Here is a 123,602-nt window from a genome sequence, read left to right as displayed (position 1 = left end):
ACATTGGGGCACCCCCCAAATCTGACGCTGAGGTGGAGAGATCGAAAGGGTCTCCAGTCGACCGGCCTGACATCTTGCACACAGATGCTGTTTGGTCTGTTGAGTCATGTTGCGACTTTGTTTTCAGATTTCCAGTATTTGTCCCATTCTGTTTCCTGTCATCCCAATGTCTCATTTAACCACAACCCACATCCAACATCGGAATAATTCCCATCCTGGCCATGCACAAGATCAAGAGATTCCATTTTTAAAAAAACTCTCGAGTTTCTCATTTTAATGGACGCAGGGAAATGAAAGCTGACCTCAAACCGTCTGCAACGCTCCATCACCATCTTCCCCAATTATATGTAGTCAGCAGCACGAGGTGGGGTGACGGTAAGGCAAGAAACAGGACAAAATCTGGTTTAGGTTTGGTAAGGACTTTAATGGGGAAAGAAAATACAAATACTTGGACTATGTAAAAAGAACAGGCATTGCATCTTAATAACGTTCACAGAAATAAATAGTCTACAAAAAAAAACGACAAAATTCAAGCCAGAACATTAGAAATAAAAAGCACTGTGTTTTATTCACTAACAAGGAATGATCACGACTACAGCATGACAGAGGGCACAAGCATTCTGACAGCATCCAAACACAACACCGTGTAGCAGACTGCATTATCAATGGTCTGAACATCTCATGAGCACAGATACACGAATAGATTTGCCATTTTTACGTGCAACCTTTTGACTAATAAGTCCTCCTTGACATTTTGCTCTCTCTTTCCCTCAGAGCCTTAAGACTGACAACAAAGGTTTTGCCCCAACTGTAGTCCTTTAGTTTGCCCAATGTTCAGGACTTCCTTAAAAAAAAAGAAAAGGGGTTTGGAGCAACTCAGCAATTTTGCCGGCATTATACCATTGGGTACAGCGCGTTGACATGCCAGCTGGACTAATAGAGGGGGCGCAGAGTTACTGATAAGTACCAAATGGCCAGAATTCTAATAGAAACCTCTTGGGAGATCAGCCTGGGTCTTGCTCCTTTAGAAGGCGAGTTATGTCCTCGGTCATCACATTCACCAAAAGACCGAGGAGGATTGTGTCACTTGTGGAACACATGGTTGGGTCACATTGCATTGTGTGTGCGTTTGAGATAGCTATGACTGGCCAGTATTTCGTAATGAATTGAAGAGCGAGACTGAAGCCATTAACGATCTGTCGGTTGCCCGATAAAGAGTTTTGACTCTATAGACTGCCAGTCAGAGAGAGAGAGGGAGCAGCAGCAGCGATACATTGTCAACACATTAAAAACGATGGCAAAGTTAGATTGGGACCAATCCCCGGTTAAGCCCTGATCAGCTGTGACACAAGGTCAATGTAGATTGCTGCACAACAGCCAGGCAAATGTACTCAGTGCATTAACAATGAGGGGGAGGGAGTGCTTAAATGTCAACCGAATGCAAGACTTGCTTTTCCATAACTCAATTTCTCAAACATTCTGAACCGCTAAACATACATTAGCAAGTTAGTCTGATTTTGGCATTTACGTCAGCCATTTTGTGGACAGCAAGATCACACAAGTGGCAATGAGGTGAACAACTAGTTAAAAGTCTCTTTCTGACAATGTTGCTTCAGGGAAGGGCGTTGACCAAGGGCACTGGGAAAACATGAGTTTTCTTCGAATAATGGGATCTTTAATGTCTAACTGAATCACATGCAGACTGGTACCTAATCTCTGACAATTGTGCACGCACCCCACAAGGTACCGCAGAGCCAGCCAAGATTAAGTACTCAAGTCTTGGATTGGAGAATTGCTTGCGGAAGAGTCTCACATGGCATTTGCTCACATGCACTGGCGGATTCAGAGTAGCTCTAACATCGGGGGGGGGTGATTAACCTAACCGTTGTTTCAAGAGGCCAACCCCCCAACTTTATGGCACATTAAAGAGACACAGCTGGAGCTGTGACTTCTGCGATGTTCCTTGGCAACGCTTGTGCTCTGAAAAGACTGCTCTAAGGCCACGGCAATCTGAATTGCTCAGTGTGCCAGGGCCAGTGGCAAGGTAATGCCCACATGGACTGCGGCGGGATTCAGGGCGGCAGCTCACCTCACCACCACCTTCTCGTGGACAATTGGGGATGGGGCACACCCACACCCCATGAATGAATAAAGAAAAAAAAATCTACAGGCAAGACAGGTTGTCACAAAGGCAAAACTTTACACATGGAAATGGAGGCTAAACCTAACCTTAATTTGTTTTTAAAAGTCTTTAAAACTCCCAAGTGTTAAACTGTCAGGAAAGGCTACACAATCCAGGGTTGTATTCCTTGGAATGTAGAAGAGTAGGGATGATTCCAAAGTCTTCAAGACATTAAGCAGAACAGATGAGGGTAGAGAAAAAGAAATTATTTCCAAGGATTGGGGAGTACAGGGTTAGGGAAAATAGTCTAAAGATTCAGGCCTGATCTTTCAGAGCCAAATTAGGAAACACTTCTACATGCAAAGGGTGGAAAGTCTGGAAGGTGACGCCAGCTAGATTGTTTGCAAATTTTAAATCAGAGACTGATAGATTTTTGTTATTTATTATTAGTGTCACAAGTAGGCTTACATTAACACTGCAATGAAGCTACTGTGAAAATCCTCCAGTCACCACACTCCGGCGCCTGTTCGGGTACACTGAGGGAGAATTTAGCATGGCCAATGCACCCTAACCAGCACGTCTTTCGGACTGTAGGAGGAAACCGGAGCACCTGGAGGAAACCCACGCAGACACGGGGAGAACATGCAAACTCTGCACAGAGAGCTACCCAAGCCGGGAATCGAACCCAGGTCCCTGGCACCGAGGCAGCAGTGCTAACCACCGCGCCACCAAACAAACCCTATTAAGGGCTGTGGGGCAAAGGTGAGTACGTGGAGTTATTGGAGATCAGCCATGATCTCACTCAATGGCAGATCAGGCTCAAAGGTCCTAAAGGCTCTCATCCTGTTCCTTTCCTCAGGTCCAGAGCAATGGATCCCACAGTTATCAGGCAGTCGAACCACCGGCAAGGGGGGGGGGGGGTTAATTTGAACCTAGGTTGGCCATCTGGCAATGCTGGTTTTATAATCCTGCCCAGCATCATTCCCATCCGAACGCGAGAGAAATTTGAAAGGGGGAGGAGGGGGGGGGGGGGGGGGTGTCGTATTTCACTGGAGTCTTTGAGATTCCCATTTAGAGAGTTGTGTTGAAATTCCCCCCATGGTTTCGGTTAGTGGCAACCCTCAAGTGAGGAGTTTCCAATGATGCAGCAAAAGGACAATGGTCAGTCAAAAGGATGGACGCTCCTCTGAGTCTCCCCCTTGGAATTTTAGATGGAACAGAGGTCCACTCGTCATTTTTTTTCTAACCGCACTAAGTCTCAGTGCTTTCTGTTCATCATTGCGTTTTTAAACAACGGTGAAATTAAATACAAAAACAAAGTCATGTGGAGCACTGCTGCTTCACCATGGACTAGTGCTAGAATCATAGAATCCCTACTGTGCAGGAAGAGGCCATTCAGCCCATCGAGCCTACACCAACAACTATCCCACCCAGGACCTATCCCCGTAACCCAGCATATTTACCCTGCTAATCCTATACCCTGACACTAATGGTCAATTTAGCATAGCCAATCTACCTAACCTGCACAACTTTGAAGTGTGGTAGGGAACCAGAACACCCGGAGGAAACCCACGCTGACACAGGGAAACGTGCAAACTCCACACAGTCACCTGTGGCCGGAATTGAACCGGGTCCCCGGTGCTGTGAGGCAGCAGTGCTAACCACTGTGCCACCGTGCTGCCCAATTAACTAAATTAACCAATGGCACGAAGCTTCTCCACTGACACCCCATCACTTGGGAGTTATGCAAAAAATTGTTTAGATTTTAAAGCATTGCCCATCACACAATGAACAGAGTGTAAACAGAAGAGAAAATGAAAAGGAATGCAGAGAACAGCTGCATCAACATCTGTAAAGAGAAAGGAAGGGTTAATGTCTTGGGGAGACTTTCAGGTTCGGATAAGAGGTCCACACCTAAATATGACCCTGGACCCTGTTAGATTTGATTAGATTTCCTGTTCTTACTCGAGTTCACTTATCCTTCATTTAATTCTTAACAAAATAAAAGTCCAACCCTCAGCTTTCCCGGGTTGGAGGAGGGATGAATTGAATTGGAAAAGAATGGCCTTTTATTCAAGAAGATGATAAACAAAGCACAAAGCTGTGCAACAGCACTGCCTGAGACCACCAAGGTGCGATGCCCGCACCCCTCCGACACTCCGAGGCAGAACGTAACGATGCTTTTTAAACGCACCAGCCATTTTATTCTGTGCGCACAGGCCGATGCAATCTTACCAATGAGACCCTCAGGCGTATTTTCCAAAACCTCTGTTCAGTTAGCCAAAAAAAAAAGTCAATGACACAAAACAACTCTGCACTTACGAGCTACAATAAAGTGTTTTAAGATCAGCCTGAACCCCTCTAGAAAATCAGTGACAGGCGTCGTGGCTTCAGTTGCTCTGGAATCGGGGCGTGTAGTTCTTAGCGCTGGCGTTGTCTTGTGTGGTTATCAAGTCTATGATTGCTGAAAGGACAGCACAATCTTTCGATCGATTATTCCAGTCCACAGGTCGGGGCTTCTTGATCTTGTCTTGCAGAAGGGCGTCTAGTTCCTTCTTCAGATCCTGCGGTGAGGGAAAGGTCTCAGCATGAACACAAGTGCACACTAGACAGTGCAAGTCTAGACTAGACTGCTGCCATCAGACTTTGGAATGGACTTACCTCGCGTAAAGCTGATCTTTCTCTGCACCCTAGCTCTGACTGCAACACTACGTTCTGCACCCTCTCCTTTCCTTCTCTATGTACGGTATGCTTTGTCTATAGCATGCAAAAAACTATACTTTTCACTGTATACTAATACATGTGACAATAATAAATCAAATCAAAATTCAAAATCAAAAAGCCTAAAACAACTAGCATACCAGGGGTAACGATGGTCTAGTGGTATTATCGCTAGACTATTAATCCAGAAACTCAGCTAATGTTCTGGGGACCTAGGTTCGAATCCCACCATGGCAGCTGATACAATTTGAATTCAATTTTTTAAAAATCTGGAATTAAGAATCTCCTGATGACCATGAAACTATTGTTGATTGTCGGAAAAACTCATCTGGTTCACTAATAGAATCATAGAAACCCTACAGTGCAGAAAGAGGCCATTCGGCCCATCGAGTCTGCACCGACCACAATCCCACCCAGGCCCTTATCTTGCAGAAGGGCGTCTAGTTCCTTCTTCATATCCCGACATATTTACCCACGAATCCCTCTAACCTACACATCTCAGGACACTAAGGGGCAATTTTAGCATAGCCAATCAACCTAACCCACACATCTTTGGACTGTGGGAGGAAACCGGAGCACCCAGAGGAAACCCACGCAGACACGAGGAGAATGTGCAAACTCCACACAGACAGTGACCCAAGCCGGCAATCGAACCCAGGTCCCTGGAGCTGTGAAGCAGCAGTGCTAACCACTGTGCTACCGTGCCGCCCAAATGCCCTTTAGGGAAGGAAATTTGCCGTCCTTACCTGGTCTGGCCGACATGTGACTCCAGACCCACAGCAATAAATGCTGGCCAGCCAGCGACGCCCATGTCCCATGAATGAATTTTAAAAAAACCTTTATCTCGAGATCTGATTAAATCTTCAAGGGTTTTTGACCAGAGGAGGTCTTGTTGCAGCGTTAGAAAATCAAGCTTGTGTGATGTGCTTCATGCTGACATAACCGAGTTGTCCTGATGTTTCAGTGGCTAAGTGCCCCAGTGCTACTGAGCTAAGCAGATGCAATCAGTCCCAGACCTGCGAAGTAAGGTCTCAAATGACTGCAGGGTTGTGAATGTCGTGAATCAGTCACCAAGTCAGCAGGCTAAGAACAAGTGGGGGTGGGGGGACACATATTCGCAACCCCTCATCATTACCCATTGACCTACTGTGAGGAAGCAAGTGTGCAAATTTCAAGTGAGGACAGAAGCGTGGGCTTGGAGGTGCCCCCCTCCCCGGGTTATTGATGCTGAACTTGCGAAGAATGATCAATGTGGGGCAAAGATGCTGAGGTTCTGAAGAATCACATCTCAAACAACAGTCACGCTCAGTGCCTCGAGGAGAGAAAGGGAAAGTGAGATGGTTTGAATCAAAGTCGCTGTGGGTGGCTGGCTCTCCGAATCATGGTCTGCACGGTACATCAGCAGCTGCAATTCTGAATCTTGCCCTGTTCATACAATCATAAAATCCTCACAGTGCAGAAGGAAGCTATTCAGCCCATCGAGCCTGCACTGACAACAATCCCTCCCAGGCCCGATCCCCATAACCCCATGCATTTACTCTCCATGATACGAAGGGGAGGTGATGGCCTTTTGATATTATCACTCGACTATTAATCCAGAAACTCAGCTAATGTTCTGGGACCCGGGTTCAAATCCCACCACAGCAGATGGTGAAGTCTGAATTCAATAAAAAATATCTGGAATTAAGAATCTACTGATGACCATCAGAAAAACCCATCTGGTTCACTAATGTCCTTTAGGGAAGGAAATCTGCTGTCCTTATCTGGTCTGGCCTACATGTGACTCACAGCAATGTGGTTGACTCTCAACTGCCCTTCATGGGCAACTGGGGATGGGTAATAAATGTTGGCTGGCCAGCCAGTGACGCCCATGTCCCACAAGTGAATTAAGGGACAATTTTGCATGGCCAATCCACCTAACCCGCACATCTTTGGAGCATGAGAGGAAACCGGAGCACCCGGAGGAAACCCATGCAGACATCGGAAGAACGTGCAAACTCCACACTAGCAGTTCTTGAATCACCATCAATCCTTCAGGATTTGGTTTCCACAAAAGAAAAAAACACCGTGTAATTCCCCGCAATCCCAGGGAAACTCCATGAGCTGTAGAAGTGCAGACAGAACGTGACACATGCGGTCACTATAATCCTGACTATTAAAGCACCACTCCGACTATGACCTATAAAGTGTGAAGCAAAATGGAGAGAATTAATTTTAAACTAGCATCTGGCTTGAGGATTCATATCAGACTCTCAGCCCACAGCTTATGATCAGATTGCAAGGGCTATAATTACCCTGACGTGCACAAATCAACTCAATTGGGATTCTGATAACTTAATGAGGGGTAAGGTTACCCATTTGTACAGTGTGCCTATCTGTCTCATTGTTTCACACCTCAATTTAATTGATACAAAGGAGTGTTTTTCTGTGGCTGTCACAGGAACAATGCTGTCCATTAGTACTGCTAATGGGTCACTGCATTCACGTTCTGGGCACCACACACCTCAGGAGGGATATATTGGCCTTGGGAGGGGTGAAGCACAGATTCCCTAACATGATGCTGAGGCTGAAAATGTTGCTTTACAAACGACACGCAGCATTGGCACGGCGCTATTGCTGGGAATATCAAAGATCAAGATGAGGCGGTTCCAATGATGAATTGACGGTATATCCTCTGGTGGAAGGAACCCAGAACAAAGGGACCATTAGCCTTTAAGATTAAATAGCCAGGCCATTCAAGGGGGACATCGGGAAACACTTCTTTCACACAAAAGCTAGTGGAAACCTGGAATACTCTCCTGCAAAAAGCTGCAAGGCTTGGGAGGGGGGGGGGGTCAACTGATACCTTCAAAACTGGGCTTAATAGATTTTTTAAGGCTCGGATATTAAAGGGAACAAAATCAAGATGGGTGGTTTGATGGAGCTATGGTTCCAGCACGAGGATCTGAATCATAGAATCCCTACAGTGCAGAAGGAGGCCATTCAGCCCATCAAGCCTGCACCAACAAAATCCCACCCAGCCCCTATCCCTTTACCCGGCTAATCACCGTGACACTACAGGGCAATTTAGCATGGCCAATCCACCTAATCCACACATCTTTGGAGTGTGGGAGGAAATCGGAGCACCCGGAGGAAACCCACGCAGACATGGGGAGAACGTGCAAACTCCACACAGACAGTGACCCGAGGCTGGAATTGAACCTGGGTCCCTGGTGCTGTGAGGCAGCAGTGCTAACCACAGTGCTACCCCAAATGGTCTCTTACCTGTTCCTCTGTTCAAATTAAATATTTTTAAAAATGGCAGTCCAAACAGGAGAAATCAAGCTGCAATTAACCCGACGATTCTATGGTCAGAACTTCAGTAATTCCAGAGATTATTATCCATAATCAGCTGCCAGCAGATGTTTGTATAATGGATTTCACTGCAATTACAGGTTAGGCAGCTTGGGGAATTGTTTGCGTACAAAGTGGTTTCACAATCTTCTCCCCTATCTCCTTCCTGATGGGGTTTGGCTACACAGGCACCGGTTACCCACTAGAATCTCCCTCGAGCATCAGCTGTGAAATTGAGGAGATCGGAGCCTGTCCATATTCTCACCCAGAGTTTGAAACACAAACACTGCCCAGAGGGAGTCAGTGGCCACTGATCAGGAGGGGAAACTCGCCCAATTTCCATCTTTCCAACCCAGGGCACGAGTTACGTTATTGGACTAGCATCACAAAGTAGTTTAGCACAGAAACAAGCTATTCGGCCCATCTATGCTCTCCTATCCCTCTTCATTTAACCCCATCGATATATCCTTCTATTCCTTTCTCCCCTATATCGCCTTTTCGTTTACCTGCGCCTCAATTGCTCCATGTGCTACAGAGTTCCACGTTTTTGAGAATTCCTGAGGATCGTTCGGCTGTGGAATTCTCTTCCTCAGGAAGCAGTGGCGACTGGGCCATTGAATGTATTCAAGACTGAGTGAGGTAGATTTTTGATTGACAAGGGAGTCAGGAGAAAAGGGGAAGCTGACAAGGAAGTGGAATTGAGATCACAGTCAGATCAGCTATGATCTGAGTGAATAACGGAGCGGGTTTGATGGTCCAAACAGCTTGCTCCTGCTCTTAACGTTTCTGTTATTTAGACACTCTCCAGATCAAAGAGTTTTTCCGGAATTCCATATTAATCTTATTCGTCACTATCTTATATTTATGGCAACCCACTCCAGCTGGCAGCGTCTTGCCACCAGGTCGTAATACACCTCACCACTGCTTCGTAATACACCTCACCACTGCTTCGTAATACACCTCACCACTGCTTCGTAATACACCCCGCCATTGGTTCATAATACACCCCGCCATTGGTTCGTAATACACCCGCCACGTTAAAATAAAAGTAGACTCGTCTCCTCGGATTATTTTGCCCATTATCCTAAATCTGCACCTGTACCTAATTGACCCAGCTGCCAGATTCTCACTGTCTATTCAATCAAAACCCTTGATAAATAATTAATAAAGTTTTCTTTGAAACAAATGTGAGGTTTAGACATCTCTCTCGGAGGTTCAGAACAACATCCCTAGAACTGTACTGGAGATTATAAAAGAGGATTAATTAGGACAGTAACAAAATTCAAATCTACATCGCATTTCTGAATTTCTCAAATAAAGCAACTTGCTGAAACTGTACAGCAGCCGGCATCCGTCTCTGAAAGATAGCTTCAAGTTTCAATTCACAATACAATTCCCAAGTTGTTTTTTTTTTACCTTTACTAAATGGGCGATTCTGGATGGTGACTGGAAGACAATCCATTCATCCACAGAGATGGTCTCCTGGCCCTGTTCCTTCTGTATCGAGATATCTCCTCCAAAGAACAACAAGGAGTAAGGGGAGACCTCGGTGCAATCGTACAGGTAGATCTGTGAAACAGTCAAGATACCAAGGCCCTCAGTGAGTACAAGCCAACAACAGGACTGATGGGAAGAACCGCGCAACAAATGGCTGCCACTTAGCTGCTGCAGAGGTGCTGCAAACGAGAACCAGATGATCAGACGCATTTTAGTTTTAAGTGCAGTGATGTCCGGCAAGAATAGGAGGAAATGCAGTGTCAATGTGGCCACTGGATTTGGGCAGCAGTCATTCAACAGCAATAAGGAAACTTTGTATAGCAGGTGTACCCTGCCTGAGGTAGGAGGCCGCAGGGCAGCGCTGCGGGTTCTGAACTTCAGGCTCCTTGGCCGAAAATATCCAGTTCTGTCTGCTGCGGGAATCCTAGCGGGCGAGACAAAATTTGGCATATCAGCTCAGGGGAGGGGGGGGGTAATTTCTCATAGAATCCCTACAGTGCAGGAGGCCGCCAATCGGCCCATCGAATGTGCACTGACCACAATCCCACCCAGGCCCTATCCCCATACATTTACCCTAGCTAGTCCCTCTGGCACTCAGGGTCAATTTGGCATGTCCAATCCACCTAACCCACACATCTTTCGAACTGTGGGAGGAAACCGGAGCACCCGGAGGAAACCCACGCAGACACGGGCAAGAATGTGCAGACTCCGCACAGACAGTGACCCAAGGCCGGAATTGAACCCAGGGCCCTGGTGCTCTGAGGCAGCAGTGCTAACGACCGTGCAACCCTTATTTCTGTTTTTCTATTCCTGGGACGTGAGCAGTTGGAAAATCCCACCCCTATGTTCTTTTTTCTTATTTAAAACCTTTTCTTATTTTGGAGAGGGGGAAAATCAGTCTCTTAGGGTGAGGTGACGTGTGGGTAACAGAAAACAGGTCCTGGTCAATCAACATTCACCCCTACACCCGTTCAACTTCCTTCTCGATTGAAGTCAACCGAGTTACAAAATCTCACCTGATGAAGGAGCAGTGCTCCGAAAGCTCGTGATTCCAATTAAATCTGTTGGACTTTAACCTGGTGTTGTGAGACTTCTTACTGTGCCCCACCCCAGTCCAACGCCGGCATCTCCACAACAAACTTACAAAATAACATTGGGCACCGTGCAAAACAATTCACTCTCTCCCATTTCGCCTCTCAGTCCACAACTGATTTCTTACCTGTGAACATTCTAACTCTGAAAGCCGACCCACCGTTGAGAAGGCCATAGGAATGAACTGTGCTTCAAACACATTAGTAATAAATGTTCCCAGATAATGCTCATTGTAAACACTCAGGGTTTAATCTCAAGGCTTACAATGGTGCAGGAGGGAGGGTGGTGTCCCCCCCAAAAGGACAAATTGCACCCCCAAGCACTCAGCTTTCTCTCAATGTTCCCAAAGTCAGTCCGCTTAGGCTCGAACGACATGCATTATTTTGGAAACACCGACTGGTGGTGATTCCCTAGGCCAGGAATGCTGCCGTCCACCTACCTTGGAAAGAACAACTTACTTTTATACACATGTCTTTCACAACCCAAAGTGCTTAACTTCACTGTCAAAGAAGTCCATTTGAAATGCTGTCACTGTTGTAGTGAAGGGAAACGCGGCAACCAACAAACACATTGCAAATTCCCAAAAGGAGCGATTGTGATAATGGCCAGAAAATCTGTTTTGGTGATACTGGCGAGGGATGAATATTGGCCAGGAGGCTGCTGAGAACTCCATTCTTCTTTAAAGCAGTGCACAAGAGCACAGCCTCATTCTACCACCTCACCAATAGACAGCACAACAGTGTGATACTCCCTCAGCAAGGCACTGGGGGTGCGTCTATGTTCCGCACTTGGCCAAGGCTACACTTCTAGTCACCCTATTATAGAAAGGATATTACTAAACTAGAAAGAGTGCAGCAAAGATTTACGAGGATGCTACCGGGACTTGATGGTTTGAGTTATGAGGAGAAGCTGGATAGACTGGAACTTTTTTCCCTGCAGCATAGGAGGCTTAGGGGTGATCTTATAGAGGTCTATAAAATAATGAAGGGCACAGATAAGGATAAGATAGTCAACATCTTTTCCCAAAGGTAGGGGAGAAACTAGAATGCATAGATTAAAGGTGAGAGGGGAGAGATACAAAATGGTCCAGAGGGGCAATTTTTTCACACAGAGGGTGGTGAGTGTCTGGAACAAGCTTCCAGAGGTAGTAGTAGAGGAGAGTACAATTTTGTCTTTTAAAAAGCATTTAGCCAGTTATGTGGGTAAATTGGTACAGAGGGATATGGGCAAAATGCAGGCAATTGGGACTAACTTAGTGGTATAAACTGGGTGGCAGGGACAAGTTGGGCCAAAGGGCCTGTTTCCATGGTGTAAACCTCAAATCAAATTAAGTCTCTGTGCTCAGGTTTGAACGTGTACCCATCGGACTCAGAGGAGAGAATGCTACCATCAAGCTGGAAGGCCAGGAAGTACACGGCTCTGACCACTACAGATGATTTGGCTGTAAATCGGGAGGGGGGAGTGTGCAGCAGGAACTGGGTGTCCTCGTGCACCAGTCGCTGAAGGTAAACATGCAGGTGGTGAAGAAGGCAAATGGTATGTTGGCCTTCACCGTGAGATGTTTCGAGTACAGGAGCAGGGATGTGTTGTTGCAATTATACAGGGCTTTAGTGAGGCCACACCTAGAATAGCGTGTGCCGTTTTGGTCTCCCTTTTTGAGGATGTTCTTGCTCTCGAGGGAGTGCAGCGAAGGTTTACCAGGCTGATTCCAGGGATGGTGGAACTGATGTATGAGGAGAGATTGACTAGGTTAAGATTGTTTTCGCTGGAGTTCAGACGAATGGGGGGGGGGAGAGGATTTCATAAAGACACACAAAATTCTAACAGGTCTAGACCCAGTAGATGCAGGAAGGATATTCCCGATGATGGGGGAGTCCAGAACCTGGGGTCACAGTCTGAGGATTCGGGGTGGACCATTTAGGATGGAGATGAGGAGACATTTCTTCGTCCAGAGTGGTGAGCCTGTGGAATTCATTACCACAGGAAGTAGTTGATACCAAAACATTGAATGTATTGAAGAGGCGGCTGGATATAGCACTTGGGGTGAATGGGATCAAAGGATATGGGGAGAAAGCAGAATCAGCCCTGGTTGTGATGATTGGCGGAGCAGGCTCGAAGGGCCAAATGGCCTCCTCCTTCTCCTATCTTCTATGTTTCTATGATGTTAGAACCCAGGAATCTCTCTGAAAAGGGTCGAGGGCATGAGAGGTAGAAAGCCAGGGGTTGGAATTTCTGCAGTCACGATACTCGCAAATGTAGTTTGAATCCAATCGATGGAATGGAACAATGAATATTTCACCTGAAACTACAGGCTCATTACCACAATCCAGTGCTTAGAGTTAAGTGCACCTTGGGATACAATCAAAATGCTGCTCTCACACGCCGAGGGAAAGGAACAGATGGTAACATCACAGGCTGAGGTTTCAGGAAAGATCGCTCCCCTGTGGAAATGTCTCTTATATGCACTGTACTGCAACAGTTCTGGGTGATTTAGACAAGCAGAGAGGGAGACAGACGGAGAGGGGGAGATTTTACAGGAACACTTACACTGCTCGTTCGCATCTTCAAATGGTAGATTAACCAGTTATGCTCAAATTCACCCTCTTCGGCATTGACAGATTTCGGGTGAATGTTGACTCTTCCATCTGACTTGGTGAAGACTTTAGCCCTGAAAGTACAAAGTGGGGGACCAGCCAGTTAGTGAGATGCTGAGAGTCCAGTTGAGGTTCTTCAGGGAGTAATGGCAAATTAACGCCCGATAATGGGACTGGATTTCCTTTGGGATGGGAGGGTTAGAGCGTCACCTGATGGTCACCATAGCTTTGGCGGAATAATCGCAAATGCCCAGCGATTGTTTTGCTTTGCTGGGGATTGCGTCCTCCTGATAGTACAGTGAAGAGCAAGAGGCTCATGGGAAGTGCCCCACCTGAATCTTAGAAGCTTCTGACATGAAACAGAAACAGAGAATGCTGGAAAAGTCCAGCAGGTCTGGCAGCATCCGTGGAGAGAGAAACAGCAGACTGGAAACATTAACTCTGTGCTGCCAGATCTGCTGGACCTTTCCAGCATTCTCTGTTTTTATTTCAGATTTCCAGCATCCACTTTTTAGTGCTTAAAAAATTCTGCCTCTTCCTACGAAAGCACTTTCTATCATCTGAGGGAAAAGGTCTTTCGTTGTTTGGCAACAATCAACCTCAAAAGTGGAGGAGGAACCAGGCGGAATTCTGATTTTACTTCCCACTCAATGTAGCACGAATGAAGATTAAATGGTCTGGTCATGTGAGTAAAGATACCATCCAGGGTGTCACTATGTCTTTCAGGCCAGGGAACCCTTCCCATCTCTGCTGAGTGAGTTGAACTGAAAGTGTTGGTCTCCTAATTACTGACCTGGGTTGGGCTGGGGAGGCGGTGGAATAGGCAGGGTCCGTGGCTGATATCCTCTGACCCCCTCAAGAGTCTGACAGTGAGTATTGAGTGTGATTATGAGAGTGCATCAGTGCACACACTGACGTGTGCAAGAGTGGCGGCACAGTGGTTAGCACTGCTGCCTCACAGTGCCAGGCAGGGACCCGGGTTCGATTCCCGGCTTGGGTCACTGTCTGTGTGGAGTTTGCACATTCTCCCCGTGTCTGCGTGGGTTTCCTCCGGGTGCTCCGGTTTCCTCCCACAGTCCAAAAGATGCTCTGGTTAGGTGCATTGGCCATGCTAAATTCTCCCTCAGTGTACCCAAACAGGCGCCGGAGTGTGGCGACTTGGGGATTTTCACTAACTTCATGCAGTGTTAATGTAAGCCTGTTCGTGACACTAATAAATAAATTAGATGTGAAAGATTGCATCTGTAAATTCACACAAGCAGGTGTCGGAGAGACGGGGCTGGATTTTCGCCCCTTTCTCATCAGTGTAAAATGGGCTGTTGTCAATCACAGAGGTTAGCCATTTGTGTGAGTTACCCTGAGGGCAATCAGTTTAACTCCAACAGGAGTTTTTAAGAGCAGCCTGCATGGGGAGGTAGGAAATGCGGCAAAAAGGGAAGCACTCTCCTTCAGCTGGACTGTGAGGATCACAGCTTGCCGTCTTGTTCAGTGGGACAAGTTCACACTCTTTGCTCTACACTCCCATCTAGTGCTACATCTGAGAACTGAAGGTACTCTGACAGCAGAGGGAACTGACCGACAGACAAGTCTGGAATTCGAACAGTCAAAAATCACCAGCTGGAAAACAGCACTCAAAGAGGCTTCAGCAGTTCCAATTATATCTATTACATTTCTGTCTCTTTGCGTTTTATTTCAGTGAATCTAAACATTATAAACAAACGGACCCCCGCACAAACACTGATAAATACCTAGCAATTCAAGCAGCATGCTGAACCATGGTTCAAATTTCTAATTTCCAAGAGCAAAAAAGAAAACTCAAAACACTGGCTTTCAGAAATGTACAGCAACCAAAGGATTCATCAACAGCCTCACTGCACACATTTGTATAAGCATGCTTTGTATTTGAGATGGGCAGTATCTGAGGTGGGGTGGCACAGTGGTTAGCACTGCTGCCTCACAGTGCCAGGGACCTGGGTTCAATTCCCTGCTTGGGTCAGTGTCTGTGTGGAGTCTACACGTTCTCCTCCTGTCTGCGTGGGTTTCCTCCGGGTGCTCCGGTTTTCTCCTACAATCCGAAAGACGTGCTGGTTAGGGTGTATTGGCCATGCTAAATTCTCCCTCAGTGTACCCGAACAGGCGCTGGAGTGTGGCAGCTCAGGGACTTTCACAGTAACTTCATTAGTGTTAACATAAGCCTAGTTATGACTAATAAATAAACTTTAACTTTACTTTATAGCTGGACAGCAGCAAGCCAAAGCCCATTGGGGAGAGGAATGAGGGTTTCTGTATTTTACTATCTCAATAATAAGCACTAATTTGATGGGGTAAACGAACCGGATCCACCAAGTATCAACCACTTACATGATCTCAATCTAGGTCACTAGATTGATTCCAGATATGAGGCGTTAGTCGTATGAAGAGAGATTGAACAGTTTAGGCCGATACTCCGGAATTTAGAGAATATGGGGAGATCAAATTGAGGTATACAAGATGATAAAAGGTATGGATAAAGTAGATGTGGAGTGGATGCTTCCTCTTGTGGGGCATTCTGGGACGAGAGGTCATAGTCCGAGGATAAGAGGTGACAAATTTAAAACAGAGTTGCGGAGAAACTATTTCTCCCAAAGGGTTATGAATCTGTGGAATTCGCTACCCCAACGTGCGGTGGATGCTGGGACAGTGAGTAAATTTAAGGAGGAGTTAGACAGATTTTTAATTGGGAATGGGTTGAAGGGTTATGGAGAGAAGGCAGGAAAATTGAGATAAGGAGCATATCAGCCATGATAGAATAGTGGAGCGGACTCAATGGGCCGAATGGCCTAATTCTGCCCTTACATCTTATGAACTGGCTGTTTAGTGTGGAACTATAGAAACTTTATAGTTGCAGAAAGAGGCCATTCAGCCCAACGTGTCTGTGCCGGCCAAAATATAAACTAGGTGCTCATTTTAATACCACTTTCCAGCACCTGGTCCATAGCCTTGCGGGTTCCAGCACTTCAGATGCAGATCCTTGTAAATGAGTTGAGTGTTTCAGCCTCAACCACCAACTTAGGAAGTGAATTCCAGACACCCATCACTGAGTGAAAACACTTTTCCTCATGTCCCCTCTAATCCTTCTACCAATCATCATAAACGTTAAGCTCATCCCTCAGCTCGAAAACCAAGATTTTCTTGCCTAATCTGTCCTGGCCCCTCATAGTAACAGTAAAGGAATTAAAGAAAGTAAAGGAATTAAGGGTTATGGTGAGTGGGCGGGTAAGTGGAGCGGAGTCCACGAAAAGTTCAGCCATGATCTTATTATCTTACTGTTCACCCTATCTATGCCCCTCATAATTTTATAAACTTCTGTCAGGTCGCCCCTCATCCTCCGTCTTTCCAGGGAGAACAATCCCAGTTTATTCAATCTCTCCTCAGAGCTAATACCCTCCATACCAGGGAACATCCTGGTAAATCTTTTCTGCACTCCCTCCAAAGCCTCCACGTCCTTGACTCAAAGTAAAAGTTAAAGTTTATTTATTAGTCACAAGTAGGCTTACATTAACACAGCAATGAAGTTACTGTGAAAATCCCCTAGTCGCCACACTCTGGCGCCTGTTTGGTTACAATGAGGGAGAATTTAGCACGGCCGATGCGCCTAACCAGCATGTCTTTCAGACTGAGAGGAAACCGGAGCACCCGGAAGAAACCCACGCAAATACAGGGAGAACATGCATGCTCCGCACAGAACAGTGACCCGAGGCTGGAATTGAACCCGGGTCCCTGGCGCTATGAGGCAGCAGTGCTAACCACTGTACCACCGTGCCGCTCTCAGGTTCACACAGTCACACTGTTATGCGGCAAAAGTAATTTTCTCACATTTTTCTCTTCTTGCTGAAGCTTGGTCGTATTTTCGCCACTTTCGGATAGAGGCCCGCACAAACCACAGCTTTAATTAACTTCTCGTTGTCTGTCGGGACAGAACAGATATTAATCCAAAAAAGAGTGAGCAGAAAAGGAGGAAAAAAAGCAGAAACAGCTTCGTTCCGGCTGAGATTTTAATGAATTTTCCTTCTGTTCATTACCTGAGTTTATATTTGCCTTGGGATCTTTGGGGTTCTTGCTGCTGACAAAGCCAGCCACCAGCAGGTGCTCAGTAAACTGGCTTTTCATATTATGAAGCATCTGTGGTGACACAATAAGTGAAAGGCTATTTCAGAACACTTCTCCAGCAAAGCCAAGACCATCTTCAATTCAACCACCTTCAGGGAGGTCCCCCACACCGCACAATGGAAACTGGAGCATGTTGGAAAGCACCCCCGCGCAACAACCACCTTACATATATAGTACAGCAATAGACTGGGCACAGAAGTGACCACAAGTTCAATACAGGAAAGACAAGGTGATGTCTGAGAGGAAGAGGACATAGAATCCCTGTAGTGCAGAAGGAGGCTATTCGGCCCATCAAATCTGCACTGACAGCAATCCCACTCAGGCCCTATCCCCATAACCCGATATATTTACCCTGCTACTCCCCCTGAAACTAAGGGTCAATTAAGACTGGCCAATCAACCAAACCACGCAGCCTTTTATCGCATCCCTTTCTTTTGGGTGGCACGGTGGTTAGCGCTGCTGTCTCACGGCGCCAGGGACCCAGGTTCAATTCCAGTCTCGAGTCACCGTCTGTGTAGAGTCTGCACGTTCTCCCCGTGTCTGCGTGGGTTTCCTCCGGATGCTCCGGTTGCCTCCCACAGTCCAAAGATGTGCGGGTTAGGCTGATTGGCCATGCTAAATTGACTCTTAGCGTCAGTGGGATTAGCAGGGTAAATATGTGGGGTTATGGGAATGGGGCCTGGGTGGGATTGTGGTTGGTGTAGACTCGATGGGCTGAATGGCCTCCTTCTGCACTGTAGGGATTCTATCTTTGGATTCCAGTCATTCAGCCCCCATGTCTGCTCTATCATTCAATCGGATTGTGGCTCATCTGTTACCACAACTGCCTTTGCTCCATATCCCCTTGATAAATCTCACTCAACAATAACATTGCAGAGGAGTCAGATGGACTCAAAACATTTGCTGTTTTTTTTCTCTCCACAGATGCTGCCAGACCTGCCAGGTTTCTCCAGCATTTTCTATTTTTATTTCAGATTGCTGCAGCATCTTGCTCTTCCCTTATTATTCAAATGATTTATTGATCTTAGAGAGTCACGGTTATGTTCAGCAGAAAATGGGCAGGGTGTTCGAGTTCCTGTTCTTGGAACTCCCTTCATAAATCCAACACTAAGCCACTGAGAAATATGGGAGTCATTGGTCTAGTGGCATTATCGCTAGACTATTAATCCAGAAACTCAGCTAATGTTCTGGGGACCCGGGTTCGAATCCCGCCACGGCAGATGGTGGAATTTGAATTCAATCAAAAATATCTGGAATTAAGAATCTACGGATGATCATGAAACTATCGTCGATTGTCAGAAAAACACATCTGGTTCACTTATGGCCTTTGGGGAAGGAAATCTGCCGTCCTTACCTGGTCTGGCCTACATGTGACTCCAGAGCCACAGCAAAGTGGTTGACTCTCAACTGCCCTTAGGACAAGGGCAACAAAGGATGGGCAATAAATGCTGGCCAGCCAGGGACGCCCATGAGTGAATAAAAAAGAAAATCTCACCACTTTTCCAACTCCCTCAGTTCCTGTAAGTACCATTTTAAACCCCATCCTTGATCGCTCCTTCTAGCAGTTTCTGGGCTAAATTGACACCTGGGTCATGGAATCAAGCAGCATAGAAGGCGGCCATTCAGCCCACTGTGCCTGTGTCAGCTTATTTAAAGAGCCAGTCAATGAGTCCCATTTCCCTTGATCTCAACAATTAGCCCCGCAAACATTTACTTTCAAATATCCAAAAGTTACGATGGAACCGTTTTCTCCATCCTGTCAGACAGTGCATTCCAGGTCGTGAGAAGAATTCTCATCCCCCTCCTGGCTTTTACCTTCAATCTGGATTCTCTGGTTACTGGCCCACTCATCAATAGAAACGTTTAGTCTCTATCTACGTTATCCAACACCTCATACTTTTGTTATCTTAAAATAAATCTTCATTTAACCTTCTATCTTCTAAACGAGAGACATCACAGATTGTTACAAAGGTTCATTACCTGCAGGTTGTTTGGGGAAAGAAAGTATTCCCAACAGTAGTCTTTCTCTGATCTGAAACCTCTCCTTTTTGCTTCCTCCCAGCCCTGAAAACAGAAACATTCATCAATCAGACCACACGCGCTGGAAGGTTGTAACAGCAGGTGCTGACTCAGCCAAATCACACAACCCTTTCTAAAGGGTAGATACACGAAAGAGCAATGCTCACCCTGCTGAAAGGAAAGGAAGGTTCAATGTGTTGGCTGTTTGGAAAGACAGGGGGGGGGATACCGTCTAAGGCAAACATAGGAACAGACGTACAAACCTACGAATTAATTGGCCATCCAGGGTTGGCCATCCAGCCCCTCGAGCCTGCTCCACCATTCAACAAGATCATGGCTGACTCGATTGTGGCCTCAACTCCACATTTACTTACCCCCCGATAACCTCAGACTCCCTTACTGGTCAAGAATCTACCTACCCCTGCCTTAAAAATATCCAATGACCCTGTCTCTATCACTCTCTGGGGAAGCGAGTTTCAGAGATTCACGGCCGTCAAGAGAAAGAAATTCTCATCTCCGGGTTAACTGGGAGACCTCTTATTTTTAAATTGTGTCCCGGAGTTCTCTCCCACCAGGGGAAACATCCTTCCAGCATCCACCCTGCCAAGTCCCCTCAGTATCTTGTACATTTCAATAAGATCCCGCAATCTTCTAAACTTCAGTGGATACAGGCACAGCCTGTTCAACCTTTCTTTTTAAGATACCCTTCCTATTCCAGATACTAGTCTAGTAAACCTTCTCTGAACTGCTTCTAACACATTTACATCCTTCCTTAAATTAGATAAAAACTATACTCAGTACTCGAGATTTGGTCTCACCAATGCGCTGTACAGCTGTAGTAAAAACATCCCCACTTTTATATTTCATTGCACTTGCAATAAATGACAACACTGCATTTGCCTTCCTAATCGCTTGCTTTACATGCATACTAACTTTTGGAGCTTCTAAATGGGGACATTATGATCCCTCTGTACCCCAGAGTTCTCTCGTCTCTCCCTATTAGATACTGATTATCTATTCTTCCTGCCACAGCAGACAATTTCATGTTTTCCCACATTATACTCCATCTGCCAAGTTTTGCCCGCCCACAACCTATCTACCCTCCCTCTGCAGACTCATGTCCTCTTCCTACCTTTGTGTCAGCAAGATTAGCAACCATACATTCGGTCCTTCCAGCCAAATCACTGATATAACTTGCAAATAGTGGAGTCCCCAGCACTGATCCCTGTGGCAACCCACTCATCACATCTTGTCAGCTCAGACATGACCCGTTTATGCCTCCTCTCTGTTTCCTGTCAGCTAACCAATCCTCTGCTCATGCCCATATGCTGCCTGCCAGACCCTAAGCACTTCTTTGGTGCCGTAACCTTTGACGTGGCACCTGGTCAAATACCTTTTGGAAATCTAAGTGCACCACATCCACAGGTTCTACTTTATCCACATTGCTTGTTACATCCTCAAAGAAAACTCCAATTAATTAGTCAAACTTGATTTCCCTTTCACAAAACCATGTTGACTCTGCCTGACTACATCATGATTTTTCTAAATGCCTCGCTTTATCCTCCTTAATAATAATTCCAGCATTTTCCCTTGGACAGATGTGAAGCTAACTGGCCTGTAGTTCCCTGCTTTCTGTATCTCTCCTTATATTGAATAAAGTCACATTCAGAATTTTACAATCTGATAAAGCATGATGAGCAGAAACAAGGATAGTCAGACAACACGAAACAACAAACAAGAGGGTGTATGAGACGAGCAACAGCAGCAGCAGATTATAGGCAAAAAAGAAAGAGGATAACACCCAAGGCCAATAAACGAAGACATGAGGGTGACACCCATATGAAACTGATGATGCAAGTGCCACTAACTGTTGGGTGCTATGACGCAATGTCAAAAAAATATTTGGCATGTTTCATAATCCGCGTCAGAACTATCGACACTAAAGTCTGTGAAAAACAAAATGAAAATGAGTAAAATTCTCCATGAAGCAAATCACTGACATCTCCATTATGTGGAGATGTCGGCGTTGGACTGGGGTAAACACAGTAAGAAGTTGAACAACACCAGGTTAAAGTCCAACAGGTTTATTTGGTAGCCAAAGGCACTAGCTTTCGGAACAGGCTGTCCCTTCGTCAGGTGGGTGGAACTCCCAGTCACCTGACGAAGGGACAGCCTGTTCCGAAAGCTAGTGGCTTTTGCTACCAAATAAACCTGTTGGACTTTAACCTGGTGTTGTTAGACTTCTTACTATCTCCATTATCCTCAGTTTAATCTTTGCATAATGAATTCTTAGAATCAAAGGAAAAGTGATTCACATCTGGTCATATGCAGTTAGAGATCTGCAGATCGGCACTGCTAATTTTAATCTCCTAATTCTGTCCTCCTGAAGGCGGTTTTCAGAAGTGGGATTAGTCAATGGCCAGTACCTTGGCTAAACCTATTCTACACGAGCGAGTATGCACCAACAGGCTATTCAACCACCAGTGGCATCACAGACATGCCCGACACCGTCTTCGCTTGCACAAGCAAGCTTTCCAACAGAGGTCAGTCTGGAAAAGCCACCAGCGTCCCATTTTCACAGAGAAATGAGATGGAATTGCGGAATACACTCCCTAAAAAGACCGGGGAAATAAAAAATTCCGTGGAATATAAAATCAAACCGAAGTTATTGTGCAAAACGACAGGGAGTGGTAACCGAGCTTTGGGAATGAACTGACTTTGGACCTTGGTACCCGAGCGGATGGGAAAGAAAAATATCTCATTGGGATTCACACTGTTTGTCAGAAATTTTAAAGTTTAATGTTTATTTGTGTCACAAGTAGGCTTACATTAACACTGCAATGAAGTCACTGTGAGAATCCCCCTAGTCGCCACACTCTGGCGCCTGTCCAGGTACACCGGAGAATTTAGCATAATCAATGCACCTAATCAGCACATCTTTGGACTGTGGGAGAAAACCGGAGCACCCGGACGATACCAACGCAGACACGGGGAGAACGTGCAGACTCCGCACAGAGAGTGACCCAAGCCGGGAATCGAACCCAGGTCCCTGGCGCTGTGAGGCAGCAGTTCTAACCATTGTGACACCGTGCCAATTCCCGACTCCAGATTCAAACCTCACAAGAGTTTGAGGACCACATGCAAAACTTCCTCCTATTCACTTCCCCAGCGAAACCATTTTGGTTTATTAATGGATAGAGTAAGATATTCGCTGCACCTCCACTTTGCATTTTCCCTAAACTTGGGAACATGTTGTTCTATGTTACTGTGCCCATTATCACTGAATAATGTTACCCATGGCTTCGTGGGTTGCCCTCCTACCTCACAGGTTGGAAAGAGGTGCACTTGGAAGTCCCATTTCAGATACGTGAGCAGAGAATCAAAACTGGCCCTTCCAGCGGAGTGCTGCGGGACTGCTGGGGGTGCTGCCTTTCAGGTGTGATGTTAAGCCAAGACCCCATCTCCCCTCCCAGGTAAACGCAAAAGATCCTGTGGGATTATCTCAAAGAAAAGCAGAGGAGTTTTCCCCCCAGTGTCCTAACGATATTTATCACTCAACCAACTTCACTATAAATGGATGACCTGGCCATTACTGTTTGTGGGAGCTTGCTATGTTCAAATTGGCTAGCACCATTCCTACATCTTAAAAGTACTTTAGTGACTGTCAGGTGTTTTGGGATGTTGTAGACATGTCACGTCAATCTTCACTTTAACATAAAAATACATTTAAAAAAGGGAGGTGATGGACTAGTGGTATTATCGGTAGACTATTAATCCAGAAAATCAGCGAATGTTCCGGGGACCCGGGTTCGAATCCCGCCATGTCAGATGGTGGGATTTGAATTCAATAAAAACTATCTACTGATGACCATGAAATGTTGTCAATTGTCAGAAAACTCCATCTGATTTAGGGAAGGAAATCTGCCATCCTCACTCAGTCTGGACTACGTGTGACTCCAGAGCCACAGCAATGCAGTTGACTCCAACTGCCCTCCAAGGGCAACTAAGGATGGGCAATAAATGCTGGCCAGCCAGCGACTCCCATGTCCCATGAATGAATTAAAAATAAAAATACAAAACAGAAAGAACCTCAGAAGACAACGCTGCTACCAAGTTTTTAGATTTTTTTTTTGAACAGAGTAAAGAACTGTAGCTCTTTGGGTCTTTGACAAAGAGTCAAAACTTTAAACATTAGCCCCTCATTTCACCCCTTGAGGTGCTGCCTGACATACTGTGAGCTGACAACGGCTCCTATTTCTATTTTTGGATTTTCAAGATTTACACTTTTTCCATTGTATACTTAAACATGACTTACCTTAAAGGCATTGACCACAGTCAGATGGTCACTGCGAGACTGCTTGGACAATTCTCGGCGTTTCGCGTCTGCCAGTTTCTCTTTACCCTGACAGCAGCGCAAAAACAGGAAGGTTAAACTGGCAGCATTAATCCCCCGCTGAGGAAAAATAGTTAACTTTTTGCAAACCTCTTGCTTCTCCGTGCAACGCTGAGAAAGAACCTTGCACCCTCAAAAAAAATCTAAACTCTCGAAAATAATGCATATTCCTTCCACTGCTCAATCACGTTGACAGTGATGGCTTTGCGGATGTAAGCCGCTGCACAAACCACTGAGGCATTTTGACAACATGATAAAAGTGTTGTATTCCTATTTCTATCCAATTTTCCCTAATGCAGTATTACAATGCCTGGTGAGGAATAAGCCCGCAACGTGACCAGACTATCATCAAGTAAATAAAGTGGAGATATATCAACATCCTTCACCAAATAATAGTTTAAACGTCTGAGCAACTCCCCAGCTGCACGAGCTCTGTGGAGACTCAGGAGAAGGCCATTCAGCCCCTCGAGCCTGTTCTGCCATTCAATTAGAGCAGTGTGCGTCTGTACCTTGAATCTATTTTCCTTATTTCCGTCACCCTAAATATCCGATCAATTTTCAATCGGCCTCAACAATATTGTGGGAAGGGGATGGGCGGGTGGGAGAGTCACCGGTTTCCATGATCCTTCGTTTGAAGAAGTGCTCCCTGACTTTACCCCTGAATAACCTAGACCTAATTTTAAAGGTTTTGCCCCGCCTGTTCTCGTCAGAGGAAATAGCTTCAACTGTATTAAATTGTTTAATCAAGCGTTTAAGATCACTACTTAATCTTCGATACACAATAGAATAATAGAACGCTTACAGTGCAGAAGGAGGCCATTCGCTCGAGTCTGCATCGACCACAATCCCACCCAGGCCCTATTCCCGTAACCTCATGTATTTACCCTGTTAGTCCCCCTGACACTAGGGTCAATTTATCCTGGCCAATCAACCTAACCCACACATCTTTGGACTGTGGGAGGAAACTGGAGCACCCGGAGGAAACCCACGCAGACACAGGGAGAACGTGCAAACTCCACACAGACAGTGACCCGAGACTAGAATTAACCCGGGTCCCTGGTGCTGAGACAGAGCAATGCTAACCACTGTGCCACCGTGCCACCCCAAGGAGATTCAAGCCTAATCAATGCAACAGGCTCTCAGGATTCAACCCCTTTAGCTTTTTGTATCTTTCTGATAATCTTCTTATCACTTTACCAATGGAATCACAAAAGGATCCTTGAAACTGAGGCTGGCTGCGATGGTGAGGACAGGATCCAAACAGCACAATAAAGCTCCAAACAGAATCATTTTCCCGATATGGGGCTCCACGGGCAGGCGGGCTAAATGGACCCCGAGTGGAGTGAGCTCTTCATTCCTGTCCAGGGCGTTCTGTCAGAGGGGGGAAAAAAGGAAATTTAAAAACCTTCAGAAAGTTTCACAAACACCATACAATCTGTTACAAAAAGGAAAAGGTAACGAGACAACATATTCTCATCAGCCTGGTCATGATCATCTGAGACCAAACTGTTCCAATGCAGGAGGCCTTTTGGCCCATTGTGTCTGCACTGGCTCTCTGAACAAACATTTCACCCGGTGCCATTCTCCTGCCTTCAGGAACTGTGCAGATTGCTTCAGAGCTTTCCTCACTCGTTTTTAAGTCCACTTTGAGATCTGCAGGTGAAAAGGGAGCATCACACTGAAGACAGCAGTTGGAACGTCTTGTTGAAGTTGTACAAGACATTGGTACGGGCGCACTTGGAATACTGTGTACAGTTCTGGTCATCCTATTATAGAAAGGATATTATTAAACTAGAAAGCGTGCAGAAGAGATTTACTAGGATGCTACCGGGACTTGATGGTTTGAGTTATAAGGAAAGGCTGGATAGACTGGGACTTTTTTCCCTGGAGTGTAGGAGGCTTAGGGGCGGTCTATCAAATAGAGGTCTATAAAATAATGAGGGGCATGGATCAGCTAGAAAATCAATATCTTTTCCCAAAGGTAGGGGAGTCTTAAACTAGAGGGCATAGATTTAAGATGAGAGGGGAGAGATACCAAAGTGTCCAGAGGGGCAATTTTTTCGCACAGAGGGTGGTGAGTGTCTGGAACAAGCTGCCAGAGGTAGAAGTAGAGGCGGGTACAATTTTGTCTTTTAAAAAGCATTGAGACAGTTACATGGATAAGACGGGTATAGAGGGATATGGGCCAAATGTGGACAACTGGGACTAGTTTCGGAGTTTAAAAAAAGGGCGGCATGGACAAGTTGGGACGAAGGGCTGCTTCCATGCTGTAAACCTTTATGGCTCTATGACTCTTATCACACTTCTTCCACCACCGGCACATGCTGGACGATCTCCAGGGTTTACTGCAGAGATTGGCTGAGTCCAAGCTCGTGACCTCCATCAGTTCGAAGGACAAGGTCAGTTCACCTGCACGGGTTGGCTCACTACCTCAGAGTTCCCCTCAGGATCACACACTTCATCCCAAACTGAACACATACTGGCTGCCCTTTTGTCACCTTTAGGCCAGAATTCTGGGTCGCTCTTACCCAGCAGCACTGTGAGGGAGCCATTACACCGCAGGCTGGAATGGTCCAGGGAGGTGGCTCATCAACAAATTCAGAAGCATAGCTGGGAATGTGTAATAAACACCAGCCATGTTAGTGACTGAGAATTAATAACTCAAAACTTTCACTGCCCTCTGTCGCCACTTCCAGTACTTCCTGACAGAAGTAACATGGATTCTGAATACATACGCCAATGTTGTAATTAGTAGTTTGGTAGCACAGACCTTGAGTATTGCTGAAGACACACATTCCATCGAAGCTTTTTGTGGAAGACTCGAGGACATTCGCAAGAATAACCAATGTCAGGGGAAGCACCAAATTCATACTGTTGAATAGAGTGCTGATTGGTTGGCAAGAGGACTCTGATTGCTAGGAGTGCTGCCATGGAGAATGCACCAGTTAATGATGACTGACAGTTAACTGCCAAACACTGTTTGAAATGTAAACCAGGCAGCTGGACTCCGACTGGTCAAGGCACTGCACTGAGAAACGAACCAGCGAATAGCTGTCACTTATTTCACTTTGCTGAAACAGGTGAAATGTGTGTACCTGTTCTTCCTGTCTGGAAAGATCCATGCCGTGTACTAATATACTGCTGCTATGCAGTAGCAACGTAAGTGGTATTCGCCATTAACGGGATGCTGCCGTTAAGCCAAGAAAACGTTCTACCGATCACACAAATAATTAATGTGGTATATGAACTTCAGAGTTAGTATGATGCTAGGTATTTAGGCCATACATCCAAATGCACCACTTTGCGAGCCTGTTGATCTTAAATTGGTTGTCAGCATCATTTTTAGCACAATGAGGATTATTTAGCAAATGTTGTCCAATCAGTGAATCACATCTAATGTTGGACCTATATTTTGACTTTTGCAGACACAGGCTGGTTGGGCACAGTCTGCACCTTTGCCATTGCGAACAATGGAAGTGACATGCTGTTTGACATGATCCACCAATCTTTGGGATGCACGGCCTCCATACCTAGCATTACACTGGCACTGAAATTCAGATACTACATTACTCATTTATGCAATAGCAGAACGTTTTCTTGGCTTGACACAGCATCCTGTTAATAGTGAATACCACTCGTGTTGCTACTGCATAGTAAAAGCGTGAAACAGCTGCTAGTCAGATTTTTGAGCTACCTTGCCCTCCCAGTGTAATTTGACGTAGACTGGGCACTTTGCAGAGCGGAGAGTGACAACCGCAGGCCCAGTCACGAGAAATACAGTGAATGATGTTCTGACCAGGGTAGCCATTATCTTGCAGGATGTCTTTGATGCGCCCTACTTCAGCATCAAGCTTGCACAGTGAGCAAATAACTTGGGCCCTATTTTCAAGGTTGGCAATAAGGTCAATCTTTTGGCATGTGGAAATGTAAGAATCCCAACATTTATTAACGCATAGGCCCCTGCTCTTTGCAGACAGATAGAACACATGCACACATTGCACCTGTTTCAGCTTAAAAAATAGGGATAGAGATTGGCTGATTTATTAAGGTTGTTGTTTCCCGATATTGATATTCTTGCAATTATTCTGATGAGTGCAAGATGAAAAGCTTTGGCAAAATGTTTTTTTTTCAGCAATACTCAAATGTTCTAATTAAAATGATATTGATGGAAATACATTTTCCAACATATCTTCTGTTACATTCTAAAAATTCACTCTTGTCATATTGGCATCAGAGTCAAGACTGTCATTTATTGCTCACCCCTAACTGTCCTCAAGAAGGTAACAGCAGCCCTTCTTGAACCGTGTCACCAATGTGGTAAAGGTGCACCCATGATGTTGGGTAGTGAGTTCCAGGATTGCGATTCAGTGACAGTTGTCCAAAGCTGATGTGCGCGCTTTGGAGGGGATCTTGGAAGTGGTGATGTTTTTATGAGCTTTCTGCCCTGGTCCTTTTAGATGGTGGAAGTCACCGGTTCGGGACAGCCTGTGAAGGCAGCCATGGCAAATTGCAAGTGCATCTTGCAGATAGCACATACTGCAGCCAGTGTGCACAATGCTGGACAGTTAGAATGTTCAGACAGCACAAAGAAGCTACAAGATGTTAAAAGTATAATGAAGGTAATCATTGACGGGGCAAGCTAATTCACAAAGCGCTTTCTCAGCATAAGAAAATTGATATAAAACAATATTTGACCATGCTACCCTCTCAAACACTGACCCAATCCAGCCCTTGCCCAGTGGTTCTAAGATGCAGTGGGACAAGATTCCTTTCTGCACTGTCGCTCACTCCAATAAATTCCAGAGTCAGTTCAAGTTATAACTGAGTAAATCAAGAGGAAAGTGGTGTGACGGGGCAGGGCTAGGCTCACGGACAGAAACAAGCTCAGTTGCTGCTTGGGGTCTTTAGAGAGAAGCAACTCTCTGCCTCCCTCTGGAGGTTGGAGTCTGGGACCTGCCAGAAGCTAGGGGTGGGATTTTCCGGCCATGCCCGCCCCAAAACGGGAAAATCCCGCCCGAGGTCAACTGACCTTTCCTTGGTCCTCCCCTTGCCCGCTACGATTCCCATGGCAGGCAGAAAGAGAAAATTTGCCCCAAGGTTTCTTCCTCTGAAGTTCTGCCATTTGAAGAAAGATCTTTCTCTGGAGGCTGCTATATGGGAGTCAGAAGGCAGGTTCCATTTTGTATCCCTGTCCAGAGGTGTTAAAAGACTGGAGGCCGAGCACCCATGTAAGCCTATATGTTTGGTGCTAACTGATTCTTAAGAGATTTATGTCTGTAGGGTTATTGCTTCAATTGGAACTATAGAGATAGCTAACAGTTAAGAATTACACCTTGTCATGTGTTAATTATTTTTGTTATGTTTTAACTGTGTTAAATAAAGTTTGTTTGAATAAAAGCTTCCCAGTGGGTCAATAGAACCATATCTGGAGCGAAACACCTTATGCTCGTCTTATTGCCAAAATCAAAAAATGTTGGGAGTCTAGGTTAGCCTCACAATATACCCTGGAATTTCTGATCTAGTCCCTAACACGTTAAAGAAAAACTCACTTTGTCCCAGCAGTTTCATAGTCAGCCAGTGAGAGGAGCGAGCCTGCCTGTCGGCTGACTTTAGGTCAGCAAATACTCACCAGTTCTTTCAGATGGGTCACAGCCAGGTTGACCGCTTCCTTTGACGGAGGTTGCATTGCCTTCTCCAGGAAATGGGCAATTCGACCAAGATTTAAAATCTATGGCAAGATTTTTAAAAAACACTCGGTTAATCAAACAGATTGTCACATCTATAATTTTGTTTTTTAAAAAGCGTTTAGACAGTGAGATGGATAGGGTGGGTATAGAGGGATATAGGCCAAACACGGGCAATTGGAACTAGCTTAGTGGTAGAGAAAAGTGGGCGGCATGGACAAGTTAGGCTGAAGGGCCTGTTTCCATGCTGTAAACCTCTATGACTCTATGTAGATGAAGGCAAAGATCTTCAGTCAATCTGTGTATTTTTATTTCAAATAAACCTCCTGATCATAAGGGAAAATTCTGGCAGTCTACAACTTGAGCCTTTTATAGTTTTATATAGAATATCAGTAAACCAGACAACTGTTATTTAACACTTCAAAATAAAATGGCAGTCATTTTACATTAAAAGATAAAATTGCGTTCTAATAAGAACCAGCTGTCAAGTTTATGTAGATTTCTAGCTGGAACAGAGGGAAATGAAAGAGTGGACTATAAATGTAAGGATTCCAGGAGAGTTTCTGAAATATTCATAATCAAGTCAGATGGTACATGCTTTGAAAAGCCGATGTTCCACAGTTATTGACAAATCCGCATCCAAGGTGGAACTGCATCTCTTCAACTCTAGATGCTATTATAAAAGCACAGGTTCAGAGGTCAAAGTTTAATGTTGCCTGAATAGGGAACATCACAAGTTGAAGATTTCCAGCCAACTTTGAACCAAAGAACATCACATGGAAATGAAGTGTGATGCCCAGGTGGTCTAGACACAAGTGCTGAGATCGAGGCTTGTTCTCCATGCATGAAAGCTTTCCTCTGCCTCTTTTCATCTCTCCCTTCTGATTGCTTTCATCTCTGCATGCTCCGTCTCTCTCCATAGCTAAACTCTTCTCTCTTGTGGCTGCTTCTGTCGCTGCATTTTCTACCCCGATTCTATTTCACTCATGTTTCAGCTTCTAATGTCAGACGGAGACTGGGTGTCAGCTTTCAAATTGCCAGGAGATTGCCGCTGAGTGGGAGCCAGCCAGGTGGCTTCCACCTTTACGGGCAGCAAAGTGGCACAGTGGTTAGCACTGCTGCCTCACAGTGCCAGGGACATGGGTTCAATTCCCAGCTTGGGTCACTGTCTGTGTGGAGTTTGCACATTCTCCCCGTGTCTGCGTGGATTTCCTCCGGGTGTTCCTGTTTCCTCCCAAAGATGTGCAGGTTAGATTGATTGGCCATGCTAATTCTCCCCTTTGTGTCCCAGGATGTGTATGTTAGAGGGATCAGCAGTTTAAATGTGTGGGGTTTCGGGGATAGGGCCTGGGTGGGATTGTTGTCGGTGCAGACTCAATGGGCCGAATGGCCTCCCTCTGCACTGCGGGGTTTCTATGATTCTATTCTAGGTGAGCACTACGGTGGCAGGTCAGGGGACGGGAATGCAGTCAGAGCCACAGACCATCACGGTGGCAGATTGGCGAGGACAGAAATGCAAACAGAACCCTGTTAGCTTTTGAGACATGGTATAAGGGAGGGATCTGTCAAGACCACAATGTTAGTGCAATAAAACTAACCTCTGAAGGGGAAAATGTCAAGCTTTGAGAAGCAGCAGAAGGGCAGGTGGGTGCTACTCCTCAGAGCAGTTAGAAGAACTGCAAGGTTCTTGGGGGGGCACAGTGACATAGTGGTTAGCACTCCTGCCTCAACAATGCCAGGAACCTGGGTTCGATTCCCAGCTTGGGTCTCTACTTGTGTGGAGTTTGTACATTTTCCCCATGTCTACGTGGGTTTCCTCTGGGTGCCCCGGTTTCCTCCCATAGTCCAAAGATGTGCGGGTTAGACTGAATGGCCATGCTAAATTGACCCTCGTGTCAGGGGATTAGCAGGGTGAATATGTCGGGTTACGGGAATAAGGCCTGGGTGGGATTGTGGTTGGTGCAGACCTCGATGGGCCTCCTTCTGCACTGTGGGGATTCTGTGAAGTCAGTCTACACATCTATGAAGTACATGTGATTGGTGCAGATTCGATGGGCCGAATGGCCTCCTTCTGCATTGTAGGGATTCTATGAAGTCAGTCTATGAAGTTTATATATTTAAAATGCTAAAATTGGTCAGATTGATTAATGGAACTCCCTTGGCACGGTGGCGGGGTGTGGGGGGATCTGAATTCAGAATGATTAGGCTGCTAATTCGACACCGTAATTAACAGGTGCCGAATGAAAATTAGCAACCTGCTGGACTGTCAAACCTGCCCTAGACACTGTACCGCTGGAACATCATGACTAAAATACTCATTTACCCCTTCCATTCCACAGCGATGAAATCTCCTGGGTGAACACAAACACGGAGTGCCAATACCGGAAAAATACTATGGAAAATTTCTCTCCGAATGATTGTCCAGAAGAGTAGATGTACCCTCTGGGATCAGACTCATAGTAATGGTCAGCAACTGAGACATGAGGCTGAGGTTTGCCTGCCTCTTCAGGTTGATTAACAAGCTGTAGTGGGAGGACAGGATCACGGATAATGAGATCAAATGGACTTAGAGACCTTCTACATAGCAAACCATGACCACAAAGGTCTTTTTCTGGCATTGTACCTTCGTATCCACAAATATAACAAAATAATGTTATGTCACAGCATTCAGAAATTAATTGGCTCGTTTTGCAAGCAATTGGCAAAGGCAATTTAAATTGTTGAGCAGCAATTATTTTTTAACCTTGATCTGTAAGCAAAGTTCTTCAAGCGGAGTCCTCATGATTTCCGGAAGCTGATAGTCATCGAGGAGGCTCTCTCGCAATCCATTATACAAGTGGTAACAGCAGCCTGGCTGCACCCTAGAATACACAATAATCAAGAGCTTTAGCCGGCGTGAACAGGGTAAATAGATGGTCACCACTAGCTGCCGCTTCTCCATCTGTCAAAGATGAGCTCGCAAGTTAAAGCAGCACTGTCGTGATTATTGGCCTGTCTAGATGATGAAATATAATCCAATCCATACAGACAATGGACTGCATTTGAGTAACCTGCTGGTATCCAACATGCAGAGGGACAAAATATCGACCCATGGCTTTGCATCCTCAGCTACATATCCAGCACTCGTGTTCTTGCTCTAATAGTTTGCAAGCACTTCAGCACATTATAGTAAGTTCATAAGATATAGGAGCAGAATTAGGCCATTCAGCTCACCGAGTCTGCTCCATGGCTGATATGTTCCACATCCCCATTTTCCTGCTTTCTCTCCATAACCCTTCAACCCATTACCAATTAAAAATCTGTCTAACTCTTCCTTAAATTTACTCACTATCCCAGCATCCACCGCACTTTGGGACAGCGAATTCCAAAGGTTCACAACCTTTTGGGCAAAGTAGATCTTCCTGAACTCTGTTTTAAGTTTGCTACCCCTTATCCTAAGACTATGACCTCTTGTCCTAGAATGCCCCACAAGAGGAAGCATCTGCTCCACGTCTCCTTTATCCATACCTTTTATCATCTTATGTACCTCAATTTGATCTCCCCTCATTCTTCTAAATTCTAGTGATGCCAAACAGTTACACTCCGCAGTCTGGGGGCCTGGCTTTTATGGGTTCCAAAAATGGACAGGGGTTGCAGAAGCTGAGAAGCATTTGTTGGACTTAGTGCACTCTGGACTGTAACTCGCTATCTGAAAAGGGTGAAAGATGGGGAGACATCTCATCTATCTGACCCTTCAAGTGTCACTTGCCCTGTACGTGGCTGAATCTGCAGATTGTGCATTGGATTGATCAGCCATTGCAGAGCCCAATTCCCGTTGGGAGTTTAAGGCAAGGCATCCTCAACCCTGAGGGATTGCCCAAGACTGCGTCAGTACAAAGTGAGTTGAGTTTCGCACTGGCACGAATATTTGGTGTTGTTCACTTTGTGTTAAAGCATGAACCGATTCAAAGAACAACGAACAGCACAGCACAGGAACAGGCCCTTCAGCCCTCCAAGCCTGCACTGACCCAACTGAACTAAAACCCCCTACCTTTTCGGGGACCATATCCCTCTATTCCCATCCTATTCATGTATTTGTCCAGCCGCCCCTTAAAAGTCATTATCGTATCTGCTTCCACTACCTCCCCCGGCAGCGAGTTCCAGGTACCCACCACCCTCTGTGTAAAAAACTTGCCTTGTACATCTTCAGCTTTGCTCAAATGTCAGTTCAGGCCCCAACTCCAGATTCAGGCTATTTTTACACTGCAACCACTTTGTCAGTGTGAGGGAAAACACTTTGCACTAATAACACAGTTGTGATGTGAGTGCACCATCACTCGAATTCAGATATTCTACGGGGCTTCAGCGGAGTGGCACAGTGGTACAGTAGTTAGCACTGCTGCCTCACAGCGCCAGGGACCCGGGTTAGATTCCCGGCTTGGAGTTTGCACGTACTCCCCGTGTCTGTGTGGGTTTAATAAATAAATAAAATAAACTCCATAAGCAGCTCATTTTAACTTTGAGAATAAAACTTATATTCGCTGGAGTGTTGAGTTTCTTACATGTAGTACTAATCAGAATCTAGGATGCTGGAAAGCAGCTTAATACGCTGCAGGAGAAGAACGCAAATTTAAGATAGTCAAATGTCAGTGACTCATTACTTTAAAAAAGGCTTCAAATTAGAACAGGAAGCATCAGTGCTGTGTTGTAGAAATAACAAATACAGCAATGAGAAACTCACAGACAAGTTCCAATCAAAGCATAGCTATATTAAATGCACTGTAACGTAATATCATAGAATCATAGAAACCCTACAGTACAGAAAGAGGCCATTCAGCCCATCGAGTCTGCACCGACCACAATCCCACCCAGGCCCTACCCCCATTTCCCTACATATTTTACCCACTAATCCCTCTAACCTACGCATCTCAGGACACTAAGGGGCAATTTTTTTAGCACGGCCAATCAACCTAACCTGCACATCTTTGGACTGTGGGAGGAAACCGGAGCACCCGGAGGAAACCCACGCAGACACGAGGAGAACATAGAACAGTACAGCACAGAACAGGCCCTTCGGCCCACGATGTTGTGCTGAGCTTTATCTGAAACCAAGATCAAGCTATCCCACTCCCTATCATCCTGGTGTGCTCCATGTGCCTATCCAATAACCGCTTAAATGTTCCTAAAGTGTCTGTGACTCCACTATCACTGCAGGCAGTCCATTCCACACCCCAACCACTCTCTGCGTAAAGAACCTACCTCTGATATCCTTCCTGTATCTCCCACCATGAACCCTATAGTTATGCCCCCTTGTAATAGCTCCATCCACCCGAGGAAATAGTCTTTGAACGTTCACTCTATCTATCCCCTTCATCATTTTATAAACCTCTATTAAGTCTCCCCTCACCCTCCTCCGCTCCAGAGAGAACAGCCCTAGCTCCTTCAACCTTTCCTCATAAGACCTACCCTCCAAACCAGGCAGCATCCTGGTAAATCTCCTTTGCACTCTTTCCAGCGCTTCCACATCCTTCTTATAGTGAGGTGACCAGAACTGCACACAATATTCCAAATGTGGTCTCACCAAGGTCCTGTACAGTTGCAGCATAACCCCACGGCTCTTAAACTCCAACCCCCTGTTAATAAAAGCTAACACACTATAGGCCTGTGCAAACTCCACACAGACAGTGACCCAAGCCGGGAATCGAACCCAGGTCCCTGGAGCTGTGAAGCAACAGTGCTAACCACTGTGCTACCGTGCCGCCCGAATACTGAACACAATGACAGCTCACTGAGCTTTGTCTTGTAATAAATGAAAACAGCAAAATCCAGCTTCCATGCAGGGTTAAGAAATGACAAGGAAACCTTTTAATTCCATCATCTGGGCTCATCCAATTAGCTTGTATTAAATAAATGCTCTAGCATACTGCTGTACTATGCAAGTAGGCAACCTTTTTGATTACTTCTTTATCAGCTGCAAGCTTTCTTACATTATTTAAATGGGTGGCACAGTGGTTAGCACTGCTGCCTCAGTGCCAGGGATCCGGTTCAATTCCAGCCTTGGGTGACTCTGTGTGGAGTTTGCATGTTCTCCCCATGTCTGCGTGGGTTTCCTCCGGGTGCTCCGGTTTCCTCCCACAGTCCAAAGATGTGCATGTTCGGTGGATCGGCCATGCTAAATTGCCCCTTAGTGTCCAGGGGGCTAGCTAGGATAAATGCATGGGGTTATGGGGATAGGGCCTGGGTGGGATCGTGGTCGGTGCAGGCTCGATGGCCGAATGGCTTCCTTCTGCACTGTAGGGATTCTATGATTCTATGACAAGCATGATGGACTGAATGGCTTGCTTCCATACTGCAAACAATTCCATAAGACTTCGGGAGTCACAAACTGCCCAGTGAAAGCTGAACAGGCAGCGCGACCTTAACTGACTACGACAATTTTAGCAAAATGAACAAAAAAATACTAGTGACTCTCCAGTCCCGCCCAGTAGTCAGTGACCTTTAATTCGGCAAATACCCGTGGAGTGCAGTGTGCACTGTGGGCAGCTTGTTCCTGTGACATTTTATCTAACACGAGTTGACAGACACGCTGACTTTACCTGCCGGCTCGACCTTTCCTTTGCTTGGCATTAGCTTTGCTGACCCACTCTGCTGCCATTGTGCTGATATTGTTCTGAGTGTCAAAGTGAGTCTCCTTTATCTTTCCTCCATCAATTACATGAACCACATCATCTATGGTGATGCTGAAAGAAAAAGACAATCCCAATATTTTAAAATGAACTTTCCGCCGCGTTAAAATCATCAACTTCAACTCATTGAAACCAAAAGGGAAAATGTTGGAAAATCTCAGCAGGTCCGGCAGCATCTGGAAGGAGAGAAAAGAGCTGACGTTTCGAGTCCAGATGACCCTCTGTCAAAACTAAAAGGGTAAGAAGTTTAACAACACCAGGTTAAAGTTCAACAGGTTTATTTGGTAGCAAAAGCCACACAAGCTTTTGGAGCCTTAAGCCCCTTCTTCAGGTGAGTGGGAATTCTGAATTCCCACTCACCTGAAGAAGGGGCTTGAGGCTCCGAAAGCTTGTGTGGCCTTTGCTACCAAATAAACCTGTTGGACTTTAATCTGGTGTTGTTAAACTTCTTACTGTGTTTACCCCAGTCCAACGCCGGCATCTCCACATCAAAACTAAAAGGCACAGAAAGTGGGAGATATTTATGCTGCAGGGTGAGGGAATGAATAATGAGTCATGGCCACAAAAACCAGGGGAAAGGCTGCTAATGGCAGCCCATAGAGAGAACAGAAGGTGTGAACTGCCAAACGGCAGAGAAGTTGAAATCAGAGGCAAACTGTGACAGATGAAGATGTGGGGGCAGATGGGTGGGAGAGAGATAAAATGGAGAAAAGGGGGGAAAGGGGAAGCAAAGGGGGAGAAAAGGTAAGGCAAGGGGGGATAAAAAAGGGGAAAGAGTGGGGGAGGAAGAAAAATAAAGAAAGACAATGAAGAAATAAAAGGTAGAGAACAGTTAAAAATTAAATAAAATGAAAAAAGGAGCCGAGGTGGGATAGAGCTAATCATCCGAAGTTGTTGAATTCGATGTTGAGACCGGAAGGCTGTAAAGTGCCAAGTCGGAAGATGAGATGCTGTTCCTCCAGTTTGCGTTGAGCTTCACTGGAACATTGCAGCAGGCCAAGGACAGACATCTGGGCATGGGAGCAGGATCGTGAGATTTTTTTCAAAATATGTACTCGTATCATTTAATACATCAGGACTGGAGTAAAAGCAGAAGATGCTGGGAATACACAGAAGACGTGTTAACAACTTGCTTTTATCGAGTAGCCTTTCATGTCTCTTAACAGAACTCAGTACTTTTCAGGAGCTGATTTACTTTCAAGCACAGTACAGACAGGAAGAGAAAGGAGACAGAATGTTCCAGTTAATATGTTTCTGATGATTGCGGAGGGAGGAATGCTAGCCAAAACACAGAGAAAAATTCCAACTCCTTTTCCGGGGGATCGCTGATGCCCACCAAGCTCACAGCAACACGAGGATGGGGGACTGGCTTAATGTCTCACCTGAAGAACAACACAACAATAATTTGTATTTATTATAGTACCACTAACATCACTAAATGTCCCAAGGAGTTTCACAGCAACATTATAAAACGAAACTGGATGTTAAAACACGCAAGACAGCATTAGGGTAAATGGCCAAAAGCTTGATTCATTGAGAGAGGTTTTAAGGAGTGAGTTAAAGGGAAGACAGGTAGACAGTTCAGAGAGAGAATTTGAGAACTTGGGTCAAGCAGTTGAAGGCATGCCCACCAATGGTGAAGTAGTTCAAAATGGAGATGCTAAAGAGGCGAGAGTTACATAGAACCATAGAATCCCTACAATGCAAAAAGAGGCCATTTGGCCCATCGAGTTTGCACTGACTCTCCAACAAAGCATCGTAACCTGGCCCTCACCCCTGCCCAATCCCTTAACCCCACGCATTTACCCCACTAACCCCCCCTAACCTACACATCTTGGGACACTAAGGAGCAATTTATCATGGTCAATCCACCTAACCTGCACATCTTTGGACTGTGGGAGGAAACTGAGCACCCATGCAGACACGGGGAGAACGTTTCCACACAGACAGTAACCCAAGGCCAAAATCGAACCCGAGTCCCTGACGCTGAGAGGCAGCAGTGCTAACCACGGCGCTGCGAAATCCTGGAAGGTTGTGGAAGCTCTAGACATTTAAACATTTATTGGAGGTTTCCATTTGTTCTGGTTGGGTCCATTAAGTGCCCATTTGGAGGCCTGCACAAAAGTTGAGCACATTCTCGGTTCTACGCTGGGGAGTGTCAGCTTCGATTAGGTGTTAAGACCCTGACCAATCTTTGTGAGGGTCAAATTCCTTCCAATTTTCACCAATTGGAAGCAGTTAATGTTAATGTAAAAGCCATCACATTGTTGCACATCCATATTCCTAGGAATATAAAAGCCAGTGCACCAATCTCTCACATTCAGGGAAGGCGGAAGAAAACTCAGACTTTGAGTTAATCAAGAACAAATCCATTTCTGATATTTAATAACTCCTGCCCCCCCCACCTCTAACCTATTTCTCAGCACGAAGAGAAATTATTCAGTATGTGGCTAAAGGGAGGATCTGTGGTGCAGAGGGCAGTTCTGACAAATTTCTTCAACTCAAAACATGAATCTGTCTGCTCCCTTCTCATGTACTACTCGACTCACTATGTATGTCTGACACTTTCTATTCTTACTTTAGATTCCAACCCTTGCAGTTTTTATTTTCATTTCCTGTGTTTGGCTTAAAAGATTGGAATAATTTTTTAAAAACTATGACGTCAACCAATGTGAAACCATCCCATTCTTTCTCCAGTTTTGGATATTTGCAGAAACAGGAGTGCAGAAACCAACAAGCAACTCAAGGGGATTGGGCAAAGGCAGCCTACTTTTTACATCCGTTTACATCTTCAACTTTAAAGTTTAACGTTTATTTCTTAGTGTCACAAGTAGGCTTACATTAACACTGCAACAAAGTTACTGTGAAAATCCCCGAGTCGCCACACTCCGGCGCCAGTTCGGGTACACTGAGGGAGAATTTTGCATGACCAATGCATCTAACCAGCACATCTATCGGAGGAAACCAGAGCACCCAGAGGTAACCCAGACACGGGGAGAACGTGCAGACTCCGCACAGACGGTGACCCAAGTCGGGATTCGAACCTGGATCCCTGGCGTTGAGAGCCAGCAATGCTAACCACTGTGTCACCATGCTGCCCTATTTGCAATCTGGTTAAAAATCCTCAGATATATTTGAATTTAAGAGGCACTAGATGGGCGCGAAGGAAAAGGGAAGAAAGATACACTGACGGGGCTAGGTTAAACGGGTGGGAGCAGACTCACATGGAGAATAAATTCCAGCACAGACCAACTGGGTCACATGTGCTGTACACTTAATGTAGCTCAATTTTCAGCACTGTCCCTCTGCAATCACGGGAACACAAGCAAGTTTTCACCAATTGGAAGCAGTTAATGTTAATGTAAAAGCCATCACATTGTTGCACATCCATATTCCTAGGAATATAAAAGCCAGTGCACCAATCTCTCACATTCAGGGAAGGCGGAAGAAAACTCAGACTTTGAGTTAATCAAGAACAAATCCATTTCTGATATTTAATAACTCCTGCCCCCCCACCTCTAACCTATTTCTCAGCACGAAGAGAAATTATTCAGTATGTGGCTCAAGGGAGGATCTGTGGTGCAGAGGGCAGCTTCCCTGCCCCCCAAGCCAGAACGTCTGGGTTCAGGTCCCACTCCAGCACTTGATGGCTATAGATAATGCGACTGAGCAGGCCACAAATCAACTTGTAAACCCTTCCAACATAAGCCAATGGCAGGAGGGAAGAGCGGGAGAGATTTTAGATCAGCTATGTGTTGGAAAGAAGTTGGGAACCTCGAACATCACCATCCATAGCTCTGTGCAACATGCATGTAAAAGTCTATGTTGGTCCAGTTGGCCTGAACAGCCGTTGTTGGCCTGAATAGCTGGTGTGGACCAGCTTGATTTGATTTATTGTCACATGTATCAGTGAAAAGTATTGTTTCTTGCGTGCTATACAAAGCATACCATTCATAGAGAAGGAAACGTGAGAGTGCAGAATGTACTGTTACAGTCATAGCTAGGGTGTAGAGAAAGATCAACTTAATGCAAGGTAAGTCAATTCAAAAGTCTGACAGCAGCGGGGAAGAAGCTGTTCTTGAGTCGATTGGTACTTGACCTCAGGCTTTGTATCTTTTTCCTGACGGAAGAATGCCCAGCTCTGTGGAAGAGTCAGACTTGAGACGTGAACTGTGTTTCTCTCTCCACAGATGCTGCCAGACCTGCTGAGTTTATCCAGCATTTTGTTTCATTGTTTTCTAACATCACCTGCCGAGTGCCCGAAATGAAATGTTAGCTCTGTTTTGTTTTATTAATTCATGGATCATGGGAATCGCTGACTGGCCAGCATTTATTGCCCATCTCCAGTTCCCCAAAGGCAGTTGAGAATCAACCACATTGCTGTGGCTCTGGAGTCACATGTAGGACAAAACAGGTAAGGATGACAGATTTCTTTTCCGAAAGGACATTAATGAACCAGATGGGTTTTTCTGACAATAGACAATGGTTTCGTCATCATCAGCCGATTCTTAATTCCAGATTTTTCAAAATTGAATTCAAATTCCACCATCAGCCGTGGCAAGTTGAACTCGGGTCCACAGAACATTAGCCGAGTTTATGGATTAATAGTCTGGTGCTAATACTTTAGATGATTTAGATGATTAACTTTTACAGAAGCACCATAGAAAGCATTCTTTCTGGTTGTATCACAGCTTGGTATGGCTCCTGCTCTGCCCAAGACTGCAAGGAACTACAAAAGGTCGTGAATGTAACCCAATTCTTCACGCAAACCAGCCTCCCATCCATTGACTCTGTCTACACTTCCCGCTGCCTCGGCAAAGCAGCCAGCATAATTAAGGACCCCACACACCCCGGGCATTCTCTCTTCCACCTTCTTCCTTCGGGAAAAAGTTACAAAAGTCTGAGGTCACGTACCAACCAATTCAAGAACAGCTTCTTCCCTGCTGCTGTCAGACTTTTGAAAGGACCTACCTTGCATTAAGTTGATCTTTCTCTACACCCTAGCTATGACTGTAACACTACATTCGGCACTCTCTCATTTCCTTCTCTATGAACGGTATGCTTTGTCTGTATAGCGCGCAAGAAACAATACGTTTCACTGTATGTTAATACATGTGACAATAATAAATCAAATCAAGAAACCACTAGGCCATCTCCTCCCTAACAGAGACGCTATTTGACAGCAAAGGTGAGAGCCCATCGTGATAAGTGCAAATTACTCTATATAAAGGCAATTGTCGTTCAGGTTGGTAGAAAAAGGGTTAAGTATCAAGGGATGCAAGCTCTTTGTGTTTCAACTTTAAGAGTACAATTTGCAGAGACAGAGAGCTGAACAGCTGAATATCTGATGCTATTTGTGTACCGATCTTATGATGCAGTTCCCTCAGTTTCTGAAATGCCACTCAATATTAATGCAAAATATCAAGGGTAGAGGCAGCAGTGCCGGGTTAACGGTGACTGCTATCCACGGATGAGTTGTTTTATTGCACCTGATTTTTAAATCCAGACATTTATTTTTGTTCCAATGCTACGAGCAATGATCTGGAATCTGGTGTTTGAAAGGATGGTTGAACAAATTCAGTAGTAACTGTCAGGAGGAAATTAGATGTGTGTCATATTTCTGATTGATGATAATTCTCAGAGATAGCTCGATAATACCGCAAAAACGAAAGGGACCTGCGGGTCCTATAATGGTATCCTTTTACACTGCAATTATCATGCATCCAGCCACCAGATAGCACACAAATTCTTTCCGTGCATACAAATCCAGTCTGTAAAGACAGGAGAGTCTTTGCATTAAAAGGATTATAAGCTTTCAGAAACAACTGCCCACACACAGGTAAGCAATGATATTTCGGAGACCATTACGAGGGTTTGGCAGACAGTTTGGCAGAGAGATAATGGACCTGCATTTGAAAGAGGAAGAGAGAGTCTTCTTGGGACATGATGGATTCCACCACAATAGTTTGTCTGAGGCAGGTTAATGATGCAGCCTTTCTGCCGAACACTGGATTTTAAAAAAAAGTTCTCTCATCTACGTCCCATTGCTTTTGAGCAGATACAAGCACAAGGACATTTTTATTTCTTGATATTCTTTCACAGGATGTGGGTGTCACTGCCGTGCAAGTACTTGTTGTCCATCTTTAACTGCTCTCAAAGTGTTGGTGGAGAGCCACTTTCTTAAACTGCGGCAGCCTGCGTGGTGTGTACACCCACAATGCTGTTAACTCCATTTTGACTTATAGGGGGCGGCAGTAGCATAGTGGTATTGTCGCTCGACTAGTAATTCAGAGAACCGGGGAATTCTTTGGGGACCCGGGTTCAAATCCCACCACGGCAGATGGTGAAATTTGAATTCAATAAAAATCTGGAAATAAACATCCAATGATGACCATAAAACCACTGTCAATTGTCGTAAAAACTCAGCTGATTCACAAATGCCCTTTGGCAAAGGAAATTTGCCATCCTTACCTGGTCTACACATGACTCCAGATCCACAGCAATGCGGTTGACTCTAAAACACCCTCAGGGATAGGCAATAAATGCTGGCCCGGCCAGCAACTCCCACATCCCATGGATGAATATTAATTTAAAAAACTACAACGTCTTGCTAGGCCATTTCAGAGAGCACTTAAGAGTCAACCACATTGCTGTTAGTCCGGTGTCACATGTAGGGCAGATGGGGTAAGGATAGCAGATTTCCTTCTCTAAAGTACATTCGTGAATCAGATGGGTTTTTACAACTTTACGCCACCACATCACCCAGTTTCTAGGATTAGTTTTTTTTTAAAGGGAGACAGACTAAAAGTGAAACTCAAGAATTGATGGATTCAACCAGGCTTTGGTGAAACAACATTTAGTTAAGAATGAGTCAAGACATTCATTGCAAGATTTGATATTTAAACTGCAGCTGACAAACTATAGCAGGGGAAGAGGCAATTTGGCCACTGAACCCATTTCTACTAATAGACTGCACAATTTTCTCCAGTAAGGTGAACCAGTTAAATCATTTCATACTAAAAGCAAAATTATCTAACATGAACTGACAAATGAGGTTTAGAGATAGGTCAATAAAGATGCAGTCACAGACAAAGGGATATTTCAGATTATTTCACAATAAATGCATTTCAGCAAGAAAGAAAAATTCCAAGGGAGAAGATCCACCATCTGTGGTTAACTAAAAAAGTTAAAGATGGTGTCAAACTTAAAGAAAAGGCGTTATTAGTGTGCAAGGATAGGTGGCTGGTCAGAAGATTGTACGGAGTATAGAAAGCCTCAAAAGAATGACGAAAAGATTAATAAGGAGGGAAAAGTTAAGAGTTTGCGAGAAAGCTAGCGAGTAATATAAAGACAGGTCGGAAGATATTTTAAAAAGTTAACAAAATGACTGTTGGCCTTGTAAAGAGAGTGTCTGGGGAATTAATAATGGAAAATAACGAGAAGTAGGTGAATTGAACAGGTATTTTGCATGGTCTTCACTGCAATGCGTTCAAGCAACATCCCCCAGAAATGGTTGTAAGGGAGGGAGGAACACAGGAAAGTTGCGATCACCAGGGAGGTGATACTGAGTAAATTGTTGGAGCTGTGGGCTGACAAGTCCCCAGGTCCTGATGTGCTTCATACGAGAATCTTAAAAGAAGTGATTAGCAAGATAGTTGATGCGTTGGTTTGAAATTTCCAAAGTTGCTTAGATTCGGGTACAGTTCAGTTCGATTGGAAAGTGGCAAAAAAAACCTATATTCAAAAAGGGAAGGGGGCAGGAAGCAGAAAACAACAGGTCAGTGAGCCTAACATCTGTCACAGGGAAAATGTTAGAACCTATTGTCAAAGATGTTATAACAGGGCATTAAGATAAATTTAAGATAATCAGGCAGAGTCTGTGAAAGGGAAATCATGTTTAACCAATTTATTGGAGTTCATTGATGGAGTAACATTGGTGGATAAAGGTGAACTGGTGGATGTACTGTACTTAGATTTCACAAAGGCATTTGATAAGGTGCCACGTCAAAGGTTACTGTGGAAAAATTAAAGCTCGGGGCTAACATATTGGCATGGATAGAAGATTGGCTAGCTGACAGGAAACAAGAGTGGTCACAAATGGTTCATTTTCTGGTCGACAAAATATTGTGAGTGGTGTGTCACAGGCCCTCAACCTTGTGCAATTAAAATTTTTATATTCATTCAAAGGGATGTCACTGGATAAGCAAGTATTATTGCTCATCCGTAATTGCCCTGGAGAAGGTGGTGGCAAGCTGTCTTCTTGAACCGCTGCAGTCCATGTGATTTGGGTACACTCAGAGCACTGCCAGGGAGGGAGCTCCAGAATTTTAACCCAGCGACAGTGAAGGAACGGCGATATATTTCCAAGTCAGGATGTGGAGGGGAACTTCAAGATGGTGGTGTTCCCAGGTGTCTGCTGCCCTTCTCCTTCTAGATGGCAGCGGTCATGGGTTTGAAAAGTGTTGTCTAAGGAGCCTGGGTGAGTTCCAGCAGCGCATCTTGTAGGTGGTAATACCTACTGCTGTTACTGTGTGTTGATGGTGGAGGGAGTGGATGCTTGTGGATGGGGTGTCAATCAAAGGGGCTGCTTTGCACTGGATGGTGTCAAGCTTCTTGAATGTTGTTGGAACTGCACACATCCAAACAAGGGGAGAATATTCCATCACACTTCTGACTTGTACCGTATAGATTGTGTGGTCGGATTTGGGAGAGTCAGGGGGTGAGTTACTCACTGTTAAGTGACTTGGATGAAAGGACCAAAGATATCATTGCTAAATTTGCTATTGACGCAAAGATGAATAGGAAAGTAAGCCATGAAGAGGACATAAGGAGGCTACAAAGGGATACAGATGGATTGAGAGTGGGCAAAAAATCTGGCAAATGGAGTATTATGTGGGCAAATGTGAAACTGCCCATTTTGACAGGAAGAATAAAAAATCCTAATCATCTAAATGATGAGAGATTGCAGAGCTCTGAGAGGCAGAGGGACTTGGGTGCCCCAGTGGATGAATCACAAAAGGTTGGATGCAGTACCACAAGCAATTCAGAGAGACAATAGAATGCTATCACTTAGCAGAACGGGAATTTAATTCAAAAACATTATGCTTCAGTTACACAGTGAATTGGTGAAACCACATCTGGAGTAATATGTGCGCTATTAGTCTCCAGGATGTCAATGCACTGGAAACAGTTCTAAGAAGGTTGACTGGTCTAACACCTGGAATGGGAAGGTTGTTTTATGAGGAAAGGTTGAACAGGTTAGGCTTGTATCCATTGGAGTTTAGAAAAGTAAGAGGCAACTTGATTGAAACATGCGAGATTCTGAGGTTTCTTGACAAGGTAGATCTGGAAAGGATGTTTCCTCTTGTGGCGGAATCTAGAATTAGGGGTCACTGTTTAAAAAATATGGATGCCCATTTGAGACAGTGATGTGTAGAAATGTGTTCACTCAGTGGGTCACGAGTCTTTGGAACTCTCTTCCTCAAAAGGATGTGGAAGCAGAGTCTTTGAATATTTGATGGCAGAGTTGGATAGATCCTTGATAAGCAAGGGGGTGAAAGGTTATTGGGGGTAGGTGGGAATGTGAATTGAGGTTACAATCAGGTCAGTCAAGACCTTATTGAAGGGAGAAGCAGACTTGATGGGCCGAGTGGCCTTCGTCTGCTCCTAATTCATATAAAAATAATGATTTTTAAAATTTATTATTGTCACATATATTGGGATACAGTGAAAAGTATTGTTTCTTGGGAGCTACACAGACAAAATATACCGTTCATAGAGTACATAGGGGAGAAGGAAAGGAGAGGGTGCAGAACGTTATGTTATCTAGGGTGTGGAGAAAGATCAGCTTAATATAAGGTAAGTCCATTCAAAGGTCTGAAGGGGAAAGGATAGACAAACAAGTCAAATAAAAGCAAAATACTGCAAATGCTGGAGATCTGAAATAAAAGCAAAGTGTTGGAAATACTGAGTAGGTTTGGCAGCATCAGAACCATTAGGAAAGCTCAGAGAATGCTTTAATGGGTAGAAGAAAGGACAACCCAAAGGGTTTTAAAAAAAATATCTAAAAGAGCAAGAGAATAAGCAAGAGAAGGATGTGGAAAAGATTGAAAGGGTGCAGAGGAGATTTACAAGGATGTTGCCTGGATTGAGTGGCATGCCTTATGAGGATAGGCTGAGGGAGCTCGGTCTTTTCTCCTTGGAGAGATGTAGGATGAGAGGAGACCTATTAGAGGTATATAAGATGTTGAGAGGCATAGATCGGGTGGATTCTCAGAGGCTTTTTCCCAGGGTGGAAATGGCTGCTACGAGAGGACACAGGTTTAAGGTGCTGGGGGGTAGGTACAAGGGAGATGTTAGGGGTAAGTTTTTCACACAGAGGGTGGTGGGCGAGTGGAATCGGCTGCCGTCAGTGGTGGTGGAGGCAAACTCAATAGGGTCTTTTAAGAGACTCCTGGATGAGAACATGGGACTTAATAGGATGGAGTGTTATAGGTAGGCCTAAAAGGTAGGGATATGTTCGGCACAACTTGTGGGGCCGAAGGGCCTGTTTTGTGCTGTAGTTTTCTATGTTTCAATGAGTCATACTGGACTCAACACATTAACTCTCTTTCTCTCTGCCCCGATGCTGCCAGATCTGCTGAATTTTTACTATACTTTGTTTTTATTATGGCAGTTAGCATTAATTGACAATCTAGCACCAGCACAGGCAAAATGGCCTAATTCTGAGCTATTGGTGAACTCAGAGCGGGACCAAATTACCCCCCATAGAAACATAAAGCCCGCAGCAAGGAAACTTGTACCTCACGAGCTGCAGATCTCCTCGGGACATTTGTGGCTGTGGAAAGCACTATCTATCGTTTTATTGATGCATCTTGTAGAGAGCTCAACCTTGCTAACGTTCAGCATCATCAAAGGATTTCAGTTGAATGCAGCATTGCTTAAAGATTGTGGCATTAGGGCAGGTTTACTGAGAAACAGACCGGAGAGAACTCCAAGAAATTCCATATGCTCAAAACCTCATGAAAGTTTGAAGGCAAAACCAAAAATGTGAATGCACTTAAGAGGGAATTTTCAGGAACTTGTCAGGGAACAGAACACCTCATCACTTCAGCCCGAGCAAATGGAATTTCAAAACAGTCATTTGCAGAACAAATCACCCACTGTGCCCGCAACAATACAAGTTCCATTACCTTGTCTCTGCAATGTTGGTAGCAATTACAATCTTGCGAACTCCCGGAGGTGGCTTCTTGAAAACCTGAGAATATAACCATACTAAATTATACCCAGTCTCCTGCATTTCCAACAGTCAAACCATTACCCGCTGACAGCATATAATTTAATCGTAAAGTGAAGTGATCAGAAATAGGATTCACTGCTTCAGATGATTCAATCATTTCTCCTACTAATGCTTGAAGCTAAAGAGATATACATTATTAGTCAGAAAATGATAGCTGTTGATTTTTTTTTCCTGCAAAAGTTTGAGAAATGCAACACAGGCGAATTTAGCTGGTCCAATATCTTTGCCTGCTGACCAACAAATATGTCTTATAGTCACATTAAGATGGCATACAATTTTTCTTCTTATTCAGAGTGGTACGTTTGCAGATTTATACAGAAATGGTCACTAACACAAAGAGCTTAAGGCACTTGCTTTGCTATCGACAGATCAGTGAAAGCTGTGCCGATTATAAGACAAGAGAGACCAGATGTATGTCTCAGGGAGACTTTGGGGGCAAACAGGCAACCTAGAGCTTAAAATAAGTGTGATGCTTTTCTCATTGTTTACGTGGGCTGGAGAAGCAATCCTGGAAATTTTTATGTGTCATTGTGCACGCAGGCAAAAATGTTCTTTGATTTCTTGTTGGATGCGAAAGACAAGGCATCTCTTGTGATCATCTTCCCTGCAGGAAGACACGAAGACAGATCGTTCATCATCCAATAGTAAAGGAAGCCCTGAGCCAAACCTTGCTATCACTTACAGATTTCCATGCTTTCAATTAAAGAAGAACAAGCACAATAAGTGGCACAAGCTGCTGTGTTCCAATATTGTTTAGGAATCATTTGTACAATGAAGCCAAAACTGCTGGCATCTAACGGAGTAAGGAAACAATTTGCTTTTATTCAACCATTAACAGCTGATAACTTGCATTTACGAGCAGGATGCAGGGCCATTTGCAACAATGTCCCTCCAACGTGCACTAACCCTGCTCTGAGAGACCACTTCTCACAGTGTGAAATGTTACCTTACATGTCAGCATCTGCTGTATGGGACATGGGTCTCTCTGCACAGCAACATGTCACAACACTGCACCACCCATTTAATGAACACCATGTAGAGGAGACTGCAAAGGGAATCACACATGACCATATGGCAAACAAGCCTTAAGATGCATCAGAAAACATAAACTCGGTTTGTTCTCACTGGAACGATGGAGATTGAGGGGTGACCTGAAAGAGGTTTACAAGATTATGAGTGGCATGGGCAGAGTGGATAGTCAGATGGTCTTTCCTAGGGTAGAAAAGTCAAGTACTAGGGGACATAGGTTTAAGGTGCGTGGAGAAAAGTTTAGAGATGTGCGAGAGTTTTTTTTTTACACAGAGGGTGATGAATGTCTGCCCGGGGAGGTGGTGGGACCAAGTATGATAGCGGCATTTAAGGGGCATCTAGACGGATACATGGATAGGATGGGAATGGAAGGATATGGACTCCGTAAGTGCGTACAGTTTTAGTTTAGGCAGGCATCATGATCGGCACAGGCTTGGAGGGCTGAAGGGCTGTTCCTGTGCTGTACTGTTCTTTGAATACATGGCAAATAAAGCCAGGGAAATGGACTAGACATGTTTAGCACAGCAAAGGACTATTCAGTCCATCATACCAGTGCAAACTCTTTCAAGGAGCTATCAAATTAATCCCACTCCCCTGTTTTCCCATAGCAGAGAAAAGGTTAACATAGAAATGGTCAAACTGCTTAGGGCAGAGTAGAGAACAATTGCTTCCAGTAGCAGAAGGGTCAGGAGCCAGAAAATAAATTGAAGTGAAAGCAGAGAATGCTGGAAATACTCAGTAGGTTAAGCAACATCTGTGGAGGGAGAAACACGACCATAGAATAACCCCTCCGGCAGGAGACCATTCAGCCCATAGAGCCTGTACCAACTCTCTGAAAAAGTGTCTATCCAGGCCCACCTCCACCTATCGTCTTTGGACTGTGGGAGGAAACCGGAGCACCCGGAGGAAACTCACGCAGACACGGGGAGAACATGCAAACTCCACACAGTTAGTGATCCAAGCCGGGAATCGAACCCGGGTCCCTGGAGCAGTGAGGCAGCAGTGCTAACCACTGTGCTACCGTGCCGCCCAACAGCGTTAAGATTCAGGTCTGATGAAAGGTCACAAAAATGAGAGCGTTGTTTCTCTCTCCTCCAGATGCCGCCTGACCTGTTGAGCATTTCCAGCATTTTCTGATTTTGTTTCAGATTTTCAGCATCCGCAGTATTCGACTTTTTAACAGGTTTAAGGTGGCAGCCAAACCCTTTCTTCACACAGTGAGCTGTGAAGGTCTGGAATGTGCTGCCGAAAAGGAGCGATGGAAGCACATTCAATTGATTTTAAAAGGAAAGAACAAAGAAAATTACAGCACAGGCCCTCCAAGCCTGCACCGACCATGCTGCCTGACTGAACTAAAGCCCCCTACCCTTCCGGGGATCATATCCCTCCATTCCCATCCTTTTCATGTATTTGTCAAGATGCCCTTTAAAACTATCGTATCTGCTTCCACTACCTCCCCTGGCAGCGACCACCACCCTGTGTGTAAAAAAACTCACCTCGTACATCCCCTTTAAACCTTGCCCCTCGCACCTTAAACCTGTGCCCCCTAGTAATTGACTCTTCCACCCTGGGAAAAAGCTTCTGACGATCCACTCTGTCCATGCCCCTCATAATCTTGTAGACTTCTATCAGGTCGCTCCTCAACCTCCGTCATTCCAGAAAATGGCTACACGTTTGAAGGGGTCTAATTGGACAGTTCTTTCATAAAGCCAGCACTGGATGATGGGCCAGATGACAGGCTGAGGATTTACGTTTGCTCTGGACAACCTTAAACTGAGACGAGCAACAAAATGGTGGCTTTGATCAGGAAATTTGTCTCGGGTGGACAAAAAAGGCAGTTCATTATTAAGAAAGCAGGCTTTTTAAACCCTTGAAATAATTGCTGATGAGGTGAGGAATAGAGATATTGTAAGGGTCAGCACCCTTCACTGTGGTCTACCATACCTCTGTCTGATTCACCGACGGCATAAGCGAGTGAAGAGGAATAATCACAAATCGATCTGGGGAAATAAAATATTAGTGAATTAAAAAGCAATTCTACCCAACAAATTACACTTAGACACCTGACCGCGCACACGCACGCACACACACACACACACACACAGATCCCTGAATGTGAGCACCAACTCACCAATATAAAACGGGAGCATCTACAAGGAATGTCAACACCAGCATGAACTTTCTAAAAGTGTCTCACCACTTGGAACCACTATAGTTACATGGGTAAGATGGACATCGAGGGATATGGGCCAAGTAGGGTCAATTGGGACTCGCTTAGTCGTAAAAACTGGGCGGCATGGACAAGTTGGCCTGTTATCCATGCTGTAAACCTCTAACACTTGGATTAAATTACATGGATTAAATGCGCAGAGGAACAGCAGGAAGCCATTCAGCCCATCAAACCTATTCTGCCCTTCATTGGTATCACAAATGATCTGTATTCTAACTCAATCCATACCCCTTGGCTCCATATACCTCAATACCATATTGTCAAATGTGATTTATGTGACAAGAGGGCAGCACAGTGGTTAGCACTACTGTCTCATAGCGCCAGGGACCCGGGTTTGATTCCTGACTTGAGTCACTGCCTGTGTGGAGTCTGCACATTCTCCCCGTGTCTGCGTGGGTTTCCTCCGGGTGCTCCGGTTTCCTCCCACAGTCCGAAAGACGTGCTGGTTAGGTGCATTGGCCATGCTAAATTCTCCCTCTGTGTACCGGAACAGGCGCCGCAGTGTGGCGACGAGGGGATTTTCACAGAAACTTCATTGCAGTGTTAATGTAAGCCTACTTATGACACTGACAAATAAACTGTAAAACTTTAAAAAGGTTCTGTGCACCCAAGGAAATGCATTTCACTGACAGTTTGCTAAATTTAATCACAGATCTTGAATTTCCAGTGACAGGCCAGTATTTAAATGAATACAACACAACTGGATTGCCTCTATCGAAATAGTGGAAGAGAAAAATGTGCGCTTGTTATGATTATGAAACTGACAGAATTCACGGAAATAGAATGAATTCTTGATGGTTCCACTTCACCCAACTCGCTGAAGAAAAGCCTCATTCTGTAAAGGCGCGTGTCCGTGGGAAATACTGCCGCCATTTCAAACTCTGATCACAAACCGAGCGAAGCAGGATATACTGCGGAAACGTGATCATTCACTATCACTGTTCTCACTCTCAACCACCCCTGCCAAAGTTGGGGATGAGAGACAGATAGAGAGGCGGGGCGGGGGGAGCGGGAGAGAGAGACGGGACGCGGGAGCGGGGGAGAGAGAGACGGGACGGGGGAGCGGGAGAGAGAGACGGGACGGGGGAGCGGGAGAGTGAGACGGGACGGGGGAGCGGGAGAGAGAGACGGGGCGGGGGGAGCGGGAGAGAGAGACGGGGCGGGGGGAGCGGGAGAGAGAGACGGGACGGGGGAGCGGGCGAGAGAGACGGGACGGGGAGCGGGCGAGAGAGACGGGACGGGGAGCGGGAGAGAGAGACGGGACGGGGGAGCGGGAGAGAGAGACGGGACGGGGGAGCGGGAGAGAGAGACGGGGCGGGGGGAGCGGGAGAGAGAGACGGGACGGGGGAGCGGGAGAGAGAGACGGGACGGGGGAGCGGGAGAGAGAGACGGGACGGGGGAGCGGGCGAGAGAGACGGGACGGGGGAGCGGGCGAGAGAGACGGGACGGGGGAGCGGGCGAGAGAGACGGGACGGGGGAGCGGGCGAGAGAGACGGGACGGGGGAGCGGGCGAGAGAGACGGGACGGGGGAGCGGGCGAGAGAGACGGGACGGGGGAGCGGGCGAGAGAGACGGGACGGGGGAGCGGGCGAGAGAGACGGGACGGGGGAGCGGGGGAGAGAGACGGGACGGGGGAGCGGGCGAGAGAGACGGGACGGGGGAGCGGGGGAGAGAGACGGGACGGGGCAGCGGGGGAGAGAGACGGGACGGGGCAGCGGGGGAGAGAGACGGGACGGGGCAGCGGGAGAGAGAGACGGGACGGGGCAGCGGGAGAGAGAGACGGGACGGGGCAGCGGGAGAGAGAGACGGGACGGGGCAGCGGGAGAGAGAGACGGGACGGGGCAGCGGGAGAGAGAGACGGGACGGGGCAGCGGGAGAGAGAGACGGGACGGGGCAGCGGGAGAGAGAGACGGGACGGGGCAGCGGGAGAGAGAGACGGGACGGGGCAGCGGGAGAGAGAGACGGGACGGGGCAGCGGGAGAGAGAGACGGGACGGGGCAGCGGGAGAGAGAGACGGGACGGGGCAGCGGGAGAGAGAGACGGGACGGGGCAGCGGGAGAGAGAGACGGGACGGGGCAGCGGGAGAGAGAGACGGGACGGGGCAGCGGGAGAGAGAGACGGGACGGGGCAGCGGGAGAGAGAGACGGGACGGGGCAGCGGGAGAGAGAGACGGGACGGGGCAGCGGGAGAGAGAGACGGGACGGGGCAGCGGGAGAGAGAGACGGGACGGGGCAGCGGGAGAGAGAGACGGGACGGGGCAGCGGGAGAGAGAGACGGGGACGGGGCAGCGGGGAGAGAGAGACGGGGACGGGGCAGCGGGAGAGAGAGACGGGACGGGGCAGCGGGAGAGAGAGACGGGACGGGGCAGCGGGAGAGAGAGACGGGACGGGGGCAGCGGGAGAGAGAGACGGGACGGGGCAGCGGGAGAGAGAGACGGGACGGGGCAGCGGGAGAGAGAGACGGGACGGGGCAGCGGGAGAGAGAGACGGGACGGGGCAGCGGGAGAGAGAGACGGGACGGGGCAGCGGGAGAGAGAGACGGGACGGGGCAGCGGGAGAGAGAGACGGGACGGGGCAGCGGGAGAGAGAGACGGGACGGGGGGGGGGGACGGGGGGGGCAGCGGGAGAGAGAGACGGGACGGGGCAGGCGGGAGGGAGGGGGGGGGGGGGGCGGGACGGGGCAGGGAGAGAGAGGAGACGGGACGGGGCAGCGGGGAGAGGAGAGACGGGTCGGGGACGGGGCAGCGGGAGAGAGAGACGGGACGGGGCAGCGGGAGAGAGAGACGGGACGGGGCAGCGGGAGAGAGAGACGGGACGGGGCAGCGGGAGAGAGAGACGGGACGGGGCAGCGGGAGAGAGAGACGGGACGGGGCAGCGGGAGAGAGAGACGGGACGGGGCAGCGGGAGAGAGAGACGGGACGGGGCAGCGGGAGAGAGAGACGGGACGGGGCAGCGGGAGAGAGAGACGGGACGGGGGAAGCGGGGGAGAGAGACGGGACGGGGGAACGGTGAGAGAGACGGGACGGGGGAGCGGGAGAGAGAGACGGGACGGGGAGCGGGAGTGTGAGACGGGACGGGGAGCGGGAGAGAGAGACGGGACGGGGGAGCGGGAGAGAGAGACGGGACGGGGGACGGGAGAGAGAGACGGGGACGGGGGAGCGGAGAGAGAGACGGGACGGGGCAGCGGGAGAGAGAGACGGGACGGGGCAGAGGGAGAGAGAGACGGGACGGGGAGCGGGAGAGAGAGACGGGACGGGGCAGCGGGAGAGAGAGACGGGACGGGGAGGCGGGAGAGAGAGACGGGGCGGGGCAGCGGTAGAGAGAGACGGGACGGGGCAGCGGGAGAGAGAGACGGGACGGGGCAGCGGGAGAGAGAGACGGGACGGGGCAGCGGGAGAGAGAGACGGGACGGGGCAGCGGGAGAGAGAGACGGGACGGGGCAGCGGGAGAGAGAGACGGGACGGGGCAGCGGGAGAGAGAGACGGGACGGGGCAGCGGGAGAGAGAGACGGGACGGGGCAGCGGGAGAGAGAGACGGGACGGGGCAGCGGGAGAGAGAGACGGGACGGGGCAGCGGGAGAGAGAGACGGGACGGGGCAGCGAGAGAGACGGGACGGGGCAGCGGGAGAGAGAGACGGGACGGGGCAGCGGGAGAGAGAGACGGGACGGGGCAGCGGGAGAGAGAGACGGGACGGGGCAGCGGGAGAGAGAGACGGGACGGGGCAGCGGGAGAGAGAGACGGGACGGGGCAGCGGGGAGAGAGAGACGGGACGGGGCAGCGGGAGAGAGAGACGGGACGGGGCAGCGGGAGAGAGAGACGGGACGGGGCAGCGGGAGAGAGAGACGGGACGGGGCAGCGGGAGAGAGAGACGGGACGGGGCAGCGGGAGAGAGAGACGGGACGGGGCAGCGGGAGAGAGAGACGGGACGGGGCAGCGGGAGAGAGAGACGGGACGGGGCAGCGGGAGAGAGAGACGGGACGGGGCAGCGGGAGAGAGAGACGGGACGGGGCAGCGGAGAGAGAGACGGGACGGGGCAGCGGGAGAGAGAGACGGGACGGGGCAGCGGGAGAGAGAGACGGGACGGGGCAGCGGGAGAGAGAGACGGGACGGGGCAGCGGGAGAGAGAGACGGGACGGGGCAGCGGGAGAGAGAGACGGGACGGGGCAGCGGGAGAGAGAGACGGGACGGGGCAGCGGGAGAGAGAGACGGGACGGGGCAGCGGGAGAGAGAGACGGGACGGGGCAGCGGGAGAGAGAGACGGGACGGGGCAGCGGGAGAGAGAGACGGGACGGGGCAGCGGGAGAGAGAGACGGGACGGGGCAGCGGGAGAGAGAGACGGGACGGGGCAGCGGGAGAGAGAGAGACGGGACGGGGCAGCGGGAGAGAGAGACGGGACGGGGCAGCGGGAGAGAGAGACGGGACGGGGCAGCGGGAGAGAGAGACGGGACGGGGCAGCGGGAGAGAGAGACGGGACGGTGCAGCGTGAGAGAGAGACGGGACGGGGCAGCGTGAGAGAGAGACGGGACGGGGCAGCGTGAGAGAGAGACGGGACGGGGCAGCGGGAGAGAGAGACGGGACGGGGCAGCGGGAGAGAGAGACGGGACGGGGGAACGGGTGAGAGAGACGGGACGGGGGAACGGGTGAGAGAGACGGGACGGGGGAGCGGGAGAGAGAGACGGGACGGGGGAGCGGGAGAGAGAGACGGGACGGGGGAGCGGGAGAGTGAGACGGGACGGGGGAGCGGGAGAGAGAGAGACGGGACGGGGGAGCGGGAGAGAGAGACAGGACGGGGGAGCGGGAGAGAGAGACGGGACGGGGGAGCGGGAGAGAGAGACGGGACGGGGGAGCGGGAGAGAGAGACGGGACGGGGGAGCGGGAGAGAGAGACGGGACGGGGGAGCGGGAGAGAGAGACGGGACGGGGGTGCGGGAGAGAGAGACGGGACGGGGCAGCGGGAGAGAGTGACGGGACGGGGCAGCGGGAGAGAGAGACGGGACGGGGGAGCGGGAGAGAGACGGGACGGGGGAGCGGGAGAGAGAACGGACGGGGGAGCGGGAGAGAGACGGGACGGGGGAGCGGGAGAGAGACGGGACGGGGGAGCGGGAGAGAGACGGGACGGGGGAGCGGGAGAGAGACGGGACGGGGGAGCGGGAGAGAGAGACGGGACGGGGGAGCGGGAGAGCGACGGGACAGGGGAGCGGGAGAGAGAGACGGGATGGGACAGCGAGAGGGGGACGGGACGGGGGAGCGAGAGGGGGACGGGACGGGGGAGCGAGAGGGGAAGGGGACGGGACGGGGGAGCGAGTGGGGGACGGGACGGGGGAGCGTGAGGAGGATGGGACGGGAGGTGACGGGGGAAGGAGAGGGGGACGGGACGGGGGAGCAAGGGGGGGACGGGACGGGACAGGAAGGGGGAGCGAGAGGGGGACGGGACGGGGGGAGCGAGAGGGGGACGGGACGGGACGGGGGAGCGAGAGGGGGCGGGACGGGACGGGGGAGTGAGAGAGGGACGGGACGGGGGAGCGAGAGGGGGACGGGACGGGGGAGCGAGAGGGGGACGGGACGGGGGAGCGAGAGGGGGACGGGACGGGGGAGCGAGAGGGGGACGGGACGGGGGAGCGAGAGGGGGGCGGGATGGGGGAGCGAGAGGGGGGCGGGACGGGGGAGCGAGAGGGGGGCGGGACGGGACAGGGGAGCGAGAGGGGGACGGGACAGGGGAGCGAGAGGGGGACGGGACGGGGGAGCGAGAGGGGGACGGGACGGGGGAGCGAGAGGGGGATGAGACGGGGCGGCAAAAGGGAGATGGGTCCAGAGCAATGTGTTTGACTGTCAACTGCTCTCAAACGGGGGTCAGTTGGGGTTGGGCAATAAATGCTGGCCCACATCTGGTAAAATTGCATGAAAGAAGGTGCTCTGAGACACACAAATAACAGGAAACAAAGTGGGACCAGCTGGTTCTCTCAACATAATAACCAACTCTTTACAACATTAACAACAACAATATTTATGGCTTGAGATCTAACAGACCCCAGCTCCCTCCTCCCTGGGAAGTTGAGAATTATAGCCTCACACTCAGCTGGAGTTCGAGCGCAGATGGTGTGAAACCCCAATGCTGTGAACCATCTCCTTCGAAGGGGAACTTGTACAGTTCATCTTTGGATGTCAAGTGGGGACCTGGCATTTGACCTCAATCCTTTGACCTGTTGCGATGTATCCAAAATGGCATTTCACTGGCAGAAAGAATTTGGGATATAACCACACCCTGAAAATTATCCCCTTAATCAGAAAATGGTACTGCAATATCGTTACCTGATTTGAACATGGTTTGTGCAGTTAGAAGGTCATTCAAGGTGCTGATATTGTCCCAACCAGGAAGGAAGACTAAAATGGCACCCTCCTGCAAAGTAAGGGACAATTCAGGTGACTATAATGTTTGTTTCATCACAAATAAAAACTGATGCTAATAAAGGTTGCTTGACCAGCATATTTTATGGTGTGCGATAGTCTTGGAAATGCAGCATGAGTAAAGCAGTACACACCACAGAGCAAATAAATCAATAGCTAGAACATCTCACTGATATATATTCACATCATGGAGCATTGGCTCCCAAACAGCAATAATTCAAACATTAAATGTGGGCGGCACGGTAGCACAGTGGTTAGCACTGCCTGTCTCACAGCACCAGGACCCGGGCTCGATTCCCAGCTTGGGTCACTACCTGCGGAGTCTGCACATTCTCCCCATGTCTGCGTGGGTTTCCTCTGGGTGCTCTGGTTTCCTCCCACAGTCCGAAAGACGTGCTGGTTAGGTGCATTGGCCATGCTAAATTCTCCCTCAGTGTACCCGAACAGGCGCCGGAGTGTGGCGACTCGGAGATTTTCACAGTAACTTCATTGCAGTGTTAATGTAAGCCTACTTGTGACCCTAATAAATAAACTTCAAAACTTAGATGCTCAGTGGCTACAGGACAATGTGTGTAGCCTCTGGTTTTTACTGAGTGCAAAAATCATTTAACCATTCTACAGGGCGGCACAGTAGTTAGCACTGCTGCCTCACAGCGCCAGGGACCCAGGTTCAATTCCGGTCCTGGATGATTGTGTGTGGAGTTTGCACATTCTCCCCATGACTGCGTGGTTTTCCTCCGTGTGCTCTGGTTTCCTCCCACAGTCCAAAGAAGTGCAAGCTAGGTTGACTGGCCATACTAAATTACCCTAGTGTCAGGGGGATTAGCAGGGGAAATGTGTGGGGCTGTGGGAATAGGGCCTGGGTGAGATTGTGGTTGCTACAGACTCGATGGGCCAAATGGCCTCCTTCTGCACTGTAGGGATTCTATGAAATGACAGATCCTTTAAGCCCCAATTTACATTTGTCAGTCATCCAAAATGGCGGCAATGCAAGCTCACATCACAGGAAATGGATGCTCAAGGCAGTGACATTTTCGAAGACATCAACAGAAAAGGTGAAAACTAAACCGATGGAAGATAGATAGATCTCAAAAAGAATGCAAAGTCTCCCCCCCCCACCCCGTCGATGCATGTAGCTGCAACCAGGTCATCAGATTTCCCATCCTTGGGTCCACCGCCACCACGTTTGGAAGTTAAAAGAGACAAAACTTGCAGCGAAAGGGACCAAAGATTATTTAACTTGGATCTTAGCTCCTCCACTATTCTTCTGCAAACAAAAATATCAATATGATATCACTAAACAAAGTCCCACCTGACTCTAACCGCTCGCTAAACACCATCAATATTTGGAGCTCTCACTGACGGACTGTAATTGGTCTCCTTTGGAAATACACATGGAAGCCCACATATAATTGTGGCTGCAGAGTTCAGAAAGTTCAACATTTTTAATAGGATATTTCAACAGTTAGCCCCTGTATGGAATGAAATCAAAGCTGCTTTGACACACGGTTACATTCATTACTGTGCAGAAATGCAAAGGTTGGAGGTGAGAAGCGTTACCCATCCATTTAAACAGCTGCAGCAAAGATAATTTCAGGAAGGTGTGATCACACTGTTGAACCCTGCACTTCACTTCTCAGCAGTTGACAACTTTCTCATAACCCTTGGGCAAATGGGGAAAAGATGAATATCATTAATATCGACCTTGGGTGCCAAAACCTAATTAACTTCATGAGGAAAATTCATTTCCATCAACATTGATATGCCAGTGTTTCATTTTTGAAGTATGGAAGATATGTGGGTCTATTCTTCTAGGTCTCTGAAGTAATCTCATTTTTAGTTCATTCCTGGGATATAGGCGTCACTGGCAAGGCTGCCATTCACTGTCCATCACTAGCTGCCCTTGGACAACTGAATGGCCATGAGGCCACATGAGTGGGAAGTTAAGAGTCTGATACCACAGCCCAGATCAGCTATGGTATACTTTGTCCGTATAGGGCGCAAGAAACAATACTTTTCACTGTATACTAATACATGTGACAATCATAAATCAAACCAAAAGATTCCAGGTTCTTGCAGATCCTTAATGAACTGGTTGGGGTTTGTTGACAAAAATTCAAGGAAAATTCAAGTACGGCATGGTGGCACAGTGGTTAGCACTGCTACCTCACAGCGCCAGGGACCAGGATTCGAATCCGGGCTTGGGTCACTGTCTGTGCAGAGTCTGCACATTCTCTGTGTCTCCATGGGTTTCCTCCGGGTGCTCCAGTTTCCTCCCACAATCAGAAAGGTTAGCTGGTTGGGTGCATTGGCCATGCTAAATTCTCCCTCAGTGTACCTGAACAGGCACCAGAGTGTGGCGACTAGGGGATTTTCACAGTAACTTCATTGCAGTGTTAATGGAAGCCTACTTGTGACACTAATAAAATAAGAAATAAAAGTCGAACCTAATGTACACCTGTAAGAAGTCGACCACAGACCGCCGGCTAAAAGTGGAGAGGATCTCCAAGAAGATCGCGCATATCAACACAGACATCAAGTGACTTCTTACTGTGCCCACCCCAGTCCAACGCTGGCATCTCCACATAATATACACCTGGCATCGACTTAAGCAGTGCCTACAACAAAGGCACACCCTGCTCAGTTGACCCTGCAAAGTCCTTCTCATAAACATCAGGGGGACTCATGATCACCATCAACAAGAAGAACAAGGGTAGTCAGTACACGGTCACTTTTACTGATACCTGCTTTGGTATCTCCATACTCTTGAGCTTTTTTCTTTGAAAACTGAATTCCAATGCTCAATAACTCGCAGAAAAACAGATAGCTCAAATCATCAACTATCACACATTAGAAAATTAACTCCTGAGGACTAGTCCACTAAACAGTGATACAAGTCAGATAGCAACAGGAGGTTATATCCAAGACCAACAATATCAATTCCTCTACCCTCAGCATAACGACTCTACACTTAAACTATGTGAAAGCAGTGGCGTTCCAGGTTACAGTAAGAAGTCTCACAATCCCAGGTTAAGTCCAACAGGTTTATTTGGTATCATGAACTTTTGGAGTACTGCCCCTTCATCAGGTGACTCATTGGTCAGAGCATTGAATACAGGAGTTGGGACATCTTGTTGAAGTTGTACAAGACATTGGTAAGGCCACACTTGGAATATTGTATACATTTCTGGTCACCTACTATAGAAAGGATATTAAACTAGAAAGAGTGCAGAAGAGATTTATTCGGATGCTACCGGGACTTGATAGTTTGAGTTATAAGGAGAGGCTGGATAGTGCTTGGTCGTCTGCTCTTTGTGATTTTTATTAATAACTTAGAGGAGGGGGCTGAAGGGTGGATCAGTAAATTTGCTGATGACACCAAGATTGGTGGAGTAGTGGATGAGGTGGAGGGCTGTAGGCTGCAAAGAGACATAGATAGGATGCAAAGCTGGGCTGAAAAATGGCAAATGGAGTTTAACCCTGATAAATGTGAGGTGATTCATTTTGGTAGGACTAATTTAAATGTGGATTACAGGGTCAAAGGTAGGGTTCTGAAGACTGTGGAGGAACAGAGAGATCTTGGGGTTCATATCCACAGATCTCTAAAGGTTGCCACTCAAGTGGATAGAGCTGTGAAGAAGGCCTATAGTGTGTTAGCTTTTATTAACAGGGGGTTGGAGTTTAAGAGCCGTGGGGTTATGCTGCAACTGTACAGGACCTTGGTGAGACCACATTTGGAATATTGTGTGCAGTTCTGGTCACCTCACTATAAGAAGGATGTGGAAGCGCTGGAAAGAGTGCAGAGGAGATTTACCAGGATGCTGCCTGGTTTGGAGGGTAGGTCTTATGAGGAAAGGTTGAGGGAGCTAGGGCTGTTCTCTCTGGAGCGGAGGAGGCTGAGGGGAGACTTAATAGAGGTTTATAAAATGATGAAGGGGATAGATAGAGTGAACGTTCAAAGACTATTTCCTCGGGTGGATGGAGCTATTACAAGGGGGCATAACTATAGGGTTCGTGGTGGGAGATATAGGAAGGATATCAGAGGTAGGTTCTTTACGCAGAGAGTGGTTGGGGTGTGGAATGGACTGCCTGCAGTGATAGTGGAGTCAGACACTTTAGGAACATTTAAGTGGCTATTGGATAGGCACATGGAGCACACCAAGATGATAGGGAGTGGGATAGCTTGATCTTGGTTTCAGATAAAGCTCAGCACAACATCGTGGGCCGAAGGGCCTGTTCTGTGCTGTACTGTTCTATGTTCTATGTTCTAGACTGGGACTTTTTCCTCTGGAGCGTAGAAGGCTGAGGGGTGATCTTATAGAGGTCTATAAAATGAGGGGCACAGATCAGCTAGATAGTCAATATCTTTTCCCAAAGGTAGGGAAGTCTAAAACTAGAGGGCATAGGTTTAAGGTGTGAGGGGAGAGATACAAAAGGGTCCAGAGGGGCAATTTTTTCACACAGAGGGTGTTGAGTGTCTGGAACAAGCTGCCAGAGGTAGTAGTAGAGGCGGGTACAATGTTGACTTTTAAAAAGTTACATGGGTAAGATGAGTATAGAGGGATATGGGCCAAATGCGGGCAATTGAGACCAGCTTAGGGGTTTAAAAAAAGGGCAGCACAGACAAGTTGGGCCGAAATACCTGTTTCCATGCTATAAACCTCTATGACTCTATGACCTGATGAAGGAGCAGTGCTCCAAAAGCTCATAATTCCAAATAAACCTGTTGGATGTTAACCTGGCGTTGAGAGACTTCTTACTGTGCCCACCCCAGCCCAACACCGGCATCTCCACATCATGGTTCCTGCTTAGGCTCTGCATCAGTAATAGGATCATCGATCAATTTTCAAAATGGCCATTCACACATTCTGATCACTCAATGGACACTTCCAACACCTTCTCAGCCTTCTGCATGTTCATTTACATTCCCTTTGTCCAATTCCACCACCCCTCCCTACCCTCTGTAGTATAAATCTCTGCTGACTCTTTCCTCTCAGCTCTGACGAAGGGTCACCTCGACTCGAAACGTTGGCTCTGCTCTCTCTCCACAGGTGCTGTCCGACCTGCTGAGATTTTCCAGCATTTTGTGTTTCAGATTCCAGCATCCGCAGTATTTTTGCGTGATCAATTTTCAATTATGGGATAAGGCCGGAAAGTAGAGTTGGGGAATGCCACATCAGATCAGTCATGATCTCATCGAGCGGCGGAGCAGACCCAATGGGCCGAATGGCCAACTTCTGCTGCCACGTCTTATGGCCTTTAATCCTTTTTAACGGATGTGAGTTGGGCCTATGAGGATTTTTTTTTTGCAGTGTACGAAATCCCTTCATTTGAGTGAGAAGTAGACAATGAGGACAGGAAAGCAGCAATTATAACACAAAGGATAGATTTTTATACAGAACAAGAATGGAACAGGGAGATAATCTCACGCGCGCAGTTTCTTATTCTCAGCTGGACGCCACTGTGGAAGCAAAGAATTGGTGCGAACAGTTGGTAATTTAAATTGATAGTCTCCCTCCAGAATCAAAGTACACCTTCAGTTTTAGATAGCGAGTGACTATGCATAATTGTATCCGGTGAAGCTGAAGGAGTGCATGCACAGGGGAGGAAAAGCACCATATCTTGCTTTACACACACTGCTACGGTTAACATTTTGACGCAAACCAATGAGTCAGGCACCATTTGGCTGAACATGTTTTTTTTAAACCGACTGGGAAGATCTTTCGCCCAGTAATTGATGGTATACATTTCATGAACCATTTAGCAAAGTGCCTGCCTTGCAATGCACTTACCCAAGGTCGCATTACTGAATGAGATAGGCAATTACCTAGGGCCGCACAGGACCTCAAACACAAGCATAATAGGTACTCCGAGAAAAACAAGGATGGAAATGTTATATCCCCTGTGGATGCAGCCCTCCTAGCATTTCAATGCCAACCTCCTGAGGTGAGACAATAGCGAATGAAAACCCAGGGTTATGTCAAACAATAGCTCGTGCGCAGACCATTAAAAAGAGATGATGCATTCTTTAACCAAGATGCTAGAATAAAAGGTAGGAGTTGGAATAATTTGAAAATTCAAAGCTACAGCGGTTGATAGTGGGTCAAATATCAAAACGCACTTTAGTTAGGCGGAAGCTGGAGAAAGAAAAATCGTAGAATCCCCACAATACAGAAGGAGGCCATTCGGCCCATCAAGTCTGCGCTGACCGCAATCGCACCCAGGCCCTATTCCCGCAACCCCACATAGAATCATAGCACCCTACAGTGCGGGAGGCCATTCGGCCCATCGAGTCTGCACAGACAACAATTCCACCCAAACCCTATCCCCATTACCACACATATTTACTCCACTAATCCCTCTAACCTACGCATCCCAAAACACTAAGGGGCAATTTAGCATGGCCAATGCACCTAACCCGCACATCTTAGGACTGTGGGAGGAAATCGGAGCACCCGGAGGAAACCCCCGCAGACACGGGGAGAATGTACAAGCTCCACACAGACAGTGACCCGAGGTCGGAATTGAACCTGGGTCCCTGGCGCCGTGAGGCAGCCGTGCTAACCACTGTGCCACCCAAAATGGCCAACGGTTGACCTGACACCACAGTATTGACCGATCTACATCCAACTATGTATTTTCAACAGGTTAAAAGTTCAAAACGCATTCCATAAATTTGTTAGTTGATCAAAACTTACCTCCCCGTTGAGAACAATGTGCCTTATGAGAGCTACAATCAGATTAAGGTCTATTTTATCATCATCGTGCAGAATTTCCAAGGCTTCAATCGTACTGTCGGAATACCTACGACAGAAGAGGAACATTAATGAAATCAAACAAGGTCTTCCGTGCTCAAGGCTCTTACCTCAAGCTCACACTCAAGCGAGTGTGCTTTGGGAATCCAATTATGCCAAAGGTTTATATTTTTCATTAAAATGTGACCAGTAACTTTAATATTCTCTCATCACATGCTGATTCCATCATAAACTGGAGCACCAAATGTCTTCCAGCGGGTTTGGTGAACCAACTGAGCAACATTGAGAGGAAGGAATGTACAGAGATTATAGCCAAGTTAATTCTTACTGTTGTCACAGCATTCCAGCAAATCTGAACGGTGGGTGAATCTTCATTGTATGCCCATTAGAACTGTGAAAAACATGCAGAATGAGGCCATTCACTTTATACTGGCTTCTTCGTTCGAATAATCCAAAATAAGTGGTCTGCCTGCTCTCTCTTGGAGTTGAGAGGATTGGCTTATGAGGAGAGACTGAGTAGGCTGGGATTATACTCATTGGAATTCAGAAGAATGAGGGGAGATCTTACAGAAACATATAAGATTATGAAGGGAATAGATAAGAAAGAAGCAGGGAGGTTGTTTCCACAGGCGGGTGAAACTAGAACAAGGGGGCATGGCCTCAAAATAAGGGGGAGCAGATTTAGGACCAAGTTGAGTAGGAACTTCATCACACATAGGGTTGTAAATCTGTGGAATTCCCTACCCAGTGAAGCAGTTGAGGCTACCTCATTGAATGTTTTTAAGACAAGGATAGATAAATTTTTGAACAGTAAAGGAATTAAGGGTTATGGTGAGCGGGCGGGTAAGTGGAGCTGAGTCCATGAAAAGATCAGCCATGATCTTATTGAATGGCAGAGCAGGCTCGAGGGGCCAGATGGAATACTCCTGCTCCTAGTTCTTATGTTCTAATGTTCTTATGGGCCCTGGTGAAGCAGCAAGGTCTTGACTGTGGGACAGTGCACACCGATAATAAAGTGTTCCCCAGTGTTCAAGTTAAGCAGCCTAATTTGTGGTTCTTCTGCGCATTGCCTTGATAAGTACATCCATAATAGCCACTTAATCTTCACTGCTTAAGGGAATAACAAACCCAGTCTATGCAATCTGTTCTTATAAGTTAACCATTTTAGCATCTTTATCTTTCTGGTGAATCCGTCCTTCACACCGTCCAGGTCCAAAATATCCTTTCTGAGATCTGGTGCCCTGAACTGAATACAGTAACTCCAAATGCAGTTTAACCAGAACTTTAAAGGATATATTGGCACTGGATTGAACAGTAAAGGAATTAATGGTTACGGTGAGCAGACGGATAGGTGGAGCTGAGTCCACGAAAAGATCAGCCATGATCTTATTGAATGGCGGAATAGGCTCGAGGCGGCAAATGATCTACTCCTGATCCTAGTTCTTATGTTCTCTTCCCACAGGCCTGTAACTTATCCAATTCTGCATTTAAGAAAATGTAGTGGTGTCTGCCTCAACCACTTCGTGACAAAGCATTCCTTGCTTCAATAGCCCTCCATGTAAAGACATTTCCCCTTACCTCTCTGTTCCTTTGCACAGTTGTCATTTTAAATTACTGGCCTTTCCCCCACACCCACCTCATAACCACAAAATAAGAGTCTTATTCCACATTTTCAACTACTATTAAATCAGTGATAGGCAACACAGGCTGGTGAATGAGCCATATGAGTGGCCCTCCTTCATAGCATAGAAACTTATAAATTTCCAACCGGGATTGGACAGGGTAGATTCAGAAAGTATGTTTTCGATGGTGGGGGAGTCCAGAACGAGGGCTCATGGTTTGAGGAAAAGGGAAAAACCTTTTAGGACTGAGGTGAGGAGAAATTTCTTCACCCAAAGAGTGGTGAATGTGTGGAATTCACTGCCGCAGAAAGTCGTTGCGACCAAAACGTTGTCTGATTTCAAGAAGAAATTAGATATAGCTCTTGGGACTAAAGGGATCAAGGGATATGGGGGAAGGCAAGATCTGGATATTGATGATTAGCTATGATCAAAATGAATGGAGGAGCAGGCCTGAAGGGCCGAATGGCCTCCTCCTGCTTCTATTTTCTATGTTTCTATCTGTGGGCTGCAAAATAGAAATTCAGACATCAGAGGGATATTTTTTACACAGAGGGTGGTGGGGGCCTGGAATGCGCCGCCAAGTAGGGTGGTGGAGGCGGGCACGCTGACATCGTTTAAGACTTACCTGGATAGTCACATGAGCAGCCTGGGAATGGAGGGATACAAACGATTGGTCTAGTTGGACCAAGGAGCGGCACAGGCTTGGAGGGCCGAAGGGCCTGTTTCCTGTGCTGTACTGTTCTTTGTTCTTTGGGCTTGTTTCACTAACCATGACCCCATGAATAAGGTTGAGTATATCTAATACATGCCGAATATTTCATAACAAGTTACTGAAAATGCTTAATTATTCATATATTAATAGAGCTATCAATTTCAAATGGTAAAAACAAAATAAATATTTACGCTTTCTTTAGACGCAGAGGGAGCGCACAGTGGTTAGCACTGCTGCCTCACAGCGCCAGGGACCCGGGTTCAATTCCCGGCTTGGGTCACTGTCTGTGTGGAGTTTGCACGCTCTCCCCGTGTCTGCGTGGGTTTCCTCCGGGTGCTCCGGTTTCCTCCCACAGTCTGAAAAACGTGTTGGTTCGGTGCATTGACGTAAACAGGAGCTGACGTGTGGCAACTAGGGGAATTTCACAGTCACTTCATTGCAGTGTTAATATAAGCCTTACTTGTGATTAATAAATAAACTTTACTTTAAAAGCACACAGCTCCCACAGTCAATGTTGTCTGCCATCAGCATGCACCTCGCTTCACGTGCATATCCTTCAGTCACCACGGTAGGAAAAAATTATGTGAACGGACATCAGCGGAATGTGGCAACACTGTTCGTAGACAACAATCAACAAAATGTCTCGAGGGCCTCACTCAGAACCCTGATGGGCCGCATGGGCCCCCCGGGCCACAGTTTGCCCATCACTGTATTCTACCTTCTCTTAGCCTTTCCTCTCTTGAAAATAGTTCCCAATATACAAATCCTCTGCTGAGGACTATAGTTTTCCAGCCCTGACATCCTCCTGGCAAATTCACGCTCTTTGCTCTATAACAGGGTGAGTTAAAACCACACAAAGTATTCCAGCTGTGGTCAAAGGCAATAATCAATCATGAGATTGAGCTGTTGAATTTATGGTCATACCTCTTCAACTGTGTTGTACATCATGAAAAGATGCCTACACCATAGCGTCAGATGCATCCACATATTAACCAATTGACAAAGTCATGAGAATGGCGACGGATAGTGATGGAGTGATACATTTTAAGCTTTCCTGTGCTTCTCAAGGACATTCCCTCTGCTACTTCTGCTTGGTCCTTTCAGACTTGCTACTCAGCTCTCCTATCCAGAGGTTGCAGTGAGAGACGCAAGGGGTTTGGAGTACCACTGATGCCAGGCACCCCTCCAATCCCGAATGCTATCTTGATGCTCAAACCTAGCTACAAGGCTCAATTCCCCAAACAGACCCGAGTGAAGTTTGTTCCTCTCTCTCAGTGGAAGGCATATTCGGGACATTACTCCAGAAAGAATGTGTCATAAATATACAAGGTGACATTGACAGCGGTGTCATGCAGCTGACTGGTGCACAATTGCGCATCTCCAGAACATGGCAAGATCAAATACACAGCTACAACTTGGGGCATGAACAATTCCTGATCTGATCCCGACCGTCTAAAGTTCATTTATTAGTGTCACAAGTTTGCTTCCATTAACACTGCAATGAAGTTACTGTGAAAACCACCGACTCGCCACACTCCGGCACCTGTTTGGGTACACCGAGGCAGAATTTAGCATGGCCAACGCACCTAACCAGTACGTCTTTCAGACAGTGGGAGGAAACCAGAGCACCCGGAGGAAACCCACGCAGCCACAGGGAGAATGTGCAGACTCTGCACAGCTAACCAAGCTGGGAATCGAACTCAGTTCCCTGGCACTGTGAGACAGCAGTGCTAACCACTTAAGTCAGCGTGCCGCCCAGAGAAGCGTGATGCCCTGATATACAGGACGAGTCACCCTGGACCTCTTCAGTTTTCTTCTACTAGAGGGTTGCAGAGTAGGTTCAGTAAAGTCCTAAGGGGTGGGATGCTGGACTGTCCAGAGACACACTTTTACTTTGTGGGTTAGGCTGGGTGAAGTAAGGAATTGAAACTGGGATCCAACCAGGACCTGTTCTCAAAAGTTCTAAAAATAATGGGATTATCCCAAAAAATGCATAGAAAGCACCAAAACCCAGCCAAAACACATGAAGTGAACGCTGGTGCTGGCAATGTGGCAGCCAATGTGCACCTAATAACATTTGAAGTACGGTTCTTCTGCACTAGGCTGCCATTTTGGCAGCTGGCAAGCGAACGGACTTTCATTCCTTGCTGGAAACTTCAATCCACCCCCCCCCCAGGCAGCGACCCAACTCCCAAAATCAGGAGATAGCCTCCACGTGAAGTAAAACATCATGAAATTAATTTTAAATCAGTCCCCCCCCCCCCCCGGTCAACAGAATCCCCAGGAAAACATCCGAGGGCAGCATCTTATTTTAGTTGGAGCACTTGAACAATTTCATTCTCAACGGGAGCTGGGATGGAACTTTGGTGTGAAATATAAATAATGTGACCAATGTCTCACTGTTATTGCGTACCTCCCTTGCAGCTCTCTCACATACTCTGGCCACTGCTGTTGGTATTCTTCCTCCACTCGCTCTTTCTCTGGTCGGAACATGCAGCCTTGCATGAACCTTCTCTTGGAGGACGGTCTCCGGTTATCTTGGTTTTGTGGACAATACCTGGTTTGAAATGCAAATAAGGGTCAAAGATCGGGAGATACTGTCCATGGCCTGTGTAAAGAAGGTGCATTCATAACATGGCCAAACAGCCCATACGAGTATCCATCTGCAATTCCTTCAAACTTACGCCAACAACTGGCAGCAAGAATGGGAGAGACTCCTGGCCAACCACATAATGGACAGAAATTGGAGGCTCGACCATCACTATTCATAGCTCCAGACTACAACCTACATGTAGAGGGAGAAAGAGTGGGTGGCAACGGCGAGGAAGAGGGAGGGAGTGGTGGTGGTGAGGAGGAAAAGAGACACTTTCTTGCTCATTCCTTATATTGCTCGGTTCCTTGAGACACAATTCTCTGTCCCAGCCTTAAATAGGCGCAACGATGGAGCATCCACAATCCTTTAGTGTGGAGAATTCCTGAGATTCACAACCCTTTGAGAGAAGCAATATGCCCTTGTCTCAGTTCTAAATGGTCAGCCCCTTATCCTGAGACATTGTTCCCCTGTTTTAGATTCCCCACCACAAGGAAACAACATCTCAGCGTCTACCCTATCAAGCCCCTTCAGAACTTTCTATGTTTCAATGCAATTGCCTCTCATTCTTCTAAGCTCCAGAGAGTATAATCTCAATTTACTCAGCTTCTCACCCCAGGTCAACCCCCTTATCCCAGGGACCAATTTACAACTTGGGCAGCATTTGACTTTTAAGGGGCATCTGGACAAATACATGAATAGGATAGGAATAGAGGGATATGGTCCCCAGAAAGGTAGGGGTTTTAGATCAGATCGGCAGCATGGTCGGTGCAGGCTTGGAAGGCCAAAGGGCCGATCCTTTGCTGTAATTTTCTTTGTTCATTGTAGCTAGCACTGCTGCCTCACAGCGTCAGGGACCCAGGTTTGATTCTAGCCTTGGGTGACTATGTGGAGTTTGCACGTTCTCCCCGTGTCTGCACGGGTTTCTTCCGGATGCTCCATTTCCTCCCACAGTTTAAAGATGTGCAGGTTAGGTGGATCGGCCATGCTAAATTACCCCATAGCATCTAAAGATGTGTAAGTTAGGGGATTAGCAGGGTAAATGTGTGGGGTTATGGGAATAGGGCAGAGGGGAGGGCCTGGGTGGAATGCTCTGTCGGAGAGTCCGTGCAGTCGATGGGCCGAATGAAATGTTCTACTTATGCTCACTTTCTGTTTCTTGTCCATTAACCAATCCTCTATCCGTGTGAATATATTACCTCCAACTCCATGAGACTTTATCATCCCTATTAACCCTTCCTGTGACACCTTATGCCCTTTGGAAATCCAGGTATGCTATAGCTACTGGTTCCTTTATCTATCCTACTCATTATATCCTCAAAAACCCTTAAAGAAATTTGTCAAACAGGAAGTCTCTTTAGTAAAACCATTTTGACTTGTTCGAATCATACAATGCCTTTCTAAATGTATTGTTAAGGCTTCTTTAATATCTACACTTAGCAGAAGGGACAGAACACATTGTTTATAGTAACAACTAAAGAGAAAACCCATTCAAACCATTAACAAATTGACTTACTGGAGCAACTCAACCACATCTTCCAAAATGTATTCCTTCACCGGATAGGTAAATCCTGGGATATGCAACATGGGGCAGTTGCCTATAGGAAAATGGAGGAAGGCATAACATTTTTGAACGGTGAGTAAAAATATAGTCAGTAATTATTTGTCACAGAAGCTATCTGGATCCAATATTATTGACAAGTATAAAACTGGAGTATACCACCCCAGTCCAAAGCCGGCATCTCCACATCACCACAGTCATGGAGCTGGGTATGATTTCTGCCCAGACACCAGTGTCATCTCAGTCAAATCAAATGAAATTGTGTTCAGGACTGCGGAATTTTAAATCAAAGTCAGCTGCAGTCATAACTGCTGCAAAGAGAATCATAGAGTCACTTCAGCCCATTGAGTCTGCACCAACTCTTGCCCAGGTCCACACCCCTGCCCTATCCCCGTAACACCACACATTTTCCATGGCTAATCCATCTAACCCACACATCTTGCAACACTAAGAAGCAATGTAGCATGGCCAATCCACCTAACCTGCACACCATTGGACTGTGGGAAGAAACCGGAGCACCCGGAGGAAACCCATGCAGACACGGGGAGAGTGTGCAAACTCCATAAAGGCAAACACACAAGTCCGGCATCGAACCTGGGTCCCTGGAGCTATGAGGCAGCAGTGCTAACCACCATGCCACCCAATACTCCAGTTCATGATCTTTTACACCAGTTCAAATGTCTGCTCACTTGAAGCAGTCTCTACCCACAAAACTGGTCACACCCCTAGGTTGGAATGGTAAGATTCTACCAACTGCACATTGTTCTGCAATGTTAACACACTGATCAGTGTTAGTACATTGGTAGGTTTTCACACAGGTTTATTAGTCTTCTGACTGACTTGGTCAAAAAACAGAGAGACTCTAGCATTATTTTCACAATCACTTGTTGGGTGAGGGATTTAAAGCTGCTTTAAGGTGTCATTTTGTAGGTCAGATTCTATAAGCTGTTTCTGAAGTTCACCTCTCTTATTCCAACGGCACAATAAAAGACAACAGTCGCTGCATTTATGCAGCAGTGAAACCCATACTAAGGATGCTTTCGCCTGACCCTGGAGGTCCAGTAATCCGCAAGATCGGCAACCAGGAAGCCTCCGTTAGTGAGATCCAAGTTATGCCAAAAACAGCCCAATCTTTCCTACCAGTGGCCTCAGGGTCCAGGGAATCAGAACCACAAGCGATGTTCTTGCACAATAAAAAGAGACCACTAAAGATTTTGCTGCTTGGATACCTTCATCCCAATTCCAGGAAAGGAACCAAGAGGGTGAGTCTATTGCTCACGAGTTTAAGTTGGACATCAGGTACAGACTGATGAACCCTTGGAAAGCTCCTAGAGCTGCTGCTGCTCTGTAAAAAAAAAACAGCCAGAGATCTGAGGACGCGCGCATTCCTACACCTTTGCTGCTTTTGCTTTGCAATCATTTGGAAATCATTGGCAAGGCCGGAATTTATTACCCATGCTTAATTACTCTGAGCAGAGACACAACTGAGTGGCCAGGCCACTTCATAGGGCAGCTTAAGAGTTAACCATGTTTATTCCTGTGGGGATTTTATCTATGGCACCAAAGTAAAGATGGATTGCGAAATGCTCTGTTTGGTGAAGGTTTATTAAGGTTGACTGGTTATGCCCTAAAGACAGACACCCTAGTTACAAAGTAAAACATCGGCACAAAAGCTAAACACTGGGCAACAAACAAGAGGAGAATGAGGAGGTACAGACAAAAGAATACATTTTCACAGCTCTGGGGAGAGACTGGAGAAGTGAGACTAATTGGGCAGCTACTGAAGAGTTGGCACAGATCTCCTTCTACGCTCCATGATTCTATGACATTTATGAACTTTAAGAAACCAACAGTCCGAACTCACTGAAGTTTCCATTAGAATTTCTCTCTTCTACTCACCAAAATATTCTGAAAACCTGTCAGCATTTAGAGTCGCACTCATCAGTATCACTTTTAGGTCTGACCTGAAGGGTAGAACGTCCTTCACAATGGTCATCAGGACATCCGATTGCAAACTCCTCTCGTGAACCTCATCCAAAACAAGGTGACTGACGGTAGACAAGAGGCTGTGGGAAGAGACATTTTCAAATGTTATCAAGGCTGCACCAACTGCATTACTTTGGCAAATGGATTGGAATTTGAGAAGGTGATGCCTGGAATTGGGAAATGCACAATTCTGTATCTGTCTTGTATAAAATTGACAATGTTATGTATATATTAATTGTATACTTACGCGTCTGACTGAAGCCACTGGAGAATGATTCCTGTGGTGCAGTATAAAATGGAGCCTTGTTTTCGTGGCAAGCGACTGTGAAGCAAGACAGAAGTGTTTTTTAAAAAAATAAACAGAATAGCAACAAACTATTTTCCCTTGGACAGCTCACTCTGGGTCAAATTCTTCGGACGAGGACATGTAATAGCAATAAACATTTCTATGCTGCATTTTACTCTCTTCAAATACCAAGCCCTAAGAGGGGATTGGCAATCACAAACTTCTATATGACGGCACAATACTGCAGTGGTTTCCCATTGCCTTCTGCAGGCTCTGCCTAATAAAAGTAGTTTATTCATTAGTCACAAGTAGGCTTATATTAACACTGCAGTGAACTTACTGTGAAAATCCCTTAGTCACCACACCGTGTGCGGCACAGTGGCACAATGGTTAGCACTGCTGCTTCACAGCACCAGGGACCCGGGTTCGATTCCCGGCTTGGATCACTGTCTGAGTCTGCACGTTCTCCCCATGTCGGCGTGGGTTTCCTTCGGGTGCTCCGGTTTCCTCCCACTGTCTGAAAGACGTGCTGGTTAGGTGCATTGACCCAAACAGGCGCCAGAGTATGGCGGCTAGTGAAATTTCACAGTAACTTCATTGCAATGTTAATGCAAGCCTTACTTGTGACTAATAAATAAACTTTTTTTAAAAACTCTCCGGCGCCTGTTTGGGTACACCGAGGGAGAATTTAGCATGGCCAATGCACCTAACCAGCACGTCTTCGATGCCCCCCCAATTCTTAATGTTATTTATTAGTCATAAGTATGGCTTACATTAACATTGCAATGAAGTTACTGTGAAATTCCCCTAGTCGCCACAGTCCGATGCCTGTTCGTATCAATGCACCTAACCAGCACATCTTTCTGACTATGTGAGGAAACTGGAGCACCCAGAGGAAACCCACACAGACATGGGGAGAACGTGCCCACTCCACACAGACAGTGACGCAAGCCAGGAATCGAACCCAGATCTCTGGCGCTGTGAAGCAGCAGTGATAACCACTGTGCTACTGTGCCGCCCCACCTGCCATCGGCGTAGTGGAAGGATTTGCAGTTTGATAATCAACCAGTTTGACCATATGACAAACACACTTGCCGTGGACAGTGAGTCCCAGAGTGGGGTTTGAATGTGCCACTTTTAACATTTCTGAAAAAAGCTCAAGAAACTTCAGAAATGGAAGTATGCCTGGAACATCGACATTTAACACTTTTAACACAGCAAAACGTCACAAGGCTATTGACAGGATGCAGCCAGACAAAAATTGACAACGCGCTAAAGGAGACTTTAAAATGAGCTAGGTCACTGAGGTCGATTTTAAGGAGCTTTAAGGGAGGAGACGCTCAGACTTAGAGGTTTAGGGAGGAAATTCCAGAGCGTAGAGCCTAGGTACATGAAGGCATGGAAGGCAATGAGGAAGATGGCAGACAGGAGGACAGAGTTGGAGAAAAGCAGAGTTTTCCCAGAGGAATGTCGAGCTGGAGACAGAGGGGTGACTGAGAGTCAAGAGACATAAAATGCAGAACAGGATTCTTCAAAGTACATTTGGAACTTGAACTCAAGCTTGCAGATCAGTTGCTGAGGGGCAGCATGCCAAGATTCTTGGGAGACGCGTGGTGTGATGGTGCGGACGTCGAGAGGAAAAGCCTTTGATGGCAATGTGCTGACGTGTTCAAATAGGTTGGAGAGGAACAATGCAAGTGATTGGATGACAAAACTGGATTCGGAAAAGATGATGTCCAACTGTGTCTAATGCTGTGAAAAGGAAAGAGCATGGGGGAGATGGGCATCAGGGTCTCAGCTACATTACAACACCCATGTTATCAAAGGTTAAACTCAAAAAGGTGGAACACAGAATCTTCTGGGCACTTAAAATAATACATAGTAAATTTATCATGTTTCCAGAAATCAGGCACCCCTGTCTGAAACATTAAATTTAAAACTCACTGATTTGTGTAGTTATTCCAAATATTTAAACTGCAGCCAGAGCTCAGTAGGAAGCACTCTCACCTCTGCGTCAGAAGCTTGTGGATTGAAGACCCACTCCCAATACTTGACAATAAAATCTGGGCTGATGCTAAGTGAGCCCTGCACTGTCACAGATGCCACCTTTCAGATTCCTTCCCCTCTCAAATGCACATTAAAAAAAATCCCACGGCACTATTTCGAACAACCAGGGAGGAGTCGTGGCTAATATTTATCCTTCAACTAACATCACTATAAACAAATTATCTCGTCATTAGCACACTGCTGCTTGTGGTACAATGCAGTGTGTAAACTGGCTGCTGCACTTGCTAGAATTCACATAGCATCTTCAATATAGTACAACAAGCCAAGTCAATCATACCAGGTTAACATTATTGGACAACCAGCAGTGTACGTTTTGTATTGCATACATAGACATATGTGCCCACAGCACAGCTAGCAAACCTCAGACCAACAAATCAGTTGTAGTTTTGGAGAACCCAGAGAAAGCAACGAGCAGCGTCGGAAATGGGCAGCACAGTGGTTAGCGCTGCTGCCTCAGCGCCAGGGACCCAGGTTCAATTCCAGCCACAGGTCACTGTCTGTGTGGAGTTTGCACATTCCCCCCGTGTCTGCGTGGGTTTCCTCCGGGTGCTCCAGTTTCCTCCCATAGTCCAAAGATGTGCGGGTTGGGTTAATTGGCCATGCTAAATTGGCCCCAGTGTCAGGGGATTAGCAGGGCAAATATGTGGGTTTGCAGGAACAGGGCCTGGGTGGGATTGTGGTCGGTACGTCCACCCAGGAGAGCAAACGGAGTTTCAATTCACTGCCTCATCTGAATAACAGCAGCTTCAACAGTGCAGCACTCCACCAGTACCAAATGCAATTCAGCCTGGGCTTTGTCCTCGAACTTTGACGTGGGACTTGAACTGACAACCTCCTGAGAGGCAAAAGTACTCCCAACTGAACCATGGCTGACATGGCGACTGAATGAGCTGATCAAACGTCGCATCCTCTTAAAAAAACTGGTATAGTCCTAATCAAATCCACGAATAAAAAAAGGTGCACAAGACAACCAGCCATCCATGTACGCAGAACAAGTATTTTCAGCTAGCTTATACAACGGGATTGAGGAAGTCTCACTGACAGCTCAACAGGATATGAAAAATAGGCCAAATATAGTTTTATTAATCAATGAAAGGTGTCAGCACTGCACTGGAAGCAGAACAGTAGGAAAAGTAGGAAGCTGTGTTCAGAATCTAATAACAGTTTCTATATTTAAAATAATACTTGGTGCAAGGTTGAGAATCATCTTTCTGATCCCTGCTATCCCCAGTGCCCTGTCCAACACCTGCCCTCATCTCACATCAATAAAACAGATTAAAGTTTATTTATTAGTATCACAAGTAGGCTTACATTAACCCTGCAATGAAGTCACTGTAAAAATCCCTTTGTTGCCACACTCCAGCACCTGTTTGGGTACATTGAGGGAGAATTTAGCATGGCCAATGCACCTAATCCGCACGTCTTTTGGACTGTGGGAGGAAACCGGAACAGCCGGAGGAAACCCACGCAGACATGGAGAGAACATGCAGACTCTGCACAGTCGGTAGGTCATGTACCAACCGACACAGAAATAGCTTCTTCCCTGCTGCCATCAGACTTTTGAATGGACCTACCTCGCACTAAGTTGATCTTTCTCTACACCCTAGCTATGACTGTAACACTACATTCTACACTTTCCTTTCTTTCTCTATGAACAGTATGCTTTGTCTGTATAACATGCAAGAAATAATACTTTTCACTGTTGATTATTACATGTGATGCATTTTGGTAGATTGAACCAGGGCAGGACTTACTCAGTTAATAGAACATAGAACATTACAGCGCAGTACAGGCCCTTCGGCCCTCGATGTTGCGCCGACCAGTGGAACCAATCTAAAGCCCCTCTAACCTACACTATTCCAATATCATCCATATGGTTATCCAATAACCATTTGAATGCTCTTAATGTTGACGAGTCCACTACTGCTGCAGGCAGGGCATTCCACGCCCTTACTACTCTCTGAGTAAAGAACCTACCTCGAACATCTATCCTATATCTCTCACCCCTCAATTTAAAGCTATGTCCCCTCGTGCTAGCCAACACCATCCGAGGAAAAAGGCTCTCACTATCCACCCGACCTAATCCTCTGATCTAATGGTCGGGTGTTGGGGAGAGTTACAGGACAAAGAGGTCTAGGCTACATGTTCATAGCTCCTTGAAAGTGGAGTCACAGGTGGACAGAGTGGTGGAGGCAGCATTCGGCATGCTTGGTTTCATTGGTCAGAACATTGAATACAGGAGTTGGCACGTCTTGTTGAAGTTGTACAAGACATTGGTAAGGCCTCACTTGGAATACTGTGTACAGTTCTGGTCACCTATTATAGGAAGGATATTATTAAACTAGAAAGAGTGCAGAAAAGATTTACTAGGATGCTACCGGGACTTGATGGATTGAGTTATAGGGAGAGGCCGGATAGGGCATTTTTCTCTGGAGCATAGAGGGCTGAGAGGCAATCTTATAGAGGTCTATAAAATAATGAGGGGCATAGATCAGCTCGATAGTCAATATCTTTTTCTAAAGATAGGGGAGTCTAAAACTAGAGGGCATAGGTTTAAGGTGAGAGGGGAGAAATACAAAAGGGTCCAGTGGGACAATTTCTTCACTCAGAAGGTGGTGACTGCCTGGGACGAGCTGCCAGAGGCAGTAGTAGAGGCGGGTACAACTTTGTCTTTTAAAAAGCATTTAGACAGTTACATGGGTAAGATGGGTATAGAGGAATATGGGCCAAATGCGGGCAATTGGTACTAGCTTAGGGGTTTAAAAAAAAGGGCGGCATAGACAAGTTGGGCCGAAGGGCCTGTTTCCATGCTGTAAACCTCTATGACTCTATGTGACAATAAATCAAATCAGACAGTGACCCAAGCTGGGAATTGAACCCGGGTCCCTGGCATTCTGAGGCAGCAGTGCGAACCACTGTGCCACCGGGCTGCCCTATCACACATTCCAATAAACAACAAAGTGGCTGCTAATTAAAGCAGAAAATGCTGGATAAACTCAGCAGGTCTGGCAGCATTTATGGAGAGAGAAACAGAGTTAACGTTTCGAGTTCGTGGGTGCTACATTTCCAACAAAACTACTGAGGCTCCACTTTTAAAAAAATACTTCATCATCTGTAAAGCACTGTACGAATGCCCCGAGGACATGAAAAATGCACCATCAAGGCAAGTTCATCCTGTGTGTGTAGAACTCCAACAGCAGGCACATTCCTGCAGTGCAGAATCAATACACATAGTTCTTCTTCCTTCTTATGGGTCATTTAATTGATGTACAGATCCATTACCAATTAAGCTGGTGACTGAAGGAGCAGAACTCATCCCATCTGCTGAGCTAATGCTATTACGTGATAAGCTTTGCCTGTCATCATACATAACATTGGAACAAAGTGAAGTTGAGCAACGGGCAAACTCAAAATATCAGACATTCATATATGGCACATGGATGTTTAGAATTAGAGTATTTGGCAATCACATTCATTTCTAGCATGGCTGCAACATTCAACAAGCCCTGCTCATTGCTTAGCCCAACCCCCTCGAGTAATGAAGCAGCCAGTACTAACCTCTGTAACCTGATCTGGTAGCCAGTACTGTTTCCATCACCGCAGGCTTCTGCTCTTTCTGCTGCTACTCTCTCGGCTATCTGAAGGTGCAAAAACAAACAATATTAACACGCAAGACAATAAAATGTAGGAGCAATAAATGGGCTATTCAACCCATCGAGTCTGCTCCGTCATTCAATGAGATCATGACTGATATCATCATTATCAACTCTACTTTCCCGCCTTATTCCCATAACTCTCGATTCCCTTACTGATTAAAAATCTGTCTATTTCAGCCTTGAGTACACTTAACCCAATCTCTACAGCCCTGTGCGGTAAAGAATTCCACAGATTCACTCTCCTCAGCAAAGAAATTCCTCCTCATCTGTCTTAAATGGGTGACCCCTTCCTCAGAGATTATGCCTTCTGATCCTGGACTCTTCCAAATGGGGAAACAACCTCTCAGCCTGAACCTGTCAAGCCCCATGAGAATCCTCTGTGTCTGAATAAAGACACCCTCATTCTTCTAAACTCCAGTGAGTATAGGTACAACCTACTCAACATCTTCTCATAAGAAAATCTTTCCATACCTGGGATCAACCTTCTCTGGATTGCCTCCAATGCCAGTATATCTTGGATAAAGGGACCAAAATTGCTCACAGTCGGAACTGGAATAGGCCATGGGGGGGAGGTTCCAGGTTGCCACTACACACGGTGATGAAATGCTTCCCAATTTTACCCCTAAATGGCCTGGCTGTCATTTTAAGATATGCCCCTTAATGCTTGATTCTCTAGTTATTTCCTTTGCATCAACCCTATTGAGTCTTTTACACCTCAATTAATTCTAGGATATGGAGGGAAGTGACATTGGCCGTAATTTTTCTGTCTTCCTTAGACTCGGGGTGGTCCCACAGGACTAGAGAATTTTTTTTTATTCGTTCGTGGGACATGGGCGTCGCTGGCTGACCAGCATTTATTGTCCATTCCGAGTTGCCTGAGGGCAGTTGAGAGTCAACCACATTGCTGTGGCTCTGGAGTCACATGTGGGCCAAACCAAGTGAGGATTTCCTTCCCTAAAGGACATTAGTGAACCAGATGGGTTTTTACAACAATCGACAATGGTTTCATGATCATCAGTAGATTCTTAATTCCAGATATTTTTTATTGAATTCAAATTCCACCATCTGTCGAGGTGGGATTTGAACCTGGGTCACCAGGAACAGGAGTTTCTGGATTAATAGTCTAGCGATAATACCACTAGACCATCGCCTTCCCATAACATTTCAAAAAAAGGGGTGAGTTCAACAACTGCAGGCCAATCAGTTTAACGTCTGTGAAGGGGAAACTTCTAGGAACAATAATTTGGGACAAAATTAATAGTCACACGGACAAATTAGGGTTCGTTAAGGAAAGCCAGCATTCATTTCTCAAGGGAAAATCATGTTTAGCTAATTTGCTGGAATATTTTGAAGAGGTAGCAGAAAGGGCTGATGGGGACATTGCTGTTTGTGTAGCATACATGGACTTCCAAAAGACATTTGAAACAGTGCCAAACAACAGACCCACTTGCGAGCAAATTATAGCTCATGGAATAAAAGGGAAAGTAGCAATATGAATACGGAATTGGCTGAGCGACAGGAAACAGAGGCTACTGGCTAATGGACGTTTTTTGCACTGTAGGAAGCTTTGTCATGGAGTTCCCCAGGGTTCAGTGTTGGATCCACGCATTCCCTGATAGAAATGAATGATCTATTCCTTGGCGCACAGGGAACAAGTCCAAAGTTTGCAGATGATTCATAACTTCAAAGCACTGTGAACTTTGAGGATAGTGTAGAACTTCAAAAGGACATAGACAAGTTGGTGGAATGGGCGGACAGGTAGCAGGTGAACGTCAATACAGAGAAATGTAAGCTGATTTATTTTGGTAGGAAGAACATGGAGAAACAATATAAATAAAGAGTACAATTCTAAAAGGGATGCAGGACCAGTGGTGCTGGGTGTATAATGCCTAAATCATTGAATGCGGCAGGACAGATTGAGACAGACATTAATAAATACAATATCCTGGGCTTTATTAGTAGTCCAACGCCGGCATCTCCACATCTTTATTAGTAGGGACATAGAGTACAAGAGCAAGAAGGTTATGTAATACTTGCGCAAGTCACTAGTTCAGCCTCAGCTAGACTACTTGTCATTAGTTCTGGGTGCCATACTTTAGGAAGGATGTGAAGGCATTAGAGATGGTGCAGAAAAGATTCAGGATAATCTTTCCAAGGACGAGGAACTTGAGTTATGAAGATATTGGCGAAATCAGACTGTTTTCCTTAGAGAAAAGGTTGAGAAGAGTTTGGATAGGGGTTTTCAAAATTTTGAAGGGTCGACACAGAACAGATAAGAGAGAAATCGTTCCCCACTTGTGAAAGAATCAGCAGCGAAAGAGCACAGATTTCAAGTCATTAGTAAAAGCAGCAAAAGTTATGGGAGAATTTTTTTTAAAAACACGAGTGGTTCAGGTTTGCAGCCCACTGCCAGATTATGTAGTAGAGGCAGGTTCAATTGAAGCATTCAAAAAGGTATTAGGCTGTTCTCTGAAAGGGAAGAATGTGCAGGGTTACAGAGAGAAGTTGAGGAAATGGTCGCAGGTCAGTTGCTCATTTAGTGAGCCGGTGCAGACGCAATGGGCCAAATGGCAGCCTCCAGCACCGTAACAATTCTGAGGCTCCGTGATCACTTGTCAAAAGTCTAGAGAATACATGTCACGTTGATCTGACTTATTGTCATATGTATTAATATACAGTGAAGAGTATTTTTCTTGCGCGCTACACAAAGCATACCATACATAGAGAAGGAAAGGAGAGGATACAGAATGTAGTGAAGAGATCGAATTAATGCATTGTTACAGAATTCAAAAGAGTTAGAGTAGAGTTTTAAAGTTTTAAGTTTATTTATTAGTGTCACAAGTAGGCTTAACACTGCAATGAAGTTACTGTGACAATTCCCTCGTCGCCACACTCCGGTGCCTGTTCGGGTACACTGAGGGAGAATTTAGCATGGCCAATACACCTGACCAGCACGTCTTTCAGAGAGTGGGAGGAAACCGGAGCATCCGGAGGAAACCCACACAGACGTGGGGAGAACATGAAGACTCTGCACAGTGACCTAAGCTGGGAATTGAACCTGGGTCCCTGGCGCTATGAGGCAGAAGTGCTAACCACTGTGCCACCGTGAGAGTAAAAGAGAGAATTAGAGGGTATACTGGGCACAGCTTGCGAGAAGCCGCCACACTCCGGTGCCATCTTGGGAATTTATGCAATGTGTCCTCAAAATTTAACCTTCTAAATTCCAGTAACATTCATATGTTACCCATCGGGACGAGATTTGCAGGTTGAGCTGGAACTACAAAAGATTACATTGCCTTCCTGCTGCCACTTAAATTGTGTTGTGCAAATCCAGATTCAATTCCCAGGAGGAGCATGGCTTATATCAAGAGTATAAAGAGACCAGGCATCATTTGTAAGTCAGGGAATGTGATTACAGAACGGTTCAATCAGTAGCAAAGAGATTTCAAAGCTAACATATCTTTTAATCACAAACCACAATTGTAATTTTCTTACTGTTCAGGTCCATAATTCAGGAATGTCCACATTTTTGTCTTTCTCCCACACTTCGATGTATATCATGGTGTCCAAAAACATAATTATGACATACACAAGGTGATATTGAAGGATTTCTTCAGTTTAGAAGAGGCAGCTTCTATTTATTAGAAAATCACTCAGAAACGCATCATTACTTGTCATGATACTCGATTACTTCCTTAAAACTCTTTATCACCTTACCTTGAAATTTTTATTTTAAATACATGAATTGTACTTTGGCCTGGCACGATGGCACAGTGGTTAGCACTGCTGCCTCACAGTGCCAGGGACCCGGATTCGCTTCCTGGCTTGGGTCACTGTCTGTGTGGAGTTTGCACATTCTCCCCATGTCTGCGTGGGTTTTCTCCGGGTGCTCCGGTTTCCTCCCACAGTCCAAAGATGTGCGGGTTAGGTGGATTGGCCATGCTAAATTGCCCCTTAGTGTCAGGGGCAGTAGCTAGGTTAAATGCATGGGGTTATGGGGATAGGGCCGAGGTGGGATTGTGGTCAGTGCAGACTCGATGGGCCGAATGGCTTCCTTCTGCACTGTCAGATTCTATGATTCTCCTGCCATTTTACAAGTTAATTTCTAAACTGATAGCTGGATATTGAATTTGCTCACAGTGCCAGTGTCCCCTGACGATACATTCGCCCAGTGGCACGCAAACTAGACAGGTTATTGGATCGGCACATAGCAAACAAGTTTTTCTTGTTCACTCATGGGACATGGGCATCGCTGACTGGCCAGCATTTATTGCCCATCCCTAGCTGCCCTTGAACTGTTTCGCTCTGCCATTTCAGAGGGCAGTTGAGAATCAACTACATTGCTCTGGCTCTGGAATCACATGTAGGCCAGACCAGGTAAGGACGGCAGATTTCCTTCCCTAAAGGACATTAGTGAACCAGATGGGCTTTTCCAACAATCGACAATGGCTTCATGGTCATCAGTAGATTCATAATTCCAGATTTTTTTTAATTGAATTCAAATTCCACCATCTGCCATGGTGGGATTCAAACCCGGGTCGCCAGAACATTAGCCAAGTGTCAGGATTAATAGTTTAACATTAATACCACTAGGCCATCACAGCAGACGGGATGCAGTTTGGACACCCCAGGCAAAGCAGGCACAAAAGACAAAATAAAAGTGCTGAGACTTACAGAGATTGCGCTGATCCGCCGGGGTTGAGTACACACGACCCTGCACAAAGAACCCTTCCCACTCTCAATGTAGTCGTCCAGAATGAACTGGGTCACCTGCGTGGTTTTCCCACAACCTGTTTCTCCGCTTATGACAAGCACCTGATTTGCATTGATCAACTCCACAACCTCCTGCAATTCAGAACATGTATGAAAAGAACACAAGGTTAGTCAAGGTCTATATTCAAGGTACTGTAATGCTCACACTCTAATTACCATCGCTCCTGACTATTCAGCAGAGTTTCCTGCCTCTATCTCCAGCCTGGCAATGTTACTTGTATTGCTTCAGCTTCTGAGGAATGGAAAACAGTATTGAACACTAAAATCATTCGCGCGCAAGTCCACTTTAGACCTTATGGAAGGAAGGTAATCGATGAAGCAGCCAAAGCTGGTTGGGCACTCCCCTGAGAAACCCCTGCAGTGATATCCTGAGGCTGAAATGTTTGGGCTCCAACAAGCAGAACCATCTTCCTTTGTACTGGCTATGGTTCCAACCAGTGCAGATTCTCTCCTGATTCACAATCACTCCAATTTAACTCGGGCTCTTTGGTCCCACATTCTGTTGAAAGCTCAAGGCTGTCACTCTCACCTCTGGAATTCAGTTCTTTTGGACCAAGGTTATAATGAAGGCCGAAGCCAAGTAGTCCAAACAGAACGCAAGCGGAGCGATGAGCAGGTTCTGGGTTATCTGGGGTTCACAGATTATCTGAGAATCAGCAGGTTATTCGGGGGGTCAGCTGGCTTAGTTGGCTGGACGGCTGGTCTGTGATGCAGAGTGATGCCAACAGCACAGGTTCAATTCCCGTACCGGCCGAGGTCATTCATGAAGGCCCCGCTTTCCCAACCTTGCCCCTCACCTGAGGTGTGGCGATCCTCAGGTCAAATCACCACCAGTCAGTTCCTGCCTCAAAGGGTCGAGCAGCTTATGGTTATTTGGGACTATGGCAACTTTACCTTTTCTTTATTGGTGAGTGCTATCACAGCACTGTCAAAGACAGCCTCCGTCAATTTGCTGATGATTATAAGAGTACAGTAAGAAGCCTCACAACACCAGGTTAAAGTCCAACAGGTTTATTTGGAATCATGAGCTTTCAGGACGCTGCTCCCTCATCAGGTGAGTGGAGGGGTAGGTTTCACAAACACGGCATATATAGGCAAAGACACAATTGCAAGATAATGATTGGAGCTCCGAAAACTCATGATTAACCTGGTGTTGTGAGACTTCTTACTGTGCCCACCCCAGTCCAACTCCAGCATCTCCACATCATTATAAGAATAGACTGATGGGGCAGTATTTGGCCGGATTGAATTGTATTACTTCATTCCAGAGTGCACTGGGAAGACTCATTCCTCACATTACTGATAATGCGTTGTTCTATTTCAATAAGGCTTTTACTGAACAGAAGATAACTGGACAATTTTGTAGGTGGTCGGGTAGATGCCAGTGTTGTAGGTGTATTGGAACAGCTTGGTCAAAACAAACGTGTATTTTAAGAATACAATCTAGTCCCCAGCAAGGCAGAGCATTTTCAGCATACTCAGGAGCCAACGGAAGAATGGAGAGCCTGTGAGAATCCACTCGTCGCCACACTGTTCGGGTGGACTGAGGGAGAATTTAGCATGGCCAATGCACCTCACCTGCACGTCTTTCAGACTGTGGGAGGAAACTGGGGAACCCGGAGGAAACCCACACAGTTTCCTGTCACGGGGAGAACGTGCAGATTCCGCACAGACAGTGACCCACTTTGACAGTGCTGTGATAGCACTCACCAATAAAGAAAAGGTAAAGTTGCCATAGTCCCAAATAATCGTAAGCTGCTCGACCCTTTGAGGCAGGAACTATGAGCGATAGTTGGAACAGATCATTCCAGAACTTGGGAATACAATGCGCTCTCAAGTTGGAGGTCTGTGAGGCCTGGGAACTATGTTGTATTATTTACATGACATTTAATGTAGTATAGAAGTCTGGGGCGGCACAGTGATTAGCACTGCTACCTCACAGTGCCAGGGACCCGGGTTCGATTCCGGCCTCGGGTGACTGTCTGTGAGGAGTTTGCACATTCTCCCCGTGTCTCCGTGGGTTTCCTCTGGGCGTTCGGGTTTCCTCCCACAGTCCAAAGATGTGTGTGTTAGGTTGATTGGCCAAAATAAATTGCCCTTTAATGTCAGGGGGATTCGGAGGGTAAATATGTGGGGTTACAGGGATAGGACAGGACCTGGGTGGGATTGCTGTCGGTGCAGGCTTGATGGGCCAACTGGCCTCCTTCTGCACTGTAGATTCTATGAACTGTCAATGCAATAAAAATGATACAAAGCTACCATGCACAAACAAGGAGCGAAGGTGCCATTGTCAGACCACCAATTCTTTGTTGGAAGAAATCAACTAACACTGTAGAACTCAAAGTAATTTAAAAAGGCTTTTAAAATACAAACACTAATGAGAGCAAGTTATCTGACATTATAACCAGGTTGATGAGCTCCCAAGGTGGAGGGCAGGTCCATCATGTGGCCCTCTGGCCACAGCACTGGATATATTTGATATGCAGACATAGATTTCTTAAACTAAGTAAATCGTCACACGAGAAAATTGCCTGCATTACAAACATAATTTAAAAACCATCACTTACATTCCTCATTCCGTAGGAGGGGAGTTTTTCTCGGAATCTCTGAGAAAATAAAGTGAGAATAACATAGATTAAGAAATCACACTATTACTGCCATCACATAAAGATAACAACTATATTCAGGAAACTAGATTCTGATAAAAGAGCTCCACAGGTTTACCGACAGATTGAAATCAATTGTGCACGGTTAGTTATTACAATGTCACAGTGATGCTTTCCTTTGGCTAGTTTCAGTCTCTGGATAGCTCGATGGAAAATAAAACCCAGAAATGAAAATGGAAACACAAAGGTGATTCATTGGCAACTCCACTTCCTCCATATGGGGTGGCACGGTGGCACAATGGTTAACACTGCTGCCTCACAGCACTGAGTTCAATATCGGACTCCAGTGACTGTGTGAAGTTTGCACGTTCTCGCCATGTCTGCGTGGGTTTCCTCCCACAGTCCAAAGATGTGAGAGTTAGGTTGATTGATCATGCTAAATTGCCCCTTAGTGGGGTCTACCAGGGTAAATATGGAGGGTTACGGGGATGGGCCCTGTGTGGGATGGTTGTCAGTGTAGGCTCAATGGGCTGAGTGGCCTCACAGTTAGCACTGCTGCCTCACAGCAACAGGGACCCGGGTTCGATTCCCGGCTTGGGTCACTGTCTATGCGGAATCTGCACGTTCTCCCCGTGTGTGTGTGTGTGGGTTTCCTCCGGGTTCCCCGGTTTCCTCCCACAGTCTGAAAGACGTGCAGGTGAGGTGCATTGGCCATGCTAAATTCTCCCTCAGTCCACCTGAACAGTGTGGCGACGAGGGGATTCTCACAGTAACGTCATTTCTGTGTTAATGTAAGCCTACTTGTGACACTAATAAACTAAAAAAACGAAAATCTCCTTCTGCACTGTAGGGATTCTATGATTCCTTCACCCACTGCTGGATGCCATGTCTTATTATTTATTTATTAATCACAAGTAAGGCTTACATTAACACTGCAATGAAGTTACTGTGAAATTCCCCTAGTCGCCACACTCCAGCGCCGGTTCAGGTCAATGCACCCAACGTCTTCAGCTCGTCCCTAAGCTCTGGTCATCCCTGTCTATACCTCTCCTCTTTGGCTCACTACAAAATCTTCAATTTAAAAAAATCACCACTGTGAACCACCTTGGGACTTGTTTTGTCCATGTTGAAGGCACGATATAAATGCAAGTTAATGATTCTATTGTACAGAGAAATTGAACACTCAGCTTTAGATTCTTCAGCTTTGATATTAATGTAAGCTTATTTTATTTCCCCCATCACAGAAGCTGACAGATTGGCACAATCTCCCCACCATCTGCCAGACAGTTCAGCTTGGCAGCACTTGACTTGCAATTTTCTTAAAATCTTTACAAAAATCAGTTCTAATTGGCATCTCTGCTGGGCAGCTTCTCAAATACATTTAAAATGAACGCTCCCAATGAAAAGTTAAACAGCTGTACTGAAGGCTGACTGTCATTCCATCCAGCTGCTTTTCTATTTTAAATATCAGTAAACTATGTCAAATATTTGTGCTGACATAAACACGATGGGCTGAATGGCCTGCTTCATGAATTCTCCTTCCTCGGCTGGGAGTGGATATTTTTGAAAGTATATTTCAGGCACTATTCGTGATTAAGTCATTGCCGGGCTACAGGGAAAGAGCAGTAGTGGGCCGAATTGGGTAGCTCTTTCAAAGGGCCAGCACATGCATGATAGGCCGAAGGGCCTCTTGTTGCACTTTATGATGCTAACTCTAACAATTGGGACTAGCTTAGTCGTTAAAAGAAAAAAGGGACAGCATGGGCAAATTGGGCTGAAGGGCCTGTTTCCATGCTGTAAACCTCTATGACTGTATAACTCTATCCCAATAATACTCCTGTTAAAATGGCCCTCCAACTGCTTGAGGGGCAAGTGTTTTTCTCTCTCAATTTCCTGGGACAATAAGTCCTGTGGCCTCATCGAAGAGGCTTTTGAATTACAAGCAGCCCTGTGATGTAGGCTACAACCACACGGAACTGAGATAAACACAATTCATGTAGAATGCCTGCAATTGGGGCGGCACGGTGGCACAGTGGCTCACACTGCTGCCTCAAGCACCAGGGACCCGGGTTCAATTCTGGCCTTGGGTCACTGTCTGAGCGGAGTTTGCACATTCTCCGTGTCTGCGTGGGTTTCCTCCGGGTGCTCCGGTTTCCTCCCACAGTCCAGAGATGTGCGGGTTAGGTTGATTGGCCATGCTGAATTCTCCCTCAGAGTCAGGGGATTAGCAGGGTAAATATGTGGGGTTACGGGGATAGGGCCTGGGTGGGATTGTGATCAGTGCAGACCCGATGGGCCAAATGCATCCTTCTGCACTGTAGGGATTCTATGATCTATGACACATTCAGTCATAAATCCAGGTGGATTTAAATCCAGGTCCCATGGGTGAAAACACAGTATTTAAACCAACCAGTACATTAAATTGGCTTTTGACTACATAGAAACTTTGTACAGGAATGATCTCAGGGTAACGTGGAGCATGTTACAAGTCACTGACATTTTGTTGGTTTAGGAAAAGGATACAGATGACAAAACCATTTAAGAGTTGAGCATCACAAGCTAAAGTTCAGGGGTGCTAATGCTCCGAACCATTTATTCTTTCTGACATATGGTCCTTTAGATTGGGCAAATTCCCAACATCAATACCTTCATCTCCAGGTATCTCAAACTCGATGTCTTCTTCATTAGGTTTTCTCTCAGCTCCTCGTCCAAAAACACATCCGGAGTGATGGTTTCGAAGAGATACTCTAGGTCAGCACTGGTCTCTGGTTTAGTTTCCTTGTTGGTTGAAGCAGAGGGATACGCACTTCTGTGATGGGTTGGGAGGAAAATGAAACAAAGTTCAGGAAAAAATTAGAAATTTGCCAGAGGGCAATGAGTTAGATGATCAGTTAATCTGCTTTAGTGATGCTGACATATAAAGAACAGACTTGCAGTTATATAGCATCGCCCCTGGCCACAGAACATCCAAAAGCATTTCACAATTAATGGAGAAGTTTTCAAAACAGGTCGCTGTTGTAATCTCGGGGAACGATTTGCACGTAGCAAGGTCTCACAAACAGCAAGGAGATAAATTCCCAGATAATTTGTTTGAGTGATCTTAGTTGAGGAATAAATGCTGACCTGGACACTAGGAGAAGTAAAGTTTATTTATTAGTGTCACAACTAGGCTTACATTAACACCGCAATGAAGTTACTGTAAAAATTCCCTAGCGACACACTCCAGCACCTGTTCGGGTACACCAAGGGAGAATATAGCATAGTCAATGCACCTAACCAGCATGTCTTTCGGAATGTGGGAAGAAACCAGAGCACCCAGAGGAAACCCACACAGACATGGGGAGAACGTGCAAACTCCGCACAGACCCAAGCCGGGAATCGAACCCAGGTCCCTGGCACTGTGAGGTAGCAGTACTAACCACTGTGCCACCCAAGACCCCTGCTCATCTTTGAATTTTGCCATGGGATCTTTTACACCCACCTAAAGAGGCAAACAGGACCAGGATATTGGCTGTAAAGTATGATTTTGAGAGTGTGATTTTGTGAGTGTGATTGTTATGATCTTACTCAACTAAGTCTATGGGACAGCTCTCCCAATTTTGGCACAAGTCCCCAGAGGTTAGTGAGGAGGACTTTGTATGGTCGACAGGACTAGTGGGACTATTGTTGTTTAAGTTGCTAACGTTGATGCCAGATGGGTCATCCGGTTTTATTCCTATTCCGCTTGTTAGTAGCAACTTGACATAATTAAGAGGCTTGTTAGCAACATTCCCTCTCAGTTGTATGCCCATGGAATGTTACGATCCCAGTTGATGGAAAGATCCCTGGCTCAAAAGTCCGTAACTTTTAATATAAAACATGGGATTGCTAATTCGTTTCAACCAGAAAAAATATTAAACATGAAAAAATTGGATTTATAATATGATATGCCTTTCCTTCCCCCTTTAGTTTAAGATTAACACGGATTACAAAGTACATCATAAGCTACAATCGTCTCATTAAAACACAAAGGCCTTTTGATACCCACAAGATGCCTGTGGTCAAATACATTCTTCACTCTGAATCCCAAGTGAATGTCTGTCGACGTCTCCTCAGATTTGATTTGATTTATTATTGTCACATATTATACAGTGAAAAGTGTTGTTTCTTGTGCGCTATACAAAGCATACCGTTCATAGAGAAGGAAACAAGAGTGCAGAATGTAGTGCTACAGTCATAGCTAGGGTGAAGAGAAAGATCAACTTAATGCAAAGTAGGTCCATTCAAAAATCTGACGACAGCAGGGAAAAAGCTGTTCTCGAGTCAGTTGATACGTGATCTCAGACTTTTGTATCTTTTACCCGACGGAAGAAGGCGGAAGGGCGAATGTCCGGGGTGCATGGGGTCCTTGAATATGCTAGCTGCTTTTCCAAGGCAGCGGAAAGTGTAGACGGAGTCAATGGATGGGAGGCTGGTTTGCGTGATGGATTGGGCTACATTCACAACCCTTTGCGGTCTTGGGCAGAGCAGGAGCATGTTCTCCACTGCACTTCCTGAAGTCAATGACAATCTCCTTTTATTGACATTGAGGGAGAGATTATTGTTGCCACACCAGTTCACCAGATTCTCTATCTCATTCCTGTCTCTGTCTCGTCATTGTTTGAGATCCAACCCACTACAGTGGTGTCGTCAGCAAACCCGAAAATCGAATTGGAGGGGAATTTGGCTACACAGTCATAGGTGTATAAGGAGTACAGTAGGGGGCTGAGGACACAGCCTTGTGGGGCACCGGTGTTGAGGATGATCGTGGAGGTGGTGGTGTTGCCTATCCTTATTGATTGTGGTCTGTGAATTAGGAAGTTCAGGATCCAGTCGCAGAGGGAGGAGCCGAGGCCCAGGCCTCAGAGTTTGGAAATGAGTTTCATAGGAAAAATAGTGTTGAAAGCTGAACTGAAGACAATAAATAGGAGTCTGACATAGGTGTCCTTGCTATCTCGGTGTTACAGGGTTGAGTGCAGGGCCAGGGAGATGGTGTCTGCTGTGGACCTGTTGCGGCGGTAGGCAAACTGCAGTGGATCCAGGTAGCCCGGGAGGCTGGAATTGATTCGTGCCATGACTAACCTTTCAAAGCACTTCATAATGATGGATGCCAGAGCCACCAGCTGATAGTCATTAAGACCCGCTGCTTGTTTTTCTTAGGTACTGGGATGATGGTCATCTTCTTGAAGCAGATGGGGACCTCACATTGTTGTAAAGAGAAGTTGAAGATGCCTGTGAATACCCCCGCCAGCTGATCTGCGCAGGATCCGAGTGCTCGTCCGGGTACCCATCCGGGCCAGTCACTTTCCTTGGGTTGACCTTCGAGAAACTGCTCTTACATCTGCAATGGTGACCTCAGATACAGGTTCACCCAAGGCTTCCAGGGTGGAGGGCATGCTCTCGCTGACCTCTTGCTCAAAACGGGGATAGAATGCATTGAACTCATCAGGGTGGGGTGCGTTGGAGCCGGCGATTTTACATGCCTGCATCTTGTAGCCTATGTCTTACAGACTTTGCCATAGTCGACAGGGGTCCGTGTGGCTAGCCTGGGACTCTAGCTTGGTCCGCTACTGTCTTTTGACATCTTTGATGTATCTCCTTAGATCGTTTTAACTGGAAGCCAGAGCAGTTGGAGCCAGGTCACTGAGGAGTGAACAGCTTATAATTCTGCCAGGAGAAGCTGGACAGGATAAGGGAGTTGCAAAGATGCAACTTCCCAAGGAACAAGAATCCCCCAGATGATTGTCACACGAGAAACTCCATGCCCAAAAGCATGCTTTGAAATCTTCTCTCAATGCTTTCCCTTAGAGGTTTGCATCCCAAAATCCAGACCAGGTTTTCCAAATGACACTTCTAAACAAAGCTTTCACTCAACTTTTAACAGCAAATCCAATCCAGGATTTTACACCCACCCCTTTAGAATTTTGTTGTCTTGACTACTTGTCCAAATGGTTCACAATTATTTAACTCAGTTCGATTTTTATTAAAACGATATCAAATGTTTCATCTACCTTTGAATCTTCTGTCCCACTTCAAATCTACTTACTACAATTATCCCTTTAACTCAGTACACTGTTCACTCTTTGTTGAATTCTTCTGAATCTTGGTCTCTGTTTACTTAATCTCAGCTGCCTTAAACACTCATTCTGTCCCAATTCCCTGGTTATCTGGATTGTATCTTGTTCTTTGGGAAGCTTGCACTTTTGCAATTCCCTTGTCCTGTCCAGCTTCTCGTGGCAGAATTACGAGCTGTTCACTCCTCAGTGACCTGACTCCAACTGCTCTGGTTTCCAGTTAAAACTAAGAACAAAGGAAGGTGACCTCCTGTTGCCAGGCAACGCCCCTGCTACTATTTTGTTCTTCATGCTGCAGCCTTCTCTAAGAACAATAGAAGCACATTTGGAACTTAACCAACCCCCAAACACCTTTGTCCAGCATGAACCTAACTATGGGCTTCAACCTTCCAGACACATGAACATAAGAACATAAGAACATAAGAAATAGGAGCAGGAGTAGGCCATCTAGCCTGCCCCGCCATTCAATAAGATCATGGCTGATCTGACGTGGATCAGTACCACTTACCCGCCTGATCCCCATAACCCTTAATTCCCTTACCGCTCAGGAATCCATCCATCCGCGCTTTAAACATATTCAGCGAGGTAGCCTCCACCACCTCAGTGGGCAGAGAATTCCAGAGATTCACCACCCTCTGGGAGAAGAAGTTCCTCCTCAACTCTGTCTTAAACCGACCCCACTTTATTTTGAGGCTGTGTCCTCTAGTTTTAACTTCCTTACTAAGTGGAAAGAATCTCTCCGCCTCCACCCTATCCAGCCCCCGCATTATCTTATAAGTCTCCATAAGATCCCCCCTCATCCTTCTAAACTCCAACGAGTACAAACCCAATCTCCTCAGCCTCTCCTCATAATCCAAACCCCTCATCTCCGGTATCAACCTGGTGAACCTTCTCTGCACTCCCTCCAATGCCAATATATCCTTCCTCATATAAGGGGACCAATACTGCACACAGTATTCCAGCTGCGGCCTCACCAATGCCCTGTACAGGTGCATCAAGACATCCCTGCTTTTATATTCTATCCCCCTCGCAATATGGGCCAACATCCCATTTGCCTTCTTGATCACCTGTTGTACCTGCAGACTGGGCTTTTGCGTCTCATGCACAAGGACCCCCAGGTCCCTTTGCACGGTAGCATGTTTTAATTTGTTTCCATTGAGATAGTAATCCCATTTGTTACTATTTCCTCCAAAGTGTATAACCTCGCATTTCTCAACGTTATACTCCATTTGCCATATCCTCGCCCACTCACTCAGCCTGTCCAAATCTCTCTGCAGATCTTCTCCGTCCTCCACACGATTCACTTTTCCACTTATCTTTGTGTCGTCTGCAAACTTCGTTACCCTACACTCCGTCCCCTCCTCCAGATCATCTATATAAATGGTAAACAGTTGCGGCCCGAGTACCGATCCCTGCGGCACGCCACTAGTTACCTTCCTCCAACCGGAAAAACACCCATTTATTCCGACTCTTTGCTTCCTGTCGGATAGCCAGTCCCCAGTCCACTTTAACACACTACCCCCAACTCCGTGTGCCCTAATCTTCTTCAGCAGCCTTTTATGGGGCACCTTATCAAACGCCTTTTGGAAATCCAAAAACACCGCATCCACCGGTTCTCCTCCATCAACCGCCCTCGTCACATCTTCATAAAAATCCAACATGTTCGTCAAGCACGACTTTCCCCTCATGAATCCATGCTGCGTCTGATTGATCGAACCATTTCTATCCAGATGCCCTGCTATCTCCTCTTTAATAATGGATTCCAGCATTTTCCCTACTACAGACGTTAAGCTGAACATTAAACGCATTTAAAACTGTGCCTTATTTCTATTTTTTACCAATAGCAATATAAATTCTTTAAAGCTACCTTTGCTTCCCTAACAGGAGCTGCACAGTAATTGAGAAATTATCACAGGAAGTGGAGGCATAAGTTGCCAGGGTCTCCACCATAACAAAGGATGCAAATGTGAAATGACTGCATCTTAAAGAAACAATGTTTAGAAAAAGCTGAGGTACCTCCAGTTTTTGCTAGAGTCAGCTGAAACCGAGGCACGCTGGTCTTTGTAGTCACTCCGGTCTTTGTAGTCACTCCGGTCTTTGTAGTCACTCCGGTCTTTGTAGTCACTCCGGTCTTTGTAGTCACTCCGTGTCTGGACAGAATTCAGTAGTCGGGTGATGTGTTGCTCTCTTGCTTCATCCATCTGCACAACTGCCCTCTACAGAAAGGCAAAAAGAGCCATACAGTATTTTTTTTCCTATGTTAACTCATTTAAGCAATGACGTCTTACTTTAGGAACCCAAAAAATAATTAATTCTCTAAAACTGTTAACATTTTCAGCTCTGGCAAAATGTAATTCATCTAAAACATTAAATCTGATTCTCTCTCCATAAACGCTACCAGTCCTGCTGAGTATTTTTCTGCAGGATTTAAAGTTTATTTCTTAGTAAGCCTACAATGAAGGCTGCACTGTGAAATTCCCCTAGTCGCCTGTTCGGGTCAATGCACCTAACCAGCACATCTTTCAGAATGTGGGAGGAAACCAGAGCACCCGGAGGAAACCCACGCAGACATGAGGAGAAAGTAAAAACTCCACACAGACAGTGACCCAAGCCAGGAATCGAACCCGGGTCCCTGGAGCTGTGAAGCAGCAGTGCTAACCACTGTGCCACCGTGCCGCCTCTTTTATTTTATAGTATAATTAAATGTCCAAAAATGTCCAGCGTACTAACTGCGGTACAAATAAATCAGTAAAACATTTGTTAGGGTAAGCAGTGAGAACGTGAGAAGATCAGGAACAAGGAAATGCAATCATAAAATTAGAACCAAGCTGCTCAGGGGCAAAAATCAAGAACCACATTTCCAAAGTGCCATTACAAATCTGAAAACTTCTGCAGAACACTGTGGGTTCTGGGGAATAACTGTACCTTTCAGGACTGATATAGATATTGTTCAGTAAGGTTATCAAAGTAAATGGAGGAAGGCAAAGCACTTTGGGAGGACTAACAAGGCAACTGAATATACAATGAATGGTCAGACCTGAGGAATTGGAGGATCAGAGGAACCTTGGTGTGCGTGTCCAGAGATCTCTGAAGACAGCAGGACAGGTTGATGGTAGATAAGGTTTTTTTTTTATTAGTGTCACAAGTAGGCTTGCATTAATACTGCAACGAAGTTACTGTGTAAATCCCCTAGTCGCCACACTCCGGCACCTGTTCGGGTACACTGAGGGAGAATTTAGCATGGCCAATGCAACACTCTCTTGGTTTCACTCAGATTCACCCAAATGGATTCAAAAGATCCTCATTGGAATGAGTGGATGTAGGATAGGGAAAATCTCTCACTCCCAACCAACATTATCCCTCGATCAATATCACTAAAGAAGATTATTAGTTCATTTATAAGTCGACTCTTTTGGAACTTTGTTGTGATGAGAATTTAAACACAAACATAAGTGGCCATGAGGCACTTGGAGACGGCCTAGATTCAGGACAGATGCTACATCAACAACAAAAACAGAAAAAGCTGGAAAATCCCAGCAGGTCTGGCAGCATCTGTAGCGAGAGAATAGAGGCAATATTTTGAGTCTAGATGACCCTTCGTCAGAGTCGAGAGCAAAGAGAATCAGCAGAGATTTATACTATTGAGATGGTTGCGGGAGTGGGATTGGACAAAGGGAATATAAATGAGGATACAGAAGGCCGAGAAGGTCTCAGCTTTCTGTATCCTCATTTACATTCCCTTTGTCCAATTGCAGCCTGCTACTAACAGTATAAATCTCTGTTCTCAGCTCTGACGAAAGATCATCGAGACTCAAAACATTGGCTCTATTCTCTCCCCACAGATGCTGTCAGACCTGCTGGGATTTTACAGCATTTTCTGTTTTTGTTGCAGATTCCAGCTCCTGCAGTATTTTGCGTTTATGCAACATCAACTCAACTCTTCCCTGACTTTGCCCTCTCAAACTCTGATGGGATTTCCACAGCGGTGCAGCAGACGGGCAGCTCTTTTTCCTTTCAAACTGAGACACAAGTTCACCCACCAATAAGAGGGGGGAGGGGGGTGTGGTGAGACGACATGGGGGCCAGTTTGCTGATTGTGATTTCCGTCCATCCACTTCCAACTTCCTCCACTCACACTCACTCAGCGCCTTGTTTTTAATGGGAGAGGTTGGGGGCTGGGAATGAGGGTGGGGGATTGCTGTGTGTCAGGGTGTGTCCAGGGTGGGTAGGAACATCGGAATCAGGGGAAGGTGGCAATTTCAGGCCTTCAAGCCTGCTCCGCCATTCAATCAGATCATGGCTGATCTCTCCCTGGTCTGATTAAATGTGCGTGTGTGTGTTGTGGGATAGGGTCTGGGTCTCTGGCGTATGGATCTCCGTGTGGGGCATGCATGGGGGGTCTCTGTCAGATCTTGCCTGGAGGTGTGTGCGGATCTGTGTCGAGCAGGGGGAATTTTTCTGTGGTGGAGTGCGCGCGCCGGGGGGACAGGTGCGAGGGGGCGCACGTGGGGGGGCCACGCGTGGGGTGCGTGAGAGGGGGTTGGTGTGTGTGAGGGTGTGTGAGAGGGTGTGTGAGAGGGTGTGTGTGAGGGTGTGTGTGAGGGTGTGTGTGAGGGTGTGTGTGAGGGTGTGTGTGAGGGTGTGTGTGAGGGTGTGTGTGAGGGTGTGTGTGAGGGTGTGTGTGAGGGTGTGTGTGAGGGTGTGTGTGAGGGGGTGTGTGAGGGGGTGTGTGAGGGGGTGTGTGAGGGGGGTGGGTGTGCGGGTGTGTGTGTGAGAGGGTGTGTGTGTGGGGTGTGGGTGGTGTGGGTGTGTGGGGTGTGGGTGGGTGGGTGTGGGTGTGGGAGGGGGGTGTGTGTGGGTGGATGTGTGTGGGGGTGTGTGTGGGGGTGTGTGTGTGGGGGTGTGTGTGTGGGGGTGTGGGTGGGTGGGGATGTGTGGGGGTGTGGGTGGGTGGGGATGTGTGTGTGGGGGTGGGTGGGTGTGTGGGTGGGGATGTGTATGTGTGGGTGTGTGTCTGTGTGGGGGTGGGTGTGTGTGGGTGTGTGGGGGTGTGTGTGGGGGTGTGTGGGTGTGTGGGTGGGGGTGTGTGTATGTGTGTGTGGGTGGGGGTGTGGGTGTGTGTGGGGGTGTGTGTGTGGGGGTGTGTGTGTGGGGTGTGTGTGGGGATGTGTGGGTGGGTGGGGATGTGTGGGGGTGTGGGTGGGTGGGGGTGTGTGTGTGGGTGTGTGTGTGGGGGGGTGGGTGTGTGTGTGGGGGGGTGGGTGGGTGTGTGTGGGTGGGGGGGTGGGTGTGTGTGGGTGGGGGTGTGTGCGTGTGGGGGTGTGTGTGTGGGTGTGTGTGTGTGTGGGTGGGTGGGTGGGTGGGTGGGGATGTGTGGGTGGGTGGGTGGGGATGTGTGGGTGGGTGGGTGGGGATGTGTGGGTGGGTGGGTGGGGATGTGTGGGTGGGTGGGTGGGGATGTGTGGGGGTGGGGGTGTGTGTGTGGGTGTGTGTGTGGGGGGGTGGGTGTGTGTGTGGGGGGGTGGGGGTGTGTGTGGGGGTGTGTGTGTGTGTGTGGGGGGGTGTGTGTGTGTGGGGGGGTGGGTGTGTGTGTGGGGGGGTGTGTGTGTGTGTGGGGGGGTTTGTGTGTGTGGGGGGGTGGGTGTGTGTGTGGGGGGGTGGGTGGGTGTGTGTGCGTGGGGGGGTGTGTGTGTGTGGGTGGGGGTGTGTGTGTGGGTGTGTGTGGGGGTGGGTGGGTGTGTGTGTGGGTGGGGGTGTGTGGGTGGGGGTGTGTGTGGGTGGGGGTGTGTGTGTGGGTGTGTGTGGGGGTGGGTGTGTGTGGGGGTGGGTGTGTGTGGGGGTGGGGGTGTGTGGGGGTGGGTGTGTGGGGGTGGGGGTGTGTGGGGGTGGGTGTGTGTGGGGGTGGGTGGGTGGGGATGTGTATGTGTGGGTGTGTGTCTGTGTGGGTGTGGGTGTGTGTGGGTGTGGGTGTGTGTGTGGGTGTGGGTGGGTGTGTGGGGGTGGGTGTGTGTGGGTGGGGGTGTGTGTGTGGGTGTGTGTGGGGGTGGGTGTGTGTGGGGGTGGGTGGGTGGGGATGTGTATGTGTGGGTGTGTGTCTGTGTGGGTGTGGGTGTGTGTGGGTGTGGGTGTGTGTGTGGGTGTGTGTGTGGGGGTGGGTGTGTATGTGTGGGTGTGTGTCTGTGTGGGTGTGGGTGTGTGTGGGTGTGGGTGTGTGTGTGGGTGTGGGTGTGTGTGTGGGGGTGGGTGTGTGTGGGGGTGGGTGTGTGTGGGTGGGGATGTGTATGTGTGGGTGTGTGTCTGTGTGGGGGTGTGGGGGTGGGTGGGGTTGAGGGTAGGTGTGTGTGTGGGTGTGTGTAGGGGTGGGTGTGTGTCCGCCCCTCCCCCTCACCTCGCTGCGCTCCTGCTCTTTGCTTTTCTGGCCCTGCCGCTTGGCGTACCACAGGCCGATGTCTTTGCCCTTTAGGTGTCCGGGGTGGCGGCCCCGGCCTCTGCCGCCCGCCGGGCTCTCCCAGCCGCCGGAGGCCGACGAGGAGGCGCCGGGGGCCCGCCAGTCTTTCCGGGAAGCGGAGCTCATGGCAGTGAGTGATCCCGGGGCCGCCGCTCGGAAACCGGAGCGGCGCAGCCTGATTACGTCACAAGCAGCCCGTCCACTGCTTCTGACATCACAGAGGTCACCGCCTGACCTCCCAGACACGCCCCCTGGAGGAACAAACCCAGCATCACAGTCAGACTGGCAATCATCCGAGTACAGGTACACCCAGCATGGGAATAGTCCCAGCACAGGTACACCCAACATGGGAATAATCCCAGCACAGGTACACCCAGCATGGGAATAGTCCCAGCAGAGGTACACCCAGCATGGGAATAATCCCAACACAGGTACACCCAGCATGGGAATAATCCCAGCGCAGATACACTCAGCATGGGAATAGTCCCAGCACAGGTACACCCAGCATGGGAATAATCCCAGCGCAGATACTCTCAGCATGGGAATAATCCCATCACAAATACACCCATCATGGGAATAATCCCAGCACAGATTTGATTTTGATTTGATTTGATTTATTATTGTCACATGTATTAACATACAGTGAAAAGTATTGTTTTTTGCGCGCTATACAGATAAAACATACTGTTCATAGAGAAGGAAACGATAGAGTGCAGAATGTAGTGTTACAGTCAAAGCTAGGGTGTAGAGAAAGATCAACGTAGTGCAAGGTAAATCCATTCAGAAGTCTGATGGCAGCAGGGAAGAAGCTGTTCTTGAGTCGGTTGGTATGTGACCTCAGACTTTTGTACCTTTTTCCCAAAGGAGGAAGGTGGAAGAGAGAATGTCCTGGGTGCGTGGGGTCCTTAATTATGCTGGCTGCTTTGCCGAGGCAGCGGGAAGTGTAGACAAAGTCAATGGATGGGAGTCTGGTTTGCGTGATGGATTGGGCTACATTCACAACCTTTTGTAGTTCCTTGCGGTCTTGGGCAGAGCAGGAGCCATACCAAGCTGTGATACAACCAGAAAGAATGCTTTCTATGGTGCATCTGTAAAAGTTGGTGAGAGTCGTAGCTGACATGCCAAATTTCCTTAGTCTTCTGAGAAAGTAGAGGCGTTGGTGGGCTTTCTTAACTATAGTGTTGGCATGGGGGGATCAGGACAGGTTGTTGGTGAGCTGGACACCGAAAAACTTGAAGCTCTCGACCCTTTCTACTTCATCCCCATTGATGTAGACAGGGGCATGTTCTCCTTTACGCTTCCTGAAGTCAATGGCAATCTCCTTTGTTTTGTTGGCATTGAGGGAGAGATTATTGCTGCCGCACCAGTTCACCAGGTTCTCTATCTCATTCCTGTACTCTGTCTCGTCATTGTTTGAGATCTGACCCACTACGGTGGTGTCGTCAGCAAACTTGAAAATCGAGTTGGAGGGGAATTTGACCGCACAGTCATAGGTGTATAACGAGTATAGTAGGGGGCTGAGAACGCAGCCTTGTGGGGCACTGGTGTTGAGAATGATCGTGGAGGAGGTGCTGTTGCCTATCCTTACTTGTGGTCTGTGAGTTAGGAAGTTCAGGATCCAGTTGCAGAGGGAGGTGCCGGAGTTTGGAGATGAGGTTTGTGGGAATAATAGTGTTGGAAGCTGAGCTGTAGTCAATAAATAGGAGTCTGGCATAGGTGTCCTTGTTATCTAGGTTTTCCAGGGTTGAGTTTAGGGCCACGGAAATGGCGTCTGCTGTGGACCTGTTGTGGCAGTAGGCAAACTATAGTGGGTCCAGGTAATCTGGGAGGCTGGAATTGATTCATGCCATGACTAGCCTTTCGAAGCACTTCATAATGATGGATGTCAGAGCCACCGGCCGATTGTCATTAAGCCACGCTGCTTGGTTTTTCTTAGGTACCGGGTTGATGGTCATCTTCTTGAAGCAGATAGTTGTAAACAGATACACCCAGCAGGGGAATAATCCCAGCACAGATATACCTACCATGAGAATAATCCCAGCACAGATAGACCCAGCATGGCAATGATCCCAGCACAGATGCACCCAGTAGGGAATAATCCCAGCACAGATATACCCACCATGAGAATAATCCCAGCACAGATACACCCAACATGGCAATAATCCCAGCACAGATACACCCAGCATGGGAATAATTCCAGCACAGATATTCCTTTGGGAATAATCCCAGCACAGATACCCCCATGAAATAATCCCAGCACAGATACCCAGCATGGCAATAATCCCAGCACAGATACCCCCATGGAATAATCCCAGCACAGATACCCAGCATGGCAATAATCCCAGCACAGATACCCCCATGGAATAATCCCAGCACAGATACCACTCTCCATGTATTATTTCCAGCACAGATACCACCCTCCATGTAGTAATTCCAGCACAGATACTCTCCGTGGGAATATTCTCAGCAGAGACATGTCCCCTGTGGGAATAAACCCATCATAGATACCCTTGTGGGGGAATAATCCCAGCCCAGATATCCCTCATGGGAATAATCCGAACACAACTACCCATCATTGGAATAATTCCAACACAGATACCTCCATGGATATAATCCCAGCACACATACCCACCAGGGAAATAATCCTAGTACAGTTACCCACTTTATGAGAATAAATCTGCACGGACCCCCACCCCCATGGAATATGTTTTCTACATCATATAAAGATTTATTTTAAAAAAACAAACATGCAATTCACTTTTGATAGCAAATCAAGTTAACATTAAAATTAGAAATAGATACTATAAACATCATCCTTTTTCTAACAGGGAATCCAGGTTTATTAATGTTTCAGAGATACACCCAGCAGGGGAATAATCCCAGCACAGATATACCTACCATGAGAATAATCCCAGCACAGATAGACCCAGCATGGCAATGATCCCAGCACAGATGCACCCAGTAGGGAATAATCCCAGCACAGATATACCCACCATGAGAATAATCCCAGCACAGATACACCCAACATGGCAATAATCCCAGCACAGATACACCCAGCAGGGGAATAATCCCCTGCTGGGATTATTCCATGGGGGTATCTGTGCTGGGATTATTGCCATGCTGGGTATCTGTGCTGGGATTATTCCATGGGGGTATCTGTGCTGGGATTATTGCCATGCTGGGTATCTGTGCTGGGATTATTTCATGGGGGTATCTGTGCTGGGATTATTCCCAAAGGAATATCTGTGCTGGAATTATTCCCATGCTGGGTGTATCTGTGCTGGGATTATTGCCATGTTGGGTGTATCTGTGCTGGGATTATTCTCATGGTGGGTATATCTGTGCTGGGATTATTCCCTACTGGGTGCATCTGTGCTGGGATCATTGCCATGCTGGGTCTATCTGTGCTGGGATTATTCCATGGGGGTATCTGTGCTGGGATTATTGCCATGCTGGGTATCTGTGCTGGGATTATTTCATGGGGGTATCTGTGCTGGGATTATTCCCAAAGGAATATCTGTGCTGGAATTATTCCCATGCTGGGTGTATCTGTGCTGGGATCATTGCCATGCTGGGTCTATCTGTGCTGGGATTAATGTTTCAAAGCATCAATGCTTTGTTACAACCAGCCCCAGATGAGGTTCCTGAATGTTGTTGATCTAAACGAAACCCCTCGATTTGTTACCGTCTGATTGAGATACCTCAAAATCATTCCAAACCCGAGTGAGGACGGCTGATTGGCTCTGTGCCTTTATTCAACTCATCCTCTGCTGGTAGCAACAAGGTTTAATTTAAAACATTCCCATTCCCTTGATACTTTTCCCAGACCCAATAGTTATGTTTAAAAATGAGTCAATTAAACCAGGCTTATGAGTTAAGATAGAGTAAGTTTCTCCTTAACAATGTAAGGAGAAATGGTTGAACACATGCATCTACATTCATACAGATTAAAAATAAGAATTTAGTCCCAATGTAAATAAAAAATTCAATGGAACCACCCTTGAGTTGTGAGGAGGAGATGATGACACATTGCAACCAAGGCAGGTCGATTCCAATAGTTGAGTTCAGCAGGTGAATAGCTGATTCTTTGGCTCAGCTGTTCTGTGGTTTGGTAGAGAGATCTCAATTATTTTTCCAGCTGTGATCCTTCTGCTGACTGATCAACTTTCACAGTCAGAGAGAGAGTTTTAGATGTCCCTGCAAAAGGTCGCTACTTTGCAGGGACCCTGCCTCAGTTACTGCATCACCTTCAGTGTGGCAAACCTCCGGCTGCTGTTTCTCTCAACACACACACACACACACACATGGATTGACAGACAGATAGCCACTGGGCGCTCTCTCACCTAGCTAGTAACCACCATCTTTGTGTATTTGAACTGGAGTCCATGAGTTGATCTAGGCAATTATACCCAGGGTCTTTAGGTGAAATCGCCATCATGTCCCTTTGTGTTTCCCATAATGATAACCACCCTTTGGATTCTTTTGGAATTACCTTGTCTGGAAACACAGAGAGATTTTAACTTGAGCTTTAACTTCACAGGAGAATCATTTTCTTTTTAACCCCTACAAAGGGAAATTTCAAGTGCTGTTTGAATATTTCAAAGAAAATGTAATTCTGACGAAGTCTGGGAACCACAGGGGATTTTTACACTGACTTCATTTCAGTGTTAATGTGAGCCTACTTGTGACACTAAATAAACTTAAGCTTAAATACCTCAAACAGACACAAAAGGGGAGAGCTGGAGAAGGGAAAGGCTTAAAACAGAGCCAGAAAGCTGGATTCCTGCCTGGTCAGACAGTGCTTTACAAAGAACAATGAACAAAGTGATGCACGATAAATCACACGGGAGGCTGGATGTATCCGGGAAATAAAGGCTTTTATTGCCAACAATAACGGAGCTACTATATACAATATACAATCCAAGACTAAAGGGTCACCAGGCAGAGCAGTGACCTTTATACCTCTCCCGGAAGGCGGAGCCAACTGGAGTGTACCATAGGACTATATTAACAGGTAGAACAGCCCAACCCTAACCCCAACAGTAACATATCTACAGACTCATAGTGCTGGCCAAACCATGGCTCAGCACTCCTGGTGGTAACCAACAATGGTTCACCACACAAAGAACAAAGAAAATTACAGCACAGGAGCAGGCCCTTCAGCCCTCCAAGCCTGCACCGACCATGCTGCCCGACTGAACTAAAATTCCCTATCCTCCCAGGGACCGCATCCCTCTATTCCCATCCTATTCATGTATTTGTCAAGACGCCCCTTAAAAGTCACTATCGTCTCTGCATCCACTACCTCCACCGGCAATGAGTTCCAGGCACCCACCACCCTCTGTGTAAACACATCTGCCTCGTACATCTCCTTTAAACCTTGCCCCTCGCACCTTAAACCTGTGCCCCCTAATAATTGACTCTTCCACCCTGGGAAAAAGCTTCTGACTATCCATTCTGTCCATGCCCTTCATAATCTTGTAGACTTCTATCAGGTCGCCCCAGGACTCTGAGTGGTTGAATGCACAGAAGCAGTTATACCATGTGGAGTGTGAATCCATGTTACCCTGACCGATGGAGCTGAGAAAAGTCCAGAAAGAATTGTGCAACATTGGGTGAACAGCACAGGCAGAGCTCTGTTTACGCGGAAAATGTTGGCTGTGTAGAACCGGCTGTCCTTGAAGGAAAGGGACTGAAATTCTGTTTGGAACAACTGTGTGATGGAAACTGGAGCTTCACAGGTGAAATGGACTTCTTACAGCCTCTGTGAGACAGCCATTGTTGTAACTGCTGTTCCATGTATCAGTTATATTTTCTGCCAACCGTGATTTGCCTGTTGGTTCATGTTAAATTTGTATTAAAGTAAAATGGCAAAAATGACATTTTTCCCATAAATTCCTCATTTGGGACTTTTCAGTAATTTTGGTTTAGTTTAAAGTTTATTTATCAGTGTCACAAGTAGACTTACATTAACACTGCAATGAAGTTACTGTGAAAATCCCCCAGACGCCACACTCTGGCGCTGTTCGGGTACACTGAGGGAAAATTTAGCATGGCCAATGCATCTAACCAGCACATCTTTCGGACTGTGGGAGGAAACCGGAGTACCCAGAGGAAACCCACGCAGACACGGGGAGAACGTACAAACTCTACACTGACAGTGACCCAAAGAGGGAATCGAACCTGGGTCCCTGGCGCTGTGAGGCAGCAGTGCTAACCATTGTGGCACTGTACCGCCCTGTATGCATTTTTATACATTTCCTGTGAGGATTGTAACAGTTGCCTACAACAGTTGTCAGAGTGGGACAGTGATTAGCACTGCTGCCTCTCAACACCAGGGACCTGGGTTCAATTCCAGCCTCGGGTCACTGTCTGTGTGGAGTTTGCACATTCTCCCTGTGTCTGCATGGGTTTCCTCCGGGTGCTCCGGTTTCCTCCCACAGTCCAAAGATGTGCGAGTTAGGTTGATTGGCCATGCTAAATTGCCCTTAATGTCAGGGGGATTAGCAGGGTAAATGAGTTGGGTTACGGGATGGGGCCTGGGTGGGATTGTGGATGGTGCAGAATCAGTGGGCCGAATGGCCTCCTTCTATACTGTTGGGATTCTTTGATTCAATGATTCACAGTAACTCCATTGCAGTGTTAATGTAAGCCTACTTGTGACACTAATAAATACATTTAAATGTAAACAGTGCCAAGCTATGATTTTGTCTTGACCAGTAACTTGTTGTTGCGCAGATCCATTCAGAAACCAAGATTTTAATCTCAGCCTAAATACGGCAAGATTATCAGGAGATGTTGCATCGCAACAGACAAAACCTACAGCTCAGAGGCTGACTTTTCATCTAAATTACCTCATGCTAATATTTATGTTTCACATGAGCTACCTCATCCCACCCGATTTCATTTTCAGCCCATTAGCACAACCTTCTATTCTTTTCCTTTCAATGTATTTACCCAGGTTGTGTTTGCATGTAGCTGTGTTAATCACATCAATCGCTGCTTGTGCTAGTAAATCCCGCATTCTGACAACTTTCTTGTTGAAGAGGTTTCTCCTGAATTCCTTATTGGATTTAATTTTGTTTTATTGAAAAGTCATCACGACAAAAGGTGCCAAATTGTGATGACAATGCAAATAAAAGAAATAACTATTATTCATTGGCAATCGTTAATAGAAATTCAGTATCAAATAGATTTGATTTTGATTTGATTTGATTTATTATTGTCAAATGTATTGGGATACAGTAAAAAGTATTGTTTCTTGCGCACTATACAGACAAAGCATACCATTCATAGAGAAGGAATTGCAATTGTACAAAAGTACAATTTTATCTTTTAAAAAGCATTTAGATAGTTACATGGGTACGATGGGTATAGAGGGATATGGGCCAAATGTGGGCAATTGGGATTAGCTTAGGGGTTTAAAAAAAAAAGGGTGGCATGGACAAGTTGGGCCGAAGGGCCCGTTTCCATGCTGTAAACCTCTATGACTCTATGCTGTGGCTCTGGAGTCATATGTAGGCCAGACCGGGTAAGGACAGCAGATTTCCTTCCCGAAAGGACACTAATGAACCCGATGGGTTTTTACAATTGACAATAGTTTCATGGTCATCTGTAGATTCTTAATTCCAGATTTCTTTTTTTTTAAATTCAAATTCTACCATCTGCTGGGAATTGAACCCAGGTCCCCAACACATTAACAGAGTTTCCGGATTAATTGTCTAGCGATAATACCACTAGGCCATCGCCTCCCCTGGTGTGCTGGTTGTTGTAGGCTTTTTGATTTTGAATTTTGGTTTGATTTATTATTGTCACATGTATTAACATACAGTGAAAAGTATTGTTTCTTGCGCGCTATACAGACAAAGCATACCGTTCAGAGAGAAGGAAAGGAGAGAGTGCAGAATGTAGTGACACAGTCGTAGCTAGGGTGTAGAGAAAGATCCACTTAATATGAGGTAGGTAATAGTAAAATAGTAAAGAGATTACACAATTGTGAACATTTCAGTGGGTCAATAATTCCAATGCATTGCAAAATGCAGGTCTCTTTAATTGACAGAACGACAAGGAAAGGTACATTGCACTCTGTGGGCTGAATGATACAATCGTGCTTCAATGGCAGTTTCTGCACCCAGATGTCAGCGGCATTCTGATTTCTGGACCCACAGTCAGTCTGCACCCAATAATACGCTTTCAAGTTGCCATAAATTAGTGACAAATAGAAAGTATCTGGATTTGCACCTTAAGTGCTGTAAGCTACAGGGCTATGGGCCGGGTGCAGGAAGGTGGCGTTAGATAGGGCACCTAGGTGTCCTCAGGCTGGCATGGACAGGATGGGCCAAATGGCCTCCTTCTGTACTGTAACTTTTCTATGGTTCAATGGGTGAGTTACAGACCACCGTCCTGTCAAATCAGTGCCAGAGGGCAGGATGTCCGGTCACTGAGGCTGTGGTCAGTGATCTGGAACAAGGCAGTAGCCAGCGCTTTAGAGGCTCTCTTACATGGGACAGTGTTAGGTGAACCATCAGTTGATCAGTTGAGTGCATCTCCCAGAACATAGTGAAGTTTTGTGCGTTTTTCAATGTAGCCAGGTAAATCAATTTAAATTTGAGCTAATCTCTGCCAAACATGACAACCTTCGTAGGTGGCAGACATTTTAAAAATCAGCAAGTCTCCCACTGTTTGGCATTGAGGAGTTGTACATTAGAATCATAGAATCATAGAATCCCTACAGTGCAGAAAGAGGCAATTCGGCCCATCGAGCTTGTACTGACAACACTTGTACCCATAACCCCACTTGTTTATTACCCTGCTAATCTCCTTGAAACTGAGGGACAATTTATCATGGCCAATCAACCTAACCTGCACTGTGGGAGGAAACTGGAGCACCCGGAGGAAACCCACACAGACACGGGGAGAATGTGCAAACTCCACGCAGACAGTCACCCAAGGCCGGAATTGAACCCGGGTCGCTGGAGCTGTGAGGCAGCAGTGCTAACCACTGTGCTACATGCTACCCTTACCTCATTCATTCCCTACTTCCAATGTATAGATGTCCATGTCATCAGAATGAAGGGAGAAGCATTTGAGAAGAGGCATATCTGATTCAGTGAACTCCTCTTGATGCCCTCCCGCGTGCAGTATATGATCAACATGACCAGCTTATACTGAGTGCTGAGTAAAGAGTTCACTGAGCCCCTCCTGGAGCAGCGGCAAGAAGAAACCTTCACCATATTACGGCATCCTTGGTTTCATGGCTTTCATAGAAACATAGAAGATAGGAGCAGGAGGAGGCCATTTGGCCCTTTGAACCTGCTCCACCATTCATCACGATCATGGCTGATTGTCCAACTCAATAGCCTAATCCTGTTTTCTCCCCATAATCTTTGATCTCATTCGCCCCAGTGCTATATCCAGCCACCTCTTTAATACATTCAATATTTTGGCATCAACTACTTCCTGTGGTAATGAATTCCACAGGCTCACCACTCTTTGGGTGAAGAAATGTCTCCTCATCTCCGTCCTAAATGCTCCACCCCGAATCCTCAGACTGTGACCCCTGGCTCTGACCATTAGGAACATCCTCCCTGCATCTACCCTGTCTAGTCCTGTTAGAATTTTATAAGTTTCTATGAGATCCCCCTTCATTCGTCTGAACTGCAGCTTTTTAAGGCAAGGATAGATAAATTTTTGAACAGTAAAGTAATTAAGGGTTATGGTGAGCGGGCGGGTAAGTGGAGCTGAGTACACAAAAAGATCAGCCATGATCTTATTAAATGGCGGAGCAGGCTCGAGGGGCTAGATGGCCTACTCCTGCTCCCAGTTCTTATGTTCTTATGAAAACAATCCTAAGAACATAAGAACATAAGAAATAGGAGCAGGAGTCGGCCATCTAGCCCCTCGAGCCTGCTCCGCCATTCAATAAGATCATGGCTGATCTGATAGTGGTTTAGTTCCACTTACCCGCCCGCTCCCCATAACCCTCAATTCCCTTATTGATCAGAAACCTATCTACCTGTGACTTAAACATATTTAACGAGGTAGCCTCCACTGCTTCAATGGGCAGAGAATTCCAGAGATTCACTACCCTCTGAGAAAAGAAGTTCTTCCTCAACTCTGTCCTAAACTGACCCCCTTATTTTGAGGCTGTGTCCTCTAGTTCTTGTTTCCTTTCTAAGTGGAAAGAATCTCTCTGCCTCTACCCTGTCTAGCCCCTTGATTATCTTGTATGCCTCTATAGGATCTCCCCTCAGCCTTCTAAACTCCAATGAGTACAGGCCCAATCTACTCAATCTCTCCTCATAAGCTAACCCCCTCATCTCCGATATCAACCTGCTGAACTTTCTCTGTACTCCCTCCAAGGCCAATACATCCTTCCGCAAATAATAAATTGCACACAGTACTCCAGTTGCGCCCTCACCAGTACCTTGTACAATTGCAGCAAGACTTCCCTGCTTTTATACTCTATCCCCTTCGCGATAAAGGCCAACATTCCATTTGCCTTCTTGATCACCTGCTGCACCTGCAAACTGTGTTTTTGTGATTCATGCACAAGGACCCCCAGGTCCCTCTGCACAGTAGCATGTTGTAATGTTTCACCATTTAAATCATAGTCCATTTTACTATTATTCCTTCCAAAGTGGATAACCTCACACTTGTCAACGTTATACTCCATCTGGCAGATCCTCGCCCACTCACTTAGCCTATCCAAATCTCTCTGCAGGCTCTCTGTGTCCTCCACGCAATTTGCTTTCCCACTCATCTTTGTGTCATCCGCAAACTTTGTTACCCTACACTCGGTCCCCTCCTCCAGATCGTCTATGTGTATGGTAAACAGTTGAGGCCCCAGCACCGATCCCTCCGATCCTAACCTCGTCAATCTCTCCTCATTCGTCAGTCCCGCCATCCCCGGAATCAGCCAGGCAAACTATGGCAAGGGCCATCAACAGGAGCAATCTGTGATCTCTCATCAGTCCCACCCTCTTCTTCAGAAAATTAGCTGCCATCTGGTGTGTCATCATCCATCAGGGCATTTTCTCTTTGGATGGTGATGTGGTGCATACAGCAAACAATGACCGTCAGAGGGACTTGTGAAAGGAAGTATTGTCATGCACATCCAGATCTGTGCAGAAATAGGAATCTCTCAGACACCAACTGTCTGCTTCACCACAGCCCTGGTTTAGCTTCCATTGTACTGCCTCTCTGCATCATTAGTCAGTGAACTGCCCTTATCACCGAGTAGCTGCCCCCCAAGGAATGTGGGTCAGTGAAAAGGTCTGGAATGTGAGTGATGCGCTATTCAGACACGAGGCTTGAAGCTCAGTAAATGAAAGGCTTTTATTTACTGTTAACGAAGCTACCAGAACTTATATACACTATCCCAGACTGAAGGGGTCCCGGCCAGAGCAGGGACTCTTATACCTCTCCCAGGAGGCGGAGCCCGACTGGGATGTGCCACAACACTACAGTACAAAGGTGTAACAACCCCACCCTAACCCCAACAGCAACAATAGCACAACCCAACAGTAACATATGTACACCCTTGTAGTACTGGCCAGCCCCTGGCTCAGTACTATCCAGTGGGAACCAACGATGGTTCACCACATTCACCCCTCCTTTGAAAACAAAGACTGGTGGGGTACAAAAAACAGAATAAAGTGTCAGCAGTCTATAAGTTCAGACGGTCAGGGGGACTGCACCGTTGTTGTGACCCCCTCAATACCGGCGGTGACACCGGAGTAGGCACTTGCGGTGGTGTTCTCCCCAAAGTGGCGTCCAGCTGTTCTTCCACGGACTCACAGGCCGGTTGACCCTGACGGTAGTCCAGGGGATCCTGACACGCCCTGCGGTGGCGACCATCTTCTGGGCTCAGGCAAGCTGTACATGGGAGTAAAATGGTTAAGCAATGGTCCCGATGCTGCCCGCGCCGTGTCCGGGGAAGAAACAAGAGATAAAGGGTTTGTTACAGGGGATATGGGAGCGACAGGGGTTGCTATGTCCCCTGCTGGCGCCAGGTCTCGGATCGAGACCGTGTCCTCTCGCCCGTCAGGGTATGCCACATAGGCATACTGAGGGTTGACGTGGAGGAGATGGACCTGTTCGACCAACGGGTCGGACTTGCGGGCCCTTACATGTCGCCGCAGGAGGACGGGTCCTGAGTACGTCAACCAAGACGGTAATGAGGTCCCCGAGGAAGACTTCCGAGGGAATCAGAAAATCCTCTCGTGGGGAGTAGCATTGGTTGCCGTACACAGGAGGGAGCGAATAGAATGGAACGCATCAGGGAGCACCTCTTGCCAATGGGAGACTGGAAGACCTTTTGACTTCAACGCCAGTAAGACAGCCTTCCAGACTGTAGCATTCTCGCGTTCCACCTGTCCATTACCCCTAGGGTTGTAGCTCGTGGTCCTACTAGAGGCAATCCCGTATGAGAGCAGGAATTGCCTCAAGTCATCGCTCATGAACGACGAGCCCCTGTCGCTATGGATGTAGCTGGGGTACCCGAACAGGGTAAAGAGATCACGGAATGCCTTGATAACTGTGGCAGCGGATGTATCAGAGCAGGGAACAACAAAAGGGAACCAAGAGTACTCATCAATGATATTGAGGAAGTACACATTCCGATCCGTTGAGGGAAGGGGGCCCTTAAAATCAACACTCAGTCTCTCGAAGGGACGAGTGGCCTTGACTAAATGTGCCCGGTCAGGTCGGTAAAAGTGCGGTTTACATTCCGCGCAAACCCGACAGCTCCTTGTTACCGACCTGACGTCCTCCACCGAGTAAGGCAGGTTGCGGGCTTTTACAAAGTGGTAGAGCCGAGTGACCCCAGGATGGCACAGGTCATTATGGAGGGCGTGCAAACGGTCCTCCTGTATACTAGCGCATGTTCCACGCGAGAGGGCATCCGAGGGCTCATTGAGTTTCCCTGGACGATACATGATGTCGTAGTTATAGGTGGAGAGTTCAATTCTCCTCCGCAAGATCTTGTCATTCTTGATCTTGCCCCTCTGCGTGTTGTTAAACATGAACGCCACGGACCGCTGGTCCGTGATCAGGGTGAACCGTTTTCCCGCCAAGTAATGGCGCCAGTGCCTGACGGCCTCCACAATGGCCTGGGCCCCCTTTTCCACCGCTGAATGCCGAATTTCGGGGCCTTGGAGGGTGCGGGAAAAAAATGCGACAGGCCTGCCCGCCTGGTTAAGTGTGGCGGCCAGGGCGAAATCAGATGCATCGCTCTCCACCTGAAAGGGGATGGACTCGTCTACAGCATGCATCGTAGCTTTCGCGATGTCGGCTTTCAATTTATCGAAGGCCAATCGGGCCTCTGGCGTTAAGGGAAAAGTCGTGGACTTAATGAGCGGACGGGCTTTGTCCGCGTAGTTGGGAACCCACTGCGCATAATAAGAGAAGAAGCCTAAGCATCTTCTCAGTGCTTTTGCACTAGCAGGTAAGGGAAGTTCAGAAAGGGGGCGCATACGGTCTGGATCAGGGCCAATGACCCCGTTTTCCACCACGTATCCTAGGATGGCTAAACGGCGCGTACGAAACATACACTTCTCCCTGTTGTAGGTCAGGTTCAGGCGAGATGCAGTGCGTAAGAAGTTCAGGAGATTTGTGTCATGGTCCTGCTGGTCATGGCCGCAGATGGTGACATTATCCAGGTATGGGAAGGTAGCCCGCAGCCCGTTCTGGTCCACCATTCGGTCCATAGCACGCTGGAAGACCGAGACCCCATTGGTGACACCAAAGGGAACCCTGAGAAAGTGATACAAGCGACCATCCGCCTCAAAAGCCGTGTATTGTCGGTCCTCTGGGCGAATGGGGAGTTGGTGGTAGGCAGACTTGAGGTCTATGGTGGAGAACACCCGGTACTGCGCAATCTGATTGACCATATCAGATATGCGCGGGAGGGGATACGCATCCAGCTGCGTATATCGGTTAATGGTCTGACTGTAGTCAATGACCATCCAGGGTTTGTTCCCGCTCTTGACCACCACGACCTGCGCTCTCCACGGACTAGCACTGGGTTGTATGATCCTTTCTTTGAGGAGCCGCTGAACCTCAGATCTAATGAAGATCCGATCCTCAGTGCTGTAACGCCTACTTTTAGTCGCGATGGGCTTGCAGCCTGGCACAAGATTCTGGAACAAGGAGGGTGTGGTGATCTTCAGCGTCGAGAGGCTACAGGCGGGGCACGTTGGGCAATTTGGAGGCTGCTGCTGCTTTCCCACTGCCAGTGAAGGGAGTGGCCCACCGTACTGTAGGATTACACTCCTCAAGTGGACCATGAAGTTTAGTCCGAGAAGTATTGGTGCGCAAAGATACGGCAACACAAGGAGCTTGAAACGCTCGTAAACTGTGCCTTGCACCTTCAAGGTTACCACGCAACTCCCTTGCACGGCAACAGACCGGGACCTTGATGCCATAGAGATTGTCTGTTTGGCAGGTTGAATCTGGAGTCCACACCGCTTCACAGTGTCTGGGTGGATAAAGCTCTCAGTGCGCCCGCTGTCAAACAGACAATAAACCACGTGGTTATTTACCTGGATATTCATCATAGATTTGTCAAGTCTATGAGGCTTGGCCTGGTCCAGGATGATCGACGCCACCGTTGGTTCATGAGCGCCACTGCAGGCAGCTGAAGTCGATGAGGAGGACCCCTGCTGGTCGTTCATGGTCAGTGTCGACCAACATGGCTGCCCCCATGAATTGCACGTGGGTGAGGGCGCCAAACTTAGTGACCCCTGGTGGTCATACTCCTCCGACTCCGTCGACCGTAATGGCGTCGTCCTGGTCTCGCACGTGTACAAACCCCGCGACGACTTCGACGATGAAGACCCGAGCTCTGAAGAATCGCAGGCCGCACTGCCGTTCCTGGGTTTAGATCGGCACACTTTTGAATAATGCCCTTTTTTACCGCATGCGGTGCACAACACAGCTTTAGCGGGACACTTTTGCCGAGTATCCTTCGCTCCTCCACAGAAATAGCACCGCGGGCCGCTCGGGGCTGCAGCCGTCGTCTGGCCCGAATGGGAGCACGCCATTACACAGCATTTCAAACCCGAGGACGAGGAGGGATTTGCGATTGCTCCTGCCACGTTGTCTCCACATGGTCCTCCGGATATAAAACTAAGCTCTTGGAGGCTGACTCGAGCATCTATGCTCACTCGATGGCCTGGGTAAGATTAAGGTTACCCTTTTCCAACAGTTGAAGTTGAATATACGACGATCCGACCCCGGCCACAAACGCATCTCGGGCGAGGTCGTGCATGCTCTGCTCAGCCGACACAGCTTTGCAGTCACAGCCCCTGGCTAGCTGTAGGAGCTCATTGGCATAGTCCTCCATCGTTTCGCCAGACTGCCGTCGTCGAGTGGCTAGGAGGTAACGAGCGTGTATCTCTTTAGAAGCTCGAGGGCCTTAGGATAATTAGTGGCCGCACGGATCGCGAGGTAGACAGTGTCGCTTACCCTTGCATGGAGGACCCGGAGTCTGTCATCATCTGTGGTGACCGCTGCGGAGGCTGCCAGGTAGTCTTCGAAACACTTCAGCCAGTGGTCGAAGGTGTTAGAAGCGCCCACCACACGTGGATCTAGCGTAAGGCGTTCCGGCTTCAGAATTTGCTCCATACTCTCTTTTTTTTTCCGACGAGAGTTTAACAACAGTAAATAAAATTGATGCGCTATTCAGACACGAGGCTTGAAGCTCAGTAAATGAAAGGCTTTTATTTACTGTTAACGAAGCTACCAGAATTTATATACACTATCCCAGACTGAAGGGGTCCCGGCCAGAGCAGGGACTCTTATACCTCTCCCAGGAGGCGGAGCCCGACTGGGATGTGCCACAACACTACAGTACAAAGGTGTAACAACCCCACCCTAACCCAACAGCAACAATAGCACAACCCAACAGTAACATATGTACATCCTTGTCGTACTGGCCAGCCCCTGGCTCAGCACTATCCAGTGGGAACCAACGATGGTTCACCACAGTGAGGGTACGTAAGGATGTATAAGTTGTGCCCACTGCCCAGGACAACTGCACACAATACTCCAGTTGTGGCCTCTTAGCTCTATCTACCCACCTTGGATTTGTAGCTCTCACCTAACAAAAGTCTTTCAATCTCAAATTTGAAATTTTCAATTGACTCTGTTGTGAAGTTGAGTTTGTAAAGATGTAAAGAACGCTTGTAAAGAATGTGAAATACTAGACGGAGAACAACAGCGCTTGGCCTCTCTAAAAGCTGCTTTTGTAGTCAGGACTTGAATGTTTAAAATACAGGGCACATAGGTTGCAACAATTATAACTAGGACCAAACATCAAGGTTGCCTTGGTAACAGGCTCTACATATTGTTAGCCTATGAGTTTAAAGAAAACGCTCAGCTAAAGGGAACCTATCAGATTTGAAGTTGCTGTTGTTGTCAGCATCAAACCAATCCCGATGTAGAAAATGCATCGGTCATCAGGAATATAAATATAGGAATTCAACTGCCTGTTTTTAGTGACTCCTGTTCAGTTAGTGAGTTCAGTTGAGTTCAACTGAGAAGGTCGGCTCTGGAGTGGTTCTCCACCCTGCCAGCTAAAAGAACTCTCTCTGGAGAGAATTATCCTTCTACCTCACATTCAGATATCAAGTCAGGAAGACCTTTTAGAGAAATCACCAGAACAAAACTCCAAATCTTTTCCAAGCCATCAGACCTGGTTGTTTCTAGTTTTTTGAAAGTGACTAAGATTCTGTTATTACTGTTTTAGCATTGAATGGTCCATGTCTTTATTTGAACAGCATTTCAGCCAAAGCATCCTTTAATTAAGATGTTACTGGTTTAGTTAAAGTTCCTGGTTGGTTGAATAAAATACATTGTCAATTGTTCACTAAAAACGAGTGTCAGATCAGTTAACATCTTTTCAAACACTTTTACCAGATTACGAAGCGAGGTAAAGAGGGTTAACCTCTGCGTCGTAACAACACCCAGCCTTGGAGATGGAGAGGGAGTTCCAAGTTTCCATGCCCCTTTGTATGGACAAGTGCTTCCTGGCATCATTGCTGAAGAACAGACCTTTAATTTGATGGTTCTGCCCCCTTGTTCAGGACCAGAGGAGATAGTTTCTCTCTATCTACCCTACCAAATCCTTTAATCATCTTTATAGAATAGAATTCCTACAATGCAGAAGGGGGCCTTTCGACCCATCGAGCCTGCACCGACAACAATTCCAGCCAGGCTCTATCCCTGTAAGCCCACATATTAACCCTGCTAATCTCCCTGACATTGAGGGGCATTTTAGCATGGCCAATCCACCTAACCTGCACATCTTTGGACTGTGGGAAGAAACCAGAGCACCTGGAAGAAACCATGCAGAACGTGCAGACTCCACACAGACCGTCACCTGAGGCCAGAATTGAAACCAGGTCCCTGGCATTGTGAGGGAACCACTGTGCCACGGTGTCATGCCATCCTAAAAACTTTAATGAAATTGCTGCTGTTATGTATGTATGTATGTTGGGGGTTTGGGGTGCATAATGTCTCTTTAAGGGTGCGGCTTATGTGACCCCTGACGTCGGGCTAGCTCCTCGCAGGGTTGTGAATCTGTGGAATTCCTTGCCCATTGAAGCAGTTGAGGCTACCTCATTGAATGTTTTTAAGGCAAAGATAGATAGATTTGTGAACAGTAAAGGAATTAAGGGTTATGGTGAGAGGGCAGGTAAGTGGAGCTGAGTCCACAAAGATCAGCCATGATCTTATTGAATGGTGGAGCAGGCTCGAGGGGCCAGATGGAATACTCCTGCTCCTAGTTCTTATGTTCCTATGTTCTTATGGACCCTGGTGAAGCAGTCTAGGTCCTGACTGTGGGACAGTGCACACCTATAATAAAGTGTTCCCCAGTGTTCAAGTTAAGAAGCCTAATTTGTGGTTCTTCTGCACGTTACCTCGATAAGTACATCCATAATAGCCACTTAATCTTCAATGCTTAAGGGAATAACAAACCTAGTCTATGCAATCTGATCTTATAGTTTAACCATTTTAGCATCTTTATCTTTCTGGTGAATCCATCCTTCACACCGTCCAGGTCCAAAATATCCTTCCTGAACTGAATACAGTAACACCAGATGCAGTTTAACCAGAGCTTTAAAGGATATACTGGCACTGGAGTGATGCAGAGGAGATTCACTAGGTTGATTCTGGAGTTGAGAAGGTTGTCTTATGAGGAGAGACTGAGTAGACTGGGACTATATTCATTGCAATTTAGAAGAATGAAGGGGGATCTTATAGAAACGTATAAGATCATGAAGGGATTGGTAAGATAGAAACAAGGAGGTTGTTTCCAGTGGCAGGTGAAACTAAAACTAGGGGGCATAGCCTCAAAATAAGGAGGAGCAGATTTAGGACTGAGTTGAGGAGGAACTTCTTCACCCAAAGGGTTATGAATCTGTGGAATTCCCTGCCCAGTGAAGCAGTTGAGGCTACCTCATTGAATGTTTTTAAGGCAAAGATAGATAAATTTTTGAACAGTCAAGGAATTAGTGTTATGGCGAGCGGGCGGGTAAGTGGAACTGAGTCCACGAAAAGATCAGCCATGATTTTATTGAATGGTGGAGCAGGTGCGAGGGGCCAAATGGCCTACTCCTGCTCCTGTTCTTATGTCTATACAATTGTTACATAACTTCTACTCCTTTGTAATCCAGCAGTCTCGGGATAAAGGTCAGCTTTTCATCGTTTTTGCACTTGTCCACCAGCTTTTGGTGATGAAACTTCAAAGTGCATTTTCCCACTGCCCCTTGAAGTCAAGAGAGACTTTCAAGGTGTCAAAGTTGGAATGCAGTGAAAGGTCAATATTTGACTGCAATAGTGAGGTGATCCCGTCAATTTAAAAATAATTGGCATGACTGCGCTTTGTATAGGTCAGCGCAGAACAAAAAAGGATATTGCAACTATTGAAAGAATACCGAAGGGAGCGTCTAGAGCGATTGATGGGAGGATTGTGAAGAGTGATTATGCAAATTGGTCATGTTCTTGGTAGAAAAGAGAAAGGTGAGAGGTGATATGGTTGCTGCTATTTGGATTTTGAAGAGACTAAATACTGTGGACCGTGAAAGGCTATTTCATCCTGTTCACAATAGTAGAGTCAGAGGACATGGCCAGCCCATAAATGGGGGAAACTACAAACCAATAAGTGGGTCCAATATTTCTATGACAGAATGGTCCATCAAAGGACGATGCCCCAGGAGGTAAGTGGAAGCAGTTAGTGTCGATCCATTCTGTGGAAAATCAAATACATTTCTGTCGGAAAATAACAGCCTGGATTTTCCTCAAAGCTGCAACCACTGAGGGTTTCTGCTTGTACTTTCCTCTCTCCCAATGCTGCTGCTATTCTGCATCCCTGGCCGGGATGTCACAGCCTGGTTTGTCTAAAAATGCAGAGTACATCGTCCCTGGAAGAATAGTGTTGCAGCATTGTAGTGTTAGGGAGGGGGTGGAGGCAGCTTCAGAGGAAATCTTCAAAAGAGAATTGGACAATTATTTGAAGGAAAAGGCTATTGGGAAAAGATAGGGGAGTGGTTCCAGGTGAGTTGCTATTGCAGAGCGCTGCATGGATACAATGGGCTGAATGGCCTTCTTCTGTGCTGTAACATGACTCTATGGGCTGAATTTATGGGGTGCCGTGATCACACCCCCACCTGGTGCCCCGTGGGGCAGCACGGTGGCACAGTGGTTAGCAATGCTGCCTCACAGCAGCAGGGACCCGGGTTCAATTCCTGGCTTGGATGACTGTCTGTGTGGAGTTTGCACGTTCTCCCTGTGTCTGCGTCGGTTTTCTCCGGGTGCTCCGGTTTCCTCCCACGGTCCGGAAGATGTGTTGGTTAGGTGCATTGGCCATGGTAAATTCCCCCTCAGTGTACCCGAACAGGCGCTGGAGTGTGGCGACTCGGGGATTTTCACAGTAACTTCAATGCAGTGTTAATGTAAGCCAACCGTGAAACTAATAACAAATAAAATAAAAAACTAAAAGAAGCTTGTCCTGAGTCTCGATGGCTGCCCTGGAGAAATGTAAGCTGGAAGCAGGGCTAATTGCCTAAGGCAGCACTGCCAACCCTTTCTCAAGAGGACATCCTACCTTAGATTGGATTGTCCGGCAGCTCTGTCGTCCCAAGCTGCGAGTGTTGGCCACTGCTGGGATTCCAGGTAGTCCCACCATGCTAAGGAGCCCAGGTAAGTCAAGGATCATAGTCCTAGTGCAAGGGCGGCATGGTGGCACAGTGGTTAGCGTTGCTGCCTCACAGCACCAGAGATCCAGGTTTGATTCCCGCTTACATCACAGTCTGTGCGGAGTCTGCACATTCTCCCCGTGTCCACATGGGTTTTCGTACTGAGTTGAGGAGAAACTTCTTCACACAAACGGTTGTGAATCTGTGGAATTTCCTGCCCAGTGTAACAGTTGAGGCTACCTCATTGAATGTTTTTAAGGCAAGGATAGATAAATCTTTGAACAGTAAAGGAATTAACAGGTGGGTAAGTGGAGCTGAGTCCACGAAAAGATCAGCCATGATCTTATTGAATGGCGGAGCGGGCTCGAGGGGCCAGATGGCCTATTCCTGCTGCTAGTTCTTATGTTCTTATGTTCCTCCAGGTACTCTGGTTTCATCCCACAGTCCGAAAGATGTGCTGCTCAGGTGCATTGGCCATGCTAAATTCTCACTCAGTGTAACCGAACAGGTGCCAGAGTGTGGTGACTAGGGGATTTTCACAGTAACTTCATTGCAGTGTTAATGTAAGCCTACTGTGACACTAATGAACAAACTTTAACTTTAAAGCAGGGGTGAGGGAAGTGGGAGGGCTGGGTTCAAGAGTCCAAAGGGAGATTTAAAGAGGTGGGTGGTGATAACCTGTTTTTGAGACGTCTGGGGTTCCTTCAATGGACCCAGTAGACCCACAAATCAGGTGCCTCTCCACCGCATACCTGACGCCAGCCCATGTCGTTAAAGCTGCTGGGCTTTCCACATGATGTGGTCTCCCGCTACCCCAGGTAAAATAGTGATGGAGAAGAATGGCCCTTAAAGGGTCATTAATCAGCCACTTAAGGACGCCAATAGCACAGTGGTTAGTACTGCTGCCTCACAGCGCCAGGGACCTGGTTCAATCCCTGCCTCAGGTCACTGTCTGTGCGGAGTTTGCACGTTTTCCCCGTGTCTGCGTAGGTTTCCTCCGGATGCTCCGGTTTCCTCCCACTGTCCAAAGATGTGCGGGTTAGATTGATTGGCCATGCTAAATTGCTCCTTAGTGTCAGGGGGATTAGCGGGGTAAATACATGGAGTTACGGGGATAGGGCCTGGGCGAGATTGTTGTCAGTGCAGACTCGATGGCCTCTTTCTGCACTGTCGGGATTCTAATAGTCACAAGAGCATAGGGGCTACCTGACAACATTGTTGTAATATTTTAGACAGATCAGGACCGGGCAAGATGGCGGGAAGGCCACCTTCTGGATTTTACATGTCTCCCCCCACCCCCCAGGTCTTCAAACTTGCCAGCGGAGGTGCGTAGAATCCAGCCCCATGATTCCATTGGTCATTGAGATTCATGTTGCTGCTTTCACTGAACATTGCAGTCTGGGCAAAAAAAACTAAAGACTTCCTACTTCCGTTACACACTTTCTGAGATATCAGTTAAACTCCCAAACATTCTAAGCAGACTTATTTTTGCAAACCCTCAAAAAGAAAGTTGTGTTTACACAGTAGGACAGAGAGGTGTTTCAGCAGAATGAATTTAACACTTGGAAAGTCCTGTCGGACTAATTAAACACATATGATATGAAATGCACTAAAAAGTATTCTACTTGTCAGAGGTGACAGTGTAATTACTGTATTCAGTAATAAACACTTTCAATTTAATTTCGACTTCTCAGTCCATCATTTACAAAGTGCTGTAGTCTTGCATTAGCATTCAGTATGTGTATCATTGGAAATGTAGAGTGAAAGCAGTCAACCTCAGACAGCTTGAGGAGGAGGGAGTTCAAGGCTCAAGTATTCCTGCACAATATTTGAGAAGATTGATCAGTCAATTTTCATTCCGACATGCCGCGCGTTTTTGCCAATTCTATTCTACCCGAAACCATTCCCAGATCTGCAAAAATGCCTAAATTAGCTTTGGTGAGCTGTCATTCATCATGTGAGTTAGTTGCTTATGCAAATTACGGCGATTAACTCGCTACAATTTTGTTTTAAATACTCAACTGACAAGCCTCTTTGTGTGCTGATGTGTTACTGCCAGTCTGCAACTTCACAAACTACAACATCCACCATCTATTCTCACTTACTGGAAGTGTCATTGATTCTTCATATGGTCTGTCCGTATGGTACTGATTCTTGATCCCAAATTTCCTTGCAACTCCAGGCAGAAAACTGGCATGTTTAGTTTTTTTAAAGTTTTATTCGTGTCACAAGTAGACTAACATTAGCACTGCAATGAAGTTACTGTGTAAATCACTGAGTCGCCACGCTCTGGTGGCTGTCCGGGTACACTGAGGGTGAATTTAGCACGGCCAATGCACCTAACCAGCACATCTTTCGGACTGTGGGAGGAAACCGGAGCACCCGGAGGAAATCCACGCAGACACAGGGAGAACGTGCAAACTCTGCACAGACAGTGATCCAAGCTAGGACCCTGGTGCTGTGAGGCAGCAGTGCTAAGCACTGTGCCACCATGCCACCCAGTGTGCCAACGTGCCACCCATAATGGGATATTATTGTGGTTAAATCATATAAGTAACTCAGTGTTGGTTTGAACTCTGCACGAGCAAATAATAGGTGGCGATTCTCCCAGCCGGGAGACATTAACAATGGCCATTTAGCAGGCTCCCCGTTGGGCGCCACAGCCTCCGCACATCTCTGGGGCCAAGATTTCTGGTGTTGCCAGTTCCATGCTGGAAATCAGTGCAGAACTGATTTAAATATTGAAATTCACATTAAATGCCATCAGCTAACCTCTCTCCCCCTTCCCAGGAGTGGTTCACTCCAGCAGGGTTTACAACAGCTTCCCACTAACGGGGAACAGGCGGCCCGACCCTGCTGGAGTGAAGGGAGGTCATGGAGAGCACCCGCCCCCCCCTCCCCCCCCCCCCCCACCCTCCCCAGGAGGTCGGGGGTAAAGGGAAGGTGTCCCATGGGAATTCCCAGCCTGCCTCCCTGGGGCAAAGTGTCAATGCCCAAGGGGCACCTTGGCACTACCCATCAGACATCTGGCAGTGCCAAGGGGGTAGGGCCAGAGGGGTCAAGGCCTATTGGGGGCAAGGCCTATGTGGGGGGACATCTGTGGGGGTGGGGATCCCACAGCTACTCTGTGCACTTGAAGAGGTTGGGAAGGGGGTGATTGGGACTGGCCAAGAGGGCAGGGGAAGGGGGAGTGTCGGGTCTGCCTGGGTGGCTAAGGTTGCCGGGGGGATTGGTGGGGATGGTTGGGACTGCTGGGGTGGGGGTGGTGGGAAGGGGGCTGGGGGCAGTGCGGGACCATTGCGCATGTGCCAATCTTGGCGCTGACATTTTGGCGCATGCGCAGTGACCCGCTCAGCACTATGCTGCCAGACTCTCCCCCGGATTTTCAGTGTGAATCTCTCTGAGGCACTCTGCAGTGCATAGAATGTGGGAGATTTAGTTTGAAAATCCCGCTGGAAAAACCAGCAGTACTTACTCCAGTTTTCACATGAATTCTGCACTTTGAATCTTTTTAGGAGATTCGCAGCCATAACCTTTAATCATACTGATCACATTGGGAAAGTAGGTTGAATTTCAAAGCTGAAGAGATGGTACTGTGTAAGGATAGGCACCGACAGATCATTAAATAGAATCAGCTAATTGGCGTTACATCAAACCCCATTGAACCAGGGTAAACCACTCCCGAGAGAAAAGACACCGCACAAGTGGAAGAGACAGATATTTTAATCACAGCATGGGGTAGCTTTAAGAAAAAACTTTGATTACCTGTGTAGACAAGAGGAATAAGTGTTTCCTTTGCAATAAACATCGACACACAGCAGGGAATTACACAACAGGAGGTATGATAGCAGGACATATCATACCCACATTTTGTCCTCATAATGAAAGATACAGATTTAACTCTCTGAAGCTCAGTAGGAACTTCAAGCAAGCTTCAAGCAGAGTTTCCATATATAAATCTGAATAAATAGCATTGATGATGGGGTGGCACAGTGGTTAGCACTGCTACCCCACAGCGCCAGGGACCCGGGTTCAATTCCGGCCTCAGGTGATTGTGTGGAATTTGCATGTTCTCTTCATGTCTGTTTGGGTGCTCAGGTTTCCTCCCACAGTGTAAAGATGTGCAGGTTAGTTGGATTGTCCATGCTAAATTGCCCCTTAGTGCCCACAGATGTGTAGGTTAGGGGGATTGTTGGGATAAATACATGGGGCTATGAGGATAGGGGCTGGGTAAGATGCTCTTTGGGAGAGTTGTTGCAAATTCGATGGGCTTAATGGCCTCCTTCTGTACTGTAGGGATTCTATGTTCTATGATTCCCAAGAGATTTCTTTTACATAGAGAGGAAGGCTATGTGCCCTGAGCTGTATGTAGTCTTAAGGTGAATGTTCCAAATCAATGGGGACGAAGTAGAAATGGCTGAGAGCTTCAAGTTTTTAGGTGTCCAGATCACCAACAACGTGTCCTGGTCCCCTCATGCCGATACTATAGTTCAGAAAGCCCACCAATGCCTCTACTTTCTCAGAAGACTGAGGAAATTTGGCATGTCCACTATGATTCTCACCAACTTTTACAGATGCACCATAGAAAGCATTCTTTCTCGTTGTATCACAGCTTGGTATGGCTCCTGCTCTGCCCAAAACCGCAAAGCGTCGTGAATGAAGCCCAGTCCATCACGCAAACCAGCCTCCCATCCATTGACTCTGTCTACATTTCATGCTGCCTCGGAAAAGCAACCAGCATAATTAAGGACCCCACACACCCCAGATGTACTCTCTTCCACCTTCTTCCATCGGGAAAAAGATATAAAAATCTGAGGACACGTACAACCGACTCAAGAACAGCTTCTTTCCTGCCGTCATCAGAATTTTGAAAGGACCTACCTTGCACTAATTGATCTTTCTCTACACCCTAGCTATGACTGTAACACTACATTCTGCACTCTCTCCTTTCCTTCTCTATGAACCGCATGCTTTGTCTGTATAGCGCACAAGAAACAATACTTTTCACTGTATGCCAA

General features: G+C 46.9%; 1 protein-coding gene across 3 annotated transcripts; it reads right to left on the bottom strand.

Moving 5' to 3' along the window:
* Positions 1-1,907: 1,907 nt before the first annotated feature.
* On the bottom strand, positions 1,908-98,576 carry dhx36 (DEAH (Asp-Glu-Ala-His) box polypeptide 36). 3 transcript variants are annotated; one of them, XM_078204735.1, is made up of 26 exons: positions 98,324-98,571; positions 94,083-94,151; positions 93,952-94,046; positions 88,490-88,652; positions 85,805-85,843; positions 83,139-83,309; positions 78,367-78,446; positions 72,703-72,777; positions 72,369-72,535; positions 70,425-70,506; positions 68,732-68,875; positions 63,928-64,033; positions 57,134-57,221; positions 50,542-50,597; positions 47,462-47,526; positions 36,180-36,323; positions 32,348-32,465; positions 29,550-29,648; positions 25,118-25,291; positions 23,843-23,929; positions 19,489-19,572; positions 17,421-17,520; positions 17,215-17,305; positions 13,313-13,433; positions 9,593-9,745; positions 1,908-4,686 (listed from the first exon to the last, which is right to left on the bottom strand). In XM_078204735.1, exons 1-26 carry the CDS (start codon positions 98,507-98,509, stop codon positions 4,513-4,515), a joined length of 2,931 nt encoding a protein of 976 aa, XP_078060861.1. In that variant the 5' UTR covers positions 98,510-98,571; the 3' UTR covers positions 1,908-4,512. The 3 variants fall into 3 exon arrangements, with proteins under 3 accessions (XP_078060861.1, XP_078060852.1, XP_078060870.1); XM_078204726.1 differs by having other exon boundaries at positions 93,952-94,151; positions 98,324-98,576; XM_078204744.1 differs by having other exon boundaries at positions 93,952-94,151; positions 98,373-98,461.
* Positions 98,577-123,602: the final 25,026 nt, after the last annotated feature.

The sequence above is a fragment of the Mustelus asterias genome, chromosome 3 (genome assembly GCF_964213995.1).
Source record: "Mustelus asterias chromosome 3, sMusAst1.hap1.1, whole genome shotgun sequence".
NCBI classification, from domain to species: Eukaryota; Metazoa; Chordata; class Chondrichthyes; order Carcharhiniformes; family Triakidae; genus Mustelus; species Mustelus asterias.
This window is presented reverse-complemented; position numbering and strand designations above follow the sequence as displayed.

Bases quoted from the DNA above. Each gene is read 5' to 3' on its own strand.
- dhx36 (XM_078204726.1), bottom strand. From the start codon at position 98,509: ATGAGCTCCGCTTCCCGGAAAGACTGGCGGGCCCCCGGCGCCTCCTCG. The intron at 88,653-93,951 runs GTACCTCAGCTT...AACCCATCACAG, and splicing joins GACTCTAGCAAAAACTGGAG to AAGTGCGTATCCCTCTGCTT. The intron at 23,930-25,117 runs GTAAAGTGATAA...CGCTGCTGTCAG, and splicing joins ATCCTTTTGTGATTCCATTG to GGTAAAGAGAAACTGGCAGA.